General features: G+C 35.3%; 1 protein-coding gene across 1 annotated transcript; it reads left to right on the forward strand.

Annotated features, from left to right (window-relative positions):
* The first annotated feature begins 5,791 nt into the window (after positions 1 to 5,791).
* On the forward strand, positions 5,792 to 90,880 carry LOC128986282 (pescadillo homolog). The gene is made up of 11 exons (XM_054406557.1): positions 5,792 to 5,944; positions 10,389 to 10,622; positions 31,741 to 31,850; positions 35,708 to 35,879; positions 42,375 to 42,464; positions 57,524 to 57,662; positions 66,199 to 66,341; positions 67,985 to 68,244; positions 86,704 to 86,882; positions 89,893 to 90,047; positions 90,598 to 90,880. Exons 1-11 carry the CDS (start codon positions 5,921 to 5,923, stop codon positions 90,841 to 90,843), a joined length of 1,752 nt encoding a protein of 583 aa, XP_054262532.1. The 5' UTR covers positions 5,792 to 5,920; the 3' UTR covers positions 90,844 to 90,880.
* Positions 90,881 to 144,179: the final 53,299 nt, after the last annotated feature.

The following is a 144,179-nucleotide window of genomic DNA, read 5'->3' on the forward strand; positions in this document are numbered from 1 at the left end:
TCTTGAAACATAAGAACAAAAATAGCCGCATAAATACAACCTTAGACAGACCGAAATACGTTTCCACCGAATTTGGCAGCTATCTCAACCATACATTAAGCAGAGAAATGTCTAAAAACCAAGTTATCGTCTCATTTAAAACCTCGAATAAACTTTCATCAGTATTAAAAGATAAGAAAACAAACCGTGACGATCAAACAGAAAATTCAGGTGTATACAAACTGAATTGTGACAGTTGTCCTAGCTTTTATATTGGTCAGACTTCACGCCCATTTAAAACACGTTTTAAAGAACATCTCCCGAAACCATCTATTAACCAACCTAACTCCGCATTTGCTGAACATTTAATTAATAATAACCATGAATATACAGATTTTAACACCAATCTAGAAGTTCTACGATCCCATAAAGGAAGAGGAAGATTATTAGATACTATTGAGGAATACGAAATTTACAAGGCCGGCAAAAAACACCCCCAACACATCCTAAATGATAAATCCTCATTTGAATCAAATATAATTTATGAGACAGCTTTAAACATCGACGAAATATTATCAACAGCTGATAACTCGAGGGGGAAGGTGGGGAGAGGAAGACACGGCGTCAGTCTAGACCTACACCCTGTACCCGCCACCGTGCTGTAAATTAGTTGTGTGGCCATGCATTTTATCGTTTTTTGTTTGTGTACGTGTTATGTGTTACGTGTTACGTGTGTTTCAAGACTCATGACGACCTCCTAGGAGCGATTTTTACGTTCAGCTTGACAATGATGCCATAGACATCGAAACCGGTCGCACTAATGACGACTTAAGGATTACTTGGACAGAATCAAGGTAACTTAACCTCTTGTATACAATTCATGAAGTAATCCGGAAGGCAATACACAAAATGATAGCTTTTTTATCTTGTCGAATATATATAGGCCTATAGGGAATAAGTAAAGAAATAAGGTTTGACAATTATATAGGGATATTTATGCAAAGATCAGGATTTTTGGAATTGGTGGCCAAAAAATGATCCCCATATGTTATTCTTATGAGAAAAAACGCCTAAATTGGGTATCTTTGTCCTATAACCACTACTAGCAAGCAATAGAAATATGTAAACCCCTGGACCTCAAAATGAATAAATCCAAAACCAAACTTTAAATGTTAATTTTGCCACCACAAACAACCTGAACTATCAACCGAAGAAGCATTGATAACAACAGCAACTCATGCAACTATCCTGGGCATAATCATTGATCAACACCTGGACCTGACCTCGAATAACCATCTGGAAAAACTTGGGAAAAAATTATCATCATCACTTTTTGCCATACAAAAAATACGCTCCATAACAGATAAAAATACTTCTAAAAGCCTACTACGCACTCTTCGAATCTCACTTGCGCTTGGGAATAGTAGCCTGGGGGACAGCGGCGGATTGCTACATCTATATAATCCAAATTCTTCAAAAAATGGCATTAAGAATCATTGAGAACCTACAACCACAAGAGCATTGTAAAACCATACTTCGTTAAAAACAAAATCCTTACCGTTCCAAACATATACATCCTTGAAGTTGTAAACCTAATAAAACTAAACCCCGCAAAAGCTTAGGGAAAATAGCCACAAATATAACTTAAGAAACACAAAAACAAACTTCGATATGCAACAACACAGATTGTCAAAACCAGCAAAATACCCCAAATAATCCAATCTCAGATGGGACGAGCACATCGACAGCCTCTGCCAGAAATTAAGCAGGGGTGCCCATCCCCCCCTAGACTCATGACGCACCCCCCCAATTGAGCAACAGCCCCCCCCCCCACCATAAATGATGTACACAACAAATGAGAAACATTATTCCCCCGCCCAGCACATTTGTAAAACTATAAAAGAAGTTTTATAATTTTTTTTAGATATTTAAAATTCAAACCCAGTTAATCTATATAAATAAAGTTATAGTTTAGTCTGTACACTGCTCAGAATTATACATATTTTGGGTTATTTATGTTCTATACATTGAAGAAGTTGAAACATGTCTTATCTCAATTTATGTCCGTCTGTCACGGCCCAGAAGGCCTTTTATGCAGTCTACTCTAAAGAAAACTAAAGTACCGATTACGATTCTAATGGTTTAATTGAATCCACAGGATTGGCGAGAGAGTCCTTATAGCCATTAAAATATGGCCTCACTATTTTGGAAATAAAATAACGGACGATCAAAAACACAATTTTGTGTGATTTTTCTAGTTTATTTTCTCCATGTTTACTACATACGTCATTAATTAATGAAATACTAATAATTTGTTAAGAGAACACGTCATATATGATATTACGAACAACAGCCGTTTTGATAAAGATTCCTTTTCCTAGCTGAACTGATATGTTTACATGAATGTTGTTTACGAATACTGTGTAGGCCCTAACCATTTCCGATCACGTTTGTAACCATTTCCGATCACGTTTGTAAGCAAATCCAAAACCAAGTGATATTAATAACCGTGTGGCTTTGGCTTACACAACGGGTTTCATTTATCACGGGTACTAATATGTAACTGTAAATTAAATTAAATAACTAGCCATCATCCAGGTCGGGAACCGGAGATTCTGTGTGTATCAAGTTGTACTTGAATTTTGATTACAGGGAAAAGACCGTGATTTAGTGTTGTACAGGACTGGAAAATTTATCTTTCTATATAAATAAAATTAGAGTTTTATAAGTCACCTCAATTTAAGGAATTCTTTATTGCCAGAATATCCATATAGCGTTCGTAAACTCTGCTTAACGAATTGTCAGCGTCTTTCTCGATATAACGATGCCCTCTCCCTCCCTTTAGAAACATCACAAGCTCCTTTGATGAAAATTAAATGGAAACAACGCTTGCGCCAATAATCGTCTGCTCCGTTTTATGTCTGCTGTGCGCTATGTTACAACAGATTTGAGATACAACAGCTGGGGAATGAATGATGACGATATAATCATAGATAAATCATAATGCTTAGTTAACTGTGATTGAGTGAAATATTAGTAACCATGGTAACTTAAGTAAGGTTGTGATTGGCCGATGAGTAGGCCTAAATATGGCGACTTGTTGAATTTGTGTATGAATTGAAGAGAAACCAATTAAAGAACAGAAGAACAAAGAAAAAGAATTACGAGATTGTTCTCGTTACATTCTTTTTTAAGAGTGTTTTAATTATCTCTAAATATAATTTTACACTTTATTATTACTTATCTATCAATTCCTATGCTGTGATACAGCACCTATCGGTAGCCTATCTGTCTATCACGAGCAGTACCTTATAACACTTTCTAAAGGTCCTTTAATATTTACGTTATTTATAGCAACGCAATGTTTGGCTAGTGATTAGTTGAGTTTGAGTTAGCTAAAATGTTAAACGTTGCCGTTTGTACAACTGAACCAAGATAAATGATTTGAAATTTACAATAATAATGTTATTGCACAATAATAATGATTATGCAATAGGCTATTGAATTTCGTTTATAAAAAAGCAAATCGTGACGTTAATGGCTGTTTGCTGTTTACAGCGTTTTAATGAGTTTGTCATCTGTTTTTATTGGATTAACCGTATTTTTCATTACCCCCCCCCCTCTCCCTATTAACTCAGGTAATCGAGTATCTACACAATATTGTTAAGTATTGTAGCCTATGCTACTTGATTGTACGTATTTTAACGAGCTTTATGTCAACAAAGCGTTCTGTGCTAAGTCGCGGTGTAGCTGGACGTGTCTGTACCACGCGTTATCTTTTATCTATCACAGCAGTTGAGCCATCCCGTGCGCTCCCTCTAGATCTCACGTCTTGCTAATCTTAAATAATAACTTTCTACACGAATTCTAAACTATCCTAAAATCCTATTTTAACTAATTTAATTCAATAATATAACTATTGTCATTAATTAATCCACTTTCTATCTGGTGACTGTGTAATATATTTTTGATTGTAGTCACGTTGAACACTGTTGCAATTAGCTTTAGCCACCCCCCCCCATTTGAATTTTTTGAGCCCCCCCCAAGAATTTCAATGACGCAGTCTGCGTCACAGTCCCCCCTTGTGGGCACCCCTGAATTAAGCAGCAGTATATATGCTTTAAGACGCGTTAAAGCCATTAGCACATATGATGCAGTAAAAACCGCCTATTTTGCTTTACTGGACAGCCACATTAAATATGGAATAGCTCTTTGGGGCGCCACTGCCGGGAAAAACCTGCAACGTGTGTTAGTTATGCAGAAAGAGGCTGTTCGTGTTATGGCGGACTTAGAATGGAGGGCGAGTTGCAGACAAGCTTTTGTAGACCTAAAGATATTAACACTAATAAATACTTACATACTTGAAGTTGTCACCATGGCCTGCAAATCAAGATTACCACGGAATGAGAATGTCCACCAGCACTTCACCCGGCATGCCTGTAATTTTAATCTGCCTACACACCACAGTAGAAGATATGAGGGTAAGCCTTCTTACATCGGAGCCAAATTTTTCAACCATCTGCCAGCTGAAATCAAGAGTTCCAGTCCTGAGAAGCTGAAGACAGTACTCCGGGATTGGCTGCACCACCATCCTTTCTACGGCGTTGGAGAGTTCTTGGACTGGCAAGCTCTGTAGATCAATTATTCTAAAAGACACTCTCGAAAGAAGTTTCTGTAATATATTTGACGCAAATTTCAATCTTAACGATTTGTAAATAAAGATCTCTCTCTCTCTCTCTCTCTCTCTAAAATGGGGTCGAAAATTTCCCAGAACATATAAAACAAATCAAATCTCCAAAACTTTTTTTTTTAAACACTCAAAGAATATTTAGTCCAAAAACCATTCTACAAATTAGATGAGTTCATTGAAGAGCACACTGCTTACCACAAAGATAGGCACCAAAATGAACCCACTTTGCACCATACACACACACATACACATCTAACACTACAATGACAACAAAGAAAAAAGAAGATGACGATTCCCTAGTGTCTACGACTACGGTGAAGAGGACCAAGGTAAAAGGTAAAGAGGTATCAGCAAGTTTGGTTGGTTTGGTTAGGTTATGACATTTTAATTTTATAATTTAAACATTATAAAATTGAATTTGAGCCATTTATAGTTTTATTTTATGAACAGAACTATTTTTTCGATTAAACCTTCATTCGATTTTTCATTATCAGCAACAGCAAGTCTGGTTAGTTTGGTTAGGTTATGACGGTTTAATTTCATAATTAAAAATATATCAAATTGAATTTGAGACATTTATAATTTTATTTAATGAACAGAACTATTTGTTTGATTAGTATACCTTCATTATAGTCAATCAAAAGATTCCAAATGACACTGTTGGCAAAATTAGTCCTGAAATAAAAATCATGCCGCCGTGCAGCATCCCACCAACCAATCTAATGGCCAACAGGCCATTAGGCCAACCTAACAACACGAAACACCGAAAACAAACCAGCAAAAACAGTGGCACGTTTTTCTCTAATGTTAAACCAGAGAGTAGTAACTCCAGTTATAATCTATTTATATGAAATGTACAGTTAGTTTCGTTCCGATTTTAACTCTGCTGTCCCGGCATGGCACGGTGGTGGGGGGTTTTGGTCCTCCACTAGGGAAGGTTTCGTCTTCGTCTCGTACTCGTCGTACCGTAGATTAAGCAAGCAGGGAGTATACTCCAAGGGAGTATGCTTAATCTATGGTCGTACTCATTCCTCGAGCAAGACTCCTCTCCTCCTGCCACCGTCTGCCTCTTATGTCATTATTTTCGATTCCGAATTCCGTCCGAGTCAATGTCAACGACCAACGTCAAAAGTCAAGTCAACCTAAAAGTGAGCGTGAGAGAGCATGTGGGTCTAGATAAATTGTTCAATTAACTCTAAGAACATAATTTTCTATTAACTGAGATTATTGATCTCAAATTAATAATTTGAAATGGTTGGTCAGCGAAAGAAAAAGGTAAGTTTTTGCGTAAAATACAAACGTGGTAGCCTAAATCTAGCTCACTGTGTTTTTAGGTTAAGCCTAGACTATTGATAAATTCATTATCAACAACTATTATTTATACTAATGATTTTTTAGCTATATGTTTTTAATATGTGCCACCTATATGTATGAACTTTTAATTTTAAGATAATTTTAAAGATTTAGTCTCCGTTTCATTCCTTTACGTTTTTGACGATTTTATTTTCAATGTTTTGATAGGTTAAGTAACAAACAATTCTCGTCCACAAGCTAGGCATAATCCTATGAGATGAAAGGTTCTAAAAATTTAGGCTTTCTGGTGTAGTTAGTTGACCCTAAAAATATTTTAGCCTATATTGTAGGCCTAGAATGATTTTATATACAAATACCCCCGCCGCAGCAAACCTGCAGACTAAGCGAATTTCCATTTGACTGATTGGATTTACACTGAAATGTCTACTTAAAAATATAACATTTATTCCCGATTTAAATAGAATTAGTTTAACAAGTACTTAGGTTTGCTGCATCAGGGAGGGTAAAACAGTTTTTGGTATTTATTGTGACGAACGTGACCATGGGAACCTAGATATAGAATTATATATCACTAGAAACTAGATTTTTAGCTGAAAATAACGGTGCAAAAATTTTTCCGCGCTCTCAAATATTAACGGAGTTACGGCTGTTTTAAGTTTTATTTACCAGTAGGCCTAGGCTACTTTGTTTGTTTGACCTAACCTATTTATAAGCCTATGAAATGTTCTCTCCAGATACTTGATATATTACGTTAATTATAAGTAATGATTAAAGTAGAAGACTAACTTTTTACCTGGGAAATAACAGTGCAAAAATGTCTCCTAGGCCACGAATATTAACTAAGGTAACTTAAGATAATTTGACATTTTGATTTCCTTTATCTACCTTCTGCCTTCTATTCTAGTCTGCTAGCTTACTAATTCAACTCCTTGACTCTTGACTCCTTGCCGCAATACGGAATTCGGGAATTACGGACTAGACTAACTGTTTGTAGAACTGTACTGAACCGAACTGAAATGAAAATGAAAATGAAAATACGAAATTGAAGAGAAGAGAATACAAATAAGTCAATCAAAACATTTAAGGTATGCTACAAACATCTAAGAAACAACACGGCACTGAATAATTTATTTCAGAATGATTTTATTTAGGCATGTGTGGAAGGCAAGTCGGGCTTATGCGGATTCGTGACTGTATTAAGTGTTTTGAAGTTAGGTTAGATTAGGAAGGTAAAGTGTAGGTTATAGTGAACCGAGCTGATAATTTATATTACACACAGGCAGTAGTTGTGCCATTAAAATACTAAATGTAAATTAAAATAGCTACATGGTTAAAGTAACAATGTTGGCCTATTTTGTGGAGTAGATTGGATTACTGGAACTGGATTTTCTCAAATCCATCATTCTGCCGCCACTAACCAACCATTTCACTATTCATTTGAGTAGTTGCGTACGTACAACAGTTGTACTTTGTACAACTTAGTTATCTTGTTTCCCGACCGAACTATCATTATGCTGAAATTAATAAGTTTGCGGTAATTATCTTATTGATTGTTCGGGTGAGTCTAATATTTACTTAAAATCACTTACAATTTACATAAATTTGATAGTTATATAAAGTTTCTGGTGAGGAAATATCGTCAATTAAAATAGACTAGTCAGTAGACTTACAAAGGTAAATAAAACTTAAAACTGCCGTAACTCCGTTAATATTTGAGAGCGCGGAAAAATTTTTGCACCATTATTTTCAGCTAAAAATCTAGTTTCTTGTTATAAAATCTATATAGGTTCCCATGGTCACGTTCGTCGCAATAATTACCCAGTTTTTTTTTGTAAAATGTAAGAAATAAAAACATTTTCCAAATTTGATCAAAATATGTTCATAAACAAGCAAACTACAACAGTTTACACATTCTCCATAAGAATAACATGGGAATTTTAAATTTACAATTTTTTGGAATTTTCTCTGTAACCATTAGGCGCATAATAACGCTTCAATATACTAAATCATTTGTTTTTTTAAGCTCTACAAAATGGTTTGGAAATAAATTGCTAAATTTTATGTTTTTTGGGTAAAAAATGGGAAAAACCTATTTTTACCCCCATAAAACCCACTGTAAACACCCGCTTCCACAGTCCGATCATGCTGGATCGCGAACTTGTTTGAATAAATGTAGGTTTACACGTTTGTACCAAATTTCATCAAAATCGGATCATTTTTGCTCGATTTATCGTGCTGCCGGACACACACACTTATATATATATATAGGCCTAAATACTTATATATAGCCTATATATATATAAATATATATGAATTTGAACGGATGGTGTTTTTGGTCTCTAGGGACCTCAAAACAAACAAAAAATCGGTCCCGCGTCCAGGTCTTACCATGAGTACTACGGTAATAGCTTATTCCCTATATGGGAAATTCGCTAAAACAAAGTAGCCTAAGTTAACTTAGTCGTAGCTGCCTAAGTTATGTGCCTGAGATAAGTTTAGTGTTTTGATTAGCCTATCATTAAATGTAATTTCATTTAAGTTATTTAGGCTATATAAACGGTAATTCATCACCAAAATACACCAAGTTTCAATATTTGATGGCAGTAGAAAACAATAATGATCCAAATAATCACTTAGTTTTATTTCTTAGAGAATGCGGACAGGGTAGTAATGTAGGCTACAGAGTAAACTTGCAGGGAAGTTAAGTTACATGACCAGTCTGTGGTTATGTTAAGTGATTGTGACCAAGGGTATTATAAACTATACCGGTAGTTATTGACAGTTTTCTAACAAGAAGGTCTCCCTCCACCGTAAGCGTTGTAGCATTGACTACTATACACAAAAGTCAATGGTTGTATCTAGTATATGATGGCAAGGGGGGCGGTGTTGGCCTTTGCCCTAGACACCACCTTAACTCAACGTTCTGTACCCACGGGCACTTCTGCTTCCACGTGCACAGAAGGCCTTTGAACTATTCCTGGATAACAGCTATTTGTTTAATAGGTTCACTGTTTATCTTTCTTGGACCAGGTTGGATACTAGTTTCTTTCAATAGTTGCAGTTGCGAACTGTGCATTGTGAAAGTGTTTCGGTGTCTGTTTGTTTGACTTTTGACTTGAGCTGCTTGAAAAGTCAAGTGTTATTATTATTATAAAAATGAAAGTGCTGAAGCTGAAGTGATTTGTTATTAAGTATTGACAAGTTCACTTAACCTTTTTTTTCAGATTCCTCAAGAATGAGTGATTGTTAATAAAGGCCTAGGTTAGGTTGAGTTGTGTGTGAATTTGATAGATTACAGTTTTGGTAGGTCTAGGTTTATTTTATAGGAGTGAGGTGTATAGCCTAATGTTGTAGCTTGCTTGTCTACATATTTTAATGACATTTGAAAAAATTGTTTTTTTCATACTAAGCTACCTATCAACACACCTTATTATTAAAAACTAGCATAACTATAATAATAGGTGTACCTTTTATTACATGGAAAGATAAATTGATAAGTTTATTTGATTTTTAATAAGATTTTAAAGAGTGACGATAAATTAATAATTTAATTACCTTAATTGATGCCTGAGTAATCAATCAATTGTTAAAATACTTTTCAAGAAAACAAACACTTTGGTGTAAAAAATTATCTCTAAGTTAACATAAAACATCTTTAACATATTCAGAAATCTATTTCCTATTTTTATTTTTCTCTTTCTCTAGGTTACAATGTCCAAGTTGAATTTATTATTTAAATCCCATCACGTACTTCAAATTGGTACAACTGTTAACTATAAACATATCTTAATTCAAGGAAGCTAATACACATCAGAAGTAACAGTTACCTCGGAAAGTGCTCCAAGAGCTTTCTGCGCATGCACAAGCTGAGGTGCCCGTGGGTACAGATGTTGAGTCACCATCTAAGTGTATCTTTGAATGTTTCGTCAATGCCTTAGGCCTAAGTTACTATGTGGATAATGATCACTGCTATAACTTATCAACAATTTATTAAGTTATATCTAAGTTAACAATAAAACATGTAGGAACTCAACTAACTTGTCATGACACCCTAGGCCGAACTCGATCTCGCCACCTCCCCCTACCAAGTGGGGCAATTCGTCTGGTGGTTACACAAATTAGGCTATCATGCCTGTGATCAAAATACCGTAGGTTCTTTTTCATGATTATTAAGTTTACTTGCTTAGGGCTTTTGTGAAATAATGTAGAGAAATAATGCTACTAATCTTCTAGGTAGGTCCTACTATCTTTATTCTTACCTTCTTCTTCTTCTTCTTCTTACCTATCTGGCTCTGCTGGTCTTGGTCAAGGAGGAGGTAGGCCTAATTAAGATAATATTGAGGCTGTAAAGTAGTTTTATCTTGAAAATGTGTAGTACATATGTTTCTTTCTTTTTTCTTTCAAGTACCAGTCCGGAGAAGGGACACAATACTACTCCAGAGCTCAAGCCTTAAAAAAACTTCAGCTGACACTAAAAGATTTTCGCAGACTGTGTATCCTAAAAGGAATTTACCCTAGAGAACCTCGTATTCGGAAACGAGCACAACAAGGCCGAGCAGGAATCCAGACTCTTTATCACAAGAAAGATATCCAGTTTCTAATGCATGAACCTATAATATGGAAGCTACGAGATATGAAGGTGAGAATAAAATAAAAAAAAAATAACTTGCATTGAAAAACTTGACAAAAGTTTTAAATCCTCAATCAATACAAATTTAAGTGATGTTGAAGGTTTTGTTGATGATCCTGGAGAAGTTGGTGAAATTGATGTAAAAATAATCATTCAGATCCTTAGCTATGGTGAGGCAATCCATTCTTAGCTTTTGCTAAATTTTCAAACTGCTTTTTTCACTCATAACTTATTTGTTTAGTAATTTACCTCCCTATATGATTATATTGTCGAAATCCTCATAACATTTAGAACAAAGTGGCTATTAAATTATTTATAGGCCTAGGCCTATAAGTATAGCAGTTTTAAAATAATGATTGTTATGTGGCACTTTTGATTGTTTCAAACAGTTTTGCTTATCAAAAAACCTCAAGTAATTAATAGATGAGTGAACGAAGTGAACGAATCTATGTATCGTGTATAGCGGAGTTGGAGGAAAGTTGTCCGCTTGTGTGTGTGTGTTTGCGTGTGTGTGTTCGCACCAAAGCTCAAGAACCGTCGCACTTATAGCGTTCAAATTTTGCACAAATAATTAGTGACACCAGTGGGAAGACACCATTAAAATTCTAGACGATTCCACTTAGTAGTAATTATAAAATACTTAAAAAACATTTTTAAATTTGTCCCATTAGAATAACATTAGGAGCTACCTTCTTCTTCTTCTTATTTGTTTACGTTTTGCGACCAACAATTTTGTTGCCTACTTAAGACAGAGAGAACGACTTTTACTCTAAGCTCTTTCATTTATGGAGTAAACAGTTTGGCGTTTATGAATATATATAATTATAATTTCACAGTTTTCAGAACAATGTTATTTAAGTTAATTAAATTTCGCAACTTTCTGAACAATAAATTGAACTTAACAATATTAGTCGGCAGTTATATACCGTTTATGTTCAGCATAAAAATTCACCTTTAAATTAAAAATATATATGTATATATTTAAAACAAAGCAGCTTTTTACATTTAATTCAATTTAATAATGGCATTGGATATTAAATATTCAAAGATGTTAGTATATTTTTTTATATTAAAGTGCTATGCGAAGGGTGGGGACAGGACCACGACGTAGAGAGTGGTAAAGGAAGCGGAAAGGTGAGCAGTGCGGAGTGTGGAAACCCTTTGTGACTGTTAAATTAATATATCTGTAATACTTAAATGCTATGGAAAGAGAGGGAAACAGGTATACGATGAAGGAAGTAGTCAAAGCGAGCGCTCCGGAGTGTGGGAAGCCTTTGTGACAGTTAGAATAATGTATCTGAAATTCTAAAAATGCTATGGGAAGGGAGAGAAACAGGTCCACGATGTAGGAAGTAGTAAAGGAAGTAGTCAAGGCGAGCAGTCCAGAGTGTGGTAACCATTTGTGACAGTTAGATTAATGTATCTGCAATTCTTAAATGCTATGGCAAGGGAGGGAAACAAGTCCACGACGTAGGAAGGGGTGAAGGAAGTAGTCAAGGCGAGCAGTCCGGAATGTGGGAACCCTTTGTGTCAGGTAAATTAATGTATCTGCAATAATAAAATGCTATAGGGAGGGAGGGAAACAGGTCCATGACGTAGAAAGCGGTAAAGGAAGTACTAAAGGCAAGCAGTCCGGAGTGTGGTAACCATTTGTGACAGTTAGACTAATGTATCTGCAATTCTTAAATGCTATGGCAAGGGAGGGAAACAAGTCCACGATGTAGAAAGCGGTAAAGGAAGTAGTCAAGGCGAGCAGTCCGGAGTTTGGGAACCCTTTGTGACAGTTAGATTAATGTATCTGCAATTTTAAAATGCTGTAGGAAGGGAGGGAAACATGTCCACGACGTAGGAAGTGGTGAAGGAAGTAATCAAGGTGAGCATTCCGGTGTGTGGGAACCCTTTGTGACAGTTAGATTAATGTACCTGCAATACTAAAATGCTATAGGAAGGGAGGGAAACAGGTCCACGACGTAGGAAGTGGTGATGGAAGTAGTCGAGGCGAGCATTCTGGAGTGTAGAAACCCTTTGTGACAGTTAGGTTAGTGTAAATACAATTCTAAAATAAATGCTATGGGAAGAGAAGGAAACAGGTCCACTACGTTGGAAGTGGTGAAGGAGTAGTCAAGGCGAGCAGTCGGAAGTGAGGTAACCCTTTGTGATAGTTATAATAATGTACAGTATCTACGATTCTAAAAATGCTATTGGAAAGGACGGAAACAGGTCCACGACGTAGGAAGTGGTGAAGGAAGTAGTCAAGGTGAGCAGTGCGGAGTGCGGGAACCGTTGGTGGCAGTTAGATTAATGCATCTGCAATACCAAAAGGCTAGGGGAAGGGAGGAAAACAAGTTCACGTCGTAGGAAGTGGGGAAGGATATGGTAAAGGCGAGTAGTTCTGAGTGTGGGATCAGTTTGGTGGTACTTAGATTAATGTATATTCAATACTAAAATGCTGAGGGAAGGGAGGGAAACAAGTCCACGACGTAGGTAGTGGCGGTGAAAGTGGTAAAGGCAAGCAGTGCGGAGTGTGGGAACCGTTTATGGCATTTAGATTCATTAGTTTGATAAAAATATATTTGATTTTTAATCATTTTTACCTGATATAATTGCGCTATCGTTGTTATAAATCATCATTGTAAGCCATACGATATTTTTTAGGAGATTCCTTACACTGTGCTTTGACAATTAGGTTATGTTAGATTAGTTCAGTTTGGCTTAGTTTTGTTGTTAGGTTATATACATCGATGGTTTTGTTTATGATAGGCCTCATAACAAATATGGAAATAGGCTTCATTTAATCAAAAGACGTTTTGTACAGGAACGATAGATTTACCTCCTATCGACAACTGTTGGAAATCCATTACGTATATTACCAATGACTTTGGTTAATTAACCCCTTAACCGCCACGCACGAGATATGCCGGGCTATACTAGTTTTCAGAGCAACCGCCACGTACGAGTTATCTCGTGTTGACGTAATCAGCTGTTGTGTTTTATTTTTAACAGCTCACTTCCCGCCTTATCTCTGATATACGTACGTAAACAAGTTGTTGACAGTGCTGCTTGACTAGTGCTGCAATCTGGTGGATTTTAGTGGTATTATAGGTCAGTAATGGTCCCGATCAGTTCCGTTCGTAGTTTCAGTAAAACTTGTGCTTGCGGAAGCTTACGTAATGCTTACGTACATTATGCGTGTCATTATAATTGTGTTTTTTGGTGGTTATTTACTTGGTAGTGTTGAATGAGTAGTAAATATTAGTCGTAATGGCTGGTGACATGCTTGAGGATGACGATTTATTAGAGTTGTAGACTTTATTGTAGGCCTAATTTTTATTATAGGCCTAACTCAAGAAACCCCCGAACCCCACCCCCCCCCCACAATCACAAATTTTAGTAGGGTATTGTTAAAGCTTAATGTTTTTGAAGATGTCTACAAACAATATTGATAACTATTTTCTTTAGAAAAACAACTGGTACAGTTTATTAAATCACAAGTAAAAATCGTCAAAAACGGCAAAAATAAGTGGCAATGGCGGATTTTGACTAGGCTACTTAGACGGCGGTTAAGGGGTTAATGGACGAGAAGTTAAGATTGTTGTTGACTGAGATTTGGTTGATTTGCCCATACAAATAACATTGTGTTCACCAGTGACACCGGTAAGTAGGCTAGGTGTGGGTGGACTCTTTCATTATTGCGCTCAAGTTCACTCATCCCGTTACGCGCAGAATAAGCGTACTACTAGTATATAACAAATTATACAGTCACTAAAAATCATGAAATAATTTATTTTTGTAAAAAAATACAACCGACTTCAAACGCTCTAAAAAGAATGAAATAATTTCAATAAAGTAAACTTTTGTATTGGCCAAGCTCTCCTATTTCAAGTCGGCGCGGCTCCAACTGCAAATATGATTGAAATAAAATATTGTGTGTGTATTTTGAAAATCAATAAATTGTAGCTGGATACGTACAAGATTTTACCTGACCCGACAATATACATGGGGTTACGTACAATATTTTTCATTATCCTTTTCACTCATCTTCTAACAGTTACATTCTTTTACAAACAAAAGCTAGATTAGGAAAATTCTTTAAAGCATAACTGATATGCACATTCCAAAACTACTGGCTATAAGTGGTTCATAAACATCTGTTCTTATTTATTATTGTTTATATGATGATATAGTTACATAATAGAATTGTGATTAAATAAAGAAAAATTGAGTTACTACATTTAAATGTTACATTATTAAAATATCGAACAAATGGCGACGAGAATAATGGAAGAAATAGAAAATATAGCAGTAGATGTAAACAAAGTCAAGAAATTGACATTATTGCGAAGAACAGTCAAGTTCCAGCTTGAAAATGTAAAGAAGTATGTGGATATAGGAACATTTTCCATCAATGAGATCAAAACTAGACTTGACTTGTTAGCTGAGATTAAATCAAAGTATGACCTAATTCAAGACAAGATCGAATTCTACACAGAAGAAGAAAATTTAGAACAAGAGTTGACTTACAGAGAAAGTATTGAATACATGATGATTTATACGAAAACAAGATTAATGGATGTCCAAATGATTCATACCCTAGTATACAGCATAACTCTATTCCTAATCAAAGTTATTGTTTCAATGCAAATCTACATACTGATACACCGATTCCAGCCCTTCCTACTTCAAATTTGAGCTTTCCCCCTTATGATGAAAGAGAAAACATTTCTAATTTTGCCAGAAGACTGGAGGTCTTTATGACTTTGAAAGGTATCAATGATTCTAAATTGAAGACTTTTACACTTTTACATGCATTGACACCTCTTCTACATCAAAAACTATACGACCTATATACACCAGACAATCCTATGAATAAAGAGTATGAAGAGCTTGTAACCTTACTTGACAACTTCCTCGATCCTCCACACATTTATAAGTCGAATACAAGAAGATGCAGAATCAATTTCAAACTTTGCTACAGAACTAAAAAGGGTCAATCCATATCAAGTCATCCAGGGCATGACACCCATGTTCTCAGATTCTAATGATTTTTTTTTCATGTGTTCCTTTAGCTATTCTAATTATGAATACCAAATTTCATTTTGATATCTTGAATACTTTTTTAGTTATGAATTTTCAAAAATTGCTTAAAATAAGCGTTTTCCCGTTTCCGCCGATTATTGGGAGTACGAAATTGTTTTGGTAAAAAAATCATTACTCAGTCAGTATTTATCATATCACAATGGGACTTTCACTAAAATGTTCAGAAAATCTTGTAGAATTAAGGAAAAATATGTTTATGGGGGTGGTCATTTTATGTTCCATCCAGTAATCCATCCAACTTTAATTTTGGTCTACTCTTTAGCAAAAAACACGAAATTTTGAAAGATTGATGAAAATTATAGGCACTATGTAAACCAAAGGTATTTTATCATATTTATATTCCTAAGGACATATACTAACAGGTTATTAAAGAAAAACACTGGGATTTTCACTGCCTTTTAGTTTGTACCTCAATAAACAGAAAAATATAATTTTCATAAAAAAGGCAGAGTGCGGACAGTTAAACCTGTACTAAGAATCAATAGCTACTTCAGAAAGTGTTATTACAAAAATTATCAAGACCCATTTATAATAAAGTAGAGTTATAATTTTGAAAGGCAATAAAACTGAAGTTTAAAAGCACTGACCCAAGTTGGTAGGCCTACAATGTCAAGCTTAGTACAAAAAAGACGCTTGAAAAAATATGTACAGTATTAAGAAAATATGAAAACTTCTTACCACTAATCCTTAATGAATAGGTACAATTTTTGGAGATACTCAATCTGCTTTTTACATGAAGCACTTAATTTTGTACTTGGTTTTTTGTCAACATGTTTTGGCACTGTTTTTCAATTAAATCCATTTCTTTTTTCGGGAAATAATACATTTAGTCAGGTTGGGTAGCAGGAAAATATTTCAGTTCTGGCAGAGAGGCTGCAATTTTAGGTGGTTATAATACAAGTTTCTTAATCTAAAACCGCCCAGACCTTATTATTATTTTAAATTAATTATTTTAAATATGAAGGTGGTGTTGTGACCCATCATTTTAAACTACTTTTTTATGCTGAATTCAATGCCGCAATCCGTTTTTCATTGTCATATTTGGTTTTGGAAATATTGACATTTTAAATCAAAATAATTGTAATATTTTATCAAGAAAGCTTGATAACAAAAAACTTATAAAATAATTTATCACATTTCAAAATGGCGGATCCAAGATGGCGGCTGAAAAAAATACATCCGTCATAACCGAGTGAAAATAGGTCAACAATGAATGGTGGTGTCCACTTATCTTTATCTAGCACTATTTTGAGATTATGACCTTAGTTTGTAAATGCACAATGTTATAATGGACTAAAAATTAATTTATAAAAAGTTCTCATTATTTAGAATGGATCAACATTTTTTTTAAACAAATTGCAGCATCGTATTCAGCGTAAAAGTCTTGTTTGGAACGGTGGGTCACAACCCTACCTTTACATTTGAAATAATAACTTTGTATCCAATATGGCGGATCCAAGATGGCGGCCAAAAATTTAAACCCAGTCAAAGTGAAGCACTTGCTACTCTACAATGATCTGACGTGGTTGGGAGTTGATATCTTAAGAAATGTATAAAAAAGTAGAGGGGGGGGGGAACTCATTTAAAACTCACCCTGTATAAAACAATTCATAATTATTTTCCTCATAATTTTTTTAGTTTTGAACAGCCGCCATTTTGAAATGACTTGATGAAACTTGACCATTTTCAACCCAGGCTGAGATAATGTATTCAAGCACTTGTGTGCCAAATTTCATGAAAATCTATTAAGGCATTCGGTCGTTATAGCCAATTCATGGGGACCCAGCATCCTCTTACGGCCGCCATTTTAAAGACGTCATTTCGGACGACCGAGGTCCTTAAAAATTGGGGTCTGGGCGGTTTTAGGTTCAGAAACTTGTATACTATAACCACCTAAAATTGCAGCCTCTCTGCCAGAACTGAAATATTTTCCTGCCACCCAACCTGACTTAAATGTATTATTTCCCGAAAAAAGAAATGGATTTAATTGAAAAACAGTGCCAAAACATGTTGACAAAAAACCAAGTACAAAATTAAGTACTTCATGTAAAAAGCAGATTGAGTATCTCCAAAAATTGTATTCATTAAGGATTCGGTAAGAAGTTTTCATATTTTCTTAATACGTACATATTTTTTCAAGCCTCTTTTTTGTACTAAGCTTGACATTGTAGGCCTACCAATTTGGGTCAGTGCTTTTAAACTTCAGTTTTATTGCCTTTCAAAATTATAATTCTACTTTATTATAAATGGGTCTTGATAATTTTTGTAATAACACTTTCTGAAGTAGCTATTGATTCTTAGTACAGGTTTAACTGTCCGCACTCTATCTTTTATATTAAAATTATATTTTTCTGTTTAATGAGTTATAAATTAAAAAGCAGTGAAAATCCCAGTGTTTTTCTTTAATAACCTGTTAGTATATGTCCTTAGGAATATAAATATGATAAAATACCTTTGGTTTACATAGTGCCTATAATTTTCACAATTTTTTCAAAATTTTGTGTTTTTTTGCTAAAGAGTAGACCAAAATTAAAGTTGGATGGATTACTGGATGGAACATAAAATGACCACCCCCATAAACATATTTTTCCTTAATTCTACAAGATTTTCTGAACATTTTAGTGAAAGTCCCATTGTGATATGATAAATACTGACTGAGTAATGATTTTTTTACCAAAACAATTTCGTACTCCCAATAATCGGCGGAAACTGGAAAACGCTTATTTTTAGCAATTTTTGAAAATTCATAACTAAAAAAGTATTCTAGATATCAAAATGAAATTTGGTATTCATAATTAGAATAGCAAAAGGAACACATGACAAAAAAATCATTAGAATCTGAGAACATGGGTGTCATTTTCTTGTTTTGCTGGATGATTTGAAATGGATTGACCCAAAAGGCTATCAACAAACTGCAAATTTAATTGTGAAGCTTGTGGAAAGTCTGTATTAGACATGCTATTACGACTACACCTCATACGTGGACTTAATGGCAAGGACATAAAAACTCAGCTGCTACAAAAATGTGACCACAAACAATTCGTAGAAATCCTTAATACAGCTACTACGATGGAACTTTCAAAACAGGAAAGTACTATGATATGTCATAAGAGTGGAAACTTAAACATAAATCAAGTAAAGTCTAATCGACAAATTTACGGATCCAGACCAAAATTAAACATCCAAGGATCTTAAATACAAATAGTAAATTTTGTGTAACAGATTTTGAGTCGCTGAAAGGGAAATGCAACCGATGTGGGAATGTAAACCATAGATTGAATGTTTGTCCAATGATTGATGAAACCTGTAACACCTGTGGAAAGATCGGACATATTTCAAGAGTATGCCTTAGTAAATCTAAAATCAGTAAAAGACAAGTTCATTACACTGAAAATAATGCAGCTAAAGCAGTACTTTCTCACAGACTAGAAAATGGTACAGAAAAACCGATTGCATTTGCTTCACGCACTCTGACAAAAAGTAAAGTAAAATACAGCCAGATTGATAAAGAAGCAGCAGCTATTTATTTCGGTCTGAAGAAATTCTTCCCATACATTTATGGACGCAAGTTTGTATTGATAACTGATCATAAGCCTCTTGTGTCCATATTCGATCCTCAAAAGACACTACCTACTATGGCAGCGACTAGAATCTTCAACTACGCCCATTTCCTTTCAGGGTTTGACTATAAAGTTGAATTTAGAGGAACAGAAAAACACGGAAACACAGATTTTTTGTCAAGATTTCCAGATGAAAAGTCGCTACCAAACTCAATGGATGATTATTCTGTTTTTCAAATCAACCAGTTGGAAACACTACCAGTAACAAAAAAACAGATTGCAGATGAATCACAGAAGGAAGAACACCTTAAAACTATCATTCGATATTGGGTAGAAGGAAAAAGTCTTGAGAGTCTTGGATACAATGATTATGAGTTTACATTACAAGATGGATGCTTATTCAAAGGTAATAGAGTTGTTGTTCCACAAAATTTAAAATCAAAAGTACGTACAGAACTACATTTTGGACACTTGGGAACAGTTAAAATGAAGGCTTTAGCAAGAAGCTACTGCTATTGGCAAGGCATCGATCATGATATTGAACATCTGGCTAAGACATGTAGACAATGTTGTCTGAAACAAAATAAACAACCTCAAACGACTCCTCACCCATGGCAAACCCCTGATGGTCCGCGGCAAAGAATACATATTGATTTTGCTGGGCCTTGTTTTGGAAATAATAATTTTTTTATTGTGGTTGATGCTTACACAAAATGGCAGGGGTGCCCAAGGGGGGGCTGTGACGCAGACTGCGTCATTGAAATTCTTGGGGGGGGGGGGCTCAAAAAATTCAAATGGGGGGGGGGGGGTGAATAAAGTTAGTTGCAACAGTGTTCAACGTGACGACAATCAAAAATATATTACGAAGTCGCCAGATAGAAAGTCGATTAATGACAATAGTTATATTATTGAATTCAATTAGTTAAAATAGGATTTTAGGATTCGAGTATGAAATTATTATTTAAGATTTAGCAAGATGTGAGATTAAGAGGGAGGGCACGGGATGGCTCAACTATACGATTATCGAAATAATGTGCCTTGAGGAGCGGCTGTACGGTGAGCGAGTTTGAGTAGAAAAATTATATTTCACAAACTTGTGGAAACGTAACTCAGGAGGTTAGAAATTTCTAATAAACGGTGTTAAAATAATCACTTAAGCATGTTTTCAGTGTATGTTTTAAATATTTTGTATCTTATTCCGATGAATTAATATTTGTAGTTATATTTGTAAAAACACGAATTTGCAGAATTTTAATTCAGATTAGTGTTTTTACAAATATAACTTCACATATTAATTCATCGGAATAAGATACAAAATATTTAAAACATGCACTGAAAGCTTGCTTGACTGACAATTTAAACATAGTTTATTAGAAATCTCTAACCTTCTGTGTTACCGTTTCCACAAGTTTGTGAAATAGAATGTTTGTTGCTAAACTCGGTCGCCACACGGCCGCTCCGCAAGGCACATTCTTTCGATAATCATTTTATACTGTGATAGATAATATATAACGCGTGGTACAGACACGTCCAGCTACACCGCGACTTAGCACAGAACGCTTTGTTGACATAAAGCTCGTTAAAATACAATCAAGTAGCATAGGCTACAATACTTTACACTATTGTGTAGATACTCAATTACCTGAGTTAATAGGGAGGGTGGGTAATGAAAAATAGGGTTAATCCAATATAGTATAAAAACACATGACAAACCCATTAAAACGTTGTAAACAGCCATTAACGTCACGATTTGCATTTTTATAAACAAAATTCAATATTGCACAATCATTATTATTGTGCAATAACAATTTTATTGTAAATTTCAAATCATTTATCTTGGTTCAGTTGTACAAACGGCAACGTTTAAAATTATAGCTAACTCAAACTCAATTAATAACCGGCCAAACACTGCATTGCTTTAAATAACGTTAATATTAAAGGAACCTTTAAAAGTATTATAAGGTACTGCTCATGATAGACAGATAGGCTACCGGTAGGTGCTGTACACAGCATAGGAATTGATAGATAAGTAATAAAAAAGTGTAAAATTATATTTAGAGATAATTAAAACACTCTTAAAAAAGAATGTAACGAGAACAATCTTTATTGGGTTTATCTTCAATTCATACACAAATTCAACAAGTCGCCATATTTAGGCCGACTCATTGGCCAATCACAGCCTTACTAAAGTTACCATGGTTACTTATCACTCAATCACAGTTTACTAAGCATTTATATCGTCATCAATAGTTCAAAGGTTTCAATCGAAAACACTGAGAAAAATTTTACAAGCACCTTGGTTTGTCACAAATAAAGTAATTCATTTGGAGATATAGCCTCTGGATCGTTATTGAACATAATTAAATCTAAGGCTTACCTTACGATCCAATTTAATATATAGTGGAGACCTAGGTTTCTACGTCGAAACGTTATCGTCAGTCCTTTGTCTCATAGGTTAGCTAAACATTTTGTTTGCCATCTCTTGCTTGAGATATTGTCGATTTGGTGTAATTTGTACATACATTGGTCACATTTAAATATTTACAAAGACATATATAGAAACAACACAGATACATGGCCATGATCTTCGTCTTCATCAAACCTAACCTCCGAAATTGGGATGTGATGACTTTCGCTTCTAGCAGCATGGTCTTATCACTCCATAGAGTTATGTATTTTGCAAACAGGTGTTTGATAATACTGTATTGTATTATTTATTTTTAATTTCAATTAATGTATCAAACATGATGTTAGCGGCGAAGTTTCTTTGGTCATTTAGTATGAGGGATGGGTCTGTTTTGGTAGCGTTATATATATGAAAATGTTCTATTGTATTTAACTTGTTGCTTTTGGGGGCTTTATGTAAGATCTCTAAGTTGGCATCTATTGAGGTGTAGGAATGGTTTTCTGAAATAAGATGTTCGGAATAGGTTGATGAGCTGGCTGAATTCTTTCTGGGGAGATGTTCTTTGAAACGCTGGCGGAAACTTCTGCCCGTTTGCCCGATATAAAATTTGGGGCAAGAGCCACAAGTTAATTTGTAGACCCCCGTACCTTCGTAGTTGTCTACAGTTGTCATTTGCTTTTTATTTAGCAAGCTCCCGAGGTTGTTAGTCGATCTGTAGGCAACTTTGAGTCCCTGTTCTTCTAAGATTTTATGGAATGAATTGTTTATTTTTCCGTGGTAGGTAGTAGTCACAAATTCCTTGTTAGCTTTGGGCTCTTGTTTTCTTTGGTTTCGTTTTTGTTTCATTAAAATCTTTGAGATAAGGGTTGGGTGATAACCATTGTTAACCGCTATTTGTTTAATGATGTTCATCTCTTTATTATAGTCGCATCTCTTTATTATAGTACATCATAGTCGCATTCCAAGGCAATAAAAGACAACTCGATGTCCTTCTGAAATACATGAACAACGTCCATCCAAAACTAAAGTTCACCCTAGAAATAGAATCTAAAAAATCCCTCAACTACCTAGACCTAACCATTACCAGAACAAAAAACAACTTCAGCTTTAATATTTATAGAAAACCAACAGCCACAGACCACGTAATACATGCCCATTCAAACCATCCAACCCAACACAAACTCGCAGCATTCCATAGTATGATTTATAGGCTTACAAATGTCCCACTTAATGAAGAGAACTATAATAAAGAGATGAACATCATTAAACAAATAGCGGTTAACAATGGTTATCACCCAACCCTTATCTCAAAGATTTTAATGAAACAAAAACGAAACCAAAGAAAACAAGAGCCCAAAGCTAACAAGGAATTTGTGACTACTACCTACCACGGAAAAATAAACAATTCATTCCATAAAATCTTAGAAGAACAGGGACTCAAAGTTGCCTACAGATCGACTAACAACCTCGGGAGCTTGCTAAATAAAAAGCAAATGACAACTGTAGACAACTACGAAGGTACGGGGGTCTACAAATTAACTTGTGGCTCTTGCCCCAAATTTTATATCGGGCAAACGGGCAGAAGTTTCCGCCAGCGTTTCAAAGAACATCTCCCCAGAAAGAATTCAGCCAGCTCATCAACCTATTCCGAACATCTTATTTCAGAAAACCATTCCTACACCTCAATAGATGCCAACTTAGAGATCTTACATAAAGCCCCCAAAAGCAACAAGTTAAATACAATAGAACATTTTCATATATATAACGCTACCAAAACAGACCCATCCCTCATACTAAATGACCAAAGAAACTTCGCCGCTAACATCATGTTTGATACATTAATTGAAATTAAAAATAAATAATACAATACAGTATTATCAAACACCTGTTTGCAAAATACATAACTCTATGGAGTGATAAGACCATGCTGCTAGAAGCGAAAGTCATCACATCCCAATTTCGGAGGTTAGGTTTGATGAAGACGAAGATCATGGCCATGTATCTGTGTTGTTTCTATATATGTCTTTGTAAATATTTAAATGTGACCAATGTATGTACAAATTACACCAAATCGACAATATCTCAAGCAAGAGATGGCAAACAAAATGTTTAGCTAACCTATGAGACAAAGGACTGACGATAACGTTTCGACGTAGAAACCTAGGTCTCCACTATATATTAAATTGGATCGTAAGGTAAGCCTTAGATTTAATTAAATAAAGTAATTCATCAAGATACAAAATTACCCTATGTTAAAGAAGAAATAAAGAAACGAAGTGAAAAATACCAAAGAAAATTAGAAACCCATCCAAATTTCCTGGCAGTTAACCTCCTCGACAATAGTGAAGCTACATATAGGCTCAAAAGAGTTAATCCAATAGACCTTCCAAATCGTTTTTAGTTGAACTTTTTAAAAGTTTTTGTATGTTAGTGCACTTGATGGAGTGTAACTAACCCATGTTAAAATGGTTATTAAATTTACTTATTATTCTAGTATAGAATAGGTTGTAAATAAATACTTGTTAAAAAAAAAAAAAAAATCATTCCCCAGCTGTTGTATCTGAAATTTGTTGTAACATAGCACCTTTGTTTTATTGTCTGTGATAGCGCACAGCAGACAGTGAAGTGTAAAACGGAGCAGACTATTGTTGGCGCAAGCGTCGTTTCATTTTCATCAAAGGAGCTGTGATGTTTCCAAAGGGAGGGAGAGGGGATCGTTATATCAAGAGAAAGACGCTGACAATTCGTTAAGCAGAGGTTACAAACGCTATATAGATATTCTGGCATTAAAAATTCCTTAAATTGAGGTGACTTATAAAACTCTAATTTTATTTATATAGAAAAGATAAGTTTTCCAGTCCTGTACAAAACTGATTCACGTTCTTTTCCCGGCAACCAAAACTCAAGTACAACTTGATACACACAGAATCTCCGGTTCCCGACCTGGATGATGGCTAGTTATTTAATTTAATTTACAGTTACATATTAGTAACCCGTGATAAATCAAACCTGTTGTATAAGCCAAAGCCACACGGTTATTAATCTCACTTGGTTTTGGATTTGCTTACAAACGTGATCTGAAATGGTTACAAACGTGATTGGAAGTGGTTAGAGCCTACACAGTATTCATAAACAACATTTATGTAAACATATCAGTGACAGCTAGAAAAAGGAATCTTTATAAAAACAGCTGTTCGTAATTTCATATAATGACGTGTTCTCTTAACAGATTATTAGTATTTCATAAATGACGTATGTAGTAAACATGGAGAAAAAAAAACTAGAAAAATCACACAAAATTGGGGTTTTGATCGTCCGTTATTTTATTTCCAAAATAGTGAGGCCATATTTTAATGGCTATAAGGACACTCTCGCCAATCTTGTGAATACAATTAAACCATTAGAATCATAATCGGTACTCTAGTTTTCTTTAGAGTAGGCTGCGTAAAATGCCTTCTGGGCCGTGACAGACAGACATAAATTGAGATAAGACATGTTTCAACTTCTTCAATGTATAAAACGTAAAAATAACCCAAAATATGTATAGTTCTGAGCAATGTACAGACAAAACTATAACTTTATTTATATAGATTAACTGGGTTTGAATTTTTAATATCTAAGAAAAATGTATAAAACTTCTTTTAGTTTTACAAATCGTACTGGGTGGGGGAATAATGTTTCTCATTTGTTGTGTACCTCATTTATGGTGGGGGGGGGGCTGTTGCTCAATTGGGGGGGGGGGTGCGTCATGAGTCTAGGGGGGGATGGGCACTAGGGTGGGCTGAAAAAAATCAATTTTTTTTTCTAAGTTCTAATAGTGCGGAAAAGTTGCGAATCATACAGACAACAAAAAAGAAAAAAAAATTATCAAAATCGGTTAACATTTTCCGGTCGCGCATAGGCCCTAAAGTTTGAAAAAAAATTGAAAAATTTTATTTTTTCAAAAAAATTTCTAATTTTTAAAATTAACGTTTTTGTATTGTAATAGTTTGTTACGTCTTGTGATTGAGCCTAAAAACAATGTGTTTTAGTTTGGTTTAGATCAGTTGATATCTTCCGGTCGCGCATTAGTTCCAAAACTTATCAAAATATTGAAAATTCCTCTTTTTTATGACTAGGCTTATGACAATATGGGTAATAAAAGTTATACGCAAATGATACTTTTTGACTTGTTCTGTATTTAAAAGGAAGTGTCAAAGTTACAGACTGGTATTTAACAATAGAAATAGACAATAGAACAATAGAATATAACAATAGAATATAGAATAAAGCACACTGAATAAATAGTCTATCTCAATTGAATCCTTCCGTCCAGTGGATTATTTTCTATGTTGTAGCCGACGGTACTTTGAAGTCCGATTTGCTGGCGAAGTTAGGCATTGACGATCTAGACAGCAGAGTGGTTCTTATAAATCCGTCTCGGGATTCAGCTCCACAGACTTTTCCAGAGGCTTCCGTGACGAGCTTCACGCAACGTTCAACAGCCTGTGTATGAACTGGGAATTGTGCGAAAGGAATGTTCCAGTCAGGAATTGATTCATTCTCCATCTGTGATCTGATCTCATCATCACTTATATTTCTTAACAATGGGGGCGAGGATAGGTCACATTCCATCCAGTTAATAATTTCTGTGTATTCTTGTGCGCTGAAATTTATTTTTGGTGGAGTAAATTTTCTTATCCTCTTCCTTCTGGCGTCCCTCTGCCTTGCTTTTAGAATTCTCCGAAGTCCAAGCTCTCGTACGTGTTTCCTGTTATCTTGAGTCATTGATAATAGGAGATGTTCTGGGTGGGCGAAAAACCCGTTCCTTTCAATTACAGGGTCTATGACATCAATCAAGGGTTTTGGCAAATACCTTGTTGATTGTATTGCCTGGTAAACAAGTTTTGGACCGTCTGTGAAGTTTTTACTAGTTTTTATGGCAAACCATAGTGGCATGTACGATTTCAGTATAAACAAAACTAGATCTTGAAGTTCAGCGGAAGGGTTTTCCTCACTTACATACAATCTGAGAGTTCGATTGGCTTTTGTCAACCACCTTGAATGTGATAAGTGCCCAGGATCCCGTTCAGCCAAATCTTCTTTACAGGTTCCTGATACTATCGCTTTTGAAATATCAAGTAGGTATTGCTGATCTTTGCTGAGCACGTTTTTGTCTATCTGTGGAATCTGACAATCAATTCTCTGGAAGTTAACCACCGGCAGTTTTTGGCAGGAAACTAACTTTTCACCAATTGGCCCTTTGGAAGTACTAGGCCCCGTTGTCTTGCCATCCAGGTACTCAAACAAATGGCGAAATGGCAACTCATTGAAATGGAGGAGGCAGATAGCCCATTGTACAGGTTTTGTTAAATAAAGTTCAACTCGGCGTACTAGTCCAGTCTTCCATCCGGTATTGACAGCAGTACCATCACATCCGATGACAATGAGATCTTCAAGAGAAATATCACGCTCAGACAGGTAAGAAATTACAGACTTGACAATAGTGAGTAATGCTCTTCCTTAATAGTTCTACGAAACCTTTTTGAATGAGCTTGCTTAATCACCGACACGTTGGTCTTTTCGTCCATCTAAATATAGACCTAACAGTGGAGGTGAGTCAGACTTACCACACAATTCAGCCATAACAGTTTGCTTTTCACGTCTTATTTTGTTCTTATCTACAACATGCGTGGAATCGGAATTACTGATAACGCCAAAGTCGTGCAAAACACTTGATGCGATCGCTGCAGTGGCACGATCGGAAACGCCATAACGGTTGCTTATAATTGCAGTGGATTTCAACTGAACTCTCATCTGCCAAATGGGTTTTGGAGCTTTTTTTGTTTGAACTGTATAATCTTGGTCGTTATCACTGCCTGTGTCTGAGTCCAAACTTGAAGGACAACGTATTTCTTCAGTTTCGACTAATTTTAAAACAGAATCCGAGGACGAAGGCTTCGCAACTTCTTCTACATATAAATGACTGTCTCTTGACTTCCTTTCCAACGCTTTCTTACGCTTGTTTGTTTCATTAATGTCCACCGGGCCAATTTTCCCTAATCCGTACTTTCGCATTAAGTATACAAATTTTAGTTCAATTGGGGGTATTTTCTTTGATTTTTCACAACTGCAATCAATAGTGACTTTGCACTGGCACAGATCTGGGACTTTTTTGCAAGTGCATTCAACAGCGATTGGGCATTTGCAGGCTGCTACATCAAAAAGAAGTGAGCACTTTAGTTTAAAATCATCAACACGTTTTTTAAAAGAAGCATTGTTTTTGTCCCGTGTATATGATTTCCTCAGGCCACAATACTTATCATGCAATGCAGTTATGAGCTGCGTAATTCTCGTCTCTGTAACTGTAGGGATAGATGCTTTTTCATATAAGCTAATTACTTTGTTAGTTACTGTACTGGTAACCTGTTTGAAACTCACGCTCTTATTATTAATTCTTAATGCTAGATTAAACCTTTCTTGAGAACATCCCCGAATGATTTCCTCGCCCGTAGGTAGCTTGTTTGTTGGGAGATCTTTTGGAGTACCAAAAATAGGGCAGTCGAATGTCTGTCTTGTTATCACTTTCTTCGGCAGAGCCATGACGTAATTGCATCGATATTCACACAGTCATGTCAACAGTAACACACAGCAATATGATACACAAACCACCAAAACAGTTGCAAAACAAAAAACTGATATTTAACTAAACAGTGGGACACTGCAATCACAACTGACAGAAGCAGACTGACTGACACTGAAGGGGAGGGAGACGCGTGGCGTGATCTTAGGAATGTAGAGGGGGTGGAATGGAGGGGAGAGGTCGTTCAACCCGGCTAGACAAGTGACTCACGACCAGTTCCATTGAAAAAGTTGGCCTGCTCTGGTTATAACTTATAACAAACTAATTATCAATATTATTTATCGAATTCAATAAATGCGTGAAAATGTGAAATTTTCCAATATTTTGGTGAACTGAGATTTATGCGCGACCGGAAGATATAAATTAATATAAACCAAACTAAAACACAATGTTTTAAGGCTCATTCAGAAGACGTTACAAACTATTACAATAAAAAAACATTAATTTTAAAAATTGGAAATTTTTTTTAAAAAATCAAATTTTTCAATTTTTTTTCAAACTTTAGGGCCTATGCGCGACCGGAAAATGTTAACCGATTTTGATAATTTTTTTTCTTTTTTGTTGTCTGTATGATTCGCAACTTTTCCGCACTATTAGAACTTTGAAAAAAAAAATCGATTTTTTTCAGCCCACCCTAATGGGCACCCCTGCAAAATGGGTTGAGGTATTTCGAACAAAAACTACTTCTGATTGGTGTGTCAAGAAATTAAGACAATTGTTTTCAAAGTTCGGAATTCCATTTACTTTAGTGTCTGATAATGGCAGACAATTTTGTGGACATACTTTTGAAACATTTTTGAAAAACTATGATGTGTTACACAAAACAAGCGCTCCATTCCATCCTTCGTCCAACGGCCATGCAGAGAGGTTTGTCCAAACCATAAAGAAGGGTCTACTAGCAATGAAAGATGAAGGTGGGGATATGGACATAAAGTTACAACGATTCTTAATGCAATTGAGACAAGCAAGAAACTCTAGTGGGAGTAGTGGGTCAAACTCTTATTTTCTAATGTTTCAAAGAAATGTGAGAACAAATTAGATTTAATGACAACAAACAACACATCTTCGAACAATGACTTCAAATGTGCAAAGGTAGTGAGGGAATTTAAAAAAGGGGAGAGAGTTCAAGCATACGACTTCAGACATAGTAAAAACAAGTGGATGATTGGTTATGTTAAAAGCAAGGAAGGTAAAATAATTTTTGTTCTGAAAATGGATGATGGATCTATATGGAGACGGCATGTCAATCACATGTTACCGACCAAATTCAAGGGGGAAGATTTATATGTACATTCCAAAACTACTGGCTATAAGTGGTTCATAAACATCTGTTCTTATTTATTATTGTTTATATGATGATTTAGTTACATAATAGAAGTGTGATTAAATAAAGAAAAATTGAGTTAGCCTACTATATTTAAATGTTACATTATTAAAATATCTAACAATAACAATAAAATTCAAGCGCACCTACAGCTGATTTCTAGCGTTGAACGTCGTTGGCTCCAGAGGTATATTTTTTTAACCCTCCAGGTGTTATTTGTCGCTGCAGCGACTCACAAACACTGTTTACGGCGAAGGCTCTATGACTGACAAAATCTGATTGAACTGGATCGAGTTAGGTATCGTTTTATTTGACAGATTCAGAGCTTTCTCTGGAGGTCTGTCTCTAAGCGCTATTCATTTTAGTTCCGAAAATATTGTAGCAGACAGCTGACGTGCGTATTTGTAAACAGCTTGGTTAACCTCGGACCGATGACTGATGTGTTTTATTACGTTTATCATTGTTTTAGTGTTAAAAATCTAAAGTAGTGATATACGTGGTGCATTATAAGAAGATTTAAGTGATTTTGAAGGGCTGGTTGATGATCCTGAAGAAGTAGGTAGTGATATTGATGTAAATTATCAGCCAGATTCCTAGCTATGGTTAGGCTATGCATTCTTAGCTAAACACTATGTACTGAAATCTGTTTTTTGCCCATAACTTATTTATTTGCAAATCTACTTCCTTATATTATTATATATTTGTAATCCTCATAAAATTTAGAACAAAGTGGCTATTTTCAAATATTTATAGGCCTATAATTTATACAATTTCATTGAGCGCGAACTTATTTTTTTTTGAAAATTTTTCAAAATATTTTTTTTACCTAAACATTTTTTTTAAAACAAATGTTCCTTATGTTCTATGTATAATATTGAAGCCCATGATTTTCCAAACAAAATGATATATAGAACAGTATAATTAACATTGTTTTCAAGCTTCTCAGATCCGTTTTAATAAAACCTTGCAAATGAGCAAAAAATGGCAGACATTAAGGCCAAAACAAGGGACACTCGGAGGGTTAAATTGAGCACTCAATGTTATTTAAATGGGTTTCATTACTTCACTCGTGAAGTAAAGAAGTTGTTTACATCACGCTTGGGATAGGGAAGTTTAACATGGCGGGTTGGGTAAAATAGTATTATAGGTACTTTTTAAGTTTCTCAGATAAATAATAAAACCATGCGCATGCGCAATAGGCCTAAATAGGCAAACATTAAAACCTTTACTATAAACACTTGGAGGGTTAAAATTTGAAGACAATTAGTAACTACTCTGTTTCTAAAAAATTGCCTTATGAAAGAAAATATTTTTCTATAGTTACCTGACATATTGGGCTTCCTTGCAGTGATTATAGCACGCAAATTAGCTAATTGCTGCATGCATTTACTTTTGCTACACTCATTTTCTTTTGCCACACTCATTTTCTTTTGCCACACTCCAGATTTTCTTTTTCTCAACTAAACAACACAGAACGGTGTGCTTTTATTAGCAACGTAACACAAGTAGGCCTATGCTTGAAAATAAGTCGGCAACACTTAACAGGCTCAGTCCCAGCTGGCACACTCCTCTGTATGTAAGGCTTCTCTCCACATGAGGGTGAGTGTGTTAAAGATACTACAACTGTGATCAGCTGGTGCAGCATTTCCCATTTCCTTCAACGCTTGGGTTTAACCTAACCTAAAACCTTGTTGTAGGAGTGTTTGAATGACCAATATTATGATTTATAGTAGGTAACTTTAGGAAAAATAAAATATGTAACGCGAATGCAAAGTGCCTTTGCTGCACTTGAGAGAAACATTCCACACTCACCTGCGGCTTGTGCGTAAAAATTTCTCTCATGTGCAGCAAAGTGCCACTTCGCTTACTAGTTAAGTTACACAACTATCTATTTTTAAATGCTTAACTAAAAAACCTATAAATGTTTCTTATGTTTATATCAATGATAGTTAACCACCAAAAAGAAGGAATGCCATTTGTTTTTAAAATATACTCAACATCACTCAACATCTCTAGTAAAACAAGATCGCAACATATATTTCAGAATAAAATACTAATTTATTTACAATCTATGAGGTAAAATAATCTGTTCAATAATAAAACATCTTATGAACCAGGTTCACTTTAAAAAAATTGGAAGGGCCAAAACACTCAGACAGTTTGGAAAAATGAAACACCTTGTGAACAAGCATCCAGTTATTACGTTGGATCATATCGTCAAGGAGAGGTAAGTGGTTACTATAGCCTATGCTCACAATTGCATTTTTATAGAGAGGGGGTTTTACTACATAGGCCTATAGACCTAATATAGGGCAAAATTGCTCAGGATTTCAGATAAACTCTCATTAACGCTATGTAGATCTGATAACATTCACTGGGATCGTTTGTAGATATTAACCATTCTTTGCCTGGGTTGGGAGTTTATCATACTAGGCTTGTGATCATGGGCGTCTGGTTTATCACACATGACGTAAGGAGGGTGGAATTCTCCCCACCAGTGACAATTCTGCATGCAATTTTGGTAAAAGACCAAAAAAACCTATCAACATTAAGTTACTGCCATTCAATCACAATCCACTCAAACATAGTATACTATTCATCAGATATTTTGGTCTTTTAACATTCTTTGTCAACTGACAGGTACCCTACATTCAATGATGCCCTGAAAGACCTAGATGACTGTCTCACTCTATGTTTCTTGTTTGCAATTTTGTATTTTTACACACTTTGTCAACTCACAGGTAACCTACATTCATTGATGCCCTAAGAGACCTAGATGACTGCCTCATCCTATGTTTCTTGTTAGCAATGTTGTCTTTTAACAGTCTTTGTCAACTCACAGGTAACCTACATTCATTGATGCCCTGAGAGACCTAGATGAATGCCTCACCCTATGTTTTTTGTTAGCAATGTTGTCTTTTAACACTCTTTGTCAACTCACAGGTAACCTACATTCATTGATGCCCTGAGAGACCTAGATGAATGCCTCACCCTATGTTTCTTGTTAGCAATGTTGTCTTTTAACACTCTTTGTCAACTCACAGGTAACCTACATTCATTGATGCCCTGAGAGACCTAGATGAATGCCTCACCCTATGTTTTTTGTTAGCAATGTTGTCTTTTAACACTCTTTGTCAACTCACAGGTAACCTACATTCATTGATGCCCTGAGAGACCTAGATGACTGCCTCACCCAATGTTTCTTGTTAGCAATGTTGTCTTTTAACACTCTTTGTCAACTCACAGATAACCTACTATAATTGATGCCCTAAGAGACCCAGATGACTGCCTCACCCTATGTTTCTTGTTAGCAATGTTGTCTTTTAACACTCTTTGTCAACTCACAGGTAACCTACATTCATTGATGCCCTGAGAGACCTAGATGAATGCCTCACCCTATGTTTCTTGTTAGCAATGTTGTCTTTTAACACTCTTTGTCAACTCACAGATAACCTACTATAATTGATGCCCTAAGAGACCCAGATGACTGCCTCACCCAATGTTTCTTGTTAGCAATGTTGTCTTTTAACACTCTTTGTCAACTCACAGATAACCTACTATAATTGATGCCCTAAGAGACCCAGATGACTGCCTCACCCTATGTTTTTTGTTAGCAATGTTGTCTTTTAACACTCTTTGTCAACTCACAGGTAACCTACATTCATTGATGCCCTGAGAGACCTAGATGAATGCCTCACCCTATGTTTCTTGTTAGCAATGTTGTCTTTTAACACTCTTTGTCAACTCACAGGTAACCTACATTCATTGATGCCCTGAGAGACCTAGATGAATGCCTCACCCTATGTTTCTTGTTAGCAATGTTGTCTTTTAACACTCTTTGTCAACTCACAGGTAACCTACATTCATTGATGCCCTGAGAGACCTAGATGACTGCCTCACCCTATGTTTCTTGTTAGCAATGTTGTCTTTTAACACTCTTTGTCAACTCACAGATAACCTACTATAATTGATGCCCTAAGAGACCCAGATGACTGCCTCACCCTATGTTTCTTGTTAGCAATGTTGTCTTTTAACACTCTTTGTCAACTCACAGGTAACCTACATTAATTGATGCCTTAAGAGACCTAGATGACTGCCTCACCCTATGTTTCTTGTTAGCAACGTTGTCTTTTAACAGTCTTTGTCAACTCACAGGTACCCTACATTCATTGATGCCCTGAGAGGCCTAGATGAATGCCTCACCCTATGTTTCTTGTTAGCAATGTTGTCTTTTAACACACTTTGTCAACTCACAGGTAACCTACATTCATTGATGCCCTAAGAGACCTAGATGACTGCCTCACCCTATGTTTCTTGTTAGCAATGTTGTCTTTTAACAGTCTTTGTCAACTCACAGGTAACCTACATTCATTGATGCCCTGAGAGATCTAGATGAATGCCTCACCCTATGTTTTTTGTTAGCAATGTTGTCTTTTAACAGTCTTGTCAACTCACAGGTACCCTACATTCATTGATGCCCTGAGAGGCCTAGATGAATGCCTCACCCTATGTTTCTTGTTAGCAATGTTGTCTTTTAACAGTCTTTGTCAACTCACAGGTACCCTACATTCATTGATGCCCTGAGAGGCCTAGATGAATGCCTCACCCTATGTTTCTTGTTAGCAATGTTGTCTTTTAACACACTTTGTCAACTCACAGGTAACCTACATTCATTGATGCCCTGAGAGATCTAGATGAATGCCTCACCCTATGTTTCTTGTTAGCAATGTTGTCTTTTAACAGTCTTTGTTAACTCACAGGTACCCTACATCCATTGATGCCCTGAGAGGCCTCTATGAATGCCTCACCCTATGTTTCTTGTTAGCAATGTTGTCTTTTAACACACTTTGTCAACTCACAGGTAACCTACATTCATTGATGCCCTAAGAGACCTAGATGACTGCCTCACCCTATGTTTCTTGTTAGCAATGTTGTCTTTTAACAGTCTTTGTCAACTCACAGGTACCCTACATTCATTGATGCCCTGAGAGACCTAGATGAATGCCTCACCCTATGTTTTTTGTTAGCAATGTTGTCTTTTAACACTCTTTGTCAACTCACAGGTAACCTACATTCATTGATGCCCTGAGAGACCTAGATGACTGCCTCACCCTATGTTTCTTGTTAGCAATGTTGTCTTTTAACACTCTTTGTCAACTCACAGGTAACCTACTATAATTGATGCCCTAAGAGACCTAGATGACTGCCTCACCCTATGTTTCTTGTTAGCAATGTTGTCTTTTAACACTCTTTGTCAACTCACAGGTAACCTACATTAATTGATGCCTTAAGAGACCTAGATGACTGCCTCACCCAATGCTTCTTGTTAGCAATGTTGTCTTTTAACAGTCGTTGTCAACTCACACCTAACCTACATTCATTGATGCCCTAAGAGACCAAGATGACTGCCTCACCCTATGTTTCTTGTTAGCAACGTTGTCTTTTAACAGTCTTTGTCAACTCACAGGTACCCTACATTCATTGATGTCCTGAGAGATCTAGACGAATGCCTCACCCTATGTTTCTTGTTAGCAATGTTGTCTTTTAACAGTCCTTGTCAACTCACAGCTAACCTACATTCATTGATGCCCTAAGAGACCTAGATGAATGCCTCACCCTATGTTTTTTGTTAGCAATGTTGTCTTTTAACAGTCTTTGTCAATTCACAGCTAACCTACATTCATTGATGCTTTAAGAGACCTACATGACTGCCTCGCCCTATGTTTCTTGTTAGGAACGTTGTCTTTTAACAGTCTTTGTCAACTCACAGGTACCCTACATTCATTTATGCCCTGAGAGATCTAGACGACTACCTCACCCTATGTTTCCTGTTAGCAATGTTGTCTTTTAACAGTATTTGTCAAGTCACAAGTACCCTACATTCATTTATGCCCTGAGAGATCTAGACGACTACCTCACCCTATGTTTCCTGTTAGCAATGTTGTCTTTTAACAGTATTTGTCAAGTCACAAGTACCCTACATTCATTGATGCCCTGAGAGACCTAGATGACTGCCTCATGACTGCCTCACCCTATGTTTCTTGTTAGCAATGTTGTCTTTTAACAGTCTTTGTCAACTCACAGGTACCCTACGTTCATTGATGCCCTGAGAGATCTAGACGACTGCCTCACCCTATGTTTCTTGTTTGCAATGTTTCCTTCTCTTGCGGGAGTGGCTCGAGACCAGTCACAGCTGTGTCGTAGACTTACAGTGGAGTTTATGCACGCCTGTATAGCTGCTAAAGCTCTTCGTAAGGTTTGTAAAAAAGTCTAAATATATATTATTATTTCTAAAGACATAAAGTTAGTAATTTAGAACCACCGGATCCGGATACTAATTAATTATTTTTTCTTACCAAGCTTAAAAAATAGAATTGAGTTACTAGACTATATTTTTATTTCTACTTGCAAAGATAAATTTTTTTCATTTATTATTTTTGACAGGCAGGATAAAACATTTTTAATGTGATATTATCTTACCTTACCTTACCTTACTTTACCTTACCTTACCCATGTGGCCACTCAAACCTCAGTAGGTTTTTGGCCTTGCCAACAAGAAGTCACCACCTCTCTCTGTCTTCGATCCATTCTGTTTGTGATTTTAGCTTTCCTATGTCACTTCGCACCTGGTCCTGCCATCTTAGCCGAGGTCGTCCTATACTTTAATACATTACTTTGAAATGGCGACTATGCGAATGTAGGTATTTTAAGCCAAGTATGAATGGAGATGAGTGTAGGATGAGTGGCGTGATCTTGTAGTCTTGTTAGTGATTTTTTCGAAGTCGTCCGGTTGTAGAAGGATTTGCCGCTGACATGTCAGCGTTGCCCGGGGTGCGCCCGATTGTGATGTCGTTCATAGCGTGTAAGTTAATGGTCACAATCTTCGGGGAGGCTCCTTCTGTGCACCCCTGACTATGACTCTAAATGAACTTTCCCAGTACTATGACGCAAATAACCTCAAGCCGAACCCTGCTAAGACCCAAGTTTGTGCCTTTCACCTAAACAATAGAGAAGCAGGCCGTGAGTTGAATGTGAGGTGGCAGGCAGACCGTCTTCAGCATTGTCCTACACCCAAATATCTTGGTGTCATACTGGACCGCACACTGACATTTAAGGCGCATTGTATTGCGACAAGAGGTAAAGTCTCAGCGAGGAATAATATCATCAGGAAGCTCACCAGCAGATGCTGGGGTGCTAACCCTAATGACCTCAGCTTTTTTTAAGAACCTAGCGCTCAGTGTTTCGGCTGCGGAGTACGCTGCACCAGTATGAATTTTTTTCCGCGATCGCGCATGACAACGATGACGTATTCGTGACCGCGGGAGACGACGATTACATATCCGTGACCGTGGGAGACGACGATGACGTATCCGTGACCGCGGGAGACGACGATGACGTATTCGTGACCGCGGGAAACGACGATGACGTTTCCGTGACCGCGGGAGACGACGATGACGTATCCGTGACCGCGGGAGACGACGATGACGTATCCGTGACCGTGGGAGACGACGACAACGTTTCCGTAACCGCGGGAGACGATGACGTTGTTTCCGTGACCGCGGGAAACGACGATTGCGTTTCCGTGACCACGGAAGACAACCATGATATTTCCGTGACCGTGGGAGATGACGATGACGTTTTCGTGACCGCGAGAGACGACGATGACATTTTCGTGACCGCGTGTGACGACGATGACGTTTCCGCGACTTCGCGAGATGACGATGACGTTTCCATGATCGCGCAAGCGGACGATGACGTTTCCGTGACCGCGTAAGACGATGCCCAAACGGCCGCAGGATATGTTAGTGATTTTGTGGCTACATGGTTTTGACATTAATTTGAATCTGCTAATTACTGTCTCAACTATACTTTGAATGTTAAAATTATCATAATGATCAGCTGACTTTTTGTAAACTATATATTTGATTTTATTGTAGTTCTTTCTTAATACAAAAGTGTTTCAATGTTTATAATCTCTTCTTTTAATTAACTTATTTTGTGTTAGTATATTTATATAAGGCACAAGCCTTATTTGGTGACCCCTTACTGTACTTTTTATTGTCATTAATTCAATTGGACCATAATGAATAATCAAGAATCTACTCCAACTCCTAGTACACCAGAGGCTTCACAAATCTCACCAATTCAAGTGAAAATTCCACCATTTTGGACAAAAAATGTTTCACTTTGGTTTCATCAAATTGAATGTCAGTTTTCTCTGCATGGAGTTTCAAAGGAAAGAACTAAATACAATTATGTAATGAGCTCACTGGACAATGAAGTTGCAAGTCACCTTTCAGATTTTATTACCAAACCTTTGTCTCAAACTCCCTACTCTGACTTAAAAGAAAGGCTCTGCTCAGAATACGAAATTTCAGAAAATGCCAAACTAAAACAACTGACAACAGAAGTTTTTCTCGGAGATAAGAAGCCGACAACACTTCTTCGTGAAATGAGAACCTTAGCAGGCACACAGGTAACTGACAGTTTTTTTAAAGTTATTTTTCTACAACGTCTACCTAGTCACATTCGTACTGCTCTAGCCGCTTCTCAAACCAATTCTTTTGATGACTTAGCTAAATTAGGTGACCAAATAGCTGAACTATCAGCCGTCGACAACTACGTTTGTGCTCAAGGAGATGTTGCGCAATCTAGTGATCGGATTTCCAACTTAGAAAAACAAGTCAGCGAACTAACTCAGTCTATTGATGGACTTCTTAAGTTAAGTAAACGCAACTTCCCAGTCAAACATAAGAACAATTACTATCCTAAAGAGGGAAATGATCAAGGTGAAATTTGCTGGTATCATAACAAATTTGGTGAAAATGCTAAAAAATGTGTTCAACCTTGTTTGTTCACACCACAAAAGAATGCACAACAGGAAAACTTCCTGCCCCGTCACTAAATGCGGCTCAGGATGACAGGGGCTTTCAATCTCGCCGCTTATTTGTAACTAACTTACCCTGTGGTCGTAAGTTTCTCGTGGATTCTGGAGCAGACATATCTGTTTTGCCTCTCACAAACAAAGACAAATGTGCTGTAAGTAATAGACAATTATATGCTGCCAATGGTTCTGTTATCAAAACGTACGGTAAACAAGACATCAAACTTGATCTAGGCTTGAAAAGAAAGTTTGTCTGGTCTTTCATAGTTGCAGACGTAACCCAACCCATAATTGGCGCAGACTTTTTATCACATTACGGTTTACTTGTTGATATCAAAAATAAAAGACTAATCGATAACAGGACTCAATTATCTGTTATTGGAATTCAAAAACTTTCAAATCAACAATCTGTATTGGTTCTTGACCCAAAAGGTAAATACTCAAAACTTATCAACCAATATCCTAATTTACTGAAAGAAAATCCTAATTTTCAAGTTTCACAGGACACAGTTTTTCACTCAATTCAGACAACAGGTCAGCCTGTGAACTTTAGAGCTAGACGTTTATCTCCAGAAAAACTTGCGGTAGCTAAAAATGAGTTTCACAAGATGGTCGAGTTAGGCATTTGCAGACCTTCAAAAAGCTGTTGGTCCAGTCCACTTCATTTGGTTCCTAAAACTGATGGTACATGGAGACCTTGCGGGGATTACCGTGCCCTAAATGCAAAAACAGTTCCTGATAGATATCCTATACCTTATTTGCATGATTTTAACAGCCAGTTAAATGGAAAAACTATATTTTCCAAAATTGATCTTGTTCGGGCTTTTCATCACATTCCAGTAGCTCCTGATGACATTCCAAAAACTGCTGTCATAACACCTTTTGGATTATTTGAATTTCTAAAAATGCCATTTGGATTAAGGAATGCTGCACAAACTTTCCAGAGATATATTAATTCTCTTTTGCATGATCTAGAGTTTACCTTTTGTTACTTAGATGATATTCTAGTAGCATCCTCCTCAGAAGATGAACATATTAATCACTTGCAAACTGTTTTTGATAGACTTAATAAGCATCACATTAATATTAATACGTCAAAGAGCGTATTTGGCGTGACTGAGATCTCTTTTCTTGGTTACACAGTTTCGAAACAAGGAATTTCTCCTCTTCCTGATAAAGTTGAAGCTATTGTTAGTTGCAAACTTCCTGAAACCATTCTTGAGCTTCGTAGATTCCTTGGACTTATAAACTTTTACAGAAGTTCACTTCCTAACGCAGCTGCTATTCAGCAACAACTATTTGATTTGTGTAAGGGTACACATAAATCTGATAAACGAAAAATAAATTGGACTTCAGAATCTAAGAAAGCTTTTGAGGATGCAAAGGGCCAGCTAGTCAATGCCACACTTCTAGCACACCCATCTCCTGATGCTCCTTTAGCTCTCATGGTCGATACATCAAACTTCGCTATAGGTTCGTCTCTCCACCAGATTTGTAATGGAAACTTTGAACCTCTTGGGTTTTTCTCTAAATCCCTTACAACAACTCAAAAAAAATACAGTACCTATGACAGGGAACTCCTGGCTGCATACCTATCTGTGAAGCACTTCCGTTATCTCCTTGAAGGGCGAAGTTTTGTTATATATACAGATCACAAACCTCTATCTTTTGCCTTCAATAAACCCTCTGATACATCTAGTCCAAGGCAATTGCGTCATCTAGACTTCATTGGACAGTTCACTACTGACATAAGGTATCTTCCAGGAAAACAAAACATTCCTGCTGATTTCATGTCAAGAATAAGTGCTATTGACCTACCTTCATCTATATCATTTGAACAAATTTCTGAAACTCAATCTCAAGATGCTGAACTTAAAAACCTGAAGTACTCAAACACAACTTCTTTGATATTCAAAAATATTTTACTTCCTAATGGCTCAGAGCTGTGTTGTGACACAAGTACTGGAAGGCTACGGCCATTTATTCCTCAACAGTTCAGAAAGCAGTTATTTGACTCCCTTCACAACCTGGCACATCCTGGAATCAAAGGATCTCTGGACCTTATTAAACAACGTTTTGTTTGGCCTTCCATGAATAAAGATGTCAGACTTTGGGCCAAAGCATGTGTAGCTTGCCAGAAATCAAAGGTTTGGAAACATACTACTTCTGAGATTGGAGCTTACAACAACATTAATGGACGTTTTTCTCACATCAATGTGGACATAGTTGGACCCTTGCCACCTTCTCAAGGATTTACGTACTTGCTAACTATCATAGACCGCTTTACTCGATGGGTCGAGGCAACGCCTATCAAGGATATTACTGCTGGAACAGTTGCAGAAGCACTTCTTTCTACCTGGATTGCTAGATTTGGAGTTCCTCAAAACATTACTACAGATAGAGGAAGACAATTTGACTGCAATTTATTTAAGGAATTAACAAAACATCTCGGTATCCATCACATTAAAACTACAGCGTATCACCCTGAAGCTAATGGAAAGATCGAGAGATGGCACCGACATCTGAAATCTGCATTAACAGCTCAACTCACATCTAACTGGACACAGACGTTACCAATGGTTCTACTGGGACTAAGATCTTATATTATTCCAGAACACAATGTTACTGCTGCAGAAATGACACTAGGTCAGTCCATCAGACTGCCATGCGATCTTTTTCAAACCACAGAAGATACCTCAACAAATGTTCCTGATTTAGTGTACAATCTGAAAAGAAAAATGAATGATCTCAAACCAATAGAAGCCAAATACCATTCTTCTAAGAAGGTCTTTGTTCATCCAGAATTAAGAACATCCAACCATGTTTTTGTTCGTCATGATTCATTCCGAAGACCGTTGCAAGCTGTCTACGATGGTCCTTACCAAGTGGTTTCGCGATCTGACAAGTGGTTTACTATTCTTACTCCACGAGGACCTACGTCGATTTCTATTGACCGACTCAAACCGGCATTCCTCCTTCAAGATTCTATGAGCGATACGACCATTTACGTAAAAAAAAATGACATGCAATCTAGAGAAACTCAAGTAGACAAGACCAAAGACAGGAATGAAGATGTTGACCTTAAAAAAACACTGATTTTTACAAGATCAGGTCGTAGTGTTCATCCCCCGCATCGTTACGTTCCTCGTTGACACTGGGAGGGGAGTATGTGGCTACATGGTTTTGACATTAATTTGAATCTGCTAATTACTGTCTCAACTATACTTTGAATGTTAAAATTATCATATGATCAGCTGACTTTTTGTAAACTATATATTTGATTTTATTGTAGTTCTTTCTTAATACAAAAGTGTTTCAATGTTTATAATCTCTTCTTTTAATTCACTTATTTTGTGTTAGTATATTTATATAAGGCACAAGCCTTAATTTTGCCGCGATCGCGCATGTGGACGATGACGTTTTTCGTGACCGCGGGAAATGACGATGACGTTCCCGTGACCGCGGGAGACGACGATGACGTTCCCGTGACCGCGGGAGACGACGATGACGTTCCCGTGACCGCGGGAGACGACGATGACGTTCCCGTGACCGCGGGAGACGACGATGACGTTCCCGTGACCGCGGGAGACGACGATGACGTTCCCGTGACCGGGAGACGACGATGACATTTTAACAGCCTGATGATGGGATTTTAATCCTGAAACCGGTTGCATAAGACGACAACAATAGGATCACTGACGGACAGGTAATATAAACCATTTTATTCTATAAGTGATCCTGGGCCACTAAGCATAATGATACTATGTACACTTGATGTTTGATAGTGTGATACTGTATTATCTTTATCTTTACTTTTTAACTCTAAAATATTTATCTACATTATTTGTTTTTGGTTTTCTCTTTCAGGTTTTTGTGTCTATCAAAGGCTATTACTTCCAAGTGGAGCTTAAGGGTCAAACCATCACTTGGATAATGCCACACCAGTTCTCTTTCCAGGTAAACTGAATAGTTACAATGAGGAGTGGGGGAGAGAACAAATAAGAATGACTATCCATTCTGATGTAAAATAATTGTTGTCATGGTTTGCAACAAATAATCAGATAGCTTATGAAGCATTCACATTAAAATTTGTTAAAATTTTGTGAGAATATTTGTTTTTGCAGACATAAGTACAGACCGTTTCACCGTGCTTGGCGTGTAGGGGAGGCAGTGGGAGAGAGACAGAAAAATAAAAAAATGTAAACATAAAGCAAACTTATTTTGACAGCTGATGCTAGTTCACAAATTCAGTATTTGAACGTGACTGTACCGTACATCGAGGCGTAGTGGGGGAAAGCTCTTAGTGCGCATGCTCCAGTGAGGCGCCACGCACCGTGACACTATCTGTATTTGTCTAGACATTTATTTTTGACAAAAACTTTATCACCTGTTAATTTAAAACACAAAAGTGTGTACTCTGGAGGATTAATTTTACAAATAGATTTGATACCATCAAACATTCCTTATCTTAAGTAATTATAATTGCTGATCATGTTTTAACAACTTATCAGTATACACTATAAAAAGTAATAGACTGAAAAGTTGATAAGGTGGATTCCCATATTATTATCAGGACGTCAATATTAAGATCACATTCAAACTGCGCAGTCCCGGATTTTCCGGAACTCTTGACTCCTTTAATTCGAACCTTGTAGAAGCACAGAGCAAGCCAGCTTTGATGATTTACTGTTAAAGTTAAATTCCATTAATTTCCCTCAGTCTCTCCGTACCCTATTTTTATATAAAATGTTAGTAATGTCACCAAACCTGATATTTGCTTCTTTAGTGGATTTAACATGTTTACTGCTGTATAAATTAGCTTTATATCTCCTAAAGTGCTAAAAAAAATTTTTTGCACACTTACCAGTAAATGATGTCCATATGTCCAAGAGGTAGATTGGAGATGATTTCGCATCCATAAAAGAGGGATTCGATGATGTCATTTTAACCCCAATTAGTAGGCCGCAACTGGTGCCGGTCCATGTACTGTTGCCGTTCATTTTTTTGGTCGCACAACCCCACAGACACGTGTAATATTGTTCTTTGCAAGTACAAAGTAATAATAAAACAATTATATAAATATAAAAAAAATATATTTACACTCCCACCCTATTAATTAATAGCTACAGATAGCAGCACTAAACAAAAGTGTTAACCATTTCAGTGCTATGAAACGATATATCGTTGTTTTAAAAAATCTCTAAGGGATATAGAGAGGAAGGTTAGGCCTATCTAAAAAAAAAATAGCAAAACGGCCATTGGTGACCTGCATGTTCATAGGATACACTAACAACCACTTAGCTAAAAGATTCGCCCAATCCAATGATTTCGAGGTGTATGTCTAAACCAAGGATTATGAACACCTCACTATGCCCCAGTGGTTGTAGTATATCGCTACAAACACACAGGTCACCAATTATTTGCCACACAGGACGGGATTCGAACCCGAGCAGACGAATGCCACTGGCCAAGTGACACACGCCCTAGCCTTCTCCGCTATCTGTGCTTGAAGACTGAGGAGTCAAAAACCGGTATTTAAGCTGTCGCCACCGATTGCGAACAGATAGCGCTACAGATGGTTGTTCAATGCGTTACTAGGTAGCAGCACCAGTTAGTCACGGACTATTTAGATGAAATCTTTTAGTTTAAACACAACAGTGATCATAAATGTGTTCCTGAGACTTTGCTGCAAAACATTAGTTTCCCTAAAATGGCTATATTACGATAACCTCGTCCAACTAAATCAAGGTTAAATTCAATATTACATTGTAAACTATATGTCTTATGATTTTATGAGATTTTGGTTTCAAATAATGCTACCAGAACATAAAAATTTATAGGAAAACCAGGAAAATTACAACAAAAACTAAGTTTTATTTGATGTTTACTACAAATACTGGGATTTATCTTTCTTATATATTTTCTTATTGTGTTATTATTCAAAATTAGCCTAATTAATAAAATAGTGACAACATGACAGTTAAAATTCAACAACAGGTAATGGAATTAAAAGGCAAACAAAAAAGTCTTACAAAATATGAATTATTGGCCTAGCACTGAAAGGGTTAACAGGCCCTCATATGAAAAGGAAAAAAAACAGGGGCTAACTACTCGGATACACCATAAAAAAATACCACAAAAAAGGCCTCAAGCACCATTTTTTGGTTAGGTTCCTTCCACAGTGCTCACTACAGTCATTATCGTCATCCTAATCGATGTCACGAAATCTGTTGTAATAAACTAATTTTATTAGTAGGATAAAAGAAATGTAAGAACTGTTAGAGAACCATTTAATAGACTAATAGTTTGTTTACATAACAACTTAAACAAACTAACATTATAATAATCAGAATTACATTATACAGCTGTTGAGCCTACAGGACTTAGTAAATCATTTTTTATCTCAACACTTCCCCTAAAAAATGACACTTTACTCAGAAAAGAAAACTGCTGCTCATGTATCCTTACATCTTGAAGTATTCTCTTGAGCCACACTGCTTCCCCTACAGCCAAACTTGCAGCAATCTGCAGTAATCAACTCAAATTCTGTAGTTGACAAAGCTACACATTTCTGGCGTTTACTACACCAGAACACTGGACTAAGCACCTTTATTTCCTCATCCATCGCCTTGACCCAATGATGAGAATCCTTGCATGTCACCGCTTCCTTGCACTTAGTAGGTTCTGCAACACATGTCAAAAGGGCACAATCAGCAAGTTTCACAGGAGGCTTCAATTTTGATCTGTCTCTGAAACTATACCTCTGTCCTTCTTCGTCAGGTAAACTTGCAGTTGTTGAAGAGTTGGTTTCAGTTGTAGGAAACTTTTTGTTTTGTTCCACAGGCTCCTTGAAGTCGACAAAATATCGATTGCCACCAACTGATAACACAGGCATTGGGCCACAAACATTAGCATTTATGCGATCACCAGGTTGATTAACAAGCTCTTTGCGAGTACCAAAACTCAACCGATGCATTTTGCCAACAATACAAGCGTCACATATCTCAGACTTAGTACCTGAATTTGAGAATTCAATACCATTTTTCTTCAGGTATGTCAAAACATAACGCTTATTTTGATGCCCTAATCTCTCATGCCACAGTTGTAAATTATCTCTCAAAGCAACTTGAGCTTCAGCATCTTTAATAGGAATAACTTTCATATTCATAATGAAAAATCCATTCTTTCTATGTGATTGAGCAACCAAAACACCATTCTTGAAAAAGTTACATTTGTCCTTGCTGAAAGTAGAAATTATACCTTTGTCCAACGTAGAGGAAATTGAAAATAAGTTCTTGCCTACTTCAGGAACATACCAAACATCTTCCAAATGATTTCTCTTGCATTTTCCTCCCACAATCATCTCTACAATTATGTTACCCTTGCCGAGTGCTTCCATGGTTTGACCATTTCCAACTCCAACATGCTTAACTGTGGAAAATGCCTCGTACGTCACAAACCATGATCTGTTCATTGTCATGTGCTGCGTAGCTCCAGAATCTGCAATCCAATTACATTCTTCGATGCTTTCTTGTGAGCGATCACAATGTCCAACAAAAGCACTTCCAGGTTTTAGTGACTGTTTGACATTAGGACAATCCCTCTTCATGTGACCAAGCTCGTTACATGAAAAGCATTTAGGTCTCCATTTCTTTTTCTTATTTTCAGCTCCAACATCACTGGTTATTATGCTTGATGTTGATTTCACACGGTTAAAGTTAGGTTTTGAGAAAGTTTTATGTTTTGAACCAGTGTAAAATGCAGCATTAGACTCCTTTACACCTCCAACTTCTCGCTCCTTCATTCTCATTTCAACCGTACACAGTCTCTCTCTCAGTAATGACAGTGTCCTCTGATCCTTCGGTACAGACTCCCAAGCGTTAATGAATTCACTATATTCACAGGGCAACGTATTCAACACCCTATTTAGGAATAATGAATCAGGAAGCTTAACTTTATCTTCTTTCCAAGTTTCGTCCTGTAGCTCAACCCAAAGTTTTTCCAGCTTTGCTATGTGTTTCGCTACACTGTCATGTGAGTCCTTTTCCTTAATTCCAAAGAATTCATTAAACAGACGGTCTTGTCTCTGTTCAGTTCTCTGTTAATACTCAAAAGTTTCCCTCACATTTCCTGTGCAGTTGAACACATATTTATAAGCTGTCTTACTTGACTGCTAACAGATGAAACAATGATATTCTGTGCCGAAAATTCTTTCTTTTCAAGTACAGCAACCTGTTTCTGCTATTTGTCCATCTTTGAAGCATCTTCATCTTCACCTGGTTTCTCAGGGTATACAAGCTTTCCTTCAACAGCCTCCATTATACCATGAACTCGAAACTGTATGACTACTTGAAATTTCCAATCTATCCAATTGGATTGACCCTCCAGTTTATCAAGTACATAAACTTTAGAAATTTCCATGGTAGACAAAACACTTGAAGACAACTGAACAAGATTTTTCAAAAAGACAAATAACAATCAATCACAGTTTCTTTCACATACATCCTACTAACAAATCCAATAAATAAACACAGTTATTTGCGAGTCTGGGCCCATAACGATGTCCACATTTCCCGATGGTGTGAACATTTCCAGGAAGTGTTGAATGTGACAGGGAATTTAGAGGTAAATAGAAATGAGGGAGCTGAACACCACTTACAAAATGAAAGACCCGATCCCAGAATATCAGAAGCACCACCAGGCTTGGATGAAATTGAGGAAGCGGTAGGAGAACTGAAATCCGGTAAGGCTCCTGGCATTGATAATATTCCTGCAGAAGCCTTGAAAGCTGATCCAGGCCTAACAGCTCGTATTCTACATCCTCTTTTAGTAACAATTTGGAAAACAGAAAGGATTCCAGAGGAGTGGAGTAAAGGAGTACTGGTAAAACTACCAAAGAAGGGTGATCTCTCCAACTGTAACAATTGGAGGGGCATAACTTTGCTTCCTGTTTGTAGCAAAATTTTTGCTTGAATTATCTTAAATAGAATTAAAATTCCTGTCAATGAAAAAATCAGGAAAGAACAAGTGGGATTCCGGCAAAATAAATCGACCATCGACGACATAAATACCCTGCGGATAATACTCGAGCAGTTTGCCGAACACCAAGCAGCATTGTATTTAGTATTCGTCGATTTTGAGAAAGCCTTCGACTCAATTAACAGACAAAGCATTTGGAAGGCAATGAAATCTTTTGGTATACCTCCAAAGATTATTAGACTGGTAAAAGCCATGTATGAAGAGTTTACATGCCAGGTAGTGCAGAATAAGTCTTTGTCGGATCCAATAAAAACCAATTCAGGAGTCAAGCAGGGATGCCTATTATCACCTATCCTCTTTCTTATGGTCCTTGATCTCGTTATGAGGGAAGCGATGAATCGAAACAGAGGAATCCAGTGGGGAATTAATTCAAGGCTGGAAGATCTGGATTTTGCAGACGATCTATGCATCATGGCTCAAAGTTTCAGAGATATTGAAACTAAGCTGAACGATTTAAAAGTGGAAGCGCAACAGGTGGGCTTAAAGATAAATGCAAGGAAAACCAAGGAAATGAGGTTGAATAACCGGAATAACACCCCCCTTAGAACTGGAGAGGAAGAGGTAGAAAGAACCAATGAGTTCTGCTATCTAGGTAGCTTGGTGGCCAGGGATGGAGGAGCTGACCAGGACATAACAAACAGGCTCAACAAAGCAAAGGCGGCATTCGCCCAGCTGAGACCAGTTTGGAGGAGCTCCGAGATTAGAAGGAAAACAAAGCTCCGAATCTTCAACTCGAATGTCAAATCTGTCCTTCTCTATGGTTGTGAGACGTGGAAAATAACAGCTGTTGCCACAAGAAAACTCCAAACCTTCCTCAACAAATGCCTTAGAACCATACTAAACATATGGTGGCCCGATGTAATTTCCAATGAAGATTTGTGGACTAGAACCCAGCAAGAGCCTATTTTAAGGCTGGTGAAAAGAAGAAAGTGGAGGTGGATCGGGCATATCCTACGACAATCTCAGGATACAGTGGCGAGACAGGCCTTGGACTGGAACCCCCAAGGAAGCAGAAGACGAGGGAGACCAAGAACCACTTGGAGACGGACAGTGGAGAGAGAGTTGGAGGGACAAGGCATGACATGGGCTAGAGCAAAGGAACTGGCAAACCATAGAGACCGTTGGAGAGTGTTCGTCGAGGCCCTATGCTCCCCCTAGGAGCTCAAGGAAATAAGTCAAGTCTGGGCCCATAACCTGTTGTAATAAACTGATTTTATTAGTAGGATAAAAGAAATGCAAGAACTGTTAGAGAACCATTTAATAGACTAATAGTTTGTTTACATAACAACTTAAACAAACTAACATTATGATTATATTAATCAGAATTACATTATACAGCTGTTGAGCCTACAGGACTGAGTAAATAATTTTTTATCTCAACAAAATCTAATGCAAAACCACACACTGTCCAAAAAGCACTGACACGGACAGTCAGCAAGATAAATAAACGGTATCAGCATTCTGACACATACTTTCTCCCATTAGCTTGTCAATAACCTTTACCATGGGTAGGCGATGAGAGTAACTATGGTATTTAGTAGGTAAAATCTCAAAAGTTTCACTAACTTTTGAACAGTAATTTTGACAGGAATGAAGGGATGCATTATTTTGTTTCGAATCATAAGGACCAAAACAGAAGGATTTCAATCAGAATCGGTTTTTTTTCCGAAAAATCAATTTTTCCGTTTTTTATATGGGTTTTTTATGGGAAAATAACATAAGTTACAATAACTTTAGAACAATATTTTTTACAGCAATGGGGGGTTGCACTATGTTGTTTGGAATTATAAGGATTATCACATAATAGTTTCAATCTAAACAGGTTTCTTTTGAAAATACGATTTTCTCTTATTTTATGGGGGTTTTAATGGAAAAATAACATAATTTGCAATAACTTTTTAACCGTAATTTTTTCAGAAATGGGAGTTCCACCATTTTATTCAGAATGTAAAGGGCTACAACATACTAAATATTTATCAAAATCGTTCAGGCCATTTTTGAGAAAATCCGATTTTTCCGTTATTTTATGGGTTTTTATGGAAAAATCTAAATTTAAAAAAAATGAAAAAATGCCTGGAGATACCATGGATTAGTTCCTACATACCAAATTTCATCAAAATCGGACTACAGGTGTGGTCTGTAGCTCTGTACACATCCAGACACACACACACAGACCCCACTTCGAAAACCACTTTTTTGGGTCCAGGGGGACCCAAAATGGATATATCCACTCAAAACTCAAACTCGAAAATTTTGAGAAAAACAATACTTTCTCTATATACTATGGTATAGGTGGAGAAAGTAAAAAAATGACCGATCTGAAAAAGAATTCCACCAAAATGTAGTACGAAACTGACACTACACGCGGTGACAATAACAATGTTCCTTGCCAAATGCTGGGCTCAAACCAAGGCAATGTTAGTGAGGAGAGCGCATTACAGTACTACATACATTTACAGCTGGTTGTGTTTGTCTTTTGTCGGCGTAATTCTTAAAGGTGAATGTCAAATTGATGGAATTTCAAAATAAAAGATTAAAATGTGTTTTTAGCGAATTTCCCTATAGGGAAGTAGCTATTACCGTAGGTCTCATGGTAAGACCTAGGCCCGGGACCGATTTAGTTTTTCATTTTGATGTCCCCAGAGGCCAAAAACACAATTCGTTCAAATTTTTATGCATCTACAGGGTGAGTTTTAATTGTCCCCCCCCCCAACTTTTTTCTACATTTTTTTAAACATCAATCCCAGACCACTTCCAAACACTGTTGGGTAGTAAGTACTTCATTTTGACAAGGTGGTCATTTCCGGCCGCCATCTTGAATCCGTCATATTGGATGCAAAATATTTGTTTCAAATGTAAAGGTGGGGTTGTCACCTAGGTATTATTTCAAATTAGATTTTTACCCTGATTACAATGCCACAAACCGGTTCAAAAAATCTTGATTCATTCAAAAGTTATGAGAGCTTTTTAAAACTTTATTTTCAGCCCATTTTAACATTGTGCATTTACAAACTAAGACCATAATCTCAAAATAGTGCTAGATAAAGATAAGTATACACTACCAGTCATTGTCAACATATTTTCTCTTTGTTATGACTGATGTATTTTTTTCGGCCGCCATCTTGGATCCGCCATTTTGAAATGTGATATATTATTTTAAATATGAAGGGTGTGTTGTGACCCATCATTTTGAACTACTTTTTAAATCTAAACTCATTGCCGCAATCATTTTTTTGTTATCAAGTTTTATTTATGAGATATTGAATTTTTTTGGTTAAAAATGTTAATATTTCAAAATCAAAATATGAAAATGAAAAACGGATCATGAAATTGAGTTCAGCTTAAAAAAGTAATCCGAAACGAAATGATGGGTCACAACACCCCTTACATATTTAAAATAATTTATCATATTTCAAAATGACGGATCCAAGATGGCGGCCGAAAAAATTACATCAGTCATAACTAAGTGAAAATAAGTCGACAATGACTGGTAGTGTATATTTATCTTTATCTAGCACTATTTTGAGATTATGGTCCTTAGTTTGTAAATGCACAATGTTAAAATGGGCTAAAAATAAAGTTTTAAAAAGCCCTCATAACTTTGGAATGAATCAATATTTTTTGAACCGGTTTGTGGCATTGTAATCAGGGTAAAAATCTAGTTCAAAATAATGGGTCACAACCCCACCTTTACATTAGAAAAAAATATTTTGCATCCAATATGGCGGATCCAAGATGGCGGCCAGAAATGACCACCTTGTCAAAATGAAGTACTTACTACCCAACAATGTTTGAAAGCGGTCTGGGATTGATATTTGAAAAAATGTAGAAAAAAGTTGGGGGGGGGGGACATTTAAAACTCACCCTGTATATATGTATATATATGTGTGTGTGTCCATCCGCACGATAACTTGAGTAATTTTTGTCCGATTTTGATAAAATTTGGTTTGAAGGTGTAAGGCGGGATAAACTTGAATGATGACGCGAACCAGCATGATCGGACTATGGGAACAGGGGTTTATGGGGTAAAAATAGGTTTTTCCCATTTTTGACCCTAAAAACACAAATTTCACAATTTCTTTCTAAACCACTTTGTAGAGCTTAAAAAACGAATAATTTAGTATATTAACGCGTAGTTATGCGCCTAATTGTTACAAATAAAATTTAAAAAAATTGTAATTTTAAAATTCCCATGTTATTCTTATGGAGAATAAGTCAACTGTTGTAGTTTGCTTGTTTTTGAACATATTTTGATAAAATTTGGAAAATACAATAATTTCTTACTAAACTACAGTAACTTTTAACATTTTACATTAAAAAAAAAACTTTTTTACCCTCCCTGTTGCAGCAAACCTAAGTACTCGTTAAACTAATTCTGTTTAAATAGGGAACAAATGTGATATTTTTAAGGAGACATTTTAGTGTAAATCCAATCAGGCAAATGGAAATTCGCTAAGTCTGCAGGTTTGCTGCGGCGGGGTATTTAACTATACCTTTAATGTACTGTTTTAAGACCTAGATTAAACTTCAACTTCCAAGTAATGGTTGAGCTTAAACAACTTTTTTCCCTAATTTTAACCCTCCGAGTGTCCCTTGTTTTGGCCTTAATGTCTGCCTATTTTTTGCTCATTTGCAAGGTTTTATTAAAACGGATCTGAGAAGCTTGAAAACAATGTTAATTATATTGTTCTACAGGGTGGCTGGTCATCAGTGTGACAAAATTTTTTTGGCGTAAGTACAAAGTAAATGCAGTGTAATGATGCATATAAAACGTTCCAAGTCCAAAAATTAGCTAACCAAAGAATTATTTTATGTTTTTCAAAAATAACTATGTTTTCAAACTGAATACAGCTATTTCTCAATTACCTGTAAATGGATTTGAGTAGACAATGTCATTTTCGTGTTCTACATTAAATTTTGAATAAGAATAATAGAAAATTACGGAGGATCAGTTGTAAAAACTCCATTGTAAATAGATTCAGAGATAAAAATTAAGATGTTTGATAAAAATTAAAAAAACATTGGTCTATTGTATTTGTTCACACCCTGTATACAAGAAAGTGTCCGAATATGTTAAAAACTGCGCCATTTTATAAGCTTTCTAACCATATGCTACACTATTGAGGTTTAGATATTCTGTTGTTTGTTTTAGTGGTTTGAATACCAGAAAACAGGGTGTCTTTAACATTTAAAACATAGAACCCGGCATGTATTAAGCAAAAGTTGTATTTTTGTTTCAGCTTGAACAGTAAAAACAGAAAAAAATTCCCTGTTATAATGAACAGGATTTATTTTATAAAAAAATTGCAATTTGTATTGAATTAAGAACGAATATATAAGCTTGAGCAACGGGATATATCGAGGGCGACGGGATGCGGCTGTGAACGACGAGCCGCAGAAGTGAAAAATGGCAGCCATTGAAGAATCTAAGCTATATTTTAGTTTACAAATGGGTTCAATCCAAACAAATTTGATAAACTATAAATTATTTAGAAAAAATAACAGAAACATAAGGTGAAAATCTTACCTTTGGGCAAGTGAAAGTTCTTGAAGTTTTGTAGTATCTCACAACTCATAATATAAACTGAGCAAAACAAAATATCAAATTTTTACAACACATGTACAGTAGATCCCCTCTTAACCGACTTTGCATTAACCGATAATCAGATTATCCACCTTCGATTGTAAAATATTACAGTTTTTTTTTCACCCATCTTACTTTGAGAACAGTTCGGTTTAACTGCCGATTTCTAGGATCTCGGCATTTCCGCTCCCACGCTCGCCAATGGGAACCATTATCTCTACAGGATGTGACTAAGAATAAGTTTTTTGTATTAATCCCAAAAAATTATGTTTCTGAAAACAGCCGCTATTTTTGTAATCAGTGGCTTTGCTTGGCTAAATTCCAGGGAGGGGGGAGAAGCCTCAAATTTCCCAACTGCTTAACATAGATTTCCCAACTATTTTTTATTTCAAGGAATCAATTTCTGTACTATATTAAAAAATCTACAAATTATTATACTACACTGCAGTCACACTCAATTCAGTATTTATTTATCAACTTGCATTAACAAAACATAGCTAGTATACAAAATTACTCAATTCAAAAAACGTCCAAAACTTTACCAATTCATAATGCAATTTTATGACTTCAAAAAACTTGAATAAGTATCGTTTAAAATCCAAAAAACTTTACAAACCATTGTGGTAGCAGATGCAGCAGTGTAAAATTTTAGGGATATAAAATAAGCCTAGTACAAATTAGTATAGACAAAAATATTTTATTACAAAATAATGAAATTAAAATACTTTTAGAAGCTGATATTAAGATCAACATGTTAACTTTCATAAAACTCATTGAGCCGCACGGGTTCTCTAGTAAAATATAGTTTATGTGACTGACATGAAAAATATTTTTGAATTTCTTGTAAACACTAACAAACAACATAATTCAACTCAAGAGCTACATCGCTTGCATTTTCAAAATTCAAACTCGCAGTCTCGCCAGTCGAATCATTAAGAATCATCAACACAGGACAGGATCAAGGTAGCCAACATACGTCCAATAAGGAACAACATTTTTCGTAAATGAAATTCCAACAAACTATACTGCTAATTGATTATTGATTTCTTAAAATAAGTCGTGTTTAGCCATGGTTTAGCCTAGTTTAATCAAAGTTAAATGAAATCAAAGAAACGTCATGTTTATTTGTTGAAGTCAAACAACATTTTTATCTTTGATGGATTTTTGCAAATATTTAAATTTTATTTAGTTTAAAAATATATTTTTCTTCTATATATGACTTCCCACTGTCCCAACTTGTGACAAGAAAATTCCCAACTTTTCTCTTTCCCAGATTCTGCCCTCTACCACCCCCCCCCCCGCCCTAGGCGACGCCCCTGTTTGTAGAGAGGGCAGGGAAGGGGGTTTAACGACTCCAATATCTTGATTGATTTGATTTACAACTTAACTTTTAAATATTTAACTAAAAAACAATGGCAACAGTACACAACAACTCTTTGCGGATCTAATAGGCTACTACCTATCCCTCTCTGCAACAAAAGACCGCGGCTGCCAACAGTGATAGGGAAGTAAAATTTTCCACGATTTACCACTTTGGTCTGGGGACAGATGTAAACAAATTTTAATCATCTTTTGTAAATTAAATTAAATTTATTTAATCGTTATTAGGATTATCCTTGTTAGTGTACGAAATTAATCATATATCAATATTCAATTGTTTATATTTTTTATTTAACAACTATAACTAACAGGGCTTTCATAATGGATGCTGAGGACAGTGAGCGATGGGACAAATAACACACATTAGGTACGGTAATTTTTCTAAAACTTTTATTTGGTATTTTGCATACATTTTCATTGATATGTATACATATAATATTATGCTTAAACTAGGGATCTGCGGTACAGAAAATTTAAGGTCGGTACGGTTCGGCACCGTACAACATTTTGTACCTCGGTTCTTGGTACAAAATCGGTACGGTACGGGGCTACCATTATTTTTTATATTTTCTTCTAGGAATCCTTATATATATTGTACCTATTTAAACCAATATTTTAAATTTAATACATTGACATTACTATGAAAATGATAGTATTGTACATTCATGGTTTTCTAACAACAATTACAGTCCATACATTATTAAAACCTTTATTCCTAACAGTATTGTGTTAAGAAACACAGTTAAGATGACTTTACCTTTGTTAATTACTAAGATAAGGGCATAGCCATGATAAAGAGGTTTTAAAATTAAGTTAACAATTTTTAGGAATAAATATTATGTTTGAAACAACAATTTGATAAGATAGTTCAATAACTACTGGTAAATTATTTCTAACTAGGCCTAAACACAATAACTGGGCATTCCTTTTATCTTAGGCTCAATTCAATTTTCATAGCTTTTCCAAAGAATCAAAAGACCCAGGCCTATAGACCTGATTATTTAGGAGGGTATATATTAATGTCATTGGAAAATTTGGTAAAATTTTCTTATATTATCAAATACAAAATTTAAAATTAATCCCAACAAAAATGGCGGTTTCCACTACTTATGTGATTTAAAAGCCATAAACGTTTATCAAATAAAGTGGTATGGTTGCGTTTTACTTCTCAAAGTGTTGGCGGATGTCTAAATATTTTATACAACATAATAATAAAATATAAAAATAAAATTTTTCTATTTCATCCTGGTACGGGTAGGACAGCTAGTGAAATATAAAAGTCATAAAAATGCTGTTGTTATCAATAAGTGATGATAAAAGTTTGCTGATAGGCTACGTAATGCTTAGTAGTCCCTAAGGGGTGATTAGTAACCATGGTAACTTGTTGAATGCGTGAATGAAGGGAAACCCCAGAAAGAATGAAAGAATAATGACTTTGTATGTTGTTATCTGTATGAGTTATCTAATGTTTTTAGGCTTACAAAATAATTGTTTTCAACTACAACAATTTATAATTATGCTTCTCTTCTGAAACAACACAACCAGATGCGTAATAAAGGCCAATGACCTAAATATCATGATTGTGCAATGTTGTATTTTGATGTAAAATTTAAATCAAGGCATTAATTTGAATATATTTGTAGTTAATTCAAATTATATTTTTGATGATTCAAAGTTTCTACACGGAAAAATAGAATCTGAAGTCAAACGGGGCAAAGGATTCCCTAAAATAGAACTTGTATCATTGTCCTGCTATTAGAATCCGCGGCCAAGCCATCGATGTACAATACTCTACTGGATAGCGCGCTGTGTGGTGGGAAAACGGTCCGTGCCCACCATTCAAATTGATGGGATACTGAGGCGGACGGGCCGAATAAGTCTCTCTGTTTTACACAAACATACCTTCACTCAACCTACTCTGCTACACTTATTTATTAACATAAATTTATGTTATTTTTCTGGAAAAGCCAGTGCTTATTACTATGTAGTTAGTTTTGATCTTAACATATTTTTTATAATTTATTTAGGCATTTAAAACTGATGATCGTTTTTTAACACCATTAGCCACATAAAAAATGTAGTAAGCGAGGAACTTTTTAATTTTTTTGTAAGGAAAAAAATTCCTGGGGCAAAGTTTTAGATCAAAGTATGAATTTTATTTTTTATTTGTAGCTTTTTTTGATACGGAGTCTGCTTGTATCGTTTTTAAGCGATTAAAAATAGGCATAAAATCGCTTGGCGCGGCATTGGCACTAGGAGCTCGGCCGGCTCAGCATCAGTTTACGGGATATGGATACTGAGTTTCTGGCATTTAATTATCATTATATTACATCAAATATGTCATTACATGACAAAGAATGGTAACTAAATTTACAAGCGTATGTTTATGCATTTTAATGCTTACCGGTATTCTATAGTTTACAAAATTCGGTACAGATTATCATTATGCTGCTGCGAACGTTTTCTATGAATAGTAGCTACATATAAAAACCTCAAGAGAAAATAAAATAGATATCTTATAATAATACAAATAGTAATAATAAATTTTAATAATATTATTTAACTCTTGGGTCACAAAAAAATCCAATATGAAGGTTAGTCGCCAGACCAAAAAGTTTGGGGACTGCTGAAGGTTAACTATGACTTACAGTGATACGACCATCTATGCCCTGGACATGTCTGTCTTAACTGACCATTAGGATTGGAGAGACAGGGCAAGCTCATTCCCAGTTTCTTTTACCTTTCGTCTGCGCATGCACACCAGTTAGCTAACCCATCAAGTAGTGCAGTTGTCCGTACTAGCTGCCACTTTGTGCGAGAGTTTACTTTCTAAACAAGGGAGATGGGTTGCATTTGAAGGTTTAACTCATTAGTCAAATTTATTTTCATGACAACCAACTACTCACACAATTAAGTATTGACAAATCTGCTAGTAGTATGTATTTAAGTAAGATTTTAGTTGTATTTAAAATAACTAGTAAAACATCTATTTCTTGTTAATTTGATTTGACAGCCACAAAGCAGACAAGAGGTGGATTTCAAGATCATGTCTACCTTCACACAGTTTTATACCATCATGCTGGGCTTTGTCAACTTCCGTCTGTACCATAGTCTCAACCTGTTCTATCCCCCCACCTTTGCTTCATTCTCTGGTAAGTTTCAAGTTAAATATTCTCTTAAAGCTATCTCGCTCTAGGAAGCTTCTACAGAAATTCAAACTTCCCAGCTATCAGTACCTGCTCCATATTACAGTAGACCTCCTCTTAACCGACCTTGCAAAAACCGATAATCGGATTATCCGCCCTCGCTCGTGAAATATTACAGTTTGTTTTAAACGACATTGTTTTGAGAGCAGTTCGGTTTCACTGCCTCTTTCTAAGTATCTCAGCATTTCCACAACACGCAAACAGGATGTTAAAGTATAAATAAACATCCTGTCTCATGATAAAATGGCTGGTTGTATCTTTAATTTTGACAACAAGTTCTGTACTGTATTATGATAAATTTGGAAAGCATCAGTTAATATTACTAAAGGTATTACTTTTACCGTGTTTTGGGTCTATTTGTGATTTTTCTATCGTCAATACTTAAAAAAAGAAATAAGTAGTGATGGGCGGATCCAAGAAAATGTCGGTACCGGATCTGGATCCGGATCTTCGGATCCGGATCGAGATACAGACTGTCATGAGGGCTGGTTAAAATAAAACATACCGTAATTAAAAAAATGCCAATTGAAATCATACTGTTTAAAATTAAATTGGTAATTTTTAAAGGTTAATATATCTTGTATATAGAGTAATCTCCATCTGAGCCCATAATCACTCATTTTTTGGGGACACTAATACTTTTCAAAATCATAAAATGAAACTTTGTGCTAAGTTTGCACGACCACCAAAAGGGTATCTGTGTATATTTTACTATAGTTCGATCTTGAGTATGATATAGCGTGGTTTTTGCATGCAGCATCCAATTTATTTATGCCTGGACCACCTCTTGTTAATCTCTTCCCTAAATTCGTTCCAGGTCCACAGTACTGATAGCCGGGTATGTGAAGTTCCACATGTAAAATACCCTGTGTCTGTGTACAAGAAGTCTATACTATACTGTGTTCTAACTTAGAAAAATATTAGATGGGGGAGTCTTGACTTTTTATTAACCCTGTATGTACACAGATAATCTTTTTGTACACAGACACAGGGTATTTTATAGTGATGGACAAGACCCGAAACTTCGAGATTTTTTGTATCTCGAAGCATTAGGCGGTATTGAAATACTAACGGGATATTTTCGAGACAAGATTATAGGCCGTAAGCCAGGTACAAAACTAAAAACTAGAGGTGTGCAGATATCCAAAAAATCGGGTTGGATTCGGTTTGAAAAGATACATGCCCTTGCCATGTAAGTTATTTGCCTCAAGAGACAAACGCTGAGACATGGCCTTGCCATATAAGTTATTAGCACCAATAGACAAACACTGAAACATGGCCTTGCCATATAAGTTATTAGCAACAAGAGACAAACACTGAGACATGGCCTTGCCATATAAGTTATTAGCATCAGGAGACAAACACTGAGACATGGCCTTGCCATATAAGTTATTAGCATCAGGAGACGAACACTGAGACATGGCCTTGACATTTAAGTTATTAGCATTAGGAGACAAACACTGATACATGGCCTTGCCATATAAGTTATTAGCATTAGGAGACAAACACTGAGACATGGCATTGCCATATAAGTTATTAACATCAGGAGACAAACACTGAAACATGGTCTTGCCATATAAGTTATTTGCATCCAGAGACAAACACTGAGACATGGCCTTGCCATAAAAGTTATTAGCATCCAGAGACAAACACTGAGACATGGCCATGCCATATAAGTTATTTGTATCATGAGACAAACGCTGAGACATGGCCTTGCCATATAAGTTATTTGCATCCAGAGACAAACGCTGACACATGGCCTTGTCATGTAAGTTATTAGCATCAGGAGACTAACACTGAGACATGGCCTTGCCATTCAAGTTATAAGCAACAAGAGACAAACACTGAGACATGGCCTTGCCATAAATGTTATTAGCATCCAGAGACAAACACTGAAACATGGTCTTGCCATATAAGTTATTTGCATCCAGAGACAAACGCTGACACATGGCCTTGTCATGTAAGTTATTTGCATCCAGAGACAAACGCTGACACATGGCCTTGTCATGTAAGTTATTAGCATTAATAGACAAACACTGAGACATTGCCTTGCCATATAAGTTATTAGCAACAAGAGACAAACACTGAGACATGGCCTTGCCATATAAGTTATTAGCATCAGGAGACTAACACTGAGACATGGCCTTGCCATTCAAGTTATAAGCATTAGGAGACAAACACTGATACATGGCCTTGCCATATAAGTAATAAGGAATTTATTAAGGATATTGGAGAATTATCGTCCAATATCCTTAATAAATTCCTTTGCAAAGGTTTTTGAGACTCTTATTTATCGCTTTATTTATACCAGTATAAAAAGTCAGATCTCCTCTCAACAGCATGGTTTCCTACCTCAGAGATCAACTGTTACAAACTTATTGGAGTTTTCCTTTGATATTAACACAAAACTAGATTTGGGAGGCTGAGTGGATGTTATTTATACAGATTTTTCTAAAGCCTTTGACAAAGTTAACCACGAAATATTACTTTTTAAATTATCTAGTTTTGGATTTTCTACTCTCTTTGTTTCCTTTGTGGCTTCATATCTAAAAGACAGATTTCAATATGTAATTGTTAAGAATGTCAAGTCTGAGTCATACTTATGTAGCTCAGGTGTTCCCCAGGGCTCCAATTTGGGTCCTCTCCTGTTTTTGATCATTATTAATGATCTTCCTGAAATAATAACTGACTGTAAGAGTCTTTTGTATGCAGACGATCTAAAGATGTATAGAGCCATTAGAGGAGGGAATGATGAGCATATGTTACAAGCATCTCTTAATCTTCTTTCAATGTGGTGTCTAGATAACCACCTGGAATGGAATATTAAAAAATGTGTTACGATGAGCTTTACAAGAAAAAAGTTATTCAACCCTTTTCCGTATTCAATAAATGATTTTAAACTTAAAAGAGTTGACCAAATTAAGGATTTAGGAGTTACTTTTGACTCGTATCTAAGATTTGATAAACACGTTGAATTGATTATTAATCAGTCGTATAGAATGTTAGGTTTTATAATTAGAAATACCAAGAATTTCAGAACTATTGACCCCATTATTAGATTGTTTTACTCATTTGTTAGAAGTAAGCTGGAATATTGTGTTTTAGTTTGGTTTCCTTTCAACTCATACCACAAAAATGCAATAGAAATTCTCCAAAATAAATTTCTACGATACTTGTTTTTAAAGAGGTATAATCAGAGATGTGAATGGCATATGTCAACTGATTCATTGAGAGGATTGTTTGATTTCCAAAGCCTTACATTAAGAAGGGAAGTTTTATCATTGATTTTTCTGTATAAAATCCTAAATAACAAAGTTGATAGTTTGTTTTTGTTGAGTAAGATTGCTCTTTATGTTCCTCGTAATAATTCAAGGTCGTCAATTTTATTTTATATCCCTCGTTGTAACACTGTTCAATTTTACAGTTTTTCACTTTTTACAGGCTTACGTTTATTAAATGTCCACAATAGTAAAATAGATGTTTTTTCTGACACTATTAAGCAGTTTAAATTTAAGATAAACGCTTTGCTTACGTAATGTAATCCATCCCTTTAGATTTGCAGCAAAAATAAGTGAAATTTTCAAAACCGTTGTCCATTTTTATTAACTTGTCACTCTTTTTACTATTATCATCACTGGTTTTGTATTGTCTATTTATGTGCACTTTTTGTAATTTTGTTGTTATTCACTTTATGTATTAATATTGTATTATTTGTCATTATAGCTGTTTTGGGTTTATACCTGTAGCTATTGTAAATGGTTTATAAATAAATAAATAAATAAGCATCAACAGACAAACACTGAGACATAGTCTTGCCATAAAGTTATTAGAATCAATATACAAACACTGAGACATGGCCTTGCCATATAAGTTATTAACATCAGGAGACAAACACTGAGACATGGTCTTGCCATATAAGTTATTTGCATCCAGAGACAAACACTGGGACATGGCCTTGCCATAAAAGTTATTAGCATCCAGAGACAAACACTGAGACATGGCCTTACCATATAAGTTATTAGCATCAACAGACAAACACTGAGACATAGCAATGCCATATAAGTTATTTGAATCCAGAGACAAACGCTGAGACATGGCCTTGCCATATAAGTTATTAGCATTAATAGACAAACTCTGAGACATTGCCTTGCCATGTAAGTTATAAGCATCAACAGACAAACACTGAAACATGGCCTTGCCATATAAGTTATTTGCATCTAGAGACAAACACTGAGACATGGCCTTGCCATATAAGCTATTACAATCAAGAGACAAACACTGAGACATAGACTTGCCATATAAGTTATTAGCATCAAGAGACAAACACTGAGACATGGCCTTGCCATATAAGTTATTAGCATCAAGAGACAAAACACTGAGACATGGACTTGCCATATAAGTTATTAGCATCAATAGACAAACACTGAGACATGGCCTTGCCATATAAGTTATTAGCATCAAGAGACAAAACACTGAGACATGGACTTGCCATATAAGTTATTAGCATCAAGAGACAAACACTGAAACATGGTCTTGCCATATAAGTTATTTTCATCCAGAGACAAACACTGAGACGTGGCCTTGCCATAAAAGCTATTAGCATCCAGAGAAAAACACTGAGACATGGCCTTACCATATAAGTTATTGGCATCAACAGACAAACACTGAGACATTGCCATGCCATATAAGTTATTTGCATCCTGAGACAAACGGTGAAACATGGCCTTGCCATATAAGTTATTTGCATCCAGAGACAAACGCTGAGACATGGCTTTGTCATGTAAGTTATAAGCATCAATAGACAAACACTGAGACATTGCCTTGCCATATAAGTTATTAGCATCAACAGACAAACACTGAAACATGGTCTTACCATATAAGTTATTTGCATCCAGAGACAAACACTGGGACATGGCCTTGACATAAAAGATATTAGCATCCAGAGACAAACACTGAGACATGGCCTTACCATATAAGTTATTAGCATCAACAGACAAACACTGAGACATAGCAATGCCATATAAGTTATTTGAATCCTGAGACAAACGCTGAGACATGGCCTTGCCATATAAGTTATTTGCATCCAGAGACAAAACACTGAGACATGGCCTTGCCATATAAGTTATAAGCATCAATAGACAAACACTGAGACATTGCCTTGCCATATAAGTTATTAGCATCAACAGACAAACACTGAAACATGGCCTTGCCATATAAGTTATTTGCATCTAGAGACAAACACTGAAACATGGCCTTGCCATATAAGCTATTACCATCAAGAGACAAACACTGAGACATGGCATTGCCATATAAGTTTTTAGCATCAAGAGACAAAACACTGAGACTTGGCCTTGCCATGTAAGTTATTAGCATCAGGAGACAAACACTGAGAGATGGCCTTGCCATATAAGTTATTAGCATCAAGAGACAAAATACTGAGACATAGACTTGCCATATAAGTTATTAGCATCAAGAGACAAACACTGAGACATGGCCTTGCCATATAAATTATTAGCATCAGGAAACAAACACTGAGACATGGCCTTGCCATATAAGCTATTAGCATCAAGAGACAAACACTGAGACATGGCCTTGCCATATAAGTTATTAGCATCAAGAGACAAAACACTGAGACATAGCAATGTCATATAAGTTATTTGAATCCTGAGACAAACGCTGAGACATGGCCTTGCCATATAAGTTATTAGCATCAGGAGACAAACACTGAGAGATGGCCTTGCCATATAAATTATTAGCATCAGGAAACAAACACTGAGACATGGCCTTGCCATATAAGCTATTAGCATCAAGAGACAAACACTGAGACATAGCAATGTCATATAAGTTATTTGAATCCTGAGACAAACGCTGAGACATGGCCTTGCCATATAAGTTATTAGCAACAAGAGACAAACACTGAGACATGGCCTTGCCATATAAGTTATTAAAATCAGGAGACAAACACTGAAACATGGTCTTGCCATATAAGTTATTTTCATCCAGAGACAAACACTGAGACATGGCCTTGCCATAAAAGTTATTAGCATCCAGAGAAAAACACTGAGACATGCCCTTACCATATAAGTTATTAGCATAAACAGACAAACACTGAGACATTGCCATGCCATATAAGTTATTTGCATCCTGACACAAACGCTGAGTCATGGCCTTGCCATATAAGTTATTTGCATCCTGAGACAAATGCCGAGACATGGCCTTGTCATGTAAGTTATAAGCATCAATAGACAAACACTAAGACATTGCCTTGTCATATAAGTTATTAGCATCAACAGACAAACACTGAAACATGGCCTTGCCATATAAGTTATTTGCATCTAGAGACAAACACTGAGACATGGCCTTGCCATATAAGCTATTACCATCAAGAGACAAACACTGAGACATGGCATTGCTATATAAGTTATTAGCATAAAGAGACAAAACACTGAGACTTGGCCTTGCCATATTAGTTATTAGCATCAAGAGACAAACACTGAGACATGGCCTTGCCATATAAGTTATTAGCATCAGGTGACAAACACTGAGACATGGCCTTGCCAAATACGTTATAAGCATCCAGAGACAAACACTGAGACATGGCCTTGCCATATAAGTTATAAGCATCCAGAGACAAACACTGATACATGGGCTTGCCATATAAGTTATTAGCATCCAGAGGCAAACACTGAGACATGGGCTTGCCAAGTTATTAGCATCAGGAGACAAACACTGAGACATGGCCTTGCCATATAAGTTATTAGCATCAAGAGACAAAACACTGAGACATAGACTTGCCATATAAGTTATTAGCATCAAGAGACAAACACTGAGACATGTCCTTGCCATATAAATTATTAGCATCAGGAAACAAACACTGAGACATGGCCTTGCCATATAAGTATTAGCATCCAGAGACAAACACTGAGACATGGCCTTGCCATATAAGTTATTAGCATCCAGAGACAAACACTGATACATGGCCTTGCCATATAAGTTATTAGCAACAAGAGGCAAACACTGAGACATGGCCTTGCCATATAAGTTATTAACATCAGGAGACAAACACTGAGACATTGCCTTGCCATATAAGTTATTAGCATCCAGAGGCAAACACTGATACATGGCCTTGCCATATAAGTTATTAGCATCAGGAGACAAACACTGAGATATGGCATTGCCATATAAATTCTTTGCATCAAGATACAAACACAGAGACATGGCCTTGCCAATAAGTTATTTGCATCAAGGTACAAACACTCGGGAAAAAATCGGTCTTGTACATGGATACAGATAGCTTTGTGTTAGTAAAAAATCGGGGAAAAAATTGGAAAAAATCGGATCCATCAAATCCGGATCTAGCCCAAGATCCGGAATTTTTTGGATCCGATCGGGTGCCGGTTCTAGCTTGGTCTGGCGGATCCGGTAGTCCGATATCCGGATCCGACCATCACTAGAAATAATTGTAATTTATTTTGTAAACTAGCTGGCCCGACAGACGTAGTCCTGTCCTATTGTCGTTTTATGTCACATGCTCGTACATTTTCAAGATGAGCTTGTTCGCATGGCTTAATCACGTCCTGGTTGAAGTTCGTTCGCTACGCTCACTCACCTTTAGGTTGGAGCTCGTTCGCTGCGCTCACTTGCCTACAGGTTAGCTGGTTCGCTACGCTAACTCGCCTCCAGGTTGGAGTTCGTTCGCTACGCTCACTCACCTTTTGGTTGCAAATTAGCTGTTCTCATAAATTAAAAAAATGTAGTGCACCCTGTTGGTAAACCTATTAACTTTTTAATGCTATTGAACATCACAGAATCAGATATTTTAGTTGAACCAGCCGTTAAGATTCTTTAATTCCATTTAAATATGAGTACTCATAAGATTAACATGGGAAACTCCAGAGCCACTGGGGCGAAGCCCTATTGACGGATCTCTACCAAACTTCACACAAACCATCCTTGAATAATGCTTAATAATGCCTAAAAGTTTCATTGCAATCTGTCGAGCGGTTTTGGAGTCCATAAAGGACAAACATACAAATATACAAAAGTGTAATTTATTTTGTAAATATAAATAATGCACATGTGGCTTCAAAATAACGATTATATTAATTCCAAATGAATAGCACTTAATTTTTTTAAAGATTTTAGGGATTACTCGTTTTAACTAACCTTTTGAGTTATCCGACCTAGGTCCGGTCCTATTAGGGTCGGGTCTACTGTATTCTAAAAATAAAATAAAATAATATCAAAAGATGATTATTTTGAAATTTGATATATTATTTTTTTATCATGGGTTAAACTTATTTAAAAAGCTTATAAATTTAATTTCACCATTGAACGGGAATACTAAGAGAGGTGTTTAATTTTAAACTGCAATATTGAGCCAATAATTTAACTTATATATTGGTTGGCAAATAATGTATTGTTACTTCTATTTGTACAAACTAATTTACTTTGAATCTTGAAATATTATAATTCGTTGCAGCATCTGAAGCAAAAGAAAATGATCTGGTAGATGCAGAAGCTTATCTGTCAGAAAGAGTGGCAGCCCTAAGTCAGCCTCTGGCTCGGACAGGGGCTTTGGACAGCAACCCTGACGAAGAAGTGGAACTAGACTCCTTCCCCACGGTAAAATATTGCTAAGTTAACATATCAACCCTGATCAAAATGTGCTTGTTCGGCATTTTTTACTGAATGAGGGTATCTGTATCATTAGCCAGAACCACTGATTATAAGCTCAGTTATCAATCATCATCCAGCTGGGTTTTGAACCATCAATAAACTTCTGTCTTTTCTCAGGATTAAAATAGTGATATTTGATTGCAACAAGAGCACCTTAACTACATAGCTTCCCTCATAAGGGCTGCCTTGTGGCAAAGCTGCCGTGCTAAACAATTGTTTCTATATTAAGAATTCAATGGCTCAATGTAGGTTGAAAAAATCTCCAAAGATGTTAAAAAATAATCTGCTAAATTTGTATACAAATTAAATAGGTATATATTTTTTAATTTCATTTTGCAAAGTTTGTATCTTTCATCAAAACTATCCTCTACTGCTACTAAAATCATTTATTATAATTAAATTTTCTTACTGTTACAGTCCAACCTCGGTATAACAAATCTGAAGGGACCGAACTAAATATTCGTTATATCAAGGATTTCGTTAAAACGAGGTTCGTTATATTGAGGTTAGGTTTGCAGGAATTTCGCTAAGTCGAGGTTCAGAACCAGCATCAGTCACAGTCAATATAACTTATGTCGTGATTTGATCTCATTAAAACACAATTAAAGTAGCATAGGCTACAATACTTTACAGTACAGTGTTTACATTGTAAAGTAGAACCTCGATTACCTGGGGTACTAAAGGGGTACTTTAATATTGCGCAATCATGACATTTCTAGTCATTGACCTTGGTACATGTTATAAACTGTAAGTTTAAAATCACAGCTTTCTCCAACCCACCTAAAACCTAGCCAAACACTGTATTGTATAGCAATAAACCACGTAAAGAACAAAACAAAACAGTAGAGAGTTTTGTAAGCTACTGCTCGTGATAGGCCGGTAGGCTACAGTGCTACAGTACTGCTTTAAATCACAACAGAGGAATGTCAATTCTGTAATAATCATCAACTATGGAATTGGTGTTGCCTTAGTTTAAACAAATCGTATTGAAAATAATAAAACTTATTAGATAAGTCGTTATAAAAGTGTATAATCATAGCCAACTTAATCATAATAAAAACACTCGTAAAAGGAATGTTAAGATAATGATGTTTCTATTCTTTTTCTTTGCTTTGTTCTTCTATTTTTTTCTTTCTTAGGTTTTTCTTAATCCAAAAATTGTACAATTCGCCATATTAACTTATCACCCAACCCCAGCTTACTACGCATTACGTCGTCATCAGTCCTCAGTGAATGAAATCAGTTCTCAGTTCCAGTTGTAACATAGCGCGCATGCAGCGACGACTTTGTTCACTTGTTCACTTTGTTCGTTATGTAGAGGTAAAAAATACATTGTGTCTTATGGAGAGTTCTAGGGGATTCAAAAAAATTTGTTATATCAAGGAATTCGTTATATCGAGGTTCGTTATATCAAGGTTAGACTGTACTTATTTGAACTTCAATATTTTCTCAAACCTTTCCCTTTTACTCTAATGCAACAATAACAAACATGGCCTTAAGCCATTTTGTAGGATCTAGCTCAACTAAACACTTTAAAATTTAATTTAATTAGTCTTTAAATCCCTGTTTATAACATTTTTGTTGTGTAGACCGATGACCCTGAAAAGATAGAAGAGGCCAAGGCAGAAGCTGATAAGCTACGCAAACTCAAGTCACTGTTTGATGGCCTCAAAGTATTCCTCAACCGCGAGGTACCTCGTGAACCTCTCACGTTTGCTCTGCGTTGCTGCGGAGCTGAGGTTTCCTGGGATAAAACCCTCTTTGTTGGAGCAACGTTCCCCGAGACAGATGAAACAATCACCCATCAAATTGTTGACAGACCTTCTTTGGAGACCCAGTATATCTCCAGGTAATGTCACATTTCCAGCAATCTTCCAAACGTTGGATTATTTTAGAATAAAGTGTAAAATAAATCGTAATCAATTAAATCTCTTTTTGTGTAAGAAGTTATAAGTTTATAAGTTTACTTAGTAGAAAAGTAACCAGGAGTGCATCTAGCTAAGTGACCAGAAGCAACAGAAACCATGTTATGTGTTTAACCCTTTGCGATCGGAAGGCCAGCAGGAGTGGCCACAACGCAGTCTGCAGCCAGTCGGAATTCAATCCGTACTGACTTGGTTCCAACGGTCGGGCGGCCAGCTGTACTGGCCAAGTCCTAGTACACGCCCCCTCGGCATTCATCATGGCGGCTCGCTCCCAGCAGCTCGGAATTGTTTTTACTGAAAACCTGCAATGTTAGCATAGGGGATATAAATTGTAATAAAACAATCGTAATGTTATACTGACAACTGATTTATTAAGTAAAAAAAACAGAAGAGATATTGAATATATACATACATTTGTTTGAAAATGAAAATTCTTTGATATTACGTATTTACTAAAAGTGTAAAATGAACGTATATAGGCTACTCATACAAACAATGAGTTGAAAGTTCTCTTTAATCGTCTCGGATTTTTTTCACTGAATGATATTTTTCGAAACATTCACCCATGTGAAGTCCGGGATTGTTAGAACAAGTTTTACAAAAAAACTTTGACCTTTTTCTTTCTTTTCCTGGTCTTCTATCGCTACACACCGCACAGTCCTTTGTTTTACCTCCCTCAAGCGGATAGGGCAGATGAAGTTTTCCATTCAGTCGCTCGTCCTCGACTAAAGATGATGGTCTTCCTCGTTTTCGGACATTTCTTACTTCTCCGACCAGTTCTTTAATCAACATTTTTCTGTAACGTCTTTGGCGAACTACATTTTTCCTTTCTTGATTGGTATTGTATAGAATGAAGGAATTTACAATTGCTGTTTCCAAAAGCCAAAAGAACATTTTCCTCCACCATTTCAGGGATTTCCTTGTAAATGAGTACGAGGAAATGTACTGGTCTGCGATGTCCACACCACCCATATGTTTATTATACTCACAAACTGCAGTAGGTTTTTTTACTAACTCCCCTACTCCCCCTTTTTTGTAGCGCCTAACCGTTTGGGTAGAGTTATCACCGAACAGTGTACTTAAAATAGCCACCAAGTTTTTGTCTTTCCACAACAGAAGAGACACTTCATCATTTTTTCTGTAGATTTCTGTTTCCCCAGTTTTTAATTTCAACTTAGGTTTAGGCAGGTTCTTGTTTGTTTGTTTTTTCGCTTTGTCCTTTTTAGGCCTAGCTGGTCTCACTTCTTCCGGCAATCCTTTTCTGTGTAGCATGATAGTGCCGGTTGTATGGGCTTTCCATGCTAATAGTGCCTCTGCCAAATCAAGATTGGAGTAAAATCTGTCAGTGAAAACGTGAAGCCCTTCAACATCTCCCAGTGTTTGCTTAAGTTTGTCCACTAGGTGTAAAACAACACGACTTGTAGCTCCTAAATCAGGCCTAATCAAGCGATCTGTGGTTGTTTTACCAAAATATGGTTCAATGGCACAAATATAGCCCGTAGTTGAATCTGACAAGACGAAAACCTTGATTCCCCATTTAATGGGTTTGTCCTTGTTGTAGGATTTAAATAGGATCCTTCCTTTGAACCCAATCATACTTTCGTCTACACTTACTTCATGCTGTGGGACAAAATACTCTCTAAATTTCTTATCGAGGTATGCAGCAACATTTCTTACCTTTCCTGATCGAGTTAATGTCCCAGCTACGCGGCCAGATGGAGGTGGGGAGACATGAAGATTCCAGAAGATTTGTAAAAATCTTTCCTTACTGAACACATCTTTGAAGAATGGTTGGTAGTCAACCCAATTGTTTGAAAAGTAGTCACCTATCTCTGGTTTCTCATTCATCCCCATGTTAATTATGAGTCCAAAAAAAGCTTTCAACTCTTCCAGCGTAAGGTCTTTCCACGAAAGCCAGATGGATTTCTTCTGGAGTGGTGTATTCTTCTGTATCTTTTCTGCAGCATACCGGTTTGTTTCTTTCACTATCTCCAACATTAAATCATTTGTGAAAAAAGCTGGAAAAAGTCCAAAGGTGTTGTTGGCGTTTGGTCATTTGGTGGCTTATAACCACTATCATGTTTCCACGAAAACTTATTAAAATTATTATCCCCTTCAGACCATACCTTCCACTGTCCCAACACACCCATACCTTCTTCATTATTTGTCCCTTGGGCACCTTCACCATTAATCTCTTCAACTTCCATGCCATCATTATTTCCACTTTCGTGTACTGCTTCCGTGGTTAAATGTCCATTAAATTCCACATAGGCTACTTGACCTCCATCACTTCCATAGTCCTCTTCAAAATTTTCTTGAGCTTCATATCCATCATCAACTTCTTCAAAAACCAAGTCCTCATACTCTGCAGCTAAATCAGTTGAATTTACGTCACTTTCGTGGTCGGATCCATAATAAATATCGGGATCATCAGCATCTTCTTCGTCGGCAAACAATAAATCTCTCAATTCGTCTGATCTTAAACGGTCGTCCATAATTACTTACTTAAATATAGGCTTGGAATAATAACAAACATAACCCAATTCACACGTCTAAATGTTTATAAGAGATAAAACAGTTTTATTGTAGGCCTAACTATTATAAAAGTGTAGCGCGTATACGTAGTATATGTACAAATGTTCTTTTAATCTACTTATATTTACATTAAAACTTTAAACTAGATTAAAACTACAAATAAACATAAATCTGTCGAGGAAATAACCAAAAACTCAATTGTAAAACTGAACCAAAACAACGGTTGTTATAACAGCACTTTTGCCAAAACAACAGGTGTTTATTTTTGTTGTCGCCACCACAAATTTTGCTATATAATGTTGCAAACCTGCTGATCGGTTAGTTTATTAATTCCTCACTAGGTTGCAGCACTATACAGGCATCATAACACAGTTTGGAATATTACAAACGAAAACAATGTTGTTGGCCAGTCCTCCTGGACGCCCGAGTGTTCGTTGGATTTCATGTTGGCCAGCACCGCTGGCCGTCCGATCGCAAAGGACAACTGCTGTGGAAATAAATCCGACTTCCGTGCGCTAATGGCGGCGGCCAGTAGAGCTGGCCGCGCGACCGCTGAGGAATGACGGCAAATATTCATTCCGATCGCAAAGGGTTAAGAACATATGAAGCAGTTGTTACCATAACAACCAAAATATTAATTATCAAATGCTGTTTACTTTTCTATTCTGATCTTTAATATAACACAGTTACTTCTATTTCAACACTCTGTCTTTTTTATATTATAACTAGCTGTGTACCCGTTCTACGCATGGGGATCTTATAGTATCAGTTGAAACCTTCTTATATAAAGAACAGTAGTTGGTTTGCATATTTTCAGATATGCTGGCCAAACTATTTATTATACATAACTTCATTTTATGTCGTTTGTTGTTGTTCCGGATCGGTATGACAATCAATAAAAGGCTAAATTACCTGTGTCCGCTGGTCGATCCTAATGTATCCTATTACAGGAGATACATTTCGGCAAAATTAAAACGCCATCATCAGTCCTAATATAAGGTCTTGAGCATCCCCATTAGGTGCATCTTGGAGTTTTTGAAACACATACACGAACTGTACACTAATACACATAACAAATAAAACATAAATACACGGTAGGCCTACTTTTATTTTTACTATGGACAAGAAGACGCGCGTCGGTCGTGTGCCGAGTCTTGACTGAAAACGCTTATTTAAAAAATGTAAGTTTCCCAGCAATATACAACACTGATTCAAGGTCTATTTCCCGGTTATCAAAACTCAAGAACAATTTTATGCACAAAGAATCTCTATTTTCATTTACTGTTACCCTACAAATTATTGCACTTGCGATTAATTAAATCCGTTATGTAAGGAAAAACGTTTTTAATCTTAATTGGTTTGGATTTGCTTTCAAAACGTGATCGGAAATGGTTGCGGTATTTGTAAACAAACATTAAATGTAAACATATCAGTGACAGCTAGAAGAAATAATCTTGATTTAAACAGCTGTTCGTTATTTCATAGAAGAATATGTGCTAAACATTGGGAGAAACCTTTACAAAAATCGCACAAAATTGGGTTTTTAAACGTCCGTCATTTTATTTACAAAGTGTTGACGCTATATTTTAATGAATAAAGACAATCTCGCCAATCCAGTGAATACATTAAAATGATTTGGAACTTGATAGGTACTCTTGTTTTTCAGGAGTAGGCCGCGTAAAATGGCTCTTGGGTCGTAACAGACTGGAAGACAGACAGAAATTTAGATGAGACTTGTTTCGGTTTCTCTAAGTTTATGATTCTGAGCAATGTACAGACAAAACTCTAATTTTATTTATATAGATATTCCACTCAAGTCATCTCAGTTGGCGACGATTTGGTAAAAAACTATTATCAATTCTTGTTTTATTCTATTATTTTCAAGATATTTTATTTTGTTAAACATCTCAACTTAAAATTAATGAAGAACAATTTGAAAGAATCATGAATGTTTTGGCTGCAGCTCTAGGTAATAAAACTTCAACTCCTCAGATCAATCCTTTTGAACATTTTGATCCAAATAATGATCAATTCAAATCATATTTGGAACGTTTTGAAAATTATTGCTATTTGAAGAACATTAAAGAAGACAAGATGAAAGCTCAACTCCTGTGCTCATCCATTGGTAAGGAACATTACAATAATCTGACAACTCTTTAGGCCCAGACAATCCTGTAAAAGACCTTAATTTTTCAAAATTAATCGATCATTTCACAGTGATGTTGTCACCTACAGTATCTCATATTGTTGCACAACACTATTTCCTCAGTGTTTCACAACAGTTGCATCAATCTATCTCTGATTTTGTCACAGTCCTGAAAAGTAACCTGAATTATTGTAATTTTTACACTTCTTGCAGTGAATGTGAAAGTAAAATTTCAATTGCTGATGAATTTCTCCGCCCTCAATTTATTAGAGGACTAAAAGACAATTGGATACGTGAACAACTTCTACAAGACACTAATCTCAACAGTTTTGACTCACTCCTCAAGAAAGCAATTGCCCTAGAAGCTTCCCGCTATGAATCAAATAAAATTTGTAATCCTGTCACACAATCATCAAGTGAAAATGCAGATACACACAAAATTGATAGGCATTCAAGGTCTAAGACAAAGGAATATCAAAGTTTCAAGCAATTTAAGACACACAAATATGATGACCGCGGTTCCAATAGATCTCAATCACAACATTTCCGTAACAAAAGCTTAAAAAGACACGTTGACTACAAAGCTTTGGGTATTGATGGACTTTGTTTCAAATGTGGTCGATCAAACCATCAGTCTAATGAATGTAAAACTAATCAGAATTATCTTAAATGCATTACCTGTGGAAAACAAGGCCACGTATCAAAAGTGTGTATAACGTCTCTACTAAAGAACTCTAAAACAAACACCCTGTTGTCTCACTACACAGAAGATGAATCCAGTCACCCAGATGAGTATGCAATCACACAAATCAACGATGTGGAAGATCTTTACATCGTAGGACCAGACTCAGACAAATACATGGTTACAGTCACTATCAACAACAAGCCTCAAACATTTGAAGTAGGCTCTGGTGCACGATTTTCCTTAATCTCAGAAACGGACTTTGATAAACTTGGACTTAAAGTGCCACTTCAACCAACTCCTATCTCATTTCGCTCCTACTCTGATCATATAATAAAACCTAAAGGTAAAGTAACTGTCTCAGTCTCTTACAATACAAAATCACTAAATACTGATTTATTTATAGTACCTGCTGGTCATTCTGCTTTATTAGGACGAATTTGGATTCGTGGACTTGGAATTGAACTCAGTGAGGTTTTTTTTACGGTCAATGTCTCAAGAAGAATGATCTACATCTTAACAGAACAAAATGTGTTTTCTTCAAGGAAAGTATTAATTACCTTGGACATGTGGTGTCATTCAATAAGATTCAAAAATGTCCTAAAAAGGTTGAAGCAGTTACTCAGATGCCGCGCCCTAGAAATGTTCATGAGTAAAGACGCTTTCTTGGCTTAGTTACATACTATGCAAAATTCATTCCTGACTTCTCTTCAAAAACACATCCGCTACGATGTTTGCTTCGAAAAAGAGAAAAATTCTTTTGGTCAACTGCTGCTGAAGCCTCATTTCTGAGTCTGAAATCTGAACTTTGTAGTGATACAGTTCTTATTCCTTTTGACCCATCAAAACCAGTTATTCTCACAACAGATGCTAGCCCAACTGGAATTGCTGCAATACTCAGTCATGATATCAATGGTCAAGAAAGACCAATTGCATATGCATCCAGAGCATTGACTCAGGCTGAAACCAATTACAGCCAACTTGATAGAGAAGCTCTAGCAATCATCTACGCAGTCACCCATTTTTACAATTACGTTTTTGGTAAAAAATTTACTCTCGTCACCGATAATGAACCATTGTCACATATCTTTCAACCAGGATGTGCCCTGCCACGAATGACATCATCTCGCTTATTGCGTTATTCTTCATTCTTCAGTGGTCTTGACTATACAGTTCGATGCAAGAAAGGGAAAGACAATGAAAACGTGGATTGTTTGTCTCAAAGCCCAGCTCAATCATCAATTTCATCTGAACTAACATTCGACAAAGAAATAAACACAATCAATGCAGAAACCTTACTTCAAATCTCCAGCACAGTGATAACGGCAGAAACGATAAAAGAAGAAACGGCAAAAGACCCTGAGCTACAGGTTCTTTTGTATGAACTGAAAAATAGTTGCAAAGATAGCCCTTACATGATCTCAGACAACATACTTTTCCGATCAGATCGTGTCGTAATTCCCAAATGTCTTCAAAATTGAATTCTAAATGAGCTCCATGAATCACACCTCGGAATTACTAAAATGAAACATCTTGCTAGAAAATATGTTTATTGGGAAGGTATAGACAAAGACATAGAAAGATTAGTGAAAAGCTGTGAAGCTTGTGCTAAAGTTCGTCACAATCCACCAAAAGCTCCGGTACATCCGCGGGATCAACCCGATGATAACTGGGAAAGAGTGCGTATTGATTATGCCGGTCTATTGGATGGAAATTATTTCCTCATGTGTGTGTAGATGCTAAATCAAAGTGGGCATAAGTTCGCATTCTTCGAAATGCTCCTTCCTCAGCAACGACGATGGCACTACTTGAAAACATTTTCTCGGTTCATGGGTACCCCTCGTTCTTAGTCTCTGACAATGCCACTATATTCAAAAGTGAGGAATTTATCAACTACTGTAAAGAACGTGGGATGTTCCAAAAATTTACTGCTCCTAACCATTCTGCATCAAAGTTCTTAAAACGTACAAACTTTAAAGAGAAGACTTATTGCTGCTGCCGATGATCCAACCCCAATTACCACAAAGCTACAAAACATTATGTTCAGATATCGAGCAACACCTTTGGCATCAGGCAAGACTCCAGCAGAGTTGTATTTGAACAGGAAGATTCGGATTAGACTTGACACACTTCTCCCTAACCCAAAGGCAAAACTTCCATCAAAATCAATTGCTCCTCTTCGCGTCCGCTCTCTTAAAGTGGGGGAGAGGGTTCAGGCAAGAGTTAACCTGGGAAATAAAGACATATGGCAGTTTGGTACAGTCAAGAGAAAATTAGGTCAATACCATTACATTGTTGATTTGGATTCTGGACGAAGTTTAAAACGACACATAAATAAATTGATTTTGACTCTTGTATCCAAGAAGAAAGTTACATTTACAACACACAACGAACAAGATAGTTCTGTTTTTCCAAGACGGATACCTATTACCTATTATAGACTGTCAAGCACCACCACAAGAGATCCACCCAGCGTCTGAATCAAATTCAAACAATCCAACAGAACTAGACGGTACTCTTAAGGGAAGAAAATCTAGACAGACCTCAAGCCACAGAACAAAAAGAAAACAGATTAACTCGTCCTTCCAGACAGCGCAAGGTTCCGTCCTATCTTAAGGACTTTGCTCTCCAGCGATTAAGTGGGGGAGAATGTTATGAACATATGAAGCAGTTGTTACCAAACCAACCAAAATGTTAATTATCAAATGCTGTTTACTTTTCTATTCTGGTGGATCTTTAATATAACACAGTTACTTCTATTTCAACACTCTGTCTTTTTTATATTATAATATTCCACTCAAGTCATCTCATTATGTTAGAATCCAAATCAACTGAACTAACCATTGTTGACGAACATTCAATTGTTAATCTGTTTAGGTAAACTAGAGTTTTTATGGTAACAGCAAAGCATATAGTAGTATCTATGTCAAATTTTTGAATAGTATAAGATTAATATCCTGTAGTACCATCTAAGAACCAAGTAAGATTTTTTTTCAGTTATTTTTGATTAACTAGTTTACCTGTTTTTTTTTGTTTTTTTTAAACTTACTTAGTTACTCTTATAATTTTCTATGAGGTCATTAGACTAAACTAAAAGATTATGTAACTATTGGAAATACTCACTCTGTAAATATTTTAAAATTTTTCAGAAGCCGACCTCATTTAATTGAGTGTTTTCTACAAATATTTTCTGATGTATACATGGCCACAAAAAGTTGACCTTGTGCATCTTTTTTTCATTAGTAAATAACGTTGTCTACATAGTACGATTGTGACTGTTTACAAAACCCATTGATGCCATAAAATTTTTAAATTTCTCTATTGATTATTTTTGTTATAGGCTTAATGAGCTTTTATGTCTTTTATAAAATACGCATTTCAACATGATATGTCTTTATAAATTCAAATAAAAGCAAAAAAATAAAATCCATCTTCTCCTCTTCTGTAACTATGTATAATCAAAGTCATCTTCAATATTGTCATCATCATCAATATCACTTCAATTACTTCAAGAATCACATAAAAGTCATGGAGTTCGTCACATCACTCGGAGATCCAATTTTTGAACAATTTACTACACATAAAAATTGTTGCACCGTTTCACCATATGCAAACTCAGACAGCTTGTTTCAGTTCAGTCAGAGAAAAACAACATAACAATAAAAATACACCACTAAATACTTCAATAGTCACCATGAAGCCCTGAACTAGCTGAACAGAGTAGTATCATTGATCACGCATATAAAAAAATAATGAACAAAACTAAGCATCTACAAACTCGCCCGATTTTGGGAGGCTGACACTCTTACGCATCAGAAAACCCGCCCAATATGGTGTGGGCGACACTTTGAGGGATAAGGATCATCCATTGGTTATATATACTCTTGAGGTATGTTTATAGTCAATGATATTATACACTCAGCCCCCAATAGAGAAGTATCTGATGGGTTGTGTCCTGTGTCTGTTGTTTAGGTATTATGTTCAGCCACAGTAGGTGTTTGATTCGTATCAATGCCTGGGAACAACTCCCAGTAGAGAAGTATCTGATGGGTTGTGACCTGTGTCTGTTGTTTAGGTGTACGAGTATTAATAGCCAAAGGTATTATGTTCAGCTACAGTAGGTGTTTGACTCTTGTTTGGCACTATATGATTTTAATGAAATTATCCTACCTTGAAACCCACAGAGACTATAAAAACTCTATCAATGCCCGGGAACATCTCCCAGTAGAGTAGTATATGATGGGTTGTGTCCTGTGTCTGTTGTTTAGGTATTATGTTCAGCCACAGTTGGTGTTAGACTCTAGCAATGCCCGGGAACAGCTCTCAGTACATAAGTATCTAATGTACACTCTTACATCAGAGGGTGACACTCTTACGCATCAGAAAACCCGCCCAGTATGGTGTGGGCGACACTTTGAGGGATAAGGATCATCCATTGGTTATATATACTCTTGAGGTATGTTTATGGTCAATGATATTATACACTCAGCCCCCAATAGAGAAGTATCTGATGGGTTGTGTCCTGTGTCTGTTGTTTAGGTATTATGTTCAGCCACAGTAGGTGTTTGATTCGTATCAATGCCCGGCAACAACTCCCAGTAGAGAAGTATCTGATGGGTTGTGACCTGTGTCTGTTGTTTAGGTGTACGAGTATTAATAGCCAAAGGTATTATGTTCAGCTACAGTAGGTGTTTGACTCTTGTTTGGCACTATATGATTTTAATGAAATTATCCTACCTTGAAACCCACAGAGACTATAAAAACTCTATCAATGCCCGGGAACATCTCCCAGTAGAGTAGTATCTAACGGGTTATGTCCCGTGTTTGTATTTAGGTATAATGTTCAGCCACAGTGGCTGTTTGACTCTAGCAATGCCTGGGAACAGCTCCCAGTAGAGAAGTACCTGATGGGTTGTGTCCTGTGTCTGTTGTTTAGGTATTATGTTTAGCCACAGTGGGTGTTTGACTCGATCAATGCCTGAGAACAGCTCCCTGTAGAGAAGTACCTAAAGGGTTGTGTCCTGTGTCTGTTGTTTAGGTATTATGTTCAGCCAGTGTGGGTGTTTGACTCTCTATCAATGTTCGAGTAACGCTCCTAGTAGAGAAGTACCTGTTGGGTTGTGTCCCGTGTTTGTGTTTGTTTAGGTATTATGTTGAGCCAAAGTGGGTGTTTGACTCTAGGAATGCCCGGGAACAGCTCCCAGTAGAGAAGTATCTGATGGGTTGCGTCCTGTGTCTGTTGTTTGGGTATTATGTTCAGCCACAGTGGGTGTTTGACTCGATCAATGTCTCTGAGAATAGCTCCCTGTAGAGAAGTACCTAAAGGGTTGTGTGCTGTGTCTGTTGTTTAGGTATTATGTTCAGCCAGTGTGGGTGTTTAACTCTATCAATGCTCGAGAAACGTTCCTGGTAGAGAAGTACCTGTTGGGTTGTGTCCCATGTTTGTGTTTGTTTAGGTATTATTTTGAGCCAAAGTGGGTGTTTGACTCTAGCAATGCACGGGAACAGCTCCCAGTAGAGAAGTATCTAAAAGGTTGTGTCCTGTGTCTGTTGTTTAGGTATTATGGTAGCTACAGTGGGTGTTAGACTCTATCAATGCCCGGGAACATCTCCCAGTAGAGAAGTATCTGATGGGTTGTGTCCTGTGTCTGTTGTTTAGGTATTATGTTTAGCCACAGTGGGTGTTAGACTCTATCAATGCTCGGGAACAGCTCCCAGTAGAGAAGTATCTGATGGGTTGTGTCCTGTGTCTGTTGTTTAGGTATTATGTTCAGCAACAGTGGGTATTTGACTCTATCAATGCCCGAGAACAGCTCCCAGTAGAGAAGTACCTGATGGGTTGTGTCCTGTGTCTGTTGTTTAGGTATTATGTTCAGCCACAGTGGGTATTTGACTCTATCAATGCCCAAGAACAGCTCCCAGTAGAGAAGTACCTGATGGGTTGTGTCCTGTGTCTGTTGTTTAGGTATTATGTTCAGCAACAGTGGGTATTTGACTCTATCAATGCCCAAGAACAGCTCTCAGTAGAGAAGTATCTGATGGGTTGTGACCTGTGTCTGTTGTTAAGGTGTACGAGTATTAATAGCCAAAGGTATTATTTTCAGCTACAGTAGGTGTTTGACTCTTGTTTGGCACTATATGATTTTAATGAAATTATCCTACCTTGAAACCCACAGAGACTATAAAAACTCTATCAATGCCCGGGAACATCTCCCAGTAGAGTAGTATATGATGGGTTGTGTCCTGTGTCTGTTGTTTAGGTATTATGTTCAGCCACAGTTGGTGTTAGACTCTAGCAATGCCCGGGAACAGCTCTCAGTACATAAGTATCTAATGTACACTCTTACATCAGAGGGTGACACTCTTACGCATCAGAAAACCCGCCCAATATGGTGTGGGCGACACTTTGAGGGATAAGGATCATCCATTGGTTATATATACTCTTGAGGTATGTTTATAGTCAATGATATTATACACTCAGCCCCCAATAGAGAAGTATCTGATGGGTTGTGTCCTGTGTCTGTTGTTTAGGTATTATGTTCAGCCACAGTAGGTGTTTGATTCGTATCAATGCCCGGGAACAACTCCCAGTAGAGAAGTATCTGATGGGTTGTGACCTGTGTCTGTTGTTTAGGTGTACGAGTATTAATAGCCAAAGGTATTATGTTCAGCTACAGTAGGTGTTTGACTCTTGTTTGGCACTATATGATTTTAATGAAATTATCCTACCTTGGAACCCACAGAGACTATAAAAACTCTATCAATGCCCGGGAACATCTCCCAGTAGAGTAGTATATGATGGGTTGTGTCCTGTGTCTGTTGTTTAGGTATTATGTTCAGCCACAGTTGGTGTTAGACTCTAGCAATGCCCGGGAACAGCTCTCAGTACATAAGTATCTAATGTACACTCTTACATCAGAGGGTGACACTCTTACGCATCAGAAAACCCGCCCAATATGGTGTGGGCGACACTTTGAGGGATAAGGATCATCCATTGGTTATATATACTCTTGAGGTATGTTTATAGTCAATGATATTATACACTCAGCCCCCAATAGAGAAGTATCTGATGGGTTGTGTCCTGTGTCTGTTGTTTAGGTATTATGTTCAGCCACAGTAGGTGTTTGATTCGTATCAATGCCCGGGAACAACTCCCAGTAGAGAAGTATCTGATGGGTTGTGACCTGTGTCTGTTGTTTCGGTGTACGAGTATTAATAGCCAAAGGTATTATGTTCAGCTACAGTAGGTGTTTGACTCTTGTTTGGCACTATATGATTTTAATGAAATTATCCTACCTTGAAACCCACAGAGACTATAAAAACTCTATCAATGCCCGGGAACATCTCCCAGTAGAGTAGTATCTAACGGGTTATGTCCCGTGTTTGTATTTAGGTATAATGTTCAGCCACAGTGGCTGTTTGACTCTAGCAATGCCTGGGAACAGCTCCCAGTAGAGAAGTACCTGATGGGTTGTGTCCTGTGTCTGTTGTTTAGGTATTATGTTTAGCCACAGTGGGTGTTTGACTCGATCAATGCCTGAGAATAGCTCCCTGTAGAGAAGTACCTAAAGGGTTGTGTCCTGTGTCTGTTGTTTAGGTATTATGTTCAGCCAGTGTGGGTGTTTGACTCTCTATCAATGTTCGAGTAACGCTCCTAGTAGAGAAGTACCTGTTGGGTTGTGTCCCGTGTTTGTGTTTGTTTAGGTATTATGTTGAGCCAAAGTGAGTGTTTGACTCTAGCAATGCCCGGGAACAGCTCCCAGTAGAGAAGTATCTGATGGGTTGCGTCCTGTGTCTGTTGTTTGGGTATTATGTTCAGCCACAGTGGGTGTTTGACTCGATCAATGTCTCTGAGAATAGCTCCCTGTAGAGAAGTACCTAAAGGGTTGTGTGCTGTGTCTGTTGTTTAGGTATTATGTTCAGCCAGTGTGGGTGTTTGACTCTATCAATGCTCGAGAAACGTTCCTGGTAGAGAAGTACCTGTTGGGTTGTGTCCCATGTTTGTGTTTGTTTAGGTATTATTTTGAGCCAAAGTGGGTGTTTGACTCTAGCAATGCACGGGAACAGCTCCCAGTAGAGAAGTATCTGATAGGTTGTGTCCTGTGTCTGTTGTTTAGGTATTATGGTAGCTACAGTGGGTGTTAGACTCTATCAATGCCCGGGAACATCTCCCAGTAGAGAAGTATCTGATGGGTTGTGTCCTGTGTCTGTTGTTTAGGTATTATGTTTAGCCACAGTGGGTGTTAGACTCTATCAATGCCCGTTAACATCTCCCAGTAGAGAAGTATCTGATGGGTTGTGTCCTGTGTCTGTTGTTTAGGTATTATGTTTAGCCACAGTGGGTGTTAGACTCTAGCAATGCCCGGGAACAGCTTTCAGTACATAAGTATCTAATGTACACTCTTACATCAGAGGGTGACACTCTTACGCATCAGAAAACCCGCCCAATATGGTGTGGGCGACACTTTGAGGGATAAGGATCATCCATTGGTTATATATACTCTTGAGGTATGTTTATAGTCAATGATATTATACACTCAGCCCCCAATAGAGAAGTATCTGATGGGTTGTGTCCTGTGTCTGTTGTTTAGGTATTATGTTCAGCCACAGTAGGTGTTTGATTCGTATCAATGCCTGGGAACAACTCCCAGTAGAGAAGTATCTGATGGGTTGTGACCTGTGTCTGTTGTTTAGGTGTACGAGTATTAATAGCCAAAGGTATTATGTTCAGCTACAGTAGGTGTTTGACTCTTGTTTGGCACTATATGATTTTAATGAAATTATCCTACCTTGAAACCCACAGAGACTATAAAAACTCTATCAATGCCCGGGAACATCTCCCAGTAGAGTAGTATCTAACGGGTTATGTCCCGTGTTTGTATTTAGGTATAATGTTCAGCCACAGTGGCTGTTTGACTCTAGCAATGCCTGGGAACAGCTCCCAGTAGAGAAGTACCTGATGGGTTGTGTCCTGTGTCTGTTGTTTAGGTATTATGTTTAGCCACAGTGGGTGTTTGACTCGATCAATGCCTGAGAATAGCTCCCTGTAGAGAAATACCTAAAGGGTTGTGTCCTGTGTCTGTTGTTTAGGTATTATGTTCAGCCAGTGTGGGTGTTTGACTCTCTATCAATGTTCGAGTAACGCTCCTAGTAGAAAAGTACCTGTTGGGTTGTGTGCTGTGTCTGTTGTTTAGGTATTATGTTCAGCCAGTGTGGGTGTTTGACTCTATCAATGCTCGAGAAACGTTCCTGGTAGAGAAGTACCTGTTGGGTTGTGTCCCATGTTTGTGTTTGTTTAGGTATTATTTTGAGCCAAAGTGGGTGTTTGACTCTAGCAATGCACGGGAACAGCTCCCAGTAGAGAAGTATCTGATAGGTTGTGTCCTGTGTCTGTTGTTTAGGTATTATGGTAGCTACAGTGGGTGTTAGACTCTATCAATGCCCGGGAACATCTCCCAGTAGAGAAGTATCTGATGGGTTGTGTCCTGTGTCTGTTGTTTAGGTATTATGTTTAGCCACAGTGGGTGTTAGACTCTATCAATGCCCGTTAACATCTCCCAGTAGAGAAGTATCTGATGGGTTGTGTCCTGTGTCTGTTGTTTAGGTATTATGTTTAGCCACAGTGGGTGTTAGACTCTAGCAATGCCCGGGAACAGCTTTCAGTACATAAGTATCTAATGTACACTCTTACATCAGAGGGTGACACTCTTACGCATCAGAAAACCCGCCCAATATGGTGTGGGCGACACTTTGAGGGATAAGGATCATCCATTGGTTATATATACTCTTGAGGTATGTTTATAGTCAATGATATTATACACTCAGCCCCCAATAGAGAAGTATCTGATGGGTTGTGTCCTGTGTCTGTTGTTTAGGTATTATGTTCAGCCACAGTAGGTGTTTGATTCGTATCAATGCCTGGGAACAACTCCCAGTAGAGAAGTATCTGATGGGTTGTGACCTGTGTCTGTTGTTTAGGTGTACGAGTATTAATAGCCAAAGGTATTATGTTCAGCTACAGTAGGTGTTTGACTCTTGTTTGGCACTATATGATTTTAATGAAATTATCCTACCTTGAAACCCACAGAGACTATAAAAACTCTATCAATGCCCGGGAACATCTCCCAGTAGAGTAGTATCTAACGGGTTATGTCCCGTGTTTGTATTTAGGTATAATGTTCAGCCACAGTGGCTGTTTGACTCTAGCAATGCCTGGGAACAGCTCCCAGTAGAGAAGTACCTGATGGGTTGTGTCCTGTGTCTGTTGTTTAGGTATTATGTTTAGCCACAGTGGGTGTTTGACTCGATCAATGCCTGAGAATAGCTCCCTGTAGAGAAATACCTAAAGGGTTGTGTCCTGTGTCTGTTGTTTAGGTATTATGTTCAGCCAGTGTGGGTGTTTGACTCTCTATCAATGTTCGAGTAACGCTCCTAGTAGAAAAGTACCTGTTGGGTTGTGTCCCGTGTTCGTGTTTGTTTAGGTATTATGTTGAGCCAAAGTGGGTGTTTGACTCTAGCAATGCCCGGGAACAGCTCCCAGTAGAGAAGTATCTGATGGGTTGCGTCCTGTGTCTGTTGTTTGGGTATTATGTTCAGCCACAGTGGGTGTTTGACTCGATCAATGTCTATGAGAATAGCTCCCTGTAGAGAAGTACCTAAAGGGTTGTGTGCTGTGTCTGTTGTTTAGGTATTATGTTCAGCCAGTGTGGGTGTTTGACTCTATCAATGCTCGAGAAACGTTCCTGGTAGAGAAGTACCTGTTGGGTTGTGTCCATGTTTGTGTTTGTTTAGGTATTATTTTGAGCCAAAGTGGGTGTTTGACTCTAGCAATGCACGGGAACAGCTCCCAGTAGAGAAGTATCTGATAGGTTGTGTCCTGTGTCTGTTGTTTAGGTATTATGGTAGCTACAGTGGGTGTTAGACTCTATCAATGCCCGGGAACATCTCCCAGTAGAGAAGTATCTGATGGGTTGTGTCCTGTGTCTGTTGTTTAGGTATTATGTTTAGCCACAGTGGGTGTTAGACTCTATCAATGCTCGGGAACAGCTCCCAGTAGAGAAGTATCTGATGGGTTGTGTCCTGTGTCTGTTGTTTAGGTATTATGTTCAGCAAAAGTGGGTATTTGACTCTATCAATGCCCGAGAACAGCTCCCAGTAGAGAAGTACCTGATGGGTTGTGTCCTGTGTCTGTTGTTTAGGTATTATGTTCAGCCACAGTGGGTATTTGACTCTATCAATGCCCATGAACAGCTCCCAGTAGAGAAGTACCTGATGGGTTGTGTCCTGTGTCTGTTGTTTAGGTATTATGTTCAGCAACAGTGGGTATTTGACTCTATCAATACCCAAGAACAGCTCTCAGTAGAGAAGTACCTGATGGGTTGTGTCCTGTGTCTGTTGTTTAGGTGTACGAGTATTAATAGCCAAAGGTATTATGTTCAGCTACAGTAGGTGTTTGACTCTTGTTTGGCACTATATGATTTTAATGAAATTATCCTACCTTGAAACCCACAGAGACTATAAAAACTCTATCAATGCCCGGGAACATCTCCCAGTAGAGTAGTATATGATGGGTTGTGTCCTGTGTCTGTTGTTTAGGTGTACGAGTATTAATAGCCAAAGGTATTATGTTCAGCTACAGTAGGTGTTTGACTCTTGTTTGGCACTATATGATTTTAATGAAATTATCCTACCTTGAAACCCACAGAGACTATAAAAACTCTATCAATGCCCGGGAACATTTCCCAGTAGAGTAGTATCTAACGGGTTATGTCCCGTGTTTGTATTTAGGTATAATGTTCAGCCACAGTGGCTGTTTGACTCTAGCAATGCCTGGGAACAGCTCCCAGTAGAGAAGTACCTGATGGGTTGTGTCCTGTGTCTGTTGTTTAGGTATTATGTTTAGCCACAGTGGGTGTTTGACTCGATCAATGCCTGAGAATAGCTCCCTGTATTGAAGTACCTAAAGGGTTGTGTCCTGTGTCTGTTGTTTAGGTATTATGTTCAGCCAGTGTGGGTGTTTGACTCTCTATCAATGTTCGAGTAATGCTCCTAGTAGAGAAGTACCTGTTGGGTTGTGTCCCGTGTTTGTGTTTGTTTAGGTATTATGTTGAGCCAAAGTGGGTGTTTGACTCTAGCAATGCCCGGGAACAGCTCCCAGTAGAGAAGTATCTGATGGGTTGCGTCCTGTGTCTGTTGTTTGGGTATTATGTTCAGCCACAGTGGGTGTTTGACTCGATCAATGTCTCTGAGAATAGCTCCCTGTAGAGAAGTACCTAAAGGGTTGTGTGCTGTGTCTGTTGTTTAGGTATTATGTTCAGCCAGTGTGGGTGTTTGACTCTATCAATGCTCGAGAAACGTTCCTGGTAGAGAAGTACCTGTTGGGTTGTGTCCCATGTTTGTGTTTGTTTAGGTATTATTTTGAGCCAAAGTGGGTGTTTGACTCTAGCAATGCACGGGAACAGCTCCCAGTAGAGAAGTATCTGATAGGTTGTGTCCTGTGTCTGTTGTTTAGGTATTATGGTAGCTACAGTGGGTGTTAGACTCTATCAATGCCCGGGAACATCTCCCAGTAGAGAAGTATCTGATGGGTTGTGTCCTGTGTCTGTTGTTTAGGTATTATGTTTAGCCACAGTGGGTGTTAGACTCTATCAATGCTCGGGAACAGCTCCCAGTAGAGAAGTATCTGATGGGTTGTGTCCTGTGTCTGTTGTTTAGGTATTATGTTCAGCAACAGTGGGTATTTGACTCTATCAATGCCCGGGAACATCTCCCAGTAGAGAAGTACCTGATGGGTTGTGTCCTGTGTCTGTTGTTTAGGTATTATGTTCAGCCACAGTGGGTATTTGACTCTATCAATGCCCAAGAACAGCTCCCAGTAGAGAAGTACCTGATGGGTTGTGTCCTGTGTCTGTTGTTTAGGTATTATGTTCAGCAACAGTGGGTATTTGACTCTATCAATGCCCAAGAACAGCTCTCAGTAGAGAAGTACCTGATGGGTTGTGTCCTGTGTCTGTTGTTTAGGTATTATGTTCAGCCACAGTGGGTATTTGACTCTATCAATGCCCGAGAACAGCTCCCAGTAGAGAAGTACCTGATGGGTTGTGTCCTGCCTCCACATCTGTCACCCTTCTCTGACCCCACCAGGAAGGAGGAATACAACCCCCTGGAGATGCCTGACCAGTCACTAATGGCTGGTGTTGGTAAGTGTAATTTTTTTTTCAGTTGTGAGGTCTTTGAAGAATGACTGTGGTTTTAATAAATTACTTCAATAGTTAAAACCCAAGAACATTATAGTTTAAACAAATTTGGCACAAAATGTATTGCTAATTTTTTACCCAATACCATAATATTACCAGAATAGAGATGGATGTGTCTCAAACCTTTGTGAAATTTGCGATATAAAAAAATTCTTGTTTGTTTGAAGAGTTCAGCAAGATTAACTTAGCTTCGAGGCGAGATAAAAATAAAAAAAAAGCCTTTCGAAAGTCAATGCAATACTCGCAATACTTGAGCTAGTGTGTTGTTGTTGCGTTTCCTTTGCAAAGGGGTTCTTATTTAATTTATTCTTGGTGTTTGTAAATTTTAGCTTTACGTACAGTTTTTTTATTTAGGTTGAAGCAGAACCTTTTTTGGATAAACCAGAATCTCGGATAAATGAATAACGGATAAAAGAGATTATAGTGTCGTACTACAATCCTTTTGTCTCTCATAGACTGTTTTTGTTGTGGGACAGTTATATTAGTTGTGTGGTTTGCATGTGTTGCAATTTAACATTAACCCTAGATCTGGCGGTCATTTTATTCACCAGTGGCGGGTATATTTTTGCCCTTTTGTACCATATACTTAGCCACAGAACATTTATTTGTGAATATAAGTACAGTACATATATATATATATATATATATATATATATATATATATATATATATATATTCTGTTTCAGTGATAAATGTAGAATGTAATAATATAAAAATAATTTTTTCTTAGCTTTACGTTTAGGTGTAGTAGCAAAAGGTTTGCACATTTTTAGATTATGCAAATTAAAAAAATCTAAAGCAACACAAGAAAACCACAAAATAATATTTTTACTCACTTATCAAATTTAAAGGTTGTGTAAAATATGATTCCCTACGTAGAAATATCAATGTGTTTTAAATAATCATAAAAATTAAATTCTACATACATATTTTCTTTTTTGAAAAACTACCAAAGAGAAAATTAAATGATTCTGTACAATAGGAAATAAAAGATCTTTCTGAAAATATATAGTTATATGTATTTGAATTCTAACATTTCTGAGTAATTTACGTTGGAATGAAAAAGTTTGAAGATTTTTTTACAAAAACATAATTTTTATGACATTTTTAAAACCAAATTAAAATTTTTACAATCAACCTCATAGATTCAAAGGGAATTGTAGGGAATTTATTGTAGTTTCAGAATAAGTTCTAATATTGTATACAATTTAATCGACAATCGCAAAAAACTGCTTTTAGCGAATTTCCCTATAGGGAAGTAGCTATTACCGTAGGTGGCACGGTAAGACCTAGACCCGGGACCGATTTACTTTTTCATTTTGATGTCCCCAGAGGCCAAAAACACCATTCGTTCAAATTTTTATATATGTATATATGTATATATATATATATATATATACGTCCGTGAACGCGATAACTTGAGTAATTTTTTTCCGATTTTGATGAAATTTGGTTTAAAGGTGTAAAGCGGGATAAACTTGAATGAGTTTGCGAACCAGCACGATCGGACCATGGGAACGGGGCTTTATGGGGGGTTTTATGGGGTAAAAATTGGTTTTTCTCACTTTTGACCCTCAAAACACAAAATTTCCCGATTTCTCTTTAGACCTTTTTAAAGAGCTTAAAAAAACAAATAATTTAGTATATAAAAGTATTTTTGTTCGATTATTAGTAACGGAGAAAATTAAAAAAATTGTAAATTTAAAATTCCCATGTTATTCTTATAGAGAATATTGTCAAATGTTGTAGTTTGCTTGTTTATGGATATATTTTGATCAAACTTGGCAAATTTATTTATTTTGTACTAAGCTATCAATATTTTACTCAAAAACACACTTTATTAGTTTCCTTGTTAAAATGTATTTAACTGAAAATCAATTCAGACAAATGGAAATTCGCTTAGTCGGCAGGTTTGCTGCGGCGGGGGTATTTTGTAGTGAGGTGACTAAAACTTTCCACTGCCAAAATCTATTTTGAACTCTATAGTTTTTCAAACTATGTTTCTTGCTACATAATACTCACTCAATAATGTTTTATGCATGAAAATGAATCCTCAGAATCTCATCTTTCTAATGGTATAAGAATTATTGGGTTTTAAAACGGTTTTTATATTTTAATAATAGAAAAACTTGACCCATGTCGTCTTGGTCGATAATCGACCAGCTGAGAACTTGCGTTTTAGTGGTCGAAAATCGTCCAGCGCTAGATAGAGGATTAAAGATGTCTTATTTTAATGTTTTTTTATTATTTAAGATTTTTATAACTATTTAAGTTTCTGTAGGCTTTTGTGTTTTGTACACTCTTTTTATATCATATACCTTTGTAATAAGATAATTTGTTTTAATAATTAATTAGTTATTGTACTTTAGTTGTTGATTTAATAGTTCCATATTGTTATTTATTAACCATTGTAAAACTGCGCAAACAAATAATTCCCGATAGTAATGAGATCTGTAATCCCGTCTAGATCTTGTCTTGAATTATGATGGGAAAATAGAATCTCGTCTCGAACTTAAAACCAGACTCGTTCATCACTACACCAGGAGAAAATGTTATAAAACTTACTTACATTTTACTACCGTTGCGTGAACAGATCGAAAATAACTTCTGCACTTCAACACTTAATGCAGAACATTATCTTTCCTTTTAAATTTTCTTTTAAAATCAAAAATAAAGTATTGCAATAAAGTTGTTCAAAGTTTGCTCCATATTCTTTTCATGGATGACAAAATTTAACTTTTGAATCTCATAACTCCGAAAATAATTCCAAAATAATTCCCTAAAATATAATTATAGTAGATCTTTCTAAGGTGGCAGATAAAAATGTAGTCACCAGTATATATAACAAGGGAAGTTTTATCACACAGAAGTTACTTAAAACATTTCTTCAGGGAGGTATTTTAACTCACTCTGTGTATGTTATAAAAAAGCTTGTATTTTTCTCAAAATTTAGAAGATGGAGAAGAATCAGAAAATGAAGAAGAGAAGGAAGAAAAAACTATGCTAGCAGACACAACAGTGGATAGCAGCTCTGATGCAGAAGAGGATGTGGAGGAAGAATCAGAAAAAGAAGAAGATAATGAGAAGGATATGATTCGAAAAGCCAAGGTAAACAATGGACAAATTTATAGAACAGGGTGTCTACCAGGGAAATCCGGGAAAACCGGGAATTGTACTTAAATTGTAGTCGTAAAAATATTACAAGTCAGTGATAAGTTAATGATTATCACATAAAAAGTAGATAATTTCAACATAACTGAGGCACGGATTTTGAAGTCACGAAGTGACACTGGCTGCTAGTTATAATTAATGTTATTCCCATATCATTTTCTTTTCTCACTGTCTTTGGAACTGTTTGAATAAAAATTCATAGAACCAAGTAGAAATTGCTGTTGCCAAATTTCCATGCCAAGTATCCAGGTTTGTGGCAAAAGGATTAGGTTTACTAAACGTTTTAATGAGGGATAGTAGTCATAGAAGTAATTCCACACAAAATTCAGTATAAAGTTTGTTTAGGTGTGTCTGTCCACTCATTCAAGTCAATAGAAAATAATAAGACCTAACAATGAGGAAAACACACCAAAGGTTTACAAAAGTAACCCCTTAGGTTAGGTTTTTTCTATACATACTAGCTGATGTTTATTTTGCTGTTACCTAGCGAGCTGGCATGATGGTGAGCACAGGCAAACCAGAGAAGGTGGATCCTGCAGAGTTGAGGAAAGAGGAATACCAGGAGTACAAGCTGAGAGAGAAGATGATCCATAAGAAACACCGCAAGTTGTACCAAAGCATGATGAAGGGAAGGAGAGATAGGACAAGGGATAAGAAGATACTAATGAAGAAGAGAAGAACAATAGAGGAAAAGAAAACTCACAAGGAGCAGAAACAAATGGTTAGGACATAACTTGTTATGCTAGTAAATAAACTAGATTTTTCTTATATTTGTTTTTACTTTTATTAGGCAATTTCCTGATTAGGCCTACCTATCTAGTTTAATTAATTCTCATTATTATTGGTCCAGGTACCTTAATTCTCGGTAATCCTTTGTAGTTCTACTGGTAAATAGTTTAAGTTCACATAGAACCACCATCAAGCTTCACAAGGACAAGCCCCTAATGTACCAACGTTTTATTTTTAACGTTTTGTGAGAAACGTCAATTTATAGTTTGAGAAGACTTCTCATTGTAACCTAAAATCTGAAGTCTATTGTAATGTGTGTTCAATGTGTTGTGCTTTTCGATGCCATTGGCATTATATAATTTTTTTATGAGAATGGTCCAAACCTGGCCCTATCAATCTAAGGTTGACCTTTTGTTAGGTAGCATCATTCATTATTGTTGGCTCGGAAATAATGTCAAGCAAAACAAACAGCAGTAAAACGTAGCATAAAGCACGATTTTGGAAAAATCACAAATAATTTTTTTTTTTTTTTAAGGATAATTGTTTTAATATAAATTTTAAGAACATGAGTGAAAATTAATGTTTTACCTTAAACATAATTATTTTCGAAAACAGTCTCAGGCTGTAAAGGTATATTACAAAAACATGGATAATGTGGTTTGTGTTCAGCACGCTTTCCAACTTGAGTTCAGTCTACCACCACAGGCTCCCCTGCCATCAAGGAAAGCTATTCTCCTTTGGCTGAATAACTTTGACACTACTGCTATTGAAGCGTCTACTATTTTTTATCGTACTCATAAGGATCGTTAAGGCTCAAAATAATTAATTTATTGATGTGTGCGACATTCTAAGATGAATAATAATAAACTTAATTAATTACTGAGCCAAACCACATCCTTATCACAGCCATTTTGATGATCTAATATTTCTAACACATCTGATTGAATATACAAGTAAAACTTCCACTCGCTCCTTAAGGGCACGAGTGTGCTGAAAGGTTTAATTCACATAATAAGTAGATATAGTTAATAGTTCCCTAACCCCTTATTCCCCCACCTTTCTTAAAAATTTAAAACATTATGAATAATTAATTATAAAGATGATCCGAATAGTAGACCGACGACCAGCGTGGAACAGCTCCGGTAGACTCCAGCACGCAACTGCCTCTCTCACGGCCTTTCCTACCCCCTCCCCAAGTTCTTCAGCGGTCAGCTGATTTACGGTATGACACGGCTCTGCTGTGACGCGAACATCACACTACCTCGACAAATAATGGATGGTAGTAAAAAACAATCCAGACTCCGGTTTTGTACAGTCTGGTGGATTTCATCTTAGACTTCAATAGTGATGGGTCCGTACTTAACGTCAAATGTCGGTTCTTGGTAAAAGTACTGGGAGCGAGAATTGATCGATACCGATACCTTTGGTACGAAGTTAATTGGTTATTTTTTTATCTACTCATTTACAAAATTCAAATTGTCAACCATGTTGATTATTTTTCACTTAAGGCTATTTGAAAGGGCATATTTATCATAAAATATTATCAATAGTAGGCTGTAGGATGATTATTGATTATTTCAGTGTTAGTTGGTTAAGTTGTTGTCACTATTGTTAGCTGATATAGTGGTGCAAGCATCTACTGCATTTGCTCCACCATCTTCAAGCAGAAGACAGAAGGCAAGCTTAATAAGGACTGGATCAATGAAATGGTTTATTTGGACTCAACCAAATTATTACACTACCTTAATTTAATACCATCCTTCCCTTATCTGAGGTTGATTAATAATAACATTAACAATAGTTAAAAGTTACAGGATTATTTAATTTAATATATACAGTTCTTTAATTTACTTATTAACTATGAAATACAGATTGATGCAATATAAATAGCGCTGAATGTATGACTCAAACCACAAAATTTGTGATGGGAACTATCCAATAGAAACAAACAAATCAACTATCTTGTCTATCGATAAAACCACCCGTTCCACGTTTTCATTAAGTTTCAAACAAAAAGTTGCAAACTTTTATTGCAAACAGCAGTTGCAAACAGTAGTTTCAAATAAAAGTTTGCAATTTTTATTTCATGGTTTTATTTCCATGTTTCATGAAAATTTTTTAAACACTTTCGACCTTGATTATGACTTGCCTATGTTCTGGTTCCTGGGATCAGTCCTTCCGAGGATGTCATTTTGAATGAAATGTCATTCCATACCTAGTTGTTCATGTTTTTATTTTTGTAATTGAAAATAGTTTGGTTCCACAGGACTTGCTGCTCTCTGCTCAATAATTAACTTTAGAATATTGTCATCTACCCACTCCATCTCATTCAGTAAATTTTCCATTGACACTCACCACTGATCACTCACAATACGCACGAGAGAACTACTAGCAGTCCAGATATTTTTATGACACTTGAGTTGAGACACAGGGTGGTGCGAGTGATCAAGTAAGTGAGAGTGGAGGTGGCAGCATAGGGGATGGCGGGGAAATATTTCTGTTTCGTGCTTCAACGGCACATAGTAACCGAAACCAGTGTTGCAAATAAAAGTTTGCAACTCGCTTTGATCTTTACCGACTTCAGGTGGAAACAAAAATTTCTGTTGCAAACACTGAAAAACTGTTTGCAACAGTGAAATGTTTCGTCTAAAAATGTGCGTTTTTAGAGATGTTTGCAACTCGTGTTTCAAATAGAATAGTCAATAGAATAGTCATTTATTCAGTCTTTAAACAATACATTATTGTAATTGACATCGTCATTATTATTGTAAAAGATATAAGATGCAATACTTATAATTATTAAAATTTGACATGAAAATTCCAAAATATAGGCTGCCCTTATTGAACATTTAACAGGTTTAAAATAATTTTTTAAAAATAGGCAAACTTAACAAACTTAAATTATGAATAATAGTGGGTCTTTCTTAAAAAGGCTAATGGTTATCACAGGTGTACAATGAACATAGAGGGACAAAATTACTAACATTATCACAGATGGAATATGGTAAAAAAAACATATCAAAATAGTGAACATGAAATATATGAAAATTAATTACAGTAATAAAAATCCTAGCCTAACTTAAAACAAAATTTCTACATTATCACAGATGGAATATGGTAAAAAACATATCAAAATAGTGAACATGAAAAATATGAAAATTAATTACAGTAATAAAAATCCTAGCCTAACTTAAAAGCATTTAACATTAGCAAAAAATGAGATCACCTTCAAAAAATTCCTCAATTTTGTAAAATGGGTGAGATGAAAGCCACATAGTTAATTTTCTTTTAAAGACACTTAACGGCAAGGACTTGACTTGGGGATGAAGCTTATTAAATAATTTAATACCTAAAACAAAATGACTGTTTGCAGTTTTCTGTAGCCTACAGTGAGGTACATCAACTAGACCCCTATTCCTTGTGTTATAACCATGAATGTCTTGGCGCAAATCATACTCTTTTTCCTTTTTCTTAACATTAATCAGACAATGCAGGATAAAAACATTAATGACAGTTAATATGCCAGTGCCCACAAATAACGGTTTACAATGTGCTCTTCGGCGAGATCTAGTTATGATTCTCACAGCCTTCTTTTGAATTAACAATACATTATTTACATGGGTACTATTACCCCATAACAAAATACCATAACTTAAAATTGAGTGAAAAAAAGCATAATACACAGACTTTAAATAATTCTGAGGCAGACTAGAGCTAAGACAATTAAGAAGATAAATACACCTAGACAACTTACCACTAATGAAATCAATGTGTTGAGACCAGGTCAAACAGTTGTCAATCACTAAACCTAAAATTTTTATGTCATTTGGTTCATTGTAATCATCGACTCTATTTCTAGTCTGACAGAGTAAGTGTTGAGTTTTATTCTCATTAATAATCAAACCATTAGCACTAAACCATTGCTTGGCTTCTAAAATAGTATTTTTGGCAATATTAGACAAGACATTTGTATCATTGCTTATACTAAGAAAGGTTGTGTCGTCTGCAAACATTGTAGTTGAAGAAAGGGACACATTGGCAGGTAGGTCATTAATTGATAAAAGGAATAATAAAGGCCCCAAGATAGAACCCTGTGGTACTCCCATTATTACATCCAGACATCTTGAACGATCACCCTTCAACTCTACAAACTGAGATCTTCCATGCAAGTATGATTCAAAAAACTTCAAACCCGAACCCCTAATGCCGTAAAAACTTAATTTATCTAATAACACAGAGTGATCTACAAGATCGAATGCCTTGCTCAGATCACAAGCAGTAATCTGAGCAAAGCTCCCGTCTTCAAAAGCTTTAATAATTTTGAACAACATAGACTCAATTGCATCTATTGTGGATAACTTTTTACGAAAACCAAATTGAGTCTCGCTAAGAATATTATTACTTGCTAGGAAGAAACACATTTGGTTATAGATAATACGCTCCATAATTTTACCAAACAAAGGAACTAATGATAGGTGTAAACTTAGGTGTAAAGGCGGCTTAAAACTATCTGTTCCGCATTTTCATTTGTTTGAACTATAAATTAGTTATTTGATTACTGAGACTGTTCTTTATTGAATGCCGTGGATTTTCACAACTGAGTTAGTATTTTACCTATTTAACTATCAACACAAATGTTTAGAGTAGGCCTATTAAATACGTTTATTTATTCAACCACTTACAGTTAAATTATCTGTTCAGCTCAACAATAACTTACGCATTCATGCAGATATTAATTACTTTTAGTTCAAATCATTATTAACTAGCAGAGCACACGTCCTTCGTACGGGGTTGGCATATAAGTATAAAATGCTTGGCAGTTATACTCAAGCTTTGCGTTTGCAATGGGGGAGGGCACAGTTTCATAAAGTTTGGTTCATTAAATTTACAGTATGGTATAGTATAACACATCTACCAAAGCCAAAATCTTCTACCACTGCACCTAGAAAAAAATAATTATCGAACATTCGCACAATATCACAAACTATTCATAAAAATTAAAACATAACTGTAAACAATCTTACTTTGACGGTTCTCATAATGTATCACAGCTTTTGGTTGCTGCTTAGTTCAAATTATCTGTTGTCATAAATACAAAAAAATAATAGTACTGCACCCTGTTGGTAACCCTTATAACTGTACTAGCAACAGTGCCCGTTGTGGTTAAATACAACGGTCTCTAGCAAAATAATGGTTATGAAATCCATACACCACTTTACTCACTGTAATATTAATGGTACAGATTAAGCACATAACATTAGAATCGCACACTTAACATAAGGAACACACTTTAAACACAAATGCAAATTGTTAACAACAACATTTAATCAAAGAAAACTCAATTAGATAACTCAATCTAACAATAAGCTGTTGAATTATTATAACACATGTTTCGTATGATTAGATTATGCATACTGGTAAACCAATTATTGCCATCTATAAAAATTATTGGCTTTTCTTTTCCGAGTCGGGTTAGCTCTTCTACCCGACCGATTTTCATAATTTTATGGACGTACCACAGATTTGCCATCAAGCATCGGCATTCATTTTGACGTATATTTCGAGCTATGCACAAACTGTCTCCCTGAACATTTCTTATCGGGAGTTAAATTTGTTTTTTTTAGTTCGTTAGGCTCTTCAGTAATCAGTAAATATAAAACCATCACTATTATGATTTTATGAAATGTGGCACAAATAAGGTCAAATTTTGTAAAATAAGCTCTCACCTAGCAATGTACTAATGGGAGAGATACTTGCTCAATGAAACTAGTTTTATGGTATTTTTTAAAGTGATCGAGCAAAAGTCTGCCGCCAAGTTGCCAAACTTACATACATTACATTGTTTTTCTTGACGGAAAAAGTAATGATTTATTATCTTTTTTGGATTGCTGACTTGGCGGGGAAAGTGTTACCACTTAGTGGTTTTTTGTTAGATTTTATTTATTTTTCTAGAAAATTAACAGTTAAAATAAAAATCCTCTTTTCTCTGATATATAGACCACGTCACAACTACATCTCATTTAATTTCAATAATATTGTTTGTGTAGAACTAAATTCTACATTTTTGGTCTTATCTGCTACCGATTAAAAACTTTTTGACACACGTACCAAAATTACTATTTAACAAACCCCCTGGGCTTAAACTCAGTTTCAAATTTCATCAATTGTCATCTTGAACAACATAAAATGTGTTGGTGTTACTTAAGTGTTCTGATAATTAAACCTGTATATCTAAAGACTAGTGTAAATTAAGCCCTTTTAGAGAAGTAAAAATGTAACCAAACAGATTAGGTTTGTTAGAAATAGCATAAGGCAAAACAAATATTGAAAAACTCATTTATCCTAAATTTACATACAGGGCCTGATTACCCATTAGGCTAATTAGGCTGGAGCCTAGGGCGCCAGTCAGCCAAGTGTTTTAGGCCAGCCAGACAGCTAAGACTTAAAGTTGGGACCGGGGCTTAAAAAAAGTTGTATTCCAAAAAAGGATTCACACAGATAGGGAAGGAGGTGGGGAAGGGTGGGTTCGGCAGATTTTCATAATCATTATATCCATATATAAAGCCCAAAGTACCCATGAACTTTTGAGAAAACTACAAGTCAGTTTTCTTTTGTTTTTAAATAAACTGAATATTAGTATAATGCCTTTGGCCATTTTTAATTTTGAATTCAGTATTAGTATTCGTTCTTTGAAAATTTGAAAGTGGTAGCGGAGAGGAGGGGTAGTGGAAGGGAGGAGGGGGCGCGAAAAACGTCAGCCTACTGGCGCCTAGACCCTTAATCAGGCCCTGTTTACATATAACTTTTTAATTGCTTGTTTAACATACGTAGAGTGATTTTCCCGATTGTTTTATTTGTTTTAGTGTATCAAAACATAAAACAAACCTTAGTACTAGTCCTATGTTTCTAGTTCCTAGGTTTCATATGTTTTGATAAGTAGTATTAAACTGTTAAAAATGACGAGCTGCTGTATCAGTGTACCATCGGTAGGCCTACACTGCATTTTTCAATGGAAAGTATTGAGGAATATCACTGCTCTAAGTAATTTTATATAGTAAGTAGTTCAAATCATTCGGTATACCTGAAAAAATACTTCATAAAAGTTTTAAAATAATTTTCTGTTCCTATGAATTTCTCTACATTTAAATTAATTGATATTTAATCGCAGCTGGTACTTCTTTTGTTTTGATTTTAATCCCATGTTATTTAAATGGGCCAAAATCGTACTTTGAGGGCTTAACAAGGGTTTATGGGTCAACGCACCGACTTGAGACCCTCAAAAGGCACATCTACACGTTAAGGGCTTTCAAACAACATAAAAAACATTAAAATTGAGCCAGTGGTTTGGGCTGTAGGTCCGTCAACATTCTAGGAGAAGGAGAAGGAGGAGGAGAAGGAGAACACGGAAAATTTGTGAATTTTCAAACTAGTTTTTCTTGGCTCAAACACAACCGTTTTTTAAATTATATTTTTATTTTGTTGAGAATGAGTGCCCCTATCCAGTAAATAAATAATTATTTTAATAGCTTTTGTTTCTTCAGAGCTATAGACGAGTAAAAAAGCCACTTTGTCACGTCATGTATATATACACTGCAGCAGCTGTGTACCGCTGTGGGACTTGGCGGGGCGGAACGCTGCCGCGTTCCTTAATAAAATCTGTTCAGTAGAACTGTAGATTTAATTGTACAAAGTTTAACAACAACATCTTTAATTCAGTATTTTCTCACCACTATAAATTGAGAGGCTGCTTAACGTTTTTGCAAATAACTTTGAAACGGTGAGGAAATCGACCAAAGTGGAAGGTGATATTCTGAAAGAGAATGAAATTTCCTACAAATTACTATTATGTATTTCTTGTAAATGCTCAATAAAGGCAGCCTAAAGTTGGCTTCAAATTTAAACTTGGAAATATAAACTTGGAAAAAAGTGAGTTTTAAATGTATTATTGTTTATTTTTATTATTTCACCTCAAATATCTGATAAATTCAAACTTTCATAATTATTTGCAAATCTTCACAAATTAAGCTTTCCAACAACCCATTAAGTAACAAAATCGGTCCGGTAGAAGTCTAGATTTAGTCGTACAAAGTGTTTAACAAAAATATATCTAATTCAGTATTTTCTCACCACTATAAATTTGGAGATCACTTAGCTTATTGCCAATAACTTTTAAATGGAGAGAAAATCGATTAAAGTGGATGTGATATTCTGAAAGAGAATAAAATTTCCTACAAATAACTATTATGAATTTCTTGAAAATACTTAATAAAGGCAGCCGAAAGCTGGCTACAAATAGAATCTTAAAAACAGAAACTTGAAAAAAGCAGTTTTTATTGTATTTTTGTTATTTTTACTTTTTTACCACAAATATTGAATAAAATCACAATTTTATAATTATTTGCAAATCTACATGAGTTAAGCTTTCTAATGACCCATTAGTTAACAAAATCGGTCCAGTAGAAGTCTAGATTTAGTTGTACAAAGTTTAACAAAAATATTCCAAACTCAATATTTTCTCATTACTATAATTTCGGAGGTTGCTTAGCTTTTTTGCAAATAACTTTTAATTGGTGAGGAAATTGACCAAAGTGGAAGGTAATATTCTGAAAGAGAATAAAATTTACTACAAATTAATACCATGCACTTCTTGGAAATACTAAAAAAGGCAGCCAAAAGTCGCACCCAAATAAAAAGTGTGAAAAACACCGTTTTCAATGGAAAACATGTTTTTTTTAAATTTCTCATCATAAATCATAACAAAAACAAACTTTCATAATTATTTGCAAATATACACGACTTAAGCTTTCCAACGACCCATTAATTAATACAATCGGTCCAGTAGGTCTCTAGATTTAGTTGTACAAAGATTTTTAAAACTGAATTATATATAGAATAGAAGATAATGCTATTGATATCATAGAACCAACCTTTGTAGTTGAAACAGCTGACTAAATTCTTTAATTCCTTTTAAATATGAATACTCATCATAAGGTTAACATGGGGAACTACAAAGTCACTGGGGTGGAGCCCGAAAGGATTTTTGAGATAAGAATACGTCTATATGTTAATCGGGAATGTGAGCTAACATCATGCCAAATTTCAGCCCAATCTGTCCAGTAGTTAATGTGTGATTGAACTTCAAACAAACAAACAAAGAAATAAACAAACCGACATTGACAAATGGTACCGACCCATCACAAGAGTTCAACAATGTGTCCATAACCAAGGACGGAACCTTACTGACACTGTAATAATTTTTATTAGTGAAAACATTTATTTCCACTCATGTACTTAAAATGTATGTTAACACAATTATCCTTTTTTTCTAGATAAATTATTTTTGATTGTTCAAAATTGTGCCGTTTTACTGCCTCACTCTTTACCTCAATCAGCATTTTTTTATAATCTTAGATAGCACTACTGTATGCATTCTATTGCATTACATGGGTGTATCAGTGGAAGAACTCTATTTCTGTAGGATTACGGTGCACTAAAAACTATCACATAACCAGGCTTGCAATCCTTTTTTGTTATTTTTATACTAATAAAATATTAGTAACAAGTACAGTAGTTAATATTATTGCATATTTGGTGTTTGTTTTCTCATATCTTGGTAAACTACTTGGTAAGACTCCCAGTTTGTTTGGTTGATTTTCAGAGCTCAGCAATTAATTTCTTAATTGCCTGTCCGATCTTAGGTCAAGGGTGTTTCTCATTAACTTAGAGTTTGAGAACTTTTGATTTGATTGACTCCTGTATGATATGATTGAGCTGTACTGTTTGTTGGTTGATTTTATTCCAACTACACCTACACTTAAAAAAATTGCTGTTATATGAAGTTAAAATTGTATAACAGATCCTACACTCACAAGGCAGTTTCTGATTGTTTACATTGAAATGCATTATTTAAATGGAGAAAAATGGCCATGCATTACGAAAAGACAACATTTCTCTGTTATTATTTATCCATTCTTAACAAATAAGGTATCATTAAAAACTACATTAAATTTACCAACTTTTTTACCTCTTGCACTTTTTTTGTCAAGTTAACGGTTTTTGTGAAATTTGGCATCAAATATTTTAAATGGCTGCCATTTATAACGGTTGATGATTTTTTAGTATAGTTATAGATGAAAATAGGTCTTAATGAGATACAAATTCTTGCAAAATATCAACGCTGTATCTCAAAATGTTTAGGAGTTATTAATTTGTTTGTAGAAAATACATAGACAGATGGAAAACTAGGCACCACAGACCCATGTTTCTATGGTGAAATGTGTTTTTCTTGACCTAAGCAATAACGCTATATACATGTGTCCAGATAGTTACAGGACATTCTGTATTTTAAAGATAATTATGGCTTTTATACAGCCACCAATCATGTTACAAAGCTTTTTACTTCTACATTAACTTTTTTTTTGGAGGAAAGCCTTTTCTTTTGACTCTTGAAAAAGATTCTGGTTTGCCTCCTAAAGAAAGTTTTTTTGGGGCACCTGCACCTACAGTATACAGTGCAGGGTGTCCACATTCTGGAAAGTCAGGGATTGTCATGGAAAGTCATGGAAAAAAAATTCTGGTCATTGAAGTCATGGAAATAGACAAAAGGTCATGGAAATCCCCAATGATGGATAGATTTGAGGGAACTTTTCAATGCTCTAGTCAGCCGTAACCCTGACTATTGTAGCATTTTCAGGATTTTTCGCAAATGTACGACAGTTCAATTAATTACAATTGTATTAGTTTATAAGTTTGAAAAATTTAGAAGTTGAAAAATGAAAGTGGAGAGACAACTTGGCCAGCTGTGGGGACGGCAGAGGCTGGGTTTTCTTTTTTCCTTACCTAACTTATTTTGAATGAACGCCATATTTGAGCTAAATGTAGTCTATATTAGTCCATTGTTATCTGTTAATATATATTTCAGTATATTCTGTGAAGTAACTCGTCCATGCAGTTTTATTTGTGTGTGTATTTATATTATAATTTTCGAGTAAAGTTCGTGAGTCATAGAAATCATTGGTAAATGGTCATGGAAATAAATGACAATTTTTCTGTTGGCATTGTGATTGAAAAGTGCCGGAATGGTGTAGGCCTATTATATTATTTTACCATTATAGATAAAGTAATGAGACTGGGTATATCAATAATAACTACATATAAATGTTTACTCTTTTAAGCTATTATCAGTTGTTTATACCTTAAGGCCAAAATTCTTAAGTAACAGCATAGGTCGAGTTTGGTATCAAATTAAAGGTCTTAGGCAGGAGAACACATTGCCTTAAACCCGAACTCAAACGGACAACCGAGTCAGAAATGACAGCTGTTCAAAGATTCATTGAATTTCCAATACGCTGCCTCCTCAGAGGCCCGCTAGAATTCGGAAGAAAATCATAACTCAAACATATGCACATCAAATTGAAGGTCTTTATTATTAGAATACAATGCCGTAAATTTGAGGTTAAAAGAACAACTGAGTAAAAAATGGCAGGGTTCAAAGATTTAAAATGGCAGATTCAAAAAGTGTTCAAACGGCTGTTTTAGACTCGGTTGTACATTTGAGTTCGGGTTTCTAGCTAAGACCTTGAATTTAATACCCAACTCGACCTATGCTACTGTTAATAATTTTGTTTAACTCCTCGTCGGCTGTCCCCCTTAAGAGATACAAATTTAATAATGGTTTAAAAGAATAGACATTTAGCGCTATTATTGATCTCGTACCTAATCTCATTATTTTATCCATAATGGTGAAACATATATACAGGGTGTTTTTTTTTTAACTTGCATCTTTATTTATGTAAAAACCGCAATAGATAGTAATATGCAGTTTGCGGGAATCATCTATTGACGTAGGGGGTGCATTTTTTTTTAATTTAACGTTACATTCACATTCCCCCTTCCCCCCCTGCCCCCAACTTAATTTTTTTAAATAGCAAGGTACCCCTTGTGACATATCAAATGAAAGAGCATGAAAAAAGAAAATGTTTGATGAAAAAAATTGAAAATCGGCTCATGAATTTGTGAGATAATCATCCCCCCCTTTCCCCTACCCATAACTTTTTTTGTTAATAGCAAGGTACCCCTTGTGACATATCAGATGAAAAATAAACTTCACCAAACATTTTCTTTTTTCATGCTCTTTAATTTGATATGTCACAAGGGGTACCTACATTGCTATTAAAAAAAAATTAAGTTCGGGGGAGGGAGGGGGGGAATATCTCACAAATTTATGAACCGATTTTCAATTTTTTTCATCAAACATTTTCCTTTTTTCATGCTCTTTCATTTGATATGTCACAAGGGGTACCTTGCTATTAAAAACAAATTAAGTTGTTTGCAGGGGGGAAAGGGGGGGAATGTGAATGTAACGTTGAATTAAAAAAAATTGGGCCCCCTACGTCAATAGATGATTCCCGCAAACTGCATATTTTTATCTATTGCGGTTTTTACATTAATAAAGATGCAAGTTTTAAAAAAAAAACACCCTGTATTATTACACCGTTCCCGGACTTTTCAAACACACTATACAGCATCTATGATTAAATACATTGCAACTTTGTATTGGTCTGGGTTTATCGACTTTAACAGTAACAAACAGTAAAACCTCAATTAACCAGGGGCGGATCAACCATGGTCAATAGATGCCTCTTATGTTAAATCAACTTAAAAATACCAAGAAAATGTTATTTCTGACCTTTTTTATATGCAGTAGGTTCCCCCATTATTGTTTTTGAAACATCACAGTTCATTTAACAAAAATTAATGGAAGCAAAACAAAACTTCCACTTTACTTGAACTGACAATCGTTTCCTGTAATAGGTATATAAATAAATAACAATAGGAACGAATAGTGGTTACTTTTTAGCCTCTGGGGACATCAAAATGAAAAACTAAATCGTTCTCAGGCCCAGGTCTTACCGTGCCACCTACGGTAATAGCTACTTCCTTATAGTGAAATTTGCTAAAATGATAATGACCACCATTTTGAAAAACAATTTGTAATGACTTCTTAAAAAACTTGCCAAGTTTTTTGAAGATGACTTTAATAGTTTTGGAGTAGTTTTTAATGAAAAATACAAAATGGTGTTGATCTTGGACGCTTTTGGAGAAATGTTATAAAATTTTCAATTTTGTTATATATTTTGATCCATAGAACCTACCCTAAGTGTTGCACTTAAAATAAAAAAATTACGTGTCTAATTGTGACATTTTATCAGTGGCGGATCTAGAACAGTCACAAGGCCCCCTCCCGAAAAATTGGTGTTAACTAAGTCTTCGAAATGGCAGTTTATACCATTTCTTTGTCCAAAGTTAGTGTGACCAATTATTTTACGCAATGTGTATGCCCTACTGTATTACATGCAGTAAAACAATATGTATGTATGCCTGTGGGGGGGGGGGGGTTGGTTTCCCCCCTGGATCCGCCACTGCATTTTAAATGAAGATTCATTGGTAAATAAAATGTTAAATTAACAGACAGGATAACAGATAACTTTTAAATGGAGTATTAAACACAAGTGAAAAAGAATCTATAATAAAACAAGTAGTAGTGTAGTGTGTGTTTTAAGTCCTGCTAGATTCAACTTTTACTTTTAACTTTTACTTTTACTAGGTTGAAGGATGAAATGCATAACTCAATGCCTTGTTTATTAAGTTATAATTTATATAAAATTGAAAAGAACAATAATCATAAGTACATGTTCAAGTAAAAACTTAACATAGATACACCCTTCACTTTATAATAAATTAAAATGTAAATTGTATTTCCAGGTTTTATAAAATTTACAACATAGTTAAATATACTTTATATAGTAATTAGTAAGGGTCGCCAGGATTTTATCCCCCTGGAATTTTACCCCCTGGGCATTGCTGACGTTACTATGACGTAGTAACCTGAGCGCTCAAAAGTTTGTTCGCGGGCGGAATTTTACCCCCGCGGGTTTGGAAGTCTAATGAAAATAGACATAGTGTGATAAATTAGATTAGCAATAAATCACAATTTTACCCCCTGTCCATATAACTAACCTCCGGAATTTTACCCCTTGGCCGGATAAAGAAATTATTAAGAATGATTGATTTTCTTATTTCTATTTTAATTAAATCGTAAACATTTTATTATTAAGTAGACTATCTTTATTTATTTATCTTGTAATCTAAACTAAGTAAACAGAGTTCCCTGTTTAATTTTGATCATATTAACCAACAGTTGGCTTCAATGATCGAATCCTGATACTCTAATCTCAAAATTAAAATTAAAAACCTGTTCGATTAGTTGATGTTACAAATAAATTAAGATAGGCTATTTAACAATAAAATGTTTACTTTTAAATCAAAACAGAATGAAGAGAATTAACCATTCTCACTAATTTATATCTGGCCATTATAAAATTCCATTACGCAAAATTCCGTAGTAATTATAAAAATCCGGGGGGTAAAATTCCGGGGGTAAAAATCCCGGGAAGGGGGGTTAAAATTCCAGGGGTAAAAATCCGGGCTGTACATTTTGAGCTGACCTCATGAAGGGGGTAAAAGTACGGGGGTAAAATTCCGGCCCGTACACTCATTATTACCTTTTGTTTTTGAAAATTGGTTGTTGAAATTATTAGATAAAATACTGTTCCTAATTTGTTCATTTGTTTAAATAAATAGTTTCTTCACAGTTGCCACAATTAATGTTATGTTAAGTGCTGATGTATTATAAAAGTCTGTTGTTGGATTGTAATGCTCAATTTGACACAGCATCCTGTTTTATTATTTGTACAATTGTTTGTATGTTCTGCCTTACACAGCCAAAACTTGATTGATAAATATAAAAATAAACTTAACTACCTAAATTAGTATTTGAGAATAAAATAAATTCTAATACTCTAAGATAAATTCAAATACTGTATACTCGTATTATCTAGGCTATACAGTACTTTCAACATACACTTCACCATGAAGTTGAATTAACGCAAATACACCTTATAGAATTGTAATAATACAAATACACTAGCTTATTTTGATTTATAATAATTAAATGACCTAAGAGGTTGAACACTTACATTAAAAAAGCAAGATTCTGGCAATAAAATTTACACAAGTACAATTCACATTGGTAATGCAATATGACATTAATTTAGATAAACTTAGTACAAACCACGAATACTTGAAAAAAACCGGTATGGATCATAAACATAAACAAATGGCATTTTTGGCCCAAAAATAAACAGTATTTAACTGATTAAATGGTACTGCCAAAACATATGTTAATGCTACATATTAGTATAGGATTCGGGCCAACAACGTCATTTGTTTATGTTTACGATCCATATCGGGGTTTATTCTAGTAGGTATTCGTGGTACAAACATATCACAAATAGTATATTACGTTACTAGTCCTGAAAATAAGTGTTTACCGGACGAGTGTCGTCGTTCCCGAGCGAGACGAAGTCGAGTACGGGATTACCATACGAGTCCGGTACACACATTTTGGACGAGTTACGTACGATAGTTTACGCCATACTACTTAATCCGTACAAATCGTTATATATTTCCACCAACTAAAGGACTAAAAATCACTAGTCATGAGAGGTTATGTTTTTGTTTATAACCACTAATTGCCACGAAAATACAGTATAATCAGCTGATTGGTGTCCGGTAAAACTCATTGCAGAACAGTATTACGCAATGAAACCCCATTTGAATAAGCTGGTGGCAAACAGCTGTTTTCTGGACTAAATCCTTGCGTGGAAAGTTCATCAAAATAATGTAGTGTGGCGTAAAAATATTTTACGCCACACTACATTATTTTGACGAACTTCCCACGCAAGGATTTGGTCCAGAAAACAGCTGTTTGCCGCCAGCTTATTCAAATGGGGTTTCATTGCGTACTACTGTTCTGCAATGAGTTTTACCGGACACCAATCAGCTGATTATACTGTATTTAGGTGGCAATGAGTGGTTGGTTATAAACAAAAACATAACCTCTACTTAGTTGGTCTTAGTGATTTTTAGTCCTTTAGTTGGTGGAAATATATAAGGATTTGTACAGATTTAGTAGTATGGCGTAAACTATCGTACGTAACTCGTCCAAAATTTGTGTACCGGACTCGTATGGTAATCCCGTACTCGACTTCGTCTCGCTCGGGAACAACCACACTCGTCCGGTAAACACTTATTTTCAGGACTAGTAACTTAATACTATTACGTAAATTTCATGTGTTCAAACAATGAATTTTACAAATCACCAATCATCTGTGTGTTGATAATGGTTATACAATACAAAGTTTCAATAATTTAATTTTTGCTTAAATATTTAAACTTACTCAAAAAACTAGAGATAATCTAAGGCACATATATTGCAGTGTTTCCCAAATTATTTTCACTAACCTGAACGAGACAAAAATATTTTGCTTACCTCTTGGTAACGTTGAAGTATAATTATTAGGGATAGACGAGTCCCGAAATTCAGGGAAAACATACTCCCGATCTTAGAGTAACAGAATTTTTCTCAGAACGGGATTTGTTCTTACTGCTAGCGATATCGCAGTTTTTGCTAACGAGGAAGATGATCCGGTGATCACGACTTCGACGCTATTGCTGGAGACGATAATAATGTCTCTGCGATCGTGTGATATTTCCGTGATTTCTTCGGAGAAATATTAGCCTATAACTTACTGTCTCCGCGATATTGCCGTGATTTCAGATGTTCAAAGTAGTTCACTAATGGTACACTTACCACCGGTTGGGAAACAGGTTAGTATTCATTCTATTGAGATGATTAGTTTGTAATATGTACATTTACAGTACACAATAGATCTAATTTCATTTTAAATTAGTGCATCTTCATCAATTACAAGTCGGTCTGATGCATCATCAATCTCCAAGATGTCTTCAAAATAATCGTTGGCGTCAGGTGTTTCGTTATAATCAATAGGCTCTTCCTTTATAAATCCAATGTCAAGTAAGTTGCTTTGAAGATTGTTATTTGAAGTGTCTACATTTTGCTGAGATGCAATACTAGAGGTGACCTCGTTTTCTTGAAATTCATCATTCAAGTCATCCTTATTTTGCTGAGGTACAGTACTTGAGATGTCTACGCTTAGCTGAGAAGAGAAGTTCGGAATGTCCCTACTTTCCTGAGTAACTTGTGGAATGCTAAGAATGTTTGGAACAAATTGTGTATTGTCTGACAAGGAGCTGGGTTCTGTGTAGCCATAGCTTGAATAACTTTGGCTTGCAGTATATTCTTGGTATTGTGTGGGATGATGAATCACCATATTTTGTGGTGGTTGATGCTGTTGGGAGAGAAAAGTATTGTAGTTCTCTGGCATATATCTAGGAGTGTGCGTTGAATAGATAGGGAATTGGTAAGTAGTTGAGTTCACTGCCTGATGATTATCACCCACAAAAGCAATATTTTGAAACGATGAAGAAGAAAAAGTGGCATTTGGAGTGAACGTTGATGTTGGAGCTGTCAAAGACAAACCAGGAGAATTGTTTCTTATAAATTCTGCATTATGGGATGGTCTTGATCTAGTAACTTGTGGACTGCTAAGAATGTTTGGAACAAATTGTGAATTGTCTGAAAATGAGCTGGGTTCTGAGTAGCCATAGTTTGAATAACTTTGTCTTGAGATATATTCTTGGTATTGTGTGGGAGGATTGTTCACAATATTTTGTGGTGGTTGATACTGTTGGGATAGATAAGTATTGTAGGTCTCTGGCATATATCTAGGAGTGCGCGTTGAATAGATAGGGAGTTGGTACGTAGTTGAGTTCACTGCCTGATGATTATCACCCACAAAAGCAATTGTATTTTGATACGATGAAGAAGAGGGTGTAAAATCGGCATTTGGAGTGAACGTTGATGTTGGAGCTGTCAAAGATAAACCAGGAGAATTGTTAGTTATAAAATCCGTATTTTGGGTTGGGTATTGGTATTGCGTAAGTAAATCATTTGAAAGGTTTGCTCCGTTCGATCCACTTGGTATATTGTAGGGCCTATTTGTTTTATGAAGCTGTCTCCTGTTTTTTTCTCTCCTAATTCTGCTGAGGTTCTGATACTGTGAGGTCTTGTCTTGGCTGTTTAGAAGCTCTTTGAATTTTATATACACTTGGTTTAGTGAGTTTCTGACTATTCTATCATTTTTCGCAAAAAATGTCAAAATTCGTATTAGATCCTTTAATTCTTTTAACGTTTTAGGAGGGACAAATTTTAGGACTCCTGTGCAGAAAGACGAGACACTTTGAAGATTTTGATCCATGCAAGTTATTTCAAACTGTAATCCTGAAAAAAAAACATGCAACTTTTAGTGCTGGAAAATACAACCCTGACAAATAATGACACACACATTTTAACAAATAAATAGTAAGACAAGTAATTTGCCTCCTGTAGCTATGTTATTGAAAACACAGTGAAGCAAGTCATTTGGCAGTGTACAATTGAGAACAGTTAGTTTTTTAACACGTATAAAGACAAAATATTTTCTTGCAGTTTTAATGTGAAAAATCATCTTGTAAACAAATGTTGCGTGGCCAAATATGTTTTATTCCATCATAGGCCTATACGATATGCATTTTAAATTCGATAATTTTACAATAAAACAGCAATTGTGACGATGTGAAAAGCCTTGAAGTGAGATTTGCGGCCGATTCGCACACTGATTATAAGTAGCCTACGGTAGAGAGTAATAATAACTAATAGTAAATAGCTTTGACTATTAATATAATAATTCAGTATCCAATAGTCAATAGTAATAGCTTCTGTATCCAATAGTCAATGGTAATAGTCAATTGAGAAGTGTATAGACCTAGTCAGCAATACCACCTTCCATCGCATGCCTGCCTCTTCCATAATTATTATCACCACAATTCAATTACTCATACTACATATACACAATTTACAGTAGGTCTGAATAGAAACTACCTAAAATAAAACGATATTGTCCAATAAAATTCACAGTAGGCCCTAGGCCTACACATAATAACTTTGGTATCCTAACATCATTAAACGTAAAAATTTCACGTCAATCAATTGCTAAATAAATAAGAGTAAATAAAGAAAAGTAAAAAAAAAACAATAACATATAGTTTGTTTTGAATTTGCTGTTTGGTTAAAATAAAATTCATCTGAAAAAATAACTGGTCACATGTTGAAGGAATTTACAAAGTAAAAACGCTAGTAAAGCCAGTGACGTAATTATCTATGTTAGTAATCCATACCGTTATCAGTTCTAATATCTGTAATAATTACCCACCTATTGAATAAACCTACATCGTAATTTCCCATATTAATTTATTAAAAGTATAAGATATTTATAGTTGAAATAAAAGTGACATTTTGCCTACATCAGCGCCCCCACACGCAACCACAACTAAACACACGCCAAATAATCTGTTTTTATTTCATAAAAGGACTAGTAAAGCTAGTGACGTAATTAATTGTCTATGTTTATTATCCATTCCGTTGTCAGTTCTAATATCCTGATAATTAAACCACCCTCATTGAATCAATGTACATCGTAATTCCCCATATTCATTTATTTAAACTATAAAATATTCAGTGCCTCCAAACGTAACCACAACTAAAAACACGCCAAACAACTTTTTAGATTTCATAAAAGGATGGTAAGTCTAATAATTGCAGTATCCTAGGTCAATGATGACGTTGTGTTCAATCTATGTCATTCATATGTATATCTTTGGATAAAACCCGTCTGAGGTTGTGGTGGTAATTTAAAATCATTTCCTGATGATTCTTGATCTCCTTCTTTATGACATCAATATTCCCGGGCCTAATCCAAACAAAGTTAAAGCATTCAAAAACATTGATTGTAAACAAAAAGCCACCAAGATGAATTAAAACATGTAAAAATTGTGATTTTTCTACCCTTTCCTAAAAAAGTTGAGCAGTAAAATCATTTGCATATCATTTTTTTAAGACTCGTGTACAGAGCCTCGACTTGTATACTTCGATGGTGTTACTTATCTCGGTGGTCTACTAATCTTACTTATTTCCTATAATCAATGACAAAATCTGAGTAAATAAAATAACCTTTTAGTTCTATAGAGCATTTTTATATTTAACCAGCTGTTAGTTAAAACAAATTATATTGCACTAAAACAAACCAAAGATTACTTAAAATAATAATTTGAACATCCTAGTATTTTACTATGTATATTTAAATAATCTGTCATCCTCTTATCGAAGGATTGAACGTATCAATGATTAGCAATACATATAGTATAAATAAGTCAACCCTTAGTATGTCTTTTAATCTTATCCAAATGCTGAATTTGTGTTACAAACGCTGGATGTTTACAGCTGTTATGTTAAGCAAATTATATTATACCAAAAGCTAGTTTAGAATGTTAGCGTCGGCTGCTAGACTTTTCAAAAATTAAAACTTAATTTCTAATTAACTGGGACCCTAAACTAAAATTATGGCTTCGACATTCCCTAGTTCTCAAAACTATCTTTCTTTCAACACAAAAATTATGAAAATCTGTCCAGTGGTTGATTCAGAATCGTGAAATAAAAAAAACCCCTATTACGTTTTAATATTATAGATAGACTAGCTGTACCCGCGAGCTTTGCCCCGTTTAACTTCACATCTGAGCTCTCGTTCCCATGGCTCAATCACTTCCTGGTTGAAGTTCGTTCGCTACGCTCACTCACCTTTAGGTTGGAGCTCGTTCGCTCCGCTCACTTGCCTTCAGGTTAGCTCGTTCGCTACGCTAACTCGCTTCCAGGTTGAAGTTCGTTCGCTACGCTCACTCAATTTTTGGTTGCAAATTGGCTGTAGTCATAAATATAAAAAAATAATAGTGCTGCACCTTGTTGGTAATCCTTGTAACTTTAATGCTATTGAACATCATAGAACAGAACCAACTTGTTTAATTGAAACAGCTGTTAAGAAATTCCTTTTAAATATGAAAAATCATAAGGTTAACATTGTAAACTCCAGAGCCACTGGGGCGGAGCTCGAAAGCCCGACCAGAATAAAAACTACTTAGTTTTCCTTTTTAATGCCCAAAGAATCGGTGTACCGAATTTCAGCCTCCTAGGTAAATGGGAAGTGGGAGAATTAGTGATGAGTGAGTGAGTGAGTGAGTGAGTCAGTCAGTCAGTCAGTGAGGGCTTTGCCTTTTATATATTTAGATGATTTGTCTAATTGCAGTATCCTAGGTCAATGATGCAGATGTGTTCAATCTATGTCATCCATCAGTTTATCTTTGGATAAAACCCGGCTGAGGTTGTGGTGGTAATTTAAAATCGTGATTCCCGATTATTCTTGATCTCCTTTTCTATAACATCAATATTTCTGAGCCTAATCCAAACAAATTGTAAGCAGACTAACATTAATTGTAAACAAAAAGCTACCAAGACGAATTAATACATGTAAATATTGTTATTTTCCAACTCTTTCCTAAGAAAGTTGAGCAGTAAAGTGATTTGCATATCCTTTTCTTTTAAGACTCGTGTACAGAGCCTCGATTTGTATACAGCAATGATTTTACTTATCTCATCTCTGTGGTCTAATTATATCTACTAATCTTACTTATTTCCTATAATCAATGACCAAATTAGAGTAAACTAGTAGAACCCCGTCGAAATCGACGGTTAATCTTGAGGTTTTATGTAAATTCAGCTAACTGCGATAGATAGAGTGAAGTCATTAAAATCTTAGGTAAATGAAGGGAGGATGAACATAAATATAAGTATGACGATTGTGTTCCCTAAAAAACGTGATTGATGAATTCGTTTAACACAATATTTCCTACCTTTTTATCGGCTTTATGTTGCCCAAAAGGTTTTTTTAGGAATCTTATAATTGTTTGTTCATGAGTTTGTTTCATGTCAAAGCCACTTTCACGATATGGGAGAATGAGTTCATATAATTAGTCTATCATGTTACGGAAAGAGTCAATATTTATTACTAACAACAAATTCAATCTGCTTTAAAAAAAACATTCAGATTGTATCCTGATTTATAAGTAAATCTTCACATTTGGTCATAAAAATACAGAATTTTATCAGCATATTAAATCAGTTTTTTTATTTGATAAAAATATCTGATTCTCTAGAAAGCAGTAAGATTCTTACTTCGATCTAAGCAATTTTAATTCCTTCTCTTGCCACATCGACCCATGTATTTAATCATCCTGTTCTTACATGATAATTCATTAACTTATGGGATAGTTTCGCCTTGGCCAGATCGATAACATAAAGCTGTGCATGTATTTCGTGGATGGAATATGTAATATTACATGTCATTCATTCATCATTAACATTAATTTCTCTATTATTTTGTATATTTTCTCTCATAATGTCTGTTAATGCCCCTGATAATGTATTATCAGTTATTTAATATGTTTCTCCTTGTTAATGTGTTATTTTATCAAATTTTGTTCAATGTTATATAATATCCCATCACCCCATAGAAACATCATCCTATTTCATGTTACAATAAAATATTTATGCAAATTCTCTCCATACCTATTAAGTACTCATCAAAAACCAACAATAATCATTTATTTAGAATAATATATAATTGTAAGAAAATTGCAATATAGTAATAACATCTTAAATATAGTATTATTTTTCAAAATTATCCAAAGAAAATCAAAATTACTGTGGCAAGTGTCATTCATGTAAATTAACCAGCTGTACATCACTTCAACAATGGACATGGACTTCCTGAGCTTCTACCATTGCCTCTCCCCAGATCCTGCCAACTCTTCACAGTGTGAACATCATTCTATTGGAAATTGTGTTTGATTTAAACTAAAATTTATAATCCCAAAGTAAAACCTATATTTTAAATTTCTCATCATCCAAAAGTATTGGACAAGTGCATTGAAGAGTACCAATTTAGGCTATAAGAAGACAGACACTCCAAATTTGGTAACCATCATCCATCTTATTTAACTAAGGACAAATTTAATCTTCATTGGACATTTAATCAGTACAGCCTACTAGGCCCAAAAACTCAACTCATCAAGATATATACATATTTCAAATTGAACTTTTATTCAAAATTTAATCTTCAAATCCTATTTTATTTCATTAAATTCAGTGAAACCATTTGGAATCTTTCTTTGGACATTTAACATTATTATATTAATAGCATCATGAACCTAGCTTACCTTATTTCAGAACAATAACTAAATTAAATTATTTGCATTTTCAAGAAGCCTAATATATCATTCGAACCGGCACGACCACCCCTCCCTGGATTAAGAGCTCATAGCCTATTTAAATATTAATTAGTGTACTTTAGAAGAAACCAGCCCAATATAAGCCTAGAATCTTTTGATCCACTTTGGAACCCCCACCATTTTGAAAATTTACCATTGTTAACTTACCCTGTAACTAAATTCAACCAATAACTTATCTTATATTTGTATTTCATTAATAAATTTTATATTGTAACTTATCAAATCTATTTATTCTTAAAATAATTCATAATTATAAGATTAAGACAAAGACTTACCTTATTAGACAGAAACAAAACACAAATTAGGAATTATCTTTATTAAGAAATAAAAATGACTTTCAGTTCAATGTGGGCTAACTTAGTAGCCAAAAAAAGGAATTTTGTAGGCCTAAGTTAATGAATAGCCTATAGAAAGCTTTATGGTGCGTAGCAAATTTGGCGACCCAACGTGTCGGCTTTCGAATGATATATTACGGTAGTCATAAAATATTGCAATTTTCGATTTAAGCTAAGTTAACCTTAAGTTGTACTAGATCGTAAGAACCCATAGCCTATTGTACTGTACGTCCCGTAATTAACATTCCCTAACCCCAATAACAACACAAAGCCGTTATACAAAACATTAATTAATCACGCACAATTTGCATAATTAGTACAATAATTAATCATGGCCGAGAAAGGATATAATTTAAGACCCAACCGGAAAAATTCTAACCTAAATCCGAATTACGAATACAACACTCAAACTGACAGCGAGAGCGAGATTGAAGAAGAACGTCGCCATCTTGATGACATCACATGCACGGACACAGAACAAAAAACACATCCACAACAGACATCAGAACACACAGAGGAAGAAAACAACGAGTCCATGGACCAATCAGACAATAGTATTCCCATTCCTACAAGTCTGTTTGCAAATGTTGCCACTGAACTGTCTAGTAAACAAAGTCTGAATGTTTCCAAAATGCCAGGTGATAGCCAAGGTCACATTAGCGGATCAATAACTCAGACACCCGCACCCGAACACAGCCGATCGTTACCGAATATAGCCGACGACGACGAACGTCACCTAGACCTACCAACACGGCAACGACTTGACAATCCTAGCGTCACTGTCGGTGAAACAGCGACAACAAATACTACTGTCACGTCAGCACCAATTGCACCATCAGATATTAATACTTTAATTGCTCTCATGACTAAACTAGATACTAAATTGAGCAACAAAATTGACGAATCAAATACGGAAATTAAAGCAGAAATTAATAATAAAATCAACAGCAAACTTAATGAATTAAAAGTTGAACTCACTCAAAGCTTCAATGATAAAATTGATGCTAATAGCCTAGAAATTCAAGCTTGCCGAAATGCACTAGAAACTCATATTTTAGAAAATCGTGAAAGTCAAAATAAATTCCAGATCGAAATCAACTCAATTAAGATCACTCAGACAACACAAGCTGAAGAAATGATTAAACTCAATGAGAAACTCACACAAAAAATTGATGAATCACAAGATCAAATGCGCCAATTCGTGATTGATAATCTTACACAACAACAATCAATATCTGATAATAAAAATCAACAGAGACAAAATGACATCCTATCTGCTGTCAAAACACAATTGGTAATGCATGAACAGAATTTTGACCAAAAAATTGAAGAACTTTCTCATCGAACCAGGCAAGAATCCGAACAAAATTCCAAAGCTAATTTGGCCATCATACAAAACGAAATTCTCCCAAAACTCACCATCCAAAACAAAACTTTAGAATCTCAGCAAGCTGAAATACAAAATTTAAATCACAATCTAATAAAATGTGAACAAGAAGTGGAAACCCTCAAACAGAGCAAAACATTTGAAAACTTCCAAGGCCCAATCAAAATTATATGCAATGGAAATGAAGAGAAAGACCGACAAATACCAAAATTCAACGGCCGAAGTGGCAACCCAAAAGAATATCTTAATAAATTGAAAAGATATTACGACAGAGGACTTGAGCGAAACAGCAATTATGACCCGATTGAATATCTCAAAGACCTGCTAGAAACTTCATTCGAAGGTCCCGCCTCAAGATGGCTACAACTCGTCAAGACTGACTTAAGTTCCTGGGAACAATTTTCCAACGAATTCGAAGCTAAATACTGGTCAAGAGAAGTACAACGCAGCTTAAGAGCCAAAATCGAATCAGAAAAATACCGGTCAAATGGTACCCTCAGCCGCAGTGAATACCTTACAGAACGTGTAATTTCACTCCAATCTATGAGCCCTTGCCTAACCGAAGAAGAAATTGTGACACTGATGGCAGAGAGATTTGACTCCATCATACAAGACTGCATCAATGTACAAAACATCACCACCGTACGTGCATTAGAAAGACTTCTACAACGTGAAGACCTCAAAGACGGACCAAAGAAGACACGCACCAACAACCAGAATCACAACAGCTCATCCAATAACCGACCGACAACTCCAAATCAACAACCACACACCTATCATCAAAACGGCCGCTACGAGAATCAGAGAGCGTACCAACCCAAGATACCTTCATATCACAACAATTCATACAACAACAATCACCAACACAGAAATTATCCAAATCATCAAAATTACCGTCCTAACTACAATCATCCTACTTACGACCGAAACCATGAAAACAAACCATATCAACGAGACAGATATCCTCTACGTAACGGTGACAACAACCAACGGACCTACAGAAACCACCCAACCCAAGAACAAGCTCAGCTCTGCGCAGTAATAAGAGAAAATAACTACGTGCCAAGTGCTCCTCCAAACGACCAATCATCACACAGTTACGAGCCACAAACTCATCCTGCACCAAATATACAGGAAAACGGTTCGGCGCTGTAAGCGACAACCGAGAGGGTCAATTATCATTAGTTAACTCTAAAATTACAGCGCCTATTTATGAAATTCTCGGTAATGAAATAAATCATCTTCAATCCCAAAGTATAATGTGTGATAAGAACTTCTTATTAGAAAATGATTCAGAAAATAATCAATCTCTAAATTTCACTCAAATAAGTTGCCCAGAAATTAGCATCAAACTTAATAATATTAGAGTAAACGCATTAGTCGACACTGGTTCATCAATAACTTGTATATCAGAATCCTGGTTCAGTGAAAACAAATCCAAAATTTCACCATTTGAAGAATTTCCAGTTAATAACACAGTAATCAAAACTGCTACAAATGAGCGATCTAAAAGAGTCTCTCGAATTATTTACGTTCCCACTACAATTGCAGAACACACCTTGCCATTGGAATATCTTATTGTACCAAATCTAATAAAACCTATAATACTAGGAGTAGATGTTTTGTCTAATCTTAAAATGGATCTGAATTTCAACACAAATGAAATAGATATGCAGATAAATAATCACAATGTTACTTTGAAGTTTTGTATGTGCAACCAAGAGGGACAAATATGTCACTTAATAATTAATGATAGCCATAAGCCAAATAATGAATATTTTAATGATGAAACGTTTGATGTATATCACGATGATCCAATATATAATAAATTAAACAGCACAATAAATAACTTCAAAAATAGAAAAACAGATCCAATCGAAGACGAAACATTGACCCAAGAAGAAATAGAGTATTCCCTAGCAACATATACGTACATAACCGCAGAAGAACGTGAAACATTAAGCAGTTTATTAAATAAATATCAGCTAAAGAAGATGAAGATGTTTTATACGGCCCCTACCATATATCAGCCCTCAAGAAATATTTGGAACCAACCCGAGCAATAGAAGCTGTGATCGACGAGATAGATAATGATGACCCTACCTGCAAAGACATTCTATATCAATAAATTTCATAATGTGTTTCATCCATCAACAGACTTTTGTGCATCATCATCTCTAACCAAATTGTGCCATGGACCTTAATCGCGAGTGCGTGACCCCATAAATTGTGTTTTCCATAAACTGATACCCAGGTGATAAAGTTTATAAACAATACTCACTTACTAATAAACTGTGATCTCCTTAATAACAAAGAAACAATAAAGTTATTTGATATTGAACAGTATGGAACAACAGCCATAATATCCCTTTCTTCCCATGCCAGGCCATGAACACTCTATTCTATTTTCCCCCTTTTAATGTTATTGTCCTACACATTTGTTAATTTATATTATAATTTTATTGTATTATCACCCAATGTTCTATCATCCAGAAAATCAATCATTTAATGTTATTCATACCTATCTGTAAGTATCATTCATATTAATGATTCATGATTCCATTTCATATTTTGTCGAAATCTGTATTTCATTTCATAGCATACAGATTTCTGTGGGGATAATTTGTAATATTACATGTCATTCATTCATCATTAACATTAATTTCTCTATTATTTTGTATATTTTCTCTCATAATGTCTGTTAATGCCCCTGATAATGTATTATCAGTTATTTAATATGTTTCTCCTTGTTAATGTGTTATTTTATCAAATTTTGTTCAATGTTATATAATATCCCATCACCCCATAGAAACATCATCCTATTTCATGTTACAATAAAATATTTATGCAAATTCTCTCCATACCTATTAAGTACTCATCAAAAACCAACAATAATCATTTATTTAGAATAATATATAATTGTAAGAAAATTGCAATATAGTAATAACATCTTAAATATAGTATTATTTTTCAAAATTATCCAAAGAAAATCAAAATTACTGTGGCAAGTGTCATTCATGTAAATTAACCAGCTGTACATCACTTCAACAATGGACATGGACTTCCTGAGCTTCTACCATTGCCTCTCCCCAGATCCTGCCAACTCTTCACAGTGTGAACATCATTCTATTGGAAATTGTGTTTGATTTAAACTAAAATTTATAATCCCAAAGTAAAACCTATATTTTAAATTTCTCATCATCCAAAAGTATTGGACAAGTGCATTGAAGAGTACCAATTTAGGCTATAAGAAGACAGACACTCCAAATTTGGTAACCATCATCCATCTTATTTAACTAAGGACAAATTTAATCTTCATTGGACATTTAATCAGTACAGCCTACTAGGCCCAAAAACTCAACTCATCAAGATATATACATATTTCAAATTGAACTTTTATTCAAAATTTAATCTTCAAATCCTATTTTATTTCATTAAATTCAGTGAAACCATTTGGAATCTTTCTTTGGACATTTAACATTATTATATTAATAGCATCATGAACCTAGCTTACCTTATTTCAGAACAATAACTAAATTAAATTATTTGCATTTTCAAGAAGCCTAATATATCATTCGAACCGGCACGACCACCCCTCCCTGGATTAAGAGCTCATAGCCTATTTAAATATTAATTAGTGTACTTTAGAAGAAACCAGCCCAATATAAGCCTAGAATCTTTTGATCCACTTTGGAACCCCCACCATTTTGAAAATTTACCATTGTTAACTTACCCTGTAACTAAATTCAACCAATAACTTATCTTATATTTGTATTTCATTAATAAATTTTATATTGTAACTTATCAAATCTATTTATTCTTAAAATAATTCATAATTATAAGATTAAGACAAAGACTTACCTTATTAGACAGAAACAAAACACAAATTAGGAATTATCTTTATTAAGAAATAAAAATGACTTTCAGTTCAATGTGGGCTAACTTAGTAGCCAAAAAAAGGAATTTTGTAGGCCTAAGTTAATGAATAGCCTATAGAAAGCTTTATGGTGCGTAGCAAATAAACCATAATTGTAGGAAATTTGATCACAAATCTTGAACATTTGTGGAACCAAATCCATAATCTAGTCCAGCCTTGGTAACAAATTATGCAAATGCAATTAGATGTGATGACACTGTTGTGTTTCCGAATGCTTTGTATGTAGTGAGGTTTAGATGTGTTGTTACATGTGTACAGCAAAGTAAAAACCCTGTACAAATTTTTTTAAATACCTGAATTGACATTAGTTCACCTACTTTACCAAAACCATAGACTCCGTAGTTATAGTCTATTCCAAAACTTGAACACAGCTCTCATCCTCAACGTACTCATTTATGACACAATTTTTAACCCGATTGTCGAAAACTTTTATACCAATAAATGAATTTCTGGTGTTCTTTCTTGAATTAAAAAATAAATGTTAATTGAAAGTAGGCAAAAAAAAGGCAAGTGCCAACCTTACAATATATATAAGCTAACCCGATAAGGAATAATTATGTTCCTTTAAAATTGATATGTCACACTTATTTCATAATTTAAAATTTTCTAAGAGCAATAAAGCATATATTTTTGATCACAACATTTAAAACGTATCATAAATTCATCATCTTGTTAAAACTATAAAATACTTGCCATGCAGTGGAGAATCAATTTAAAATCATAAATAATAGATAATGTAAACATTTAATTTTGACAGTTTCAGTAGCCCTTTGAATACAATTTTAATATTAACAGCTGGTTCATTAAAAGTAGTGTAAAATTATCCATATGGTCGTAATGTAAACAAAATTGCTGAGTGAACTTTAAAGGCCTCTGGGGCAGAGTCCCAAAGGAAATTTACCTCGTTTCTCTTTTGAGGCCTCGCCTACAGACCAATACCTTTCTTTAGACACCCCTACCAAGTTTCTACACCCAGCCGTTCTCTCAAATTAGCTGTGACAAAAACCCCGTTTTCCTCCATAAGAATAACATGGGATGGGACTTTAAAGGCCACTGGGGCAGAGCCCCTAGGGAATTTACCACGTTTCTCTTTTGATGGCTCATCTACAGACCAAGACCTTTCTTTAGACACCCCTACCGAGTTTCTACGCCCAGCCGTTCTCTCAAAATAGCTATGACAAAGAAAAACAGTTTCAAATTAATATATAGATAATATGTCCTAATAGTTCTATAGAATATTTTTATATTTAACCAGCTGTTAGTTAAAACAACTTATATTGCACTAAAACAAATCAAAGATTGCTTTACAAAATAATTTCAACATCCTAGTATTTTACTATTTATCTATCTACTAGTAGTACGCTTATTCTGCGCGTAACGGGATGAGTGAACATGAGCGCAGTAATGAAAGAGTCCACCCACACCTAGCCTACTTACCGGTGGTCACTGGTTAACACAATGTTATTTGTATGGGCAAATCAACCAAATCTTAGTCACCAACAATCCTAACTTCTCATCCATTAATAAACCAAAGTCATTGGTGATATACGTAATCGATTTCCAACAGTTATCGATAGGAGGTAAATCCATCGTTCCTGTACAACATGTCTTTTGATTAAATGAAGCATATTTCCATATTTGTTATGAGGCCTATCATAAACAAAACAAAGCCAAACTGAACTAATCTAACTTATCCTAATTGCCAAATCACGATGTAAGGAATCTCCTAAAAAATATCGTATGGCTTACAATGATGATTTAAAACGATATCGTAATTATATCTTCTAAAATGATTAAAAATCCAATATATGTTTATCTACTAATGAAGGGTTCTTACACTCCAGACTGCTCACCTCAACTACTTCCACCACCACTTCCTACGTCGTAAACATCTTTCCCTCCCTTCCTATGGCATTTTAGTATTGCAGGTACATTAACCTAACTGTCACAAAGGGTAACTGTCACTGCGGACTGCTCGCCTCAACTACTTCCATCACCACTTCCTACGTCGTAAACATGTTTTCCTCCCTTCCTATGGCATTTTAGTATTGCAGGTACATTAACCTAACTGTCACAAAGGGTCCCGACACTCCGGACTGTTTGCCTCAACTACTTCCATCACCACTTCCTACGTCGTAAACATGTTTCCCTCCCTTCCTATGGCATTTTAGTATTGCAGGTACATTAACCTAACTGTCACAAAGGGTCCCCACACACCGGACTGCTCACCTCAACTACTTCCATCACCACTTCCTACGTCGTAAACAAGTTTCCCTCCTTTCCTATGGCATTATAGTATTGCAGGTACATTAACCTAACTGTCACAAAGGGTCCCCACACTCCGGACTGCTCGCCTAGACTACTTCCATCACCACTTCCTACGTCATGGACCTGTTTCCCTCCCTTCCTTTAGAATTTTTGTTATTGCAGATCCATTAATCTAACTGTCACAACGGGTTCCCACACTCCGGACTGCTCGCCTCAACTACTTCCATCACCACTTCCTACGTCGTAAACATGTTTTCCTCCCTTCCTATGGCATTTTAGTATTGCAGGTACATTAACCTAACTGCCACAAAGGGTCCCGACACTCCGGACTGTTTGCCTCAACTACTTCCATCACCACTTCCTACGTCGTAAACATGTTTCCCTCCCTTCCTATGGCATTTTAGTATTGCAGGTACATTAACCTAACTGTCACAAAGGGTCCCTATACTGCGGACTGCTCACCTTGACTACTTCCTTCACCACTTCCTACGTCGTGGACCTGTTTCCCTCCCTTCCCCTAGCATGTTTTTATTACAGATCCATTAATCTAACTGTCACAACGGGTTCCCACACTCCGGACTGCTTGCCTTGACTACTTCCTTCACCACTTCCTACGTCGTGGACCTGTTTCCCTCCCTTCCTTTAGCATTTTTTTTATTGCAGATCCATTAATCTAACTGCCAAAACGGGTTCCCACACTCCGGACTGCTCACCTTGACTACTTCCTTCACCACTTCCTACGTCGTGGACCTGTTTCCCTCCCTTCATTTAGAATTTGTTATTACAGATACATTAATCTAACTGTCACAACGGAATCCCACACTCCGGACTGCTCGCCTTGACTACTTCCTTCACCACTTCCTACTTCGTGGACCTGTTTCCCTCCCTTCCTTTAGCATTTTATTATTGCAGATACATTAATCTAACTGTCACAAAGGGTTCCCACACTCTGGACTGCTCGCCTTGACTACTTCCTTCACCAGTTCCTACGTCGTAGACCTGTTTCCCTCCCTTCCTTTAGCATTTTATTATTGCAGATCCATTAAGCTAACTGTCACAAAGGGTTCCCTCACTCCGGACTGCTCGCCTTGACTACTTCCTTCACCACTTCCTACGTCGTGGACCTGTTTCCCTCCCTTCCTTTAGCATTTTATTATTGCAGATCCATTAATCTAAATGTCACAAAGGGTTCCCACACTCCGGACTGCTCGCCTTGACTACTTCCTTCACCACTTCCTACGTCATGGACCTGTTTCTCTCCCTTCCCATAGCATTTTTAGAATTGCAGATACATTATTCTAACTGTCACAAAGGGTTCCCACGCTCCGGAATGGTCGCCTCGACTACTTCCTTCACCACTTCCTACGTCTTGGACCTGTTTCTCTCCCTTCCCAAAGGTTTTTAGAATGTAGATATTTATTAATATAACTGTCACAAAAGCTTTCCACACTCCGAAGCGTTCGCCTTGACTACTTCCTTTACTACTACTTCCTACATCGTAGACCTGTTTCTCTCTCTTTCCATAGCATTTAAGTATTACAGATATATTAATTTAACAGTCACAAAGTATTTCCACACTCCGCAGTGCTCACCTTTCCGCTTCCTTTACCACTCTCTAACCTGGACCTGTCCCCCCCCCTCGCATAGCATTTTAGTATTACTAACATCTTTGAATATTTAATATTCAATGCCAACATTAAATTGAATAATGTAAAAATCTGCTTCGTTCTAAATATATACATATATATTTTTAGTTTAAAGGTGAATTTTAATACTGAACATAAACGGTATATAACTGCCGATTAATATTGTAAAGTTCAATTTATTATTCAGAAAGTTGTGAAATTTAATAAACTTGAACAACATTATTCTGAAACCTGTGAAATTATAATGATATATATTTATAGACGCCAAACTGTTTACTCCATGAATGAAAGAGCTTAGAGTAAATGTCGTTCTCTCTGTCTTAAGTAGACAACAAAATTGTTGATCGCAAAACGTAAACAAATAAAAAGAAGAAGAAGGTAGCTCCTAATGTTATTCTTATGGGACAAATTTAAAAATGTTTTTTAAGGGTTTTATAATTACTACTGAGCAGAATCGTCTAGAATTTTAATGAGGTCTTCCCACTGGTGTCATAATTATTTGTGCAAAATTTGAACGCTATAAGTGCGACGGTTCTTGAGTTTTTGGTGCGAACACACAGACACACTCACAGACAAGCGGACAACTTTTCTCCGACTCCGCTATACACGATACATAGATTCGTTCACTTCGTTCACTCATCTATTACTTATTTAATACGCAAGCAGGATTTTTGTGACAATTACTCCTCCGAAACTACTGAACCGATTGACATGTTTTTGGAGTCATTGGAAAGAGCGTAACGTGAAGTAGTGCAGGAAACTTTCTTTTTAGGGAAATAATTAGAGAGTGAGGCCCTGGGGCCCTTTAAAGTTTCATATTTCCCCATAAGTATAACATGGGAGATGATTTTTATTTACAGAAACATATGTTTGCTACTTGAAAATATAGTTAAAGTCTACTACATAATAATTGCTGTGCATTATGACTGTTAATGTGTACTACATATCAATCAATTATTGTGTACCTTAAATTTTACCCATAATGGATCTTAATACTTTATTTTAATGTTGGGAATAGTAAATTTTAGTTGAGAATAAGTTACCGTGATTTAGATAACTTTACTATAATAATTTATGTATTTAAAATCACAAATCGTTGACATTATTAAATCATTTTAAACAAAACAGGTGATCAACAAATCATCTACTTCATGTGAATAATTTTGTTACACAAACATAGTTTTTTTTAACCAATAACTTGATTCTTTTTTACTTGTGGGTGTATTTTAAGTTTGCAGTTATAAAAGCACCAAGCCAAGTAACTTATGTCTAATTTTCTTTATAAACTAACTGTATTAATGAATTAGTACATGAACTTGACAAGTTAGGTAATTAACTGTCAGTATGCCAAGGGGAAGAAGAGTGGGTCCTCGAAAACAGACGAAGGCGGAGACACCCATCTAGAAAATCCAACTGAGTTTTTAAATATAGAGGTCAGTGGATTGCCAAGACACAGATTAGACTAATAAAAGGGGGCAGTGGTTTTATTGATGAGGAATATTAATATATCAAAAACGGCCTCATTAATGGTACAAGGCTTCATGTGATCAGAACGGTTAACAACTTAATAGAAAGTAAAATCTTAACTGGGACAAGTGAGTGGGGACATGTTTTGATTTCGAGGATAAAGATTTACCCGTCTGAAACAAACTTAACTTTTAAAATGGAAGTATGCTAATTTCTGTTATCTTTGGCATTACAAGCATTTTAAATAGCAGCACTGTTCTTACCCAGACCAATTTCAGTCATGAGCAACTATATTATATGTTGTTTTAAGTAAGGCTACATCTTTTAATAGGATACGCATATTCATTACGGAAAGTTCTGACCAGGATAGGACCTAATCTTCCTGAAGGTAACTTTAAGACTAAAATCGTAGTATTCATGGAAGTGCTTTTGTGATAAAAATATTGTTTTTAGTGTTTATTTTTAAAAGTGTATTCTTCAAGCAGCATTGTTATGACCCTCAAAATATGCTTCATAGGCCTTGGTTTGATATGATAAAATGTTTTGTTAAATGTGTTATAAAAATCTTAAAAAAACAACTAGGCTATAACACACTTGAACTTGAACACTTATTAATTTACTAAATATAATACACAATATACAGCTAGAAAATTGCTGGACTGCTTCCCTTCTAAGGCTTTATTATTACTTTATTTAATTTTCGACGTCGAGTCAATATATAACACGATGAATTTGTTTTCTAAATTTATATGTTATTTTGCGGGGCATTGAGCCGCACAGGTTCACTAGTCTATATCTATCTATCTATACTTATTAAATACGCAAGCAGGTTTTTTGTGACAATTACTCCTCCGAAACTACTCAACCGATTGACATGTTTTTGGTGTCATTGTAAAGAGCGTAACGTGAAGTTGTGCAGGAAACTTTCTTTTTATGGAAATAATTAGAGAGTGAGACCCTGGAGCCTTTAAAATTTTGTATTTCTCCATAAGATTAACATGGAAAACAAAAATTGTTATGAAACTCCAGCTGTTGACAGAAATTAAAAGTGAGAAGAACACATGTTAATTGTAAACAGTCAATAAGTTTACTACAAACATTTACTGACTTGGTTTAAATGAAATACCTATTTAAGTTACTATTTGAATTTGGGTTGGCGTAAATATTACAATGGAAAAAAGCGGAGAGCCTATGTAAAATGATATAATTGTTATGTGCATCTTGAGTATTTCCATAATCTTTGAGTCATATCTTTTTAAGTCCCCAGAAATTATGACTGTTATTAGTTTTAAAATAACGCCTATAATACTTAGCAATTGCTCGAATTCGAGCAACAGGGACACTAGTAGTGGAGAACTACCGGTTTTACCCCACTTGGGGCACGTTTTCCCATAAGAAATAACATGGGATCATTTTTTGGCCACTAAAATCAAAAATCCTGATCTTTGCCTAAATATCCCTATATAATTGTCAAACCTTATTTCTTACTTATTCCCCATAAATATATTCGATATTAAGCTAAAAAAGCTATTTTTTATATTTATTGACCCTTACAAGTGTAAATTTAGAGTAGTGGCGAACTACCGGTATGACCCGACTTTAGGCACGTTTTTCCCATGTTATTCTTATGGGGATCATTTTTTAGCCACCAAATCCAAAAATCCTGATCTTCGCCTATACTCCTATATAAATGTTCAATACCATTGTACAACTATTTATAAATTTAGTACAAATAGTAGTATTTCAAATCCACATATATTCACATGTATATTCTCAAAATCATCAACTTGACAGTGCGAGGTTTGTGCGTGAACTCGGGCGCGCTCCCGGCTCATGGCGCGCTCCTGGTCGTGCTCCCGACCTACGGTCAGGCTTCTCGTCTCTAGTGATCTAGTCCTGGGTGGTTGACCTCCTGTTGAAGTAATTCTTAATTTCTAATCTAAATTTTTAAAATTTTAAAAATTTTGAAATTTTCGAAAATTCTATAAATAGAAGTGACATTCGGGTGTTATTTCATTCTGGACCATGAGGCCCACCTGTCAACACTGCTCCGTGTTGATCTCCACCAAAAGTAACCTGATTCGCCACTACAAGGTAATTCATCAAATGAAGGTGAAACTGTGCAAGGTTTGCAATTTAATCTGTGATAATAATGTGGCTTTAAAATCACATATATTACAAAATCATAAGACTTGTAATTTCTGTAAAACGAATGTTGTTGGACATTTTAAAAGACACGCCAATTCTTGCATCAAATGTCCATATACAATGATTAAATTTGTCGGTGAATCGATTAGAGATGACCTTAAAAATACTCTTCAGTCTTGTCCTCTTCCGATAAAATGGACGTTAGTTAGGAGAATCAAATTTATAAAATATTCAATGGATCAAAATGGAAAATTAGTCAATGAAAAAGAATGTATTGCAGATTTTAGAAGCCTTACTACCTTAACTATTGAGAAGAGAGATTTAAAGCCTCAAATTGGAAATGCACTTTTAAAGATTGACGCTTCCATACACAAATATCAAGCCCAAGGCAGTGGATGGATATATGACCATACTAAATATTGGCAGCTGCATGTTTACAAGTATAAGCCCCTAACTCCAAAGTCATATATCCCTACACCAAAAAGTATTCAATCAAAACATGCAGTTTTAAATATTAAAAATGCTGATAATAAATGCTTCCTTTGGTCGATTTTAGCAGCTTTACATCCAAGGAACTCTAATGAACATGCTGAAAGGGTTTCTAATTATGTACCGTATGAAAGTCAGTTGAATATGACAAACATAAAGTATCCTGTGAAAATATCTGATATAGATAAATTTGAAACACAGAATGATATAAGTATTAATGTATTTGGGGTTGAATATGATAAATTTATATATCCATTAAGAACAACCAAACTAAATAGTAATATTCATGTAGATCTATTGTTATTACAAGAAGGTCGTAAATCACATTACTGTTTAATTCGTGATTTTGATAAGTTAATGTTCCACTCTACAAAAGATGACCATAAGAAGCATTTTTGTAAGTTGTGTTTACAACATTTTTACACTAATGATATATTAGAACGTCACATAACGTATTGTAAAAACTTTGATGCCCAACGAGTGGAAATGTCTAAACAAGATACATTACAATTTAAAAATTTTAAATATCAACTTAAAGCCCCATTTGTGATTTATGCAGATTTTGAGTGCTTTATAAACTCAAACAACCATACTCCATCTGGATTTGCATTCGTTGTAGTGAGAGATTCTAAGATTATTTCTGAAGAGTTATATAGTGGTGCAAACGTTATGGATGTGTTTTTCAAAAGGTTATTTGAGACTTATGACTTCATTAAAAGTCAAATGGCGATATATATTCCTCTTGTAATGACTCTAGAGCAAGAGGCATCTTTCCAAAACTCAACACATTGTCATATTTGTGAAAAGCCCCTATATTTTGATAGGGTGAGAGATCATTGCCATTCATCTGGCCAATACCGTGGAGCTGCCCACAATGATTGTAATTTAAACTATAAAGTAACAAAGAGAATCCCAGTATTCTTCCATAACTTGAAAAATTATGACGGACATTTAATAATGCAACACTTGGGAAAGTTTAATAAACGTAAATTAAATTGTATAGCCAAGGATATGGAAAAGTACATTTCATTCTCTATTGATGATTTAGTATTTTTAGATTCCTATAACTTTTTGTCCCTTCCATTATACAAATTAGCTTCCAATTTAAATACATTTAGATTTATAGACAATCCACTACTACAACGTAAAGGTGTATATCCCTATGAATATATGACGGGACCAGATAAGTTCGCAGAGTCTCTACCCCCAAAAGAAGCATTTTACAGTACTCTAACTAAAGAACATATCTCTCCCAATGAATATGAACATGCTAAAAATGTCTGGACCCATTTTAATATAAATAATTTACAAGAATATCATGATTTATATCTTAAAACAGACGTATTGCTACTGGCTGATGTCTTTGAGACATTTAGAGACCTGTGTTTAAAAGATTATAAACTTGACCCCGTACATATGTATTCACTCCCTGGACTAACATGGGAGGCCTGTCTTAGAATGACCGGTATAAAATTACAATTATTTCAAGATATTGACATGCATTTGTTCATAGAAAGTGCAATCAGAGGAGGAGTCAGTATGATTTCCACACGTTATGCTAAAGCCAATAATAGATATATGGGCGAACACTATGACCCCAATCAAGAAAGTGTGTATTTAATATATTTAGATTGTAACTCGCTATACTCCACAGCAATGTGTGAGCCACTACCTGTGGATGGATTTCGTTGGACTAATGAGATAGACTACAAATACAATCAAAATGATGAGTTTGGATACATTTTAGAAGTTGATTTAAAATATGATAAAAGCTTACATGATTTACATAATGACTACCCATTAGCACCTGAGAAAATGAATGGCAAATTAATGCCAAATTTAAATGACAAAACTAAATATATTTTACATTATAAAGCATTACAAAAATATGAGGAATTGGGTTTGATTGTTACAAAATACCATAGAATTTTAAAATTTAGACAGTCTAAATGGCTTGCGCCCTATATTAATTTTAATATTGAAAAACGCAAATGTGCTAAAACTGATTTCGAAAAAGACTTTTATAAATTGTTAAATAATAGTCTCTTTGGTCGAACAATCATGAATCAACGCAAGTTTCGTGATATATATCTCAAGGATGAGTCACTATTAACAAAATATGTCACTAATCCAAGGTTTGACTGTAGCAAAAAGTTTGATAACAATTTACATGCTATACATTTAAATAAATTAGTTGTAAAGTTTAATAAACCAATATATTTGGGAATGACCATTTTGGATATTAGTAAAGTAATAATGTATGATTTCCACTATAATTATATGTCAAAATTTAAGAATAAAAGATTTCTAATGACAGATACAGATTTATTAATGTATGCTATAGTTACAGAGGACTTTTACAAGGAAATAGAATGTGACTTACACTATTTTGATACCTCTGGATATAGTAAAGACCATTTCTTATACTCTGATAAAAATAAAAAAGTCACTGGAAAGTTTAAAGATGAATTAGGTGGTCATATTATGTATGAATATTGTGGTTTAAGACCAAAGTTATATTCTTACATTCCTCTAAAATGGTTATATGAAGAAGACAAGCAAGCTTTAGAGGTGAAGAAAGCTAAAGGAGCTGATGGTGCCACTGTTAAACATCTCCTCAGACATCAACATTATTTGAACTGTCTTGCAACTGGGCAAGATTACTATGAGAATGTGACAAGAATTAAATCTACAAATCATCATCTTCAAACCTTGACCATGAACAAGAAAATACTATCCTTTGACGATGACAAGAGGTTTATTCTTGAAGATGGTATTAATACTCTTGCGCTTAGTCATTATAAAATTGATCAAACATGAATTGTATGTGTAGATATATAATAAATACAAATGTTAAAAAACTTTCATACATAAAAGTCTTTTATTTATTTACCCTTACCATCCTCTTGATAGAATTGGTCAAACATAAATCTATATTTACCATTATTCTTTGACCTTTCTTTGTCTATTACGAAAAAGCCATATTTAGTTTTATCCCAACATTGATGACAGAGATTTTTAAATTGGTCAAATGAAAAGTCATTACCAACATGATTGTGATATACATGTTTTAAATTTAAATCATCTTGTTTGAATAATATTAGGAAATTTACATTATCACGTAAATGTTTGTGTACTTTGCTGTAAGATTGACACAAGTAAAAACAGTTAATATTTTTATGTCGACCCATTGAGAAAAATTGTGTAATATTTGGACTATTTATGTCATCAAATACAACAACTGACTGTGATTTTACATCATTTGGTGTGATTTCACAGTCAGTAAACGTGTGTAATTTCACTTCATCACACAAACTAAATATTTCAATTATTTTTTTATATTTTTCTTGTTCTAATGATTTAGATATTAAATATAAGTTTGTAAATTTTAATCCTTCCTTTCTTACAATCAAGTTATAAATTACAACCGTCTTCCCACTTCCACTTGGACCGCAAATAACACATCGAATATTGGTAGGAAATAGACCCAACTTCTTTGGTATATTTTCCTTAGTATGTACTATTTTAAATTTATGTTTTTGTTGAATAAAAGACATTTTTTATATAATAAAAATGGTAAAAAATGATAATAAGAAAACATGTAAAAAGGGCAAAGGTTTATTCCTAAAGCCTTACAGAGGTCGAGGGTTATTGAATACTCTTATAAATAACCTTCCATTTCCACTTCACATACCATCATATCGGTACTGTGGACCTGGGACGAATGTACGTGAGAATCTAGCTAAAAATGTACCTCCAAAAAATAAACTAGACTCTTATTGTAAAGAGCATGACATATTCTACATGAATAATCCCGATACCACTGCTCGGAACAAAGCAGACATGAGATTAGCAGACTTAGCTTGGACTAGAGTAACGGCCAAGGACGCAAGTCTTGCTGAAAGAGCTGCTGCTTATGCCGTGACAAATTTGATGAAGGCAAAAGCAAAAATGGGAATGGGATTAAAATTTAATAAAAAAGATGGACAACTACCAGCTGTTAGAGGCCGCAAAAGACGTGCCTCACTTCAGGGGGGTGTACCTAAAAAACGAGCTAAAAAATCTAACACCAAGAGTAAAAGAGTGCGGAATAGTTAATTTAGACAGTTCATCTGGCACACATTGGACATCATATCGTAAAAATAAAGATATTGTAATTTATTTTGACCCATTTGGAATCCAACCTCCAAAAGAAGTAATTAAATATTTTGAGGGATATAAAATATTCTATACAACTGATCAAATACAAGATTTAAATAGTTCTATTTGTGGAATTTTATGTTTATCATTCATAAAAAATATTTCTTTATAAAAATGGATTCATTTACTATAACATTTTATGGTACAGAGCCAGAGCTAAAGTCAGTGTTCTTTCCTCCCATAGAATTAAATGATAATTATGTAATTGGATTAGTAGATTTTCAAAGTTATAATTCTATATTTAATGTTAAAAAACCACTAAATACTTTAACATATTACAAAGTAGAGAAAATAACATTACCAAAAGGGGATATCTCAGTTGATGATTTAAACCAGTTATTAAATGATAAACTTAAAGTTATAATAGATAAAAATGGAGAAGCATTAATTAATACTAAATCCAAACTTTTATTCAAAGGGCTTATTCCAAAATTAAATAAACTTAAAGGCAACAAATTAACCATTAGAGAAGGTGATGATGTTTTCTATTATGACCACAATGCTCCAGTTACAATAGAAATTTCTGAAGGAACATATGAGGTGGTTGAGCTTGCAAAGGAAATTCAAAAGCAAGTCCCAGACTTTTTCCTTACAGCTAATAATAAAACTATGAAAGCGACACTACTTTCTAGCCACGTGTTTGATTTTACAAAACCATGTTTAGGGTCTGTTTTATTGGGATTTAAAGGTGTTTCTACTCCTGGTGTTCAGTTTGAATCTACAAATAAAATAAACATTAATAATGTAAATGTGATTATAGTAAAATGTAATATTGCAAACGGGTCCTATTTAAACGGCAACAAATCACACACCATACATAGCTTTTATCCAGAAGCTCCTCCTGGCTACAAAATTATTGAAGTTCCAAGAAATATTATATATTTTCCTGTAAATAAGAGAAGTTTAGATGTTGTCAGTATTACATTTGCCGATCAGCACGACAAGGCAATTGACTTTAACGGAGAAGAAACTACAATTACTTGTCATATAAAAAAGATATGAGAATTTATAAGAGTGGGCAGCTATCTATAAGTGTACAAAATGCTAGGTTCCTAAAGTCAATAGGACTAAAGTTAAAAATTTCTATTAATAAAAATGGAAGATTTTCTAGATGTTACAGGGAAATCCCAATTTGATGATAGTGTGGTTAAAATTACAAATCACTCCTATGTTCCCCACAACACTTTGGCAATAAATAATTCTGATGAAATTCGAATATGTATTAATAATCAAGATTTGCTAACTCTCCCATGTAGGAGTTATCTGTATATTAAGGGAGAAATTGAAAATCATGATAAAGGTCATTTTATAAATAATGCATTTGCGTTCTTATTTGATGAAATTAGATACGAAGTTGCAGGTAAAGAAATAGACATTGTAAGAAACCCAGGAATTTCTAGTCTTATGAAAATATTGAGCTCTTACAATAAAACTACTAAATTGTCTAATGTGGCATTTGATTCTGACACAAATTTAAAAGAGTTCCATAAAGGTGGTAAGTTTAGTACATGTTTGCCATTAGAGCTGTTAATGGGTGTATTTGAGGATTTTAATAAGGTATTAGTAAATGTCAAACAAGAATTGGTGTTGAAAAGATCTAAAAATGATTTGAATTGTATATTAACAACCGCTAGTGCTCCAGCCAGTGGCACTGCTGATATGATTCCCAAAATTACACTTAACTCAATTCAATGGGTGATGCCACATGTGACACCATCAGATGGGGAGAAGTTACAATTACAAAAGATGTTATTGCAAAATAAAAATTTGCAAATTGCATTTAGAAGTTTAGAGTTGCATGAACTTCCATCATATCCCAATACTACAAGACATACATGGTCAGTAAAGACATCTTCAAGTTTGGAGAAGCCTAGGTATATTATATTTGGTTTTCAAACAGCTAGGGATAATAGTGCACGAAAAAGAACTGATGAATTTGATCACTGTAAGTTAAAAAATCTCAAAGTATTTCTAAACTCTGAATATTATCCTTATAGTGATTTAAATCTCGATTTTGAAAATGGAGATGTCTCTAAAGCTTATGAGATGTTTATGAGGTTTAGAGAGACTTACTACAATACTATCCCAGATCCTATGATTAGTAGGGCTGAGTTTATGAAGAAATATCCACTAATTGTAATAGATTGTTCTAGACAGAACGAGACGGTGAAGGAAGGAATTGTTGATATTAAATTAGAGATTGAAACTGCAGAAAATGTACCAGCAAATACATCTGCATATTGTTTGATAATACATGATAAAGTGTTTGAGTACAATCCTTTGTCAAATGAGATAAATAAAATTTAAATAAAAGATGAAAAACATTCAACAAGAATTGGCTGACTCTGCAAATCAAATACGAGAGAAATATAGAGCTTTAAAACGTGGCAAGTTTCTAGAGGCTGAAGAGAGGTTCCAAGCATTCCAACCTTTAATAGAGCCATTACAAGAATTAAAAAAAATCGCCAAAACAGAGAGACCTAGAATGGAGATACTCCCAATGACTCCATCTAGAATATCAATGATACCAAGATTACAGCAATCCACTCCACAGAAATTGGATTTTGGTCTTTTAGCATCAGACTATTTAGGAAATTACCTCAGTAAAAGTAGTATGACAGACACTACATATGGTATTAGACGAGAAGCAAATAAATTTTTTATTGGAAATAAGGAAGTTGATATTGCCAATGATGATGTTACAGTAATAAAACTTACAAGGGGACAAAAGGTTTATGGGAATTGTTAACGTTAAAAGAACCTGAGAACTATACTCAGGCTGATTTGCAAAATTATAAAGAGATTTTGGAAGCTACAAATGGGCATTTAAAGAGTTACAAAGATGGTGCACCAATTTCAAGTAATAGACATACTAAATATCTTAATATAATTAAACCTCTATTTAAATCTGTTGGTGAAGGTTTGAGACAAGTGACTGGTAATAAAATAGACTATATTTATTGGGATGATCCTAATGAGCTTGTAGATAGGTTAAGACTTCTTTGGCTAAGTCGCCAAGCCGGTAACTCAGGAGTGGATAATGAAATAGATTCCATTATTGAGGAATTGAGAGAAAGTGGTATTATTTATTAAATAAAAATATGTTTATAGATAAATTTTATCGTTTATATAATCCATATAATAAGCCTGCAGAACCCAGGGCTAGTCATGAACCTACTTTAAATTTAAAAGATGATAGTTGGAATTGTTTAAACCGTAAAATTGGTAATGTTAAAGATGGGGAGATTGTAGATGATGTATCAACTTTGGGACAGACATTAACTAGAAAAGGTGATGTCTTTTTACAAGGTAAAACTAAATATGAGTTTTTAGAATCTAAGAATAAAAATTGGAATGCTAAAAAACAGAAAATTACTAATGTGAAAAAGGGTGAAAGTTTAGATGATGTGCCCACTTTACAACAGACTTTAATACGTAAAGACGGTGGTACATTTGTACAAGACAATAATAATTATGAATTTTTAGAATCAGAGAATGGTGTTTGGAATGCTAAGAAACGGAAACTTCTAATGTTATTTAAATTGCGAATAAATATGTCTTATTTATGGAAGTATTTTAGTAAATATGTAATCAGACAAGTTGAAATTCGCTTAGTCTGCAGGTTTGCTGCGGCGGGGGTATTTATATTTATGATTAAAAAAATATTTTATAAAACTATATTTTAAGTAATATTTAATTTGTAATTAAAACTCTTTTTTTATTGTTAAAAATTTCTCATTACTGTATAACCAAATCTGCTGCTAAAAAATCATTTATTCCAGTCATTGAGTAGTGGAGGTTCAACAAAATTGTTTCAAAAGGGTTTTCAACGGATTTCATTACTTTTATACCTCCACACAACTCAAAAAAGTCTACCAAAATCTGACTTGGGGAAGTACCTAATATTAGGGTATTTAAATAAAAATAATAATTGTAAAAAACAATTTTTTTTTTTTAATTATTGATACACAAAGTGTGTAGTATATCGTTTTTAATGTTTACAAGGGTGGGAAAACTAAATCTGCAACTTAAAATGTGATTTTACCTCATTTGACCCCACAAAATGGCCGCCAAAATAGATTCATGGAGAAAAAAAACTAAAATAAAACTTACTTTTAGATATAGGGTGTAGTATATCGAATTCAGTGTTTACAGGGGTGACGAAACCAAAAATGCAACTTAAAATATGATTGTATAAAATGTAAGGTCATAAGATGGAAGTCACCAAAATACGCTCCATGGAGGGAAAATAAAAAAAAAACTTACCTTTAGAAATATGTTGTAGTAAGGCGATTTTAACTTTTACAGAGGCCAGTAAACTAAATATGCAACTCGAAATAACATTTTACATCATGAGACGGTGGCGTAAGATGTGATACCGGGGCACATGGATTATTTTTACATAGGGATTAATAATGGTATTTTAAAATATTAATAAATCGAATTCAATAAACACACGTTTGAAAAGGGAAAAGGGCACTTGATCCTAACCTTAGTCGCTCCTACTCTTTATACACTCTCTTTTCCGGATGTAATACCACATGGAGACCCTATGTGCCGCACCAGAGGCTCTAATGAAGATAATCAAATGCAACTGTAGTTGAATGTCTACCGAAAGTACATGTTCCTGCAGGAAAAATGGTCTTAAATGCAGCTTGGCATGTTGTCAGTGTAAAGGAATGACATTCACAAATGGGCAAACCCGTTATTCAAGTGAAAAGTTTGAAGTGACTGAGTAATACAATTTCCAATACCCCCGCCATAGTAAACCTGCAGACTAAGTAAAATTCCATTTGCCTGATTTGATTTTCAATTAAATCTATTTCAATATCATTAGGTTTAACGAGTACCTAGGTTTGCTGCTACAGGGAGGATAATAAAGTGTGTTTTTTTTTGTAAAACATTAATAGCTTAGTATAAAATAAATAATCTTGCCAAGTTTTATCAAAATATATTCATAAGAAGCAAACTACAACAGATTATTTATTCTTCATAAGAATAACATAAGAATTTTAAATATACGATTGCTTTCAATTTTCTCCGTAACCAAAAACCATACAAAAACACTTCATTAAACTAAATTATTTGTGTTTTAAGCTCTTCAAAATGGTCTAGAGATAAATTGGGAAATCTTATGTTTAGAGGGTGACAAATGAGAAAACCCTATTTTTATCCAATAAATCCACCCATAAAACTCCGTTCCCATGGTCCAATCATGCTGGTTCACGAACTCGTTCCAAAAAATGTAGGTTTACACGTTTGTACCAAACATTATCAAAATCGGATCATTTTTGCTCGAGTTATCGTGTTAACGGACAATATATATATATATATATATATTTTGAATTTTAACGGATGTTTTTTTTTATTCTGGGGACATCAAAACGAAAAAGTAAATCGGTCCCGGGTCTGGTCTTACCATGAGTCCTACGGCTTACATGGGAAATTCGTTAAAAATGTTACAAATGACAGATATGTGGGTCTATCGGACAACATCTCAGTCCATTTAAACAGGATTAAAACAAATGTGCATTAAATGAACGAATTGTTTTTGATTTAATTTCTATTAAAACGTGTGTTCATTGAATTCAATTTATTACTATTTTAAAATACCATTATTATATCCTATGTAAAAATAATCCATGTGCCCCGGTATCCCATCTTACGCCACTTTCAAGTTGCATATTCAGTTTACTGGCCTCTGTAAAAGTTAAAATCGACATACCACATCCTATTTCTAAAGGTAAGTTTTTTTTTTACTTTTCCCTTCATGGAGCGTATTTTGGCGACTTCCATATTATGACCTTAAATTAGATACAATCATATTTTAAGTTACATTTTTGGTTTTGCCACCATTGTAAACATTGGATTCAATATACTATACCCTATATCCAAAGGTAAGTTTTATTTTAGTTTTTTTCTCCACGAATCTAGTTTGTCGGCTATTTTGTGGGGTAAAATGAGGTCAAATCATATTTTAAGTTGCAGATTTAGTTTCCCTACCCTTGTAAACATTAAAAACAATATACTACACATTATATCTAGCAATAATGTTTTTAACTATTTTTTTTAGCAATTATTATTTTTATTTAAATACCCTAATATTAGGTACTTCCCCAAGTCAGATTTTGGTAGACTTTTTTGTGTTGTGTGGAGGTATAAAAGTAATGAAATCCGTTGAAAAACCTTTTGAAACAATTTTGTTGAACCTCCACTATATATTTATCTTTAATTACCGGACTAATTCCCTAAAGTTTTTTTTTGTGTTTTTGGAAACCTTTTATAGTAAGGGTGTGTATTTTCTTGGCTTTGACCATTTTATAACTTTTAGTAGTTTTTTTAGTTGTTTTACAAACATTTTGCGACAATTCTCAAAAGTCCATTTCCAAACAAAACATTTCTGGACTGAAATATTTTTGCAACTAGCTTAAAACAGTGAATTGGATATTCCATGTACAACAAATTAACAACAAATTAATTGACATCAAATAAAAAAATAACTTTCATTAACGGGGGGTTTATCTTGTTTACAATTAACGCTGTTTAAACAATGAATACAAACCCTTTTTCATTGGTATAAATTTGACGGTGGTAAAAACATTAGCTAAATGTAATAATCAGCTGTTAAAGATAGCAATTCCTGGAAATAAAATAGGAATGTTAAACTCTTACAGTTGTCCCCATTTAGTCCCGTTGTTTTGAAGAGGGCCCTTAATCAAAACACAGGTTTGGCTAACGATTTAGTTACCTGAAATTTATTTTCTGTCCACTTTAAATGTTCATTTATATGCAAACCCAGAAATTTAGTGTTTTCAGAATCATTGATTTGTTTCCCAGAATCTAGGCTGATGGTTACCTTTTATGCATTTAACTGTGGATTGTAAGTTGTGCGTTTTAGAGCAGTTGAAATTAAGAAAAATTTGTTTGAACCATAGTTACATTTTGTTCAAATTTTCAGATGCTTGATAGTCGCTAGGGCAATAGATGGGGCTTTGTCTAACACCGTGGTTTCATCCACCAAGAACTCTTTCTCTCTCAATATATCAGGTTCTAACGTGTTGTGGTGTCCCATTTGGGAAAAATAAAATAGTTAATGATTTATAAAAAAATACCTTGATGATTGACAGTTCGATGACGTAGATGCGTGTTGAAGAACATCTTTGGTACATGCACTGTCATGCTTTGCAAATCTCTCATGACGTATAGAATCTTGGTTTTTCTAGGAAGACCTGTAAAATTTGGCACTATGAGATTATAAACTAAACTAGTAAAGGATATTCAAACTTTTCAAATCAGTTAATTGTAAAACAATTTATTGAACAGAGCTCAAAATTCGAATTTTGTAATCTCATCACGTAATAACGCCTGGATATATTTAAGCTAAGCTAACCATCTTTATGAAAAAAAAACACTGAATGTTTTTTAACAAACAAATCTTCATTTGATTACGACTTAAGAAATTTTTTTTATACAGGGTGATTTGTACTCAGTGTGACAATTTTTTTTTATGTAAGTACAAAGTAAATGAAGTGTGATGATGCATATCAAATGTTCCAAGTCTCAAAATTAGCGTCCCAAAAAATTATTTTATGTTTTTCAAAAATAACCATGCTTTTAAACTTAATACAGCGATTTCTCAATTACCTGTATATGGATTTGAGTAGATAATGTCATTTTCGTGTTCTACATTAAATTTTGAACAAGAATAATAGAAAATGACGGAGGATCAGTTGTAAAAACTCCATTGTAAATAGATTCAAAGATAAAAATTAAGATGTTTGATAAACATTTTAAAAACAATGGTCTATTGTATTTTTCACACCCTGTATACAAGAAAGTGTTGGAATATGTTAAAAACTGCGCCATTTTATAAGCTTTCCAACCATATGCTACACTATTGAGGTTTAAATATTTTTTGTTTGTTTTAGTGGTTTGAATACCAGAAAACAGGGAACTTTTTTACTGCTTTTACTGTTCAAGCTGAATCAAAAATACAACTTTTGCTTAATACATGCCGACTTTCTATGTTTTAAATGTTAAAGACACCATGCTTTGTAGTCTTCAAACCATTAAAGCGTACATAAGCAGACATAAACCTCAATAGTGTAGCATATCGTTGGAAAGCTTATAAAATGGCGCAGGTTTTAACATATTCCGACACTTTCTTGTATACAGGGTGTGAAAAATGCAATAGACCATTGTTTTTAAAATTTTTATCAAACGTCTTAATGTTTATCTTTGAATCTATTTACAATGGAGTTTTTACAACTGATCCTCCGTCATTTTCTATTATTCTTGTTCAAAATTTAATGTAGAACACGAAAATTACATTATCTACTCAAATTCATATACAGGTAATTGAGAAAATCGCTGTATTAAGTTTAAAAACATGGTTATTTTTGAAAAACATAAAATAATTTTTTGGGAAGCTAAATTTTAGACTTGGAACATTTGATATGCATCATCACACTTTATTTACTTTGTACTTACACCAAAAAATTTTGTCACACTGAGTACAAATCGCCCTGTATTTAACATTTGGCGTAAGGGTGGCCATGATAGTTACGAAATAGTTACTTAATAATACCACAGGGGTAAAAAAGTGAAGGCCCAATAATAAACTTGCAATAATAGTAAACTCATCGGGCAAGAACACGAGCTTATAAAAACGTGTTACAAGTAAACCAAAGTGTCCTATCAGCATCAAGTTTGACATTTATTTATTTGCAAACGGATATACCATTTTTATAGTGTTTTTATGTCTGAAAACTAACTACTTCAGTACATACGTAGTGAAAAGTACAGGCGACTTTAAGATTTAAAGAACAAGATACCATAATAAAAATAACCTCAAAATAATGATCCTACTAATATTATAAATGAGAAAGTTTGGATGTATGGATGTATGGATAGTAGTCAGCCCAGCGACTTGGCAGAAATTGACCTTGAGATGATCTAGGTGTACTCTCAGCTGTTTGCGCATAATCAGCTGATCACGTCAGTAGGTGTTTGTATTAAATATTAAATTATGGATAAAAAGTGTTGGCCTGACCGAGGATCGAACTCGGGTCTTTTGATTGGTAGTTGTACGCGTTAGCTGGTAGAGCTACAACAGCAGTTATGGATATAGAGTTTATAGTGGTAAATGACACCTTAACTTATATATAGGGTGGTAAATGACACCTTGTACCTATATAACATATGTATATATACAGGGTGTGTATTGGAGGACCTATCAGGTTCGAATCTAACCTATGTTAGAGGTTTCAAATCTAACTAATGGTAACCGAGGTTCACTGGTTCAATCCTAACATATGCTAAATATGTAGTAGTTTTAGAGGTGTATGGGTTTGAATCTAACCTATGTTAGAGGTTCACGGGTTCGAATCTAACCAACCACTAATAGTATTATAGTGGGAGGTTTATGGGTTCAATCCTAACCTATGCTAGAGGTTTATGGGTTCAATCCTAACTGTTTATTTCAGCTGATCACGTGATCTAGTTTAGAGGTTCACGGGTTCGAATCTAACCTATGTTAGAGGTTTATGGGTTCAATCCTATCCTATGCTAGAGGTTTATGGGTTTAATCCTATCCTAGTAGGATTTGTAAAAAAACATTTTATATAGTGCATAATGCTTAAGCGGAACTTTACCGTTGATTATAATTGGTAAATGTTGGATGTTATATTATATATGCTATTGTGTATAATAAAGATAAATCGGCTGAAAGAGGGCTTAATTTTATCTTTAAAGGCCACTAAATATCATATGTTTGAGTTACTTAGGGTTGTTTTTTTGTATTGGAGGTTTATGGGTTCAATCCTAACCCTATGTTAGAGGTTTATAGGTTTAAATCTAACCAATCACAAAACATGTTATTAGAGGTTCACGGGTTCAATGCCGGATGTAATCTAACCACAGCTGTTTATTTCAGCTGATTATGTCATCTGGTTTAGAGGTTCATGGGTTCAATCCTATCTCAGTAGGTTTTATAAAAAAACACTTTATATAGTGTATAATGTTTAAGCGGAACCTTACCGTTGATCATAAAAGTCTATTATACTAAATGTGTAGTAATATTGGAGGTTATTTTATATATGTTGTAGTGTATAATAAATGTGAAACAAACAGATGTTAAAAACAGCTGAAAGAGGGCTTAAGTTTACCATAGAGTATAAAAATGGCTTTTGTAAAGGCCACCAAATATCATATGTTAAACTTATATTTAATCTATGTTAAATGAGTTTTTTGTATAGTGTTGTAATGTAGTGGGAGTCTTAGAGGTTCACGGGTTTAATCCTTACCAATCACCAATCATTTCCGGTAGGGGTGTTTTTTTTGTTGGTATAGTTAACTGTTTGTATATAAGTTCTGAAGGTTTGATCACGTGATCTCTTGTATGTGTAACATAACCTTATTTTATCCAAACCAGTCTGTTAATTTATTACTGGAGTGCTACTGTTGATGGTATAATTATAATAATGATTAACTTGATATAAGATTCATCATAACAGAATACTCTGAGTTGAGGTATTAGTTTATAAATTCTCTACTAGGTTGCAGCACTAGTGCTACCAACTACTGATTATATTGTATATGTAACATAACCTCAAACAAGTCTATTAATTTATTACTAAACGTTATAGGGAGTGTATATTATGTTGTTGTGTATAATGCTTAAGTGGAACTTTACTGTTGAGCATAAAACTTATTCTAAATGTGTAGTAGGTTTTTAAGGGTTTGATTTATACTAAATGTTATAGGGTGTGTATATATGTTGTAGTATATAATGCTTAAGTGGAACTTTACCGTTGAGCATAAAACTTAATCTAAATATGTAGTAGGTTTATGGGATTGATTTATACTAACCATAATTGGTATTGTATTATAGTGGGAGGTTTATGGGTTTAATACTTTGTAAAAAAACATTTTATTTTATATATGCTATAGTGTATAATAAATGTGAAACAAATAGATGTTAAAAGTGGGCTTAAGCAGAACTTTACCATTGAGTATAAAACTTATTCTAAATGTGTAATAGGTTTTTAAGGGTTTGATTTATACTAAATGTTATAGGGTGTGTATATATGTTGTAGTATATAATGCTTAAGTGGAACTTTACCGTTGAGCATAAAACTTAATCTAAATATGTAGTAGGTTTATGGGATTGATTTAACTAACCACAAATGGTACTGTATTATAGCGGGAGGTTTATGGGTTTAATACTTTGTAAAAAAAACATTTTATTTTATATATGCTATAGTGTATAATAAATGTGAAACAAATAGACGTTAAAAGTGGGCTTAAGCAGAACTTTACTATTGAGTATAAAACTTATTCTAAATGTGTAGTAGGTTTTTAAGGGTTTGATCTATACTAAATGTTATAGGGTGTGTATATATGTTGTAGTGTATAATGTTAAGCGGAACTTTACCGTTGAGCATAAATGGTAAATACTGTTAAATGTTGGTTGTTGTGTGTTTTGAGGTGTGTAAAAATGTGTTATTGGTATAGTGGGAGTTTTAGAGGTTTATGGGTTTAATCCTAATCAAATGTGTTATTTTTGATATTGTATTGTAGTGGGAGGTTTATGGGTTTGATCTCTAGCTGATTATGTGATTTTGTATATGTAACATAACCTCAAGCCAAATAAGTTTATCACTAAGTGTTAATGGTGTTTTATTTTAAGTTGTTATAGTTTACAAATTCTCTATTAGGTAGCAGTGTCTTATTAACTACTGACTATAATATGATCTTTTGTAAATGTAACATAACCTCACTTTTTACCTAAAAAGGTTTATTAATTTATCACTGGAGCGCTAGTGTTGATGGTATGGTAACAAGATTATAGTAATGATTAATTTGATATAGGATTCACTATAATGGATTACACCAATGTATTATTTGTACCACTTAAATCTCTTTAGTTTACAAATTTTCCACTAGGTTGTAGCACTAGATCTCTTTAGTTGTTATAGTTTACAAACTCTCTATTAGGTTGCAGCACTAGCATCTAGAAAGCTACTGTTAGCCTAGAGGTTTATGGTTTGATTCCTAGTTGATCATGTGATCTCTTGTATATGTAACATAATCTTATTTTTTACCTAAACACGTTTGTTTATCTATATTTGTGACACTAGGGCGCTAGTGTTGATGAAACCTATTTTGAGCTATTTCTATTTAATTTAATGATGTATTTAATAATAAGAAACAAACCATCTACAGAATGCCTGGTAAGAATGATTTTATAGTAATGATAACCTT

Source organism: Macrosteles quadrilineatus, unplaced genomic scaffold, assembly GCF_028750875.1.
Source record: "Macrosteles quadrilineatus isolate MER2022 unplaced genomic scaffold, UCM_ALF_1.0 Scaffold_2__2_contigs__length_208266976, whole genome shotgun sequence".
NCBI lineage: Eukaryota > Metazoa > Arthropoda > Insecta > Hemiptera > Cicadellidae > Macrosteles > Macrosteles quadrilineatus.

Excerpts from the sequence above, each read along its gene's own strand:
- LOC128986282 (XM_054406557.1), top strand. The coding sequence starts at position 5,921 with ATGGTTGGTCAGCGAAAGAAAAAG. Across the intron at positions 10,623-31,740 it reads GGAAGCTACGAGATATGAAG|GTTCACTTTAAAAAAATTGG; the intron begins GTGAGAATAAAA and ends CTTATGAACCAG. Across the intron at positions 57,663-66,198 it reads CACCTTTGCTTCATTCTCTG|CATCTGAAGCAAAAGAAAAT; the intron begins GTAAGTTTCAAG and ends AATTCGTTGCAG.